At 47.3% G+C, this 140,326-nt stretch overlaps 7 protein-coding genes and 1 long non-coding RNA gene across 18 annotated transcripts; 3 read left to right on the top strand and 5 right to left on the bottom strand.

The window, feature by feature from the left end:
- Positions 1–25,210: 25,210 nt before the first annotated feature.
- ppp4r3a (protein phosphatase 4 regulatory subunit 3A) lies at positions 25,211–36,238 on the bottom strand. 4 transcript variants are annotated; one of them, XR_014758472.1, is made up of 16 exons: positions 35,217–36,238; positions 34,779–34,834; positions 34,569–34,667; positions 33,591–34,208; positions 31,760–31,837; positions 31,493–31,609; positions 31,268–31,384; positions 31,035–31,166; positions 30,791–30,893; positions 30,415–30,597; positions 29,941–30,110; positions 29,529–29,671; positions 29,117–29,307; positions 28,468–28,679; positions 27,795–28,282; positions 25,211–25,747 (listed from the first exon to the last, which is right to left on the bottom strand). XR_014758472.1 is itself a non-coding variant. In XM_084700087.1 (15 exons), exons 1-15 carry the CDS (start codon positions 35,356–35,358, stop codon positions 28,178–28,180), a joined length of 2,442 nt encoding a protein of 813 aa, XP_084556213.1. In that variant the 5' UTR covers positions 35,359–36,238; the 3' UTR covers positions 26,844–28,177. The 4 variants fall into 4 exon arrangements, 3 of the variants coding, with proteins under 3 accessions (XP_084556213.1, XP_084556212.1, XP_084556211.1); XM_084700087.1 differs by lacking the exon at positions 25,211–25,747 and having other exon boundaries at positions 26,844–28,282; positions 30,415–30,573; XM_084700086.1 differs by lacking the exon at positions 25,211–25,747 and having other exon boundaries at positions 26,844–28,282; positions 29,529–29,668.
- Positions 36,239–36,528: 290 nt separating this feature from the next.
- Positions 36,529–38,610, bottom strand: erh (ERH mRNA splicing and mitosis factor). The gene is made up of 4 exons (XM_084700114.1): positions 38,454–38,610; positions 38,057–38,144; positions 37,545–37,665; positions 36,529–37,270 (listed from the first exon to the last, which is right to left on the bottom strand). The coding sequence occupies exons 1-4, from the start codon at positions 38,454–38,456 to the stop codon at positions 37,168–37,170; spliced, it is 315 nt and encodes a 104-aa protein (XP_084556240.1). The 5' UTR covers positions 38,457–38,610; the 3' UTR covers positions 36,529–37,167.
- A 138-nt stretch (positions 38,611–38,748) lies between these two features.
- On the bottom strand, positions 38,749–44,399 carry paplnb (papilin b, proteoglycan-like sulfated glycoprotein). 3 transcript variants are annotated; one of them, XM_084700217.1, is made up of 14 exons: positions 44,320–44,399; positions 43,921–43,956; positions 43,651–43,726; positions 43,069–43,178; positions 42,688–42,748; positions 42,499–42,601; positions 42,099–42,229; positions 41,513–41,818; positions 41,133–41,309; positions 40,821–40,971; positions 40,434–40,514; positions 39,727–39,886; positions 39,451–39,529; positions 38,749–39,265 (listed from the first exon to the last, which is right to left on the bottom strand). In XM_084700217.1, the coding sequence occupies exons 3-14, from the start codon at positions 43,705–43,707 to the stop codon at positions 38,987–38,989; spliced, it is 1,695 nt and encodes a 564-aa protein (XP_084556343.1). In that variant the 5' UTR covers positions 43,708–43,726; positions 43,921–43,956; positions 44,320–44,399; the 3' UTR covers positions 38,749–38,986. The 3 variants fall into 3 exon arrangements, with proteins under 3 accessions (XP_084556343.1, XP_084556344.1, XP_084556342.1); XM_084700218.1 differs by lacking the exon at positions 43,921–43,956 and having other exon boundaries at positions 43,651–43,723; positions 44,320–44,397; XM_084700216.1 differs by lacking the exon at positions 43,921–43,956 and having other exon boundaries at positions 44,320–44,385.
- A 258-nt stretch (positions 44,400–44,657) lies between these two features.
- Positions 44,658–47,061, bottom strand: LOC146287121 (uncharacterized). Of its 2 annotated transcripts, none has more exons than XR_014758488.1 (2): positions 46,923–47,061; positions 44,658–46,470 (listed from the first exon to the last, which is right to left on the bottom strand). It is a non-coding gene; the product is annotated as an uncharacterized LOC146287121 (long non-coding RNA). The 2 variants fall into 2 exon arrangements; XR_014758489.1 differs by having other exon boundaries at positions 44,658–46,318; positions 46,923–47,059.
- On the top strand, positions 47,060–52,148 carry drc1 (dynein regulatory complex subunit 1 homolog (Chlamydomonas)). The gene is made up of 16 exons (XM_084700355.1): positions 47,060–47,332; positions 47,448–47,535; positions 47,644–47,756; positions 47,993–48,176; positions 48,288–48,425; positions 48,536–48,622; positions 48,823–48,945; positions 49,105–49,244; positions 49,412–49,546; positions 49,727–50,363; positions 50,709–50,798; positions 50,914–51,000; positions 51,183–51,310; positions 51,427–51,576; positions 51,717–51,819; positions 51,953–52,148. Exons 1-16 carry the CDS (start codon positions 47,205–47,207, stop codon positions 52,007–52,009), a joined length of 2,388 nt encoding a protein of 795 aa, XP_084556481.1. The 5' UTR covers positions 47,060–47,204; the 3' UTR covers positions 52,010–52,148.
- On the bottom strand, positions 52,083–103,480 carry otofa (otoferlin a). 4 transcript variants are annotated; one of them, XM_084700351.1, is made up of 47 exons: positions 103,402–103,480; positions 100,148–100,206; positions 90,579–90,667; positions 86,487–86,586; positions 84,587–84,783; positions 75,420–75,493; positions 75,088–75,214; positions 74,940–74,994; positions 73,835–73,966; positions 73,634–73,696; positions 73,455–73,539; positions 73,132–73,291; positions 72,755–72,941; positions 72,289–72,475; positions 71,658–71,881; positions 70,698–70,806; positions 70,388–70,580; positions 70,079–70,199; positions 69,802–69,902; positions 69,347–69,437; positions 69,073–69,189; positions 68,672–68,824; positions 68,243–68,435; positions 67,179–67,303; positions 66,837–66,971; positions 66,040–66,201; positions 65,401–65,472; positions 64,960–65,079; positions 64,632–64,793; positions 64,084–64,246; positions 63,112–63,281; positions 62,955–62,984; positions 62,708–62,845; positions 62,452–62,527; positions 61,560–61,702; positions 61,165–61,299; positions 60,816–60,953; positions 60,607–60,734; positions 60,143–60,313; positions 59,861–60,021; positions 59,199–59,341; positions 58,976–59,064; positions 58,585–58,683; positions 56,403–56,644; positions 56,076–56,254; positions 55,808–55,908; positions 52,083–52,440 (listed from the first exon to the last, which is right to left on the bottom strand). In XM_084700351.1, the coding sequence occupies exons 1-47, from the start codon at positions 103,478–103,480 to the stop codon at positions 52,254–52,256; spliced, it is 6,165 nt and encodes a 2,054-aa protein (XP_084556477.1). In that variant the 3' UTR covers positions 52,083–52,253. The 4 variants fall into 4 exon arrangements, with proteins under 4 accessions (XP_084556477.1, XP_084556478.1, XP_084556480.1 ...); XM_084700352.1 differs by lacking the exon at positions 52,083–52,440 and adding an exon at positions 54,088–54,268; XM_084700353.1 differs by lacking the exon at positions 52,083–52,440 and adding an exon at positions 55,016–55,196.
- Positions 103,481–104,929: 1,449 nt separating this feature from the next.
- On the top strand, positions 104,930–107,454 carry cimip2c (ciliary microtubule inner protein 2C). Its single transcript, XM_084700522.1, has 4 exons — positions 104,930–105,087; positions 105,220–105,493; positions 105,593–105,702; positions 107,153–107,454. Exons 1-4 carry the CDS (start codon positions 104,969–104,971, stop codon positions 107,268–107,270), a joined length of 621 nt encoding a protein of 206 aa, XP_084556648.1. The 5' UTR covers positions 104,930–104,968; the 3' UTR covers positions 107,271–107,454.
- Positions 107,455–108,567: 1,113 nt separating this feature from the next.
- On the top strand, positions 108,568–134,340 carry fndc1 (fibronectin type III domain containing 1). Of its 2 annotated transcripts, XM_084700463.1 has the most exons (23): positions 108,568–108,667; positions 112,877–113,068; positions 113,452–113,538; positions 114,706–114,774; positions 116,281–116,520; positions 116,615–116,713; positions 116,825–116,942; positions 117,224–117,411; positions 117,953–118,060; positions 118,295–118,483; positions 118,668–121,016; positions 121,428–121,543; positions 121,760–121,871; positions 121,978–122,304; positions 123,226–123,300; positions 124,273–124,404; positions 127,898–128,134; positions 129,166–129,274; positions 132,032–132,111; positions 132,348–132,377; positions 132,945–133,106; positions 133,253–133,375; positions 133,582–134,340. In XM_084700463.1, exons 1-23 carry the CDS (start codon positions 108,595–108,597, stop codon positions 133,695–133,697), a joined length of 5,331 nt encoding a protein of 1,776 aa, XP_084556589.1. In that variant the 5' UTR covers positions 108,568–108,594; the 3' UTR covers positions 133,698–134,340. The 2 variants fall into 2 exon arrangements, with proteins under 2 accessions (XP_084556589.1, XP_084556590.1); XM_084700464.1 differs by lacking the exon at positions 123,226–123,300.
- The last annotated feature ends 5,986 nt before the right edge of the window (positions 134,341–140,326 follow it).

Raw genomic sequence — 140,326 nt, forward strand, 5'->3', positions numbered from 1 at the left:
GATGCAGGGAGAGTCACCAGAGCAGAGCTGCTGAGAGGAGGAAATTGGGAGGACAGAAGGAAGGAGGGAAGGAGAAAGGAAAGAAAAAGGGAGAAGAGAAGCAGCATGAGGTGGAGAAAGAGGTTGTGTGTGTGTTTGTGGGGGGGGGGGGGTGGGTGGTAATTTTGAGGGTGACCTGGTTTTATTGGGTCAACTCTAATGAGGCAGCATCGAGTGACAGCCTCAACGCCCCCCCACCCCAACACGCACACACAGACACACACACACAGACACACACACAGACAGACATCTTGCCACCCACCCTAAACCACCTTAACTGCGCCCCCAGTACTAACACACATACACACATAGATACTAATAATGAGCTGATTAACACAGCCAGATATCTACTACACTGCCCAACCAGCTGACAGAAGACCCGCCTCCCTCACACACACACATACACCCTAACCAGATTCGCTTTTTGCCAATGTCACTTGGACTGGCAACGACAATGACATCAAGGTTGGCACTGACAACTACTGTAATTCATTTTTGCATTGAGACGTTTCACCCAGGAAGTTTTCCCATGACAACAGGGTCACCAACGGGAACCTTGCGAGGTTGTTTACTATTGACGATCACCAGAGACAAGAGATGACAGGAGAGGTGCTACAACACCATCTCAACCATCCCGTCACCCCTTCTCTATAGACACCATCCAGAGTGTCACATATCCCATAAGAAACACTCCAAACCAGTGTGTCTCTGTGTTAGCCCAGCTCGGCATGGCTCTGTGGCTCAGCTCCGATGGTCTTTTTGTGTCCAGCGCTGGTGGTCAGGGGGGCCGTTTGGTCATCCAGCCAGGATTAGTGAGGAGGATCTGGGGTAAAGGATCCAGACAGGCCCCATCTGCTGTTTTGGATGGCTCTACACCACAAACAACACAACACACACAAGTGCTTGAACAAACACGCTAGCTCACACACACGCTAGCTGACACACGCTAGCATGGACTAAGCCAGACGCGCGCACACACAAACATGCACACATACACAACTGGTGATGGTCTAGACAGTAAGCAGGAGAGAGAGAGAGAGAGAGAGAGAGAGAGAGAGAGAGAGAGAGAGAGAGAGAGAGAGAGAGAGAGAGAGAGAGAGGGATAAAGAGAGAGAGGTGTCGACACTGATTTAGTTGACCGTAGGTAATTGTAAAGGTTGGATCTCATACAACAAATCATCTTGCTGTGAGTAAAGCCTGTAAGTGCTGTGTCTGTCTCTCTCTCTAGCTCTCCCTGTTTCTCTGCCCCTCAATTTTCTCAGGTTTTTCTCGCCCTTTCTCCCTTCCACTCTCTACACCTCTTTCTCTACCTGACTCTCTCTCTCACTCTCTGTACCCCTCTCTCGTTCTCTACTTGACACCCTCCCCTTCTCTGTCTTTCTCTGTAACCATCTCTCTCTCTCTCTCTCTCTCTCTCTCTCTCTCTCTCTCTCTCTCTCTCTCTCTCTCTCTCTCTCTCTCTCTCTCTCTCTCTCTCTCTCTCTCTCTCTCTCTCTCTCTCTCTCTCTCTCTCTCTCTCTCTCTCTCTCTCTCTCTCTCTCTCTCTCTCTCTCTCTCTCTCTCTCTCTCTCTCTCTCTCTCTCTCTCTCTCTCTCTCTCTCTCTCTCTCTCTCTCTCTCTCTCTCTCTCTCTCTGTCTCTCTCTCTCTCTCTCTCTTTATCTCCCCTGCTTCTAATCTCTGCCTGTTCCAGTTTCCCAGGCTCCTAAACCTGATAACCCAGCTTAGGGATTCACACACACACACACACCCAGACACACATGCACACACACATGAACAATGTGCGTAACCATGTCTCTCTCTCTCTTTTTCTCTTTCTCTCTTTTTCCTTGTCATACACTGACCCACTGACTAACCAGAGACACCTCCATATCTGTGGGTATGCAGTCACCATGGGGCCTGTGTGTGTGTGTGTATGTGTGTGTGTGTGTGTAGGTGTGTGTGTGTGTTTGTGTGTGTGTGTGCAAGCAATGCTGTTGCAACACTGTGTCCTCAGTCAGGATGAAGTTGCTTATGGCAACATTTAAAGGGTAAAGGTTTTACTGTAATATAGCTGTTGCATTGTGGGTAATAGGTTAGAAACACCCATTTCCTAAAATCTGATCAACATTTCTCAATGCAGCAGATATGTAAACCAATTTTGCATTTCCAAGTATGCCAACATTCCAGAATTGAAAACATATGGCTTGTTTGTATCTCCCTGTATGTGTGTAGGTGTTTTTGTATGTGTATATGTTTGAAGTGTGTGTGATTGTTGGTGTAAGTGTGTATGTGTTTGTATGTGTATGTCTTTGAAGTGGGTGTGTGTGTTTGTGGTTCTACATGTGTGTGTGGTCTTATACAGCAGTGCCATGTGGACCCTCCAGAAACATGGCTCCCTGTGTGTGTGTGTGTGTGTGTGTAGAGCCCCAACCCACAGGCAATCTAACACCCCAGAGAAACCAGGGAAGAGAGAGAGACGAAAAGAGAGAGAGAGAATGATAGGATAAATCAGGCCTGAAGAAAGACAAAGGCAACTGGCCAAGGGGCCCTGAGTGTCATCTTGCCTCCAGTCGGGGAAAGAAGAAGGGAAGCAAAAGAAGAAGAAGAAGAAAAAAAAGGAAGTCTGGAATTTACCAGAGGAAAGTTCTCTTTCTTTTTCTGGACAGCTGAGTGTCTTATTATGGGATTAGATTTAACCAGTGCCCCCCCCCCCCCCCCCCAGGAATGTGGAAGAGAAGACTGGTGGTGAAGAAATAGGGGGGCAAAGGATTGGAGGGGGGGCGGAAGGGGGGGGGGCTGGGGCCATGGGATGTGGGGAGCATGGTGTCAGATGGGGGGTCTGGGTGGTAGAGAGGAGGGTGGTGGGTTTAGGACAGGGTTGGGTGGGGGGACTTTGGCTGCCTGCGGGTTTGGCGCTGTGCCCGGGGGGGGAAGGCCAGGGAGCGGAGTAGAGGCAGAAGCTCTGTCTCACAGCCTGGACCCATGCCAGCTCCACATCACTCCTCATCCTCAACAGCTGGCAGATAATAAGCATTCAGTGGCTTACAGTCACTCTTCCACAACCTGGCAACTGCAGGGACATCCCTCCGTGGGTGTCGTTGCACCAACCTGGCAACCTGAAGATATCCCCCTGGAGGGTGCTCTGGAAGATGTTCGGCCACTCTTTTCAAAACATGTTGCTAATTGATCAAGCCAGGTGAAAATGCTTGAACTGTTTCACACACACAACACACAATACACAACACACAATACACGATACACAACACACACACATAGAAAAATTATTTATCTCTATTCACACCCCCACTCAGTCACACATACACACATTTGTTTGACCTGCATTTGATCCACCATGCTAACATTTGACTAAACTAGCAGACTGTGACCTGTGAGAGTTTGTGTGTGTGTGTGTGTCTGTGCATGTGTGTGTGCGTGTGTGTGTGAATGTGTGTGTGGGTGTGTGTGTGTGGTGGGTGGGTGCTTATGTTTATATGAAGTCTGTTTGAAACTCAGTCCATGTTTATAATCCTCCCACTGAGCTTTCCCCCAGACAGCTCACTCATTGTAAACATCACATTTAAAGGGAGTTTTTCTTTCAAGCTCTCTTTAAAACAAAAGAAGAGCAGAAAATAGACTCTCCCCTTTAAAGACACACAAACAGACCACCTGTCAGTCAAACTCAGATGGTTCTGTGATGTCAGAGAGACAGAGGACAGGATGCACTCTGTTTAATCTCCCAGTGTGTGACAGCTCCACACACAAACATCTGTATGTGGCTGTGTGGCATCTGTGAGTGGCATCCGTTAGTGATCAGTCTAATTTCCTTTGGACGGATTCCCGTGTGTGGCAGGTGATAATGAAGATTAATACCAGTCTGCTGAGATGGAGCCTGGGTCTGGGCCTGGGTCTGGGCCTGGGTCTGAGCCTGGGTCTGGGTCTGGGCCTGGGCCTGGGCCTGGGCCTGGGCCTGGGCCTGGGCCTGGGCCTGGGCCTGGGCCTGGGCCTGGGCCTGGGCCTGGGCCTGGGTTGGGTTGAGTCGGGCTGGGCTGGGCTGGGACTGGGACTGGGACTGGGATTAGGACTGGGACTGGGACTGGGACTGGGACTGGGACTGGGACTGGGACTGGGACTGGGACTGGGACTGGGACTGGGACTGGGACTAGGGCTAGAACTGACTGAGACTGGGTTGGGCTGGGCTGGGACTGGATGTGGAGCTGGCGTTACACAATCAAGGAACACGTTTCCTGACTAAGGAACACATACAGGAAGTAAGTATAGTGTTGCATGCTATCAAAGGGCTGTATGTAGAAGAAGGTGATTTTGAACCATAATGACGTGTGTGTTTGTGCATCCTTGCAAGCGAATGGGTGTGAGTGTGTGTCAGTGTTGCCGAGTTGTGTGTGTGTGTGTGGGTTTGTGTGTGTGTTACCAGAGCAGATGAGCACCGTATGCAGCCCATTAGAAAAACACTTAGACCATCTGATAGTTTGGCTGCTGTGTTCATCATCACAGAGGAAATCTCCTACAATGAGAGTTCACTGTGTTGTGTTAAGTCAACACAGGCCCTTTCGTAAACTGTGAATAAAGATGAGTTCATTAGTAAAAGAAGGGGCTTTAAATGAAAGATGTCCTTGTTAATGTGAGCGATTCATCTTGTGGTATAACAGCACTCCGCTACCTGAAATTCCTTGTCCATCAGGTAGTTATTCTAACCAGTCAGAATCTATGAAAGAGTGACCAAGGAGGAAGATGATGGTGATGAGTCCCAGTTGTAAGGGAAATACCAGAGGAGCGGAGCTGTGCGCCCTTCCAGGGATACCCTGAGGCCAGAGACACAACGAGATCAGCTGACAGCTCTCCCAAGGATTAAGAACCTCCCCTCTAAGAAACAACTTGAAAACACTGCTCATTGTCCAAAGTCACGAAAACTATCACCTGAATTTAGCCGGGCTGTTAATAGAACATATGCATTTGTGTTTGTTTATGTGTTTGATGCAGTGTGTGTGTCTGATACCGTGAGTGTGTGTGTGTTGTCTAAGGGGTGGTCTAATAAAGCAGTGGGAGAAAGATAGAAGACGTGCTGTCTGGGCTGGAGAGAGACCAGGTTCAGAGACAGCAGCTGGCACAGACCAACACGCCGTGATGTCATCACCCCCACTCCACTTGAGGACAGCCTCAGCACCTTTAAGGTCACTGGGACCCGGAGGTAGAGGTCAATACTGTGACCTCCACACAAACACACACACACACAAACTACAAAAACTATCCCCACCTCCCCCCCCATCCCTCTGACAGCTGTCCCAGTTCACACTGCCCTTCCCTGGCTTCGGTGTCACCACTCAGCCCCTTAAAACAAAAGGCCTGGTGCTCTTTAACTACCCAGTGGGAAACAAACAAAGACTTAACCAGGGAAATGAATAACTAATCACCCAGCTCCAGAGCGGCCCAGGGGTCACACAGGGCAAGCCCAGGCCCGGCCTTCTCTGTCTGGGGAGGTTTATTACGTCTGGTGCCTCGACTGGAGCAGGGGCAAAGGTAGGGGCTGAGGCTGAGGCTGAGGTTGAGATCTACAGAGCAACTTCAGTCTTCAGTGTTTCTGTTTGTAGACAGATGATTCACCTTTGGTAAACTCTCACACAAGCTCACACACACACAGCCCTACTCAAGTTTGCAAAGACACATTTTCTCACACACTCAGACACACATCTAAGCTGTTCAGAGTCGGCACACTGGGAGAGTACATGTCACCTTGTCAATGTGCCCCCATGTGACATGTCAACACTGCCACATCCTGTCACCACTACCAAGTGATGCTGGTTATTCCTCAAACACATGCCTGCCTGTCTGCCTGTCTGCCCGTCGGTCTGTCTGCTTGCCTTTGTGGCTGTGAGATTGTGTCTGTCTGTCTCTGCATGCGTGTCTGTGGTTGGCTAACTGTCAATCTTCATCCCGTGTCTTTATTTCTCTCTACCTCTTCATGTCTCATTCTCTCTTTCTCTCTCTCTCTCTCTCTCTCTCTCTCTCTCTCTCTCTCTCTCTCTCTCTCTCTCTCTCTCTCTCTCTCTCTCTCTCTCTCTCTCTCTCTCTCTCTTCCTGTTTCTGGTGACACAGAAACATAAGTACTCATTTATATACTGCCCCTCATGGGACATGAATTAAATGTCATAATGACTTTAGGGATCTCATGCTGACACTTTGGTCTAAACATTAGAAATCTAGGCTATGATGTCTCTGGCCCTCTCTTCTGTTCTCCTCTCGTGTTCTTACCTTTCTCCTCCTCTTTCCTTTCCATACCTTGACAGCTGATAGAACAGCCCCCCAACAAACAAAACTGAAATCTGAAATAATGTATTCAATTTTTAGAAAGACACAGAGACAAAAAATATGTATTTAGTTTTTAGAATGACATAAATCCAGACACACAATGCAGGGATGTGCAGGTGACTGTAGTTGGGGAAGGATGTGTTGTGATGGAAGGTTCCAGAGAGTAAGACTACAGCTGGAGGGTGTTGGGCAGGAAGAGCTGAGTTTCTCCAGCAGTGTGTGTGTGTAGGGGGGGGGGGGGGGGGTCCTACTGGCTTCCCTGTATTAAAGAGGAGCAGCAACAAGGAAGTGACTTCATCCTGTACTGGCCAGCAGCCATGTGAGACATGCTGAGAAGCTCACATCTCACTGACACGCACACACCTCACTGACACACACACCTCACTGACACACACACACACACCTCACTGACACACACCTCACTGACACACACACACACCTCACTGACACACACACACACCTCACTGACACACACACCTCACTGACACACACATTTTTTATTACATTATTTGTGCGTGATTTCAGAGAAACATGTCAAGAGGCATTGAGCCTTAGTGTAATGTGTGTGTGTGTATGTGTGAGAGAGAGAGTCTGTTTATCTTTTAGCCTGTCTGTCTGTCTGTCTACCTGTCTGTCTGTGTCTCTCTCTGTCTGTGTGTGTGTGCTTTTCATGTGTGTCTGTTCATGTCTGCGTGTGCATGTGTGTGTTTGTCAGGTGTTGTGTGTATGTGCAGTTGTTTGAGTGTCTGTGTGTCTGTGTCTCTCCTCTCCATGTCTGTGTTTTTTCAGTGTGTCTCATGGTCATAAAGTAACAGAAGCGAGCCAGGTCTTTGCGGGGGCGGAGGAGTGTGTGGGGCGGCTGGAGGTGGGGTGTGCAGTGGAGGACCCCAGGGGCTTTGGCTGCATTCCACTGACCCCCCCACCCCCGGGGTCAGCACGCGACAGGTGCTGACTTATGAGCCCCTCTATACACCACCTCTACCCCAACACACACTTCCACTTGTGCCCCTTAACTGCCATCATTCTACCCTGGCTTGATCCATGGGTGTGTCTCTGAACTCCCCTGCCCACACATACACACACACACATGATAAAACACACACAGACATACAGTACAAAAACATGCATAGACACACTAATAGACACATATACAACACTTTCTCACATCCAGACACCAGCACACACCCATACACACAGTCCCGTTATGGTTGGGCAACTGTTGTCAGCCCAGGTAGATTGATGGAATCTGCATTGCAGATGAATCTCTCAGACTATCAACTGATCCTTGTATCTCCACACACCTTCTCAATAAATGACTGCTCTCTCTCTATCTCTCTCTCTCTGCCTGTCTGTGTCTGTCTGTATGTCTCTCTCTCTCTGTCTCACTGTTCGTCACCATCTGTCTCTCTTTCTTTTTCTCTGTTTTTCTCTATCTGTCTTTATCTGTCTCTTAGTTTGTCACCATCTGTCTCTGTCTTTTTCTGTCAGTCCCCAACTCTGCCTCTTTCTCTCTTCTTTCTTTCTCTTTCTCTGCGCACTGTGTCTCTTCCTCTCTCTCCCCCTCTCTTTGTCTCTCTCTCTGTCTCTCTCTCTCTGTCTCTCTCTCTCTCTCTTCTCTCTCTGTCTCTCTGTTCCCATCTCCCTCCCTCCATCCCTCCCTCACTCTCTGTCTCTCTCTCCATTGTGTCTGTCTTTCTCTTTCCACTCAGCTTTACCATTCTTTACATCTCCTCACCTCCTCCCTTCTCTGCATTACTCTCTCCCTCCCTCTCTTTTTCTTTGTCCCCTTTTTCCGCAGTCTCTTTCTCCTTCCTCTCCCTCCCTCCCTCCTTCCTCTCCCTTGTTCCCTCCCTCCCTCTTGGTCTCTCTGTCTGATGGTGTTAGCCGGTGCCAGCCCGTTGTGGCGGGAAAGAGCGTTGTTGGCGGCTCGCGTTCCTACCAGCCGTTAGACACACACATACACACACATACACGGTGTCAACGAGGACAATGTGTCTGGCTGAGAAAACGCAGGTCTGCATCGCCTCCTGCAGACGGCTGGGGGAACTGCACCAACCGGAGTCAACAAACAGAGTGAGAGAGAGAGGGGGGGGGGGGAGGAGGATGATGAAATCCTGGCAGCTTTTCAGCAACGGCACAACTGAACCTCGAGCAGGGCGGAGCTTAGAGTCGTGACATCATCACTGCTATAGGATTGCTCGCAGCCGCACAGGCTATTATGCAAGAGATGAGGGAGGGAGGGAGGGAGGGAGGGAGGGAGGGAGGGAGGGAGGGAGGGAGGGAGGGAGGGAGGGAGGGAGGGAGGGAGGGAGGGAGGGAGGAGGGAAGGGAGGGAGGGAGGGAGGGAGGGAGGGAGGGAGGGAGGGAGGGAGGGAGGGAGGGAGGGAGGGAGGGAGGGAGGGAGGGAGGGAGGGAGGGAGGGAGGGAGGGAGGGAGGGAGGGAGGGAGGGAGGGGCAATGCGGACAAGCGGGGGTTTTATGAGGACAGACGAGGTTAGTCTGTGATGTGATGCAGACGACAGTGTGTCCTCAGTGTTTTCTACCCACTCAGACACACACATCCCTCTCTCACATCTCACATACACATCCCTCTCTCACATCTCACACACACATCCCTCTCTCACATCTCACACACACATCCCTCTCTCACATCTCACACACACATCCCTCTCTCACATCTCACACACACATCCCTCTCTCACATCTCACACACACATCCCTCTCTCACATCTCACACACACATCCCTCTCTCACATCTCACACACACATCCCTCTCTCACATCTCACACACACATCCCTCTCTCACATCTCACACACACATCCCTCTCTCACATCTCACACACACATCCCTCTCTTGCCTTCCCCTTTGTCTGCCGTCCAGGACAGGCTTGCTGGGCAGTGTGACAGGGTGCGTTTGGTCTGTGTTTAGGAGAGGCCTCCAGACCCCTCTGTCTGCTGTGGTCCTCCACGCCAGGGGAGAACTCACACTTCAGGAGGTTCAAGGACGAATTTGAAACAAGCTTCGAAACAACCTGTTAAAGATGGTCATCTTTGAAAAAGGATGAGAACATTGTAAAAATGCAAATAGTAAACAACGAGGTAAATCAATTCAAATGTGTGTCGTTACATTGCTGGATGCTTTGAAAGGGAGGTGATCGCGGTGAGTACACACCCACACAGACACACACACAGACACAGACACACAGACACACACACAGACACACACACACAGACACACACACAGACACACACAATCAAGACTTAACAGAGTCCTGTTAGAAACAGATAATAAGGGCTTCGGCATCAGAGATTTTCCTAATAGGTTTGTTTTCTGTCCACTGTCACGGTCTGCAAGGGGATGGAGGGCTGCTGAGGAGAATGAGGTCTGCATGAGGTGAAGGAGAGGTGGAGTGGAGTGAGATGTGGATGAGGTGAAGGAGAGGTGGAGAGGAGTGTGGCTCGTGGATCTCTATTTCGCTTTCCCCTTTTTCCCATTCCCTCTCTTCACCTCCCCTTTCCATTTCTCTCAGACTGTGTCACATAAAACATGGTTATCTCGACGATTCAACACACACATCTGCAGAGGTGACCTTCACCAGGACAGTCACGGCCACACACACAGGCACACAGTAGTGGGCATGGTGCCTAAAAGGTTAGACTAAGGCTAGAGGCATATCCCTTTCTTTGAAACAAATCATCAATTAATAATTAATGTAACTTGTGATGTATGTTAACCCGTACTGTAAATCGAATACACCGTAGGGTTCCAGATTCCCACCCACTCCTCCAGAGCCCAGATGATCTAGATGCTGGGTGGATCACAGGTGGTCCTATAGTGGGTGTCATGTCAAGCCCCTCGTTGTGTAGCTTCACCACAGGTGTCCCTGAAGCCTGGGAACGTTCTAGAACCCTCGCTGCCCAATCAGAGGGCAGCCCATCAGCCGTCTGGGAAAGGGGCAGGAGTAGGAGGAGAGGAGGAGGGCGAGGACAAGGAGAACAGGCCATCATCAATTAGGAGACAATGTATTTAGTGGAACGAAGAGAAGTATGAAAAATGTAATTGTTTCCATAGAGGTCCAGCCTTTGAAGGCTGACACTGCTGGGATGTGTCCAGGCTGCGGGGATTGAGGACGACAGCCTCCTCAGAGCCCAGTGGGATACTTATAATTTGCTAGGGGAAGGGGGAGTTAATAGAACAATGCCATTGTGCCTGCTGGAGTTAGTGTAGGAGGGGGGGGGGGAGGGCATTTAGAGGAGAGGGGATCAGCGGAGGGGGGTGGAGGGGCTTAATACCTCTGTATGGTCACATGCCCATACCAGCTGCCAATCAAAACCCAATCTCTGAGGGTTGCGTAACATTGCCCACGTTGACACGGCGACCACCCAGCGCCTCCCCTGCTCTGATGCCAAGTAGGTCATCGTCAACAGTGATGCCCGTGCACACACCAAGCACACACACATACACACATCACCAACACACACACACTCCACACACACACATCACCCACACACACACACCCCACACACATCACCCACACACACACACCCCACACACACACATCACACACACAAATACCTCACCCTCACGTCGCACACACCAAATGCTCAAACACACCACCCACGCACACATCACTCACGTACACACACTGGTACACACACTGCACATGTTCAACGGACAGACAGTGTCTAACGTCCAGACAGCATAAAGGTTTGGCCCAGATATTGATTACCAATAACATGATCAATAGGTCTGTGTTGGATGACATCGCTAGCTAATGCTCACCCGACGCCTAACTTAGAAGCCGTTCCTACAGTTACACGCCGCAGGATTATAAGTTCCTGATCAATACCAGACAAACTGTAGTCACAGTTGGTAGGCTACTGCATGGAATATAAATGTTAAGCAAGCATTCAATGAGTTGGCAGTGAGCACGGCAGATCAATACTCAGTTCAAGTCAGTTTGATCTGTGGCAGAGACGCGTCTGTTTAATCTGATCTGGTCTCTTCCAGCGTCATCATAGCTGACATGACTAATGACTGCGGAGAGGATGTAGGGGTGGGGGGGGGGGCGGTGAGTGGTGGGGTAAAGAGAGAGAGGAAAGAGGATGATGAAGAGGAAACAAGGAGAGGTAGAAAGAGGGCTGGAATAGAGAAGGTGAGAGAGAAGAGGAGGAGGGACACAGGACAAGGTGGAAGGAGACAGTTGAGAGAGGGGGGGGGGCAGTGTGAGAGAGAGAGAACAAAAGAAAAAGGAGAGAGAGAGAAACAATGTACAGAGAACAATATAGGGAGAGTTTCCCCCAAAAAAAGAAAGTAAAAGAGAGTGAGAGATAAAAAGAGATAGAGAAAGAGAGGCAGCGAGAGGGAGAGGGAGGGAGAGGGAGAGAGACGCTGCTAGCTAATGCAGTCAGACAGAGCAATGTGTATGCCTCTTTGTCTGCTGGTCAGTTAGATAGCCTTGCTCCGCTCGCCCTGGCCTCCCTACTAGGTGGTCATTAGATGGTGTCACATCGGGTTCCTATCAAGACTGTTCTACACACCACAGAATGAATGGAGCCTCCACGGGCTGGCTGTGGCCCCCGGTCAGAGGGGCCAGCTGCGGGCTGAGGCTACCCAGGGTGACAGCTCTCTGTTTGGGGTAGAGAGGGGAACTTGAGGGGGGGGCGGTGTCCAGGAGCTTCCAGAGGTTCCCAGGCTCAGACCCTGGGGATGGGGCAGCTGTGAGGGGCTGAGGGGGGTTTTTGGCGGTGAGGTGAAGGAACATTTTTGAAGGGGGGCGGGTGGTGGGGGCAGAGGGGGGCTGTCACCACCCATCATGTCTCATGGCAGAGCTGAAGGCCTGGGCTTCTGTTAAGTGCTTCTCAGAAACTTGTCTTCTCCTTTATTTATGTTTGTTCACTTTCAACTCCACCTCCTCCTGCTCTTCCATCCTCCACCTCCTCCACCTCCTCCTGCTCTTCCATCCTCCTCCTCCTCCACCTCCTCCTGCTCTTCCATCCTCCACCTCCTCCTGCTCTTCCATCCTCCTCCTCCTCCACCTCCCCCTGCTCCTCTTTCTCCCACTCTTCACGTAGTCATCCTCCTCCTACCACTCCAATCCTTACATTAAATCCTCCTTCACTTCCTCTTCCTCCTTTCCTTCTGCAAAATCACCTGATCTGTGAGACCGTCGGTTCCTCTCCTGAATGTTTAATCATGGTGGTCCAAATGCTCATTCTTTCCACACCTCAATGACCCAGTCCATTCACACCTGCCGTTCTTACAACCAACTCTGTCAGACCCATGTGTGAGACCACAGAGACAGAGAGAGACATTGACAGGTCAGAGAGACAGAGAGAGAGAGACTGGAAATAAACATCTTAAGTAAAGACTTCCCCCTCCTTCCTCTCTCATCCTTTAATCTACTGTAACTTCAGACTGGAGGTATGAGAGACCATTAATACCCAAACATAGTGTAAACACAAAGATTAGACAGGCCAGAGTGGTTTATATACACAACACTGCAGACAGACAGGTCAGAGTAGTGTGTATACATTATCTTGCAAACAGACAGGTCAGCGAGGTGTACATTAACACCACAGGTCATGCATTAGTCAGGATCCACTATGTCACTCCACAGTCTTAGTGATAGCTTTGATCTTATACATAACCTCTTTACCGACAGATTTCACACACACACACACACACACACACAGTTACACACATAGTCAATCAAACACACACATTTAATCACGCACAAGTTTAATAAAACACACACACACACATCATCTCTGAGTGGTACTAGAAATATCACTCACTGCAGACAGTGGGGTCCCCCAGGAATCCATCCACACCATCTATCAGGACCCCATGCAGTACAGTGGGGACAACCCCCATAGAGCAGAGAGGTGGATATTGGAAAAAGAGAGCTGGTTAGAGAGACAAACAGAGAAAGACATTGACAGTGAGAGAACAAGAGAGAGAGAGAGAGAGAGAGAGAGAGAGAGAGAGAGAGAGAGAGAGAGAGAGAGAGAGTGAGAGAGAGAGAGTAAGCAAGAGCGAGAGAGAGAGTAAGCAAGAGCGAGAGCGAGAGAGAGACAGAGACAGAGAGAGAGAGAGAGAGAGAGAGAGAGAGAGAGAGAGAGAGAGAGAGAGAGAGAGAGAGAGAGAGAGAGAGAGAGAGAGAATGAGAGAGAGTGAGAGAGAGATGATTACAGAGACAAAGAGAGAGAGGAGGCAAGAAGCAAAAACACACAAAGAAACAAAGATAGTGTCGAGGTAGATTCAGACAAAGACACAAAGGCAGTGCGTGAGTGTGGAGACAAAGGAGAGAGTGTACAGGAGCCTGCAGTCTCCTCGGGTACCTATGGATTCCAGAGGAGGGGGAAGTCTGCTGGACCACCCCCCACACCCCCCCCCCCCCCCAACCAACACACACACAGGCAAGACCTGCAAAGCAATTGCTGCAGAGAGTGCAAAATTCCCAATGACATCATCCATATCATTACAACATGCATCCTATATTGATTGCACTGTACCAAGGACAAAGAGAGAGGAGAGAGGGAGAGGGAAAGAGGAAAGAGAGTGGGAAAGGGAGGGAGGGAGGGAGGGAGGGAGGGAGGGAGGGAGGGAGGGAGGGAGGGAGGGAGGGAGGGAGGGAGGGAGGGAGGGAGGGAGGGAGGGAGGGAGGGAGGGAGGGAGGGAGGGAGGGAGGGAGGGAGGGAGGGAGGGAGGGAGGGAGGGAGGGAGGGAGGGAGGGAGGGAAGGAGGGAGGGAGGGAGGGTTGAGAGGGGTGAGAGAGAGTACAAAGACAAAGAGAGGAAAAGACACATATCAGAAATTAATTATCAAGTGCCCCTCCCCCATTTGATATGATTGTCTATGTGTGCTCTGTGGGCATAGGAATGATGTGCACCTCAACAGCAGAAACACATATTAGATAACACTCCCACCCCCTCCCTCCACACCGCTCGCTCTCCCTTCCTCCACCCTGCACCCTACATCCCCCTCTCCTAGCACCATCCAGCAGACACAATAGAAACACACACTTCTACAGTAGATGTCATCCCCCACCCCATTTTGGTTGTAATTAGCATAACAGCACACTGGTGGCAAAGGGGCCGTGACTATTAACATATCCCCCCCCCACCTAATTGGCCAGTTTCAACATGTGACCGTTCCGTGGCGAATTAAATTTAGAGCAGGTGAATCTTATTGAAAGCTGGATTATAGGAATGTATGGAAATGATTTCTACTCCCCTCAGCCCAAAGGAATTGATGTGAGACAGTTTTGACACATGTCCTTGATATTTGAGCTCCTGCTCTTAACTGAACACCAGGACAGAGAGGCTTTTCATTTCAGACAGGCAGAGTCAGGGGCATCCCTGGAGCTGTGAGAGGGGCCCTCTTGACAGCGACCACCCCAATGAATACACACGGCTCCCTCCGAAAGCATGGAACTGCAGGAATTTACCATGACAACAGAAATAACCTCCCTCAGGTGGGCCCTGATGAAGACAGAGAGACACACACACACACACACACACTCAGGACCTTAGCAGTGAACCCCTTTGACATTAACCTTCCAGTAACCTATGTAATGGTTCAAGGAAAACGTGCGTTCTACTTGGGGCGCCCTATCTTCAACCTCCTAAAGTTTCCAACCGTTCCCCTGATCCTAACCCCAACCCCGGGACGACTCCACGGTTTGAGTCCAAGCCCCACCAGAGCGGTCCTTCAGGACTTGTGCCAGTGCATTGCTTTTACCTCTTAATGTAAAGCCTTTTGCTTGATAACTTAACCCCAGCTCCAACCCACCCCAACCTCAACCAGTCTCGTACAGTGAGGCCTGTCCCCAGTCTTTCACACCAGCCCCTTCCCTCCAGAACAAGCTTTTAGACCAAGTGTCAAAACTGGGGTTTGTTATCCTACCATCCTGGACAACACGTGTGGAGCTGAGTTGTATGTTTATGTATGAGTGACTCCTTTAGGTTCCTAGAACCCTTGTTTCCCAGGGGCATCATTAGGGGGCGATCCACTTCCTGTTGCATGAACAAGTGGTCCCTGAAGCAAAGCTACATGGGGGCCTCTTCCAGGGCTGTTTACACCACGGGAAATATCTTTGTTGTCCGTCCAAGCGCTCCGTCACAATGCTGCTGCTGTAAACACATCAGAGGATCAGAGAAGCTGAGCGCCGTGCCAGACCCAACGCCAGCACAGGTCTGTGCCTCATCACAGGATACAGTCAGTGAGCGCTTAGCTAGCAACCTGGAGCTACGCCAGAGACAGTGGTAGAGAACGGCTTTTACCGTGTGTGTGTGTGTTCCCTATATATAAATAGATGTGTGAGTGCTTCTGTGATCGTGTGTTTGCGTGTGCTTGTATGTGTATGCCTATGTGTGAGGGTATGTGAGGGTGTCATTTTTCAACCTGTGGAAACGTCTGTTTACTTGTGTATGCTTGTATATCTCTAGATTCCATCCCTGTGTTACTGTTGGGGCAGGAGATCTGGGGGAGCACATTCCTTTGGTGGGATCCAGATCAAAGACGGAGGCATGTTTGTGAACTCACACAACCCCCACCGGCAGGTAAAAAACATGCATTCTGGGTAGGCCGTCAGGTATTTCCGGAGCTCTGCCGGTAACTCACCTTGGGCCTATTTACAGTGAACCCACAGATCAGCTTTCAGTGAAAACTGTGTGTGTGTGTGTGTACTATACCATATGTATGTACATGTGTGTCGAGCCAACATGTGTTTCTGATGAGTCAATATAGATCTGCATTTCAAATATAACTAATGGGAAGCAGAGAGCAAGGGATGAAAAGAAAGAAAGAAACGAAAGAAACGAAAGAAAGAAAGAAAGAAAGAAACGAAAGAAAGAAAGAAAGAAAGAAAGAAAGAGGAGAGAAATGAGAAAAGTGGGAGGTGGGGAGGAGAGGAAGGAGGGGTACACATTCCTGAGGCCTGATGTGAAATTAAAAATATCCCAGACTGATGGAAGGGGTCCAGGTTGCAACCACACACACACAGACACACACACACCAACCGGGGGGTCTCTGACGTCCCGCCAACCATTCACTCACAGCCAATTACTGCTCCTGTGATGTGTTCCCCACCACACCGCACCCCACCACCCCTGCCTCACCCTGCCGCACCCATCCTCACCGCCGCCCCTCCTCTCCTCCTGCCTGCCTCCCGTTTGCTGTGGAGCTGTCAGAGCGCAGAGATCAAACCCCAATCAAACACACCCCGTCACAGTGACCAGGTGATGATTAATGGCCCATGTTCTCTTCATCCAGAGAAGAAAGGAGCAGGACAGGGGGATGGACAGATGGAAGACATCAGCTGCCTCAGAGTACAGTAGCAAGTAGGATCATTCCCTCTCCTCCTCTCCTCCTCCCCTCCCCTCTCCTATTCTCAACCCTCCTCCCTTTTCCCTACCTCTCATCTCCTGTCATATCTTTTCCTTTCCCCTCCCATCCTCTCCTCTTCCCTGCCCTCCTCTCCTCACCTCCCCTCTCCTCTGCAGTAGTCCTGTGTATCTGGGGTGTTGACCTTGATCTGGGACACAGGATTTGTTTAGCTCTGCTTCGTTTAGAGTAGAGGGATGTCTGTCTATTTTCTTAGGCTCTGCGAAAATTAACAGTGGATACAAGGGTTGTTATTCATGTGTGGCCCTCACACGCTCAAGCGCGCGCACACATACACACACAGACACGTATAACACACTCTCTGTACTCTCAAGCACTAATGGGGAAAGACACAGAAACACACACAAAACGTGTTCTCTCAGACGCACACACACAGAGACGCTCACCAGTGCCAGTGGCGTCCAACAGAGTTCTGCGGTGGAAACCAAACACAGGAGTGTTTTGACTGCATTTGATCCATGGATCCGGGTGGCGAGTTGCCAGGTTGGGATTGATGACTTTCACCCACAGGAGAGCATTTACTGGAAAAACATCCTCACAGGAATTCTAACATTTTTATATTGGACCTGGACATAAGGTCACAGTCATGGCTGCACTGGGTCCAAGTGGTCCCTTAGTGATGATGAAGAGAATACATGTTTATACCTCTCTCTCTCTCTCACACACACACACACACACACACACACACATGCACAGATCAAAAGCAAGCACTCCTGTCACATATGTTTGGTAGCACAAGAAGAAGGCTCAAACTATACACACATAACACATATACACACACATCTAAATGAGCAGGAGTGCAGGCTGTATTGGGTTTCCCCTGTGTGTCTGAGGTTGCTGTCATCCTGTGGTCCTCTTGTTGAGGTTATCCTAATAAACAGGAAGACAGACACACTTCCTGGCTGGATCAATACTGAGGAGAGAGACAGGGAGGGAGGGAGGGAGGGAGGGAGGGAGGGAGGGAGGGAGGGAGGGAGGGAGGGAGGGAGGGAGGGAGGGAGGGAGGGAGGGAGGGAGGGAGGGAGGGAGGGAGGGAGGGAGGGAGGGAGGGAGGGAGGGAGGGAGGGAGGGAGGGAGGGAGGGAGGGAGGGAGGGAGGGAGGGAGGGAGGGAGGGAGGGAGGGAGGGAATTTAAACCTAAGGGACAGAGATCAGAGAGAGAAAGGGTAGAGAGACATATTAAGGTTGAAAATACAAGGCGGAAGACAAACAGACAAAGAGAGGAAGAGAGAGAGAGAGAGAGAGGGTAGTGGAGGAGAGGGAGGAGTAAAGTAGGGACTCTCGGGATGGTAACTAAGGCGAGACGATCGATCTGGGACGTAGAGAGAGCTCACATTTCAGCTCCTCAGCAGAAGAGCAGTGAACAGTCTGGACAGGGTCACCTCCACCGTGTGTGTGTGTGTGTGTGTGTGTGTGTGTGTGTGTGTGTGTGTGTGTGTGTGTGTGTGTGTGTGTGTGGGTGGGTGGGTGGGTGTGGGTGTGTGTGTGTGTGTGTGTAAATGTGTGTGTGTGTGTGCACGTGTGTGTGTGGGGGGGAGAGAAAGAAAGAGAGAGATTATGAACAACTGCACATATTCTCCCTTCATCCATCCATCCACTCCAATGAAGACAACTGATCTCCAACCACACACAGATAAACACACACACACACATAAACACACACACAACGGCTCAGTGACAGACGACCGAGCATGTGGCATCTGTGGGGCCTTTGACCTGGAAGCCTCTCCCCTCTCTGACCCAGTGGAGGCTGACGGATGGTTCTGGGACACCAATGCCTCCAGCCTCTGGGTCGTCTTTGTGTGACCGGCCAATCAGATGGGAATAGGTCATACGAGGGTCAGATAAGGGACAGATGAACTCTGACCCCCAGCGTGAGGGTGAAGGAGCTGTGGTATGTTGGGGATCTGGGGGGTGAAGAGTAATGCAGAATGGTGCAGAATGGAGACAATAGTGATAAACATAAAAAAAATCGAAGGACCGAACCCAGGTTATAACTCCAGGAATTAGACCAAGCCCTTCTGCATGGAGTCTAAGAGATTATGGACACTATTCAATTATTTTCTGTGCCAAGCCTCAAAAGATAGGAAATGTAAATGGCCATCACAACCCGAACTCTACCGACGCATGAACAAGGTTTATTTCAGTACCCGTTATATCTGCTACAGCACTGTAGGTCTTTTGTACATGCATCACATGTCATAGGTCAGACATCACAACACCCCTTGTTTTTCGGTAGAGTCAGGGTTTATTTGACTTCCTCACACACACACACACACACAAACACACGAGCAAAGATACACACACAAACACATGAACATGCACAGAAACATTCACACACAACCACATACTAACCACCCCATGGGCCAGAAACACTGCCTTTCACACATAAACAGTTAGGGGGTTTTCAGACTATTATTGGATGGCATCAGATACAAGTGCCGGGGGACCTCGTGAGCACCACGGAAACTGACAGCACGTGGTGTCAAGGCTCTGTCCCCACGTGCTTCTAGAACAGACGGTGTCATGCCTCAGTCATCCGGATACCATGAGTCAAGGCCTGTCAATGACGAACGGACACAAGCTCACAGCTCTCATCCTCCCGCCTTCCGTGTCCCTCTCTTTTCTGTCTCCCTCGCCCCCTCCCTGGCTCTCATTCATTCACTCCCTCCCTCGCTCCACTAAATTGAGTCTCCTTCTCTCTCTCTCTGTCTCTTTCACATACTCTAAGTGTCTGATAATGACTGGCTCATTGTCATTTTAAAAAGGCTGAAATAAGTGAGGGTATATTTAGAAAGAAGTATTTAAAGGAGAATGGGGGACAAACAATAAGTCTAAAATAAGCTCAGACAGACTATTGAAGGGGGTTATTCTTTGTTACAGTTCAATTTGGTACTTCCCAAGATCCAGTCAAATCTCGAAACCACTGAGGTCAGGCTCAGTGGTTTGAGGTCAGACGTTACACTCTAGGGACAGACCTAGAGCAGTCCTCCACACAGAACACTGGTCTGAGGTCAGATGTTAGACTCTAGGGACAGACCTAGAGAAGTCCTCCACACAGAACACTGGTCTGAAGTCAGACGTTAGACTTTAGGGACATTTAAATGTATTCATTTAGCAGACGCTTTTATCCAAAGCGACTTCCAAGAGAGACCTTTACAAAAGTGCATCGGTCACTGATCATAACAACGAGATCCTAAAGACACATTGCAGGTAGCCAAAACATGAAGCATACATTGTGAATAAAACAGATAAGTGCCAAAGGGAAGAACCATAAGAGCATGAAGCAGGGACAGACTTGGACACTCCATACCAAGACTGGTATCAAGTGAGCGCACATTCACACACAAACCAATCCCACTGTCAGATTCAAATTGAGTGTCTAATTTGCATGACATTATTTCATCTCGCTCTGACACACCCACACACTGACACAAACATGCATACACACTCACTCGCACACACATGCACACACAAGCAATCCCCTGGTTCCAGTCTGATGCCAGACTGACAAGGTAAACTAATCAGTATTCTTTGTCCATAGACCTGGATGTCCCCCGTAATACTGGTTCCACATCATCACATCATTACCCTTTACATTATCTTGTTACACAAAGATCGGCTTTGTAGCGTTTCTGTCCTGTCCCTGGTCCATGCTCTTCTTCTGTCTCCTCTTTCTGTCTTGATCTCATGTTTTCTCTCCTTCTCAGACTCCCCCACCCACACACGCATCTCTCTTTCTTTCCCTCTACTTGTTTCTGCCTCAATCTATCTCTCTCCCTCCCTTCCTCCCTCTGACCATCTGGATGGACAAATGGACTGAGGTCTCTAAGGTTCTAGCAGAGCTGGCCTCTAGTAACCCTGTCCATATCTGAAGCTTTTAGCTGAAACCAGAGACACTCTGGATGGGAAACAGTTTGTTGGGGGGTCGTGGTATGGAAGGTGTGTGTGTGCTTGCTTGAACACAATGCGTTCACAGAGAAAGGAGCACAAACAGGCTGACATCCAGGCCTCTGGTCCATGTAGCTATGATTGGTCAGCCCTCCTGTGCTAGGCTAACCATCCTGTGCTAGGCTAACCATCCTGTGGTAAACTAACCATTCTGTTCTAGGCTAACCATCCTGTGCTAAACTAGCCCTACTGTGCTAGGCTAACCATCCTGTTCTAGGCTAAGCGTCCTGTGCTAAACTAGCCCTCATGTGCTTTGCTAACCATTCTGTTTTAGGCTAACCATCCTGTGCTAAACTAGCCCTCCTGTGCTAGGCTAATCATTCTGTTTCAGGCTAACCATCCGGTGCTAAACTAGCCCCCCTGTGCTCAACTAACCCTACTGTTCTAGGCTAAAAACACCATGTTTCTAGACTAACCATCCTGTGCTCGGCTAGCTCCCCTGTGATAGGCTAACCACCCTGTTCTAGGTCAGCCCTCCTGTCATAGGCTAGGACGGACAGGAGCTGGTTTCTGGTATGTAGAGCTAAGAATACGCTTACTGTACTATTCCCACCACTGCAACACTTGCTGGCTTGGCACTCGCACATACACACACAGCCCCATACCCTCTGACATGCACATACACACTCTTTTTGGCACTGTATGTACAGTAACCTGAGACAGCCACCACAGAAACCAAAGCAATCAAGAATCAAAGCAACTTCTGTGTGTGTACAGTATACGTATATATATGTGTGTGTGTGTGTGTGTGTGTGAGTGTGTATGGAGCACAGTAAATGTGTCTGTGTGTGTTGGGTGGGCAGATTAAGTGAGCTGAAGATAAATGAAAGCAGAAGAGGTGGTGGAAACCACTTTTCCTCAAATTGAGGAGCGTGTCCCTGATGCTGCCTGATCCACAAAGGAGGGAGGACTTCTCTTTCAGGAGAAGGACATCAGTCTCCTTCTCTCATCCCTTCGTTTCTCTCACCCCCTTGTTTCCCGCCTTCTTGCCCCACTTGAGTACATTCTCTACCCCTGCTCCTCTCCTCCTCCTCCCCCCCTCCACTCTCTTTTCTTCCCTTCTCCTCCTCGCCCCGGCAAAGTCAAATATAACAACGTACTCTCTAACACGATAAAAAACGAGCTTTGTCCTCTCACAATTGTGCACAGATGCCGTTTAAGAGGAGGGGACAGGAGAGGAGACAACAACAAGGATAGAGGAGAAGAGGAGACTGTGTAAAGGAAAACAGTGGAGACGAGAGAGGAGGATGAGAGAAGGAGAGATGAAAGATGTGTTTGTTTAATACCACAGCCTGACACGCTCCTCTTATCTCCTGCCCAGCCAAACCACATGCCCCCAGGACAAGTAGACGCTGTGTGTGTGGGGTTGTGCGTGCATGTGTGCGGCTGTGTGTGTGTGTGTGTGTGTGTAAGGAGAATCAGAGGACATGCACCAGATCAGCTAAGATGAAAGACATCCAAAGCAAAGTCAGAAACGAGGGATGAAGAACAAAAAAAAAAAAAAAAAAAAAAAAAAGGAGCAAAAGATTGTGAAGGAGGGATGGAGAGGGAGAGCAGATAGACAGATGGGGAGGATCACTGGACCAGACGGGGGTTCGGCTTTGACCCGGTTCCTCCCCGTCCCCCGCGGCCCACCAGTCTCCCTCTGACCACACACACCGTCGGAGCGCCACAGAGAAGCTGGCACGCCACAGACGCCATCGCCACACGACACACCGCCACCGTCCACACTGCTCAGACACGCCAGCGGGCGTCAGCGCGGGTCAGCGAGTCTCTGGACGGACAGGAGGAGAGAGAGAAAAGAAAAGTGACCACATTTCTCTTGGAAAACTGGAGGGAAAACTAAAGTATCCAACATGACTGGTGCCACACATTACACAGCAGGGGATACAGCGTTTTGTTAGCTTTGGTTACTTTAGTGTTGTGGTTATGTTCCTAATTTTTGTTTAGAGTTTCCTTGATTTTGTGTTTGTGTTGCCTTTATGTTGCGTGTTTCTCTGTTTGTGTGTGTGTTTTTCAGCTGATTGTATGTTACGTGTGTGTGAATGTCATGTATTTGTATGTTACATGTGAGTGAGTGCGTGTCCGTGTGGTGAGTGTGTGTGTGGTGTGTGTGTGAGTGTGTGTGTGTGTATCTCCACATGCTCACCTCAGGCTGAACCTCATGTCTGACCCCAGTGTTTATTGACTGGAAGCTGATATCTTTAAAGCTCCATTCATGCCGTATTACATGAGGAAAATCCAACAGCCTCGCATCACCTTCACCTCAACCTCTCCACCCGTCGCTCCAGGCCCTTGGGGATTGGACATGTCGGAAGCCTGTCTCTCACTGGAGCCCCGTTCACAGGCATCATTGTGTTCTAGAAGGTTCCCTAGCCCAGTGTGGTCTCCCAGGCCTCCCTACCAGTCAGCTCTAGAGACCTGGAGGCCAGCTGACCCTTCTGGTCCACCCAGTGAGAGCTTTATTTATACGCTCCTTAACGGGGGAAGGAACTCACACTGGTGGAGACTCTATCTGATCTATGCGTGACTTTACATAGTAGCCTTGGTATTAAACTTAATCCCTGGAAACTAAACTGTTACTACCAGCAAAACCAACATATTGAGAAAGGGGGGAGGGAGGACTTAGAGATGGAGGTAGACTAAGAAAGTGTATACATGTACGTGTGTGCGAAGCCTTCAACAGAGCTTTATATCTGACCAGCCGTCAGCAGCTTATGATGAGCAACAGGATTTACAGTATGCCCCTGAAGTACATTTCCTCCATACTCACACACACACACACTCACACACACACACACACACACACACACACACACACACTCCTTCTGCGGAGGTGCACTCTTTATCACTGTGACATTTCCATTTAACATGCAGCCCAAACGCACTTAGCCACACATCCCTGCTTCCTGTGCCCCATAGTGAGCCATAATACCCCCACTTAACATTCAGGAGAGGGGGAGGGGGCGGAAATCATCCTCCCACCCTCCCCCCCACACATGCACACCACACACCCCATGCCCATCACATTGCTCCCATCAGAATTGACAACATGGAGGAATAAGAAGTTGGAGGAATGGTTGATGTCAGGAAACATCTCTGTGCTCTTGAGTCTTAGAGATGGACGGATAGAGATAGCTAGAGTTAGACAAAGAGAGTGAAGTCCATGTCTATAGTAAACTATACCAGAAATATAGAAAGCAATGCCGATGTTATCAAAATAGTGAATGATACCAAGCTTCTGATTGGCCAACAGCAGGAAGGACACATCCACTTGCCATGAATCACAAGTGTAGAAAACAGGATATTTAACCTTTTAATCCTATAGTATTTCACATTCTCAAATATATCCTCAATATATATCTCTCTGTCTGTCTCTCTCTCTGTGTGTCTCTCTCACACCCACACACACACACACACACACACACACACACACACACATTGGCAGGCAATAATAATAATAAAGTTGTAATACAGCGGCCTATAGTTCTGAGTGGGTCTCGTTGGCCTAGTGTCTGTGTATGCAAGTTGTCAGTTCATGGTGTCTGATGTCTCTCACCCACTCCTCATCTGACAACTAAAAATAAAACCAGAGAAGCCCAGCAGTAGTGGTTGCGGGAGCTTTTTGCTGCGGTAATCTGAAACACATGTCAAACGGATGACTTTTCCCCGGTCTTTCATTAGCTACCGGCGGATTCTGACCTCGGGCAAGGGGGCTACCAGCATCTCAGTGTCGGGCCCTGTGTCGGGCCTCCCGCCGCTGTCTTCACCGTAGGACACACGGCCCCCGAGTTTTACACGGTGATTAATCACACACCAGCGGACATGCTGTGCCGAACACGGCCAATCAGTTTACCTCTAATAGAGCAGGGAGCCGCCACCGAGCCGGTTGACACAGAGGAGACTTTGTGCGGGGAAACACAGGTTATTGTCCGCCGTGACGCCTGCAAAGGGTTGCAGACATGAAAGTGGACATTGTGCTCTTGTTTTGATAACCCCGTCATGCAAAGCTATGAATTTCCTCTACAGGAGAAAAGTTCCCCCGTTTCTTTTTTCGTACCGCTGGGCCTTGCCTAGGATATATGTCTCTGGGAAACAGCTGGACGCAACGTTACAGTTCAGGCCGACTCACTCAATGGTCTTCCATCGCCCCCTACAGATCTATATGTGCCGAGGCTATATGGTCTACATTAGTAACTATTAGGCTTTTAATTAGCCCAGGCTGATTTTGAGAATTCGTGTAGGCCAAACCTACAATTCTATTTCTTACCATGTCGGTCGCCAGTGGAAAATGCCAAGGTACTTTCTCTGTTGAACTAACATCTGAATGATGACAGTGCGAGCTAACTCCTGAGCATATTTTGAGCTTTATAGGTTTGACGGAATGTCTGTCTGCAGCAGCGATACCCTACCTGGCCAACAGCTGGCGACGACGAGCAACGACAGAGATTAGGCTACCCGCCCCCACAACACACCTGCTCGTGATGCAGGATCACATAGGGCCACTTCTCCCATGACAGGTTTATTATTAAGATAACATTTCACCAACAACTGAAGAAGCCATCTGAGCTTTCCTACCCTGCACTTAATTCATGAAAAACCTATACATGAATGTTTTGTGGACCGACCGACCAACATAACAGAGCGAGTTATAGAGTTGCTGATCGCTGCTTAAAAAAAAAAAAGTAGGGCTATAATCCATAGCCTCGAGTACACTAATGTCACTCAGTGTAGCTATCAAGGCCAGTCCTGGGGAGAGACCCTAGCCCATCAACAGAGCTGTCAAACAGCTTATAGACCAGCGCAACGGGTTGCCAAGGCGACAGAGCCACTGGTGGGGATTCCCTCGAGGCTGGCAGACAGACAGGCGGGCATCGCCGGGGCAGCCAGTGTCTTGGCGAGCCGCCTCGCTGGCAGGCTCGTGGAAAAGGCGGTTGGCATCTGAACCAGTCTGCTTCTTTTTCTGGATGATTTGGCGAGAGAGAAGGAGGATCACACACGCTGACGCCCCCTCCTCACCCCCACTGTGGAACGAACGAAGTGCTGGGGAGAGAAGAGGGCGTTGGGGATGATTGTGAATGTGCAGTTGTCTGCAGATGCTTTTATGTGAATACAGGGGTGGGGGGTTAATAAGCGTAATGTGACAGTGCTGGCGGCGTGCTGGGGTATGGAGCTGTTGTTGGTTTTAATTAATAACAGACGTTTGATGCCCACGTCGCTGTTGAGGGGGACTGGCCCAAATGACCCTTGATGGGCGCGCTGATGATTTCGAACTTTGAGCTTCATTCCAGAACCCACTGAGACCGCGGGGAGATGCTCAGATTACTCCCGACATCTTTTGACAGTTCCCGAGTCCTCATAAAATAAACCAGGTCATGAGGTTCAACCCTGGTAGTCCAATCATGTAACATATCATTAGGCTATTACTCAAATCCCACTGTATTCTGGTTTTGCATTCCAATAAGGGTGTAAACGACTGGTAAGAGTATTAAACGAAAGAGAAGGTGCAATCACCGTGGTACCCACCCCCAAAAAAACGTTCACCTTTCTGAAATGTGTGTTGTGGGCCTACACAATTAGTCTAGACGTGACAGATCAATATTGCTCTGATTTAAGCAAGAACTAGGCTACTGAACACAATGGCCATTCTTTAAGTATCTTAACCACACATCGACCAAAATAGAACATATTATATAACAGTGCCATAAAAGGTAGGTAGGCTATTAAAGCTGTGTGCTGGAAAAACTTTGAGAATCAATAGTTGGGGTAGCGGTGTCTGAGTTTTGATTGCCTTTACTGTACCTCAAATATCAAACCTTTGTTTTTAATAGGCCTATACACTCTTTTTGGTGATTATTTGGGTAGTGTGACACATTGGTCTAACTGTGAAATACATGGCAGACCTGTGGGGCACAAGCAACGAGGAAGCACAGGAGTATTCAGACAAAATATTAAGCTATTTAAAAAATAAGTTAAATATCCTGCTTTTTATTGGATTGGATTATTAGTTCCGTAGAAAGCATACTCCTCACTTGTGATAGGAGTGTGCCACCTGGTGGACACACTGGTGACCTGCAGCCTCAATGGACACATCCCCCTCGCACTGCAACTTGCTTATTTCATCCATTCAAAACACAACTTGTAGAGAAATTGGTTTATGAAGTATAAACGTTCCCATTCACAAACAGAATTCCACAGGGTGTTCGAATGACCCTAAAACCATGAAACTGTGGTGTTGACATCACCATGAAAACAAGAGGAACACAACGTAGCACACCAACAGCACACTGCAGATAACCAGCACACAGTTGTCGGACATCTTACAGCAAATATCATTTTAATGGTCCCAGGTATTCTGAACAACTACGTGTACACTCATGTAAAAGAAAAAATAAGATATGACAAAATCGATCACATCTAGAATTCCACTCAATCTTTAATCAAGACGGGATAACAAATTCTTTTCCAAAAAATCTGCAGTTTCAAAGGGCAAAAAGGGGTGAAACTAGGTCAGCTACTGAGGTCTTTAAAAACCTGTTCAAGTGCGACTGAAAACGTCCTGAACATTTAAAGGCAGGTCTCTTTTGTTGTCGTTTACAAAAACAGAGTGTGAGTGAGTGAGTGAGAAAAAAAGAGAATCAAAAAGAGAAAGAAAAATAACTGCTGGCTTTTTTTTTAATCTTTCGAGAGGAAGAAAGTCCGCTGAGCGACAACAACAACACCGATGACATCATCAAACGACACCGACGGCAGGTCCGCAATGCGCTGTCTTCTGCCTGGTCCTAGAAACTAACGTTAAAAAACAACATAAAAACAACTGAAAGAAGAGAGAGGGGGAGAGAGCGAGAAGAATCTAGCAGAGGGAGAGAACAAAACAGGACAGGACTGCTGGGGGTGGTGGGGGGGGTCAGTAAAGAGGGCGGGGGTGTGAGTGGTGGTTCTGGGTCTGGATTGGCCGGCCCCGTTTGGGGTCGCTGCAATGACCTTCCCTGAGTAGGGGGCGGGGCAGTGGGTCATGGTACGAGCACGCAAGCTCTTTGGGGTTTCAGTCTCTGTGTGTGTGTGTTTGTGTGTGTGCGTGGTCTTTTACCCAGTTCTTAGCTTTGTTGAATTATAAGTCTCCAAATCAAGTCTTGTTATAGTCTGACGGTGACACTCATCTTCTCCTCTCCTTCCTGTCTCTCTCTTCCCTTCATTCATTGGGTGGTTCCCGCTCCGCCTCCCGATTGGCACTTGCATTATGGGATAGTCCAAGGAGGCTTGTTTCTAAACAACAGTCTGCTCCTCATTGCATCCTTGCGCCCCCTCCCTAAACCCAGAGGGAGGGGTGGTGGAAATCATTCATTAGTTTACAAGTTAGTTCATTCCTGTGTTGAGTCTGTGGGCGGGTGAACGAGTCTGGCGATCAAGGAGCCCCAGAGAGACAGAGAGAGAGGGGGAGGGGGGAGGGAGGGAGGAACACTAATGTTCTCTCTAAGAGCTCAGCCTAGACTTCTTGGAGAGGGGTGGAGTCTCTCCTTTACTGTCCGCGTCCTCTTCCTCCTCCTCGTCATCGTCAGGGTAGTCCACCAACCCCACCTGACAGGAAACAGAGACAGGAGAGAAGAATCAATACTTGTTTATTTTAGACACAGACACTTCTAACTTGTTTCCTTACCTCCTCTTCTCAAGGATGCTAGTCTGTTACTAGTCAAACACAACAGTGTTCATAATGCATCCCCCCCAGACGTACAATAATATGGCATTGCCCTAGTAACACCCACCTTCATGGTGACGGGCGGGCTGGGCGGGGAGTTCCTGGCTCCGGAGCCGGGTGACCCTGGTGACCCCGGCGAGCCAGGATGCAGTGCAGCAGAGGAGGGTGGGCTGGACAGGCTGGTCTTGGTGGATCCAGAGAAGGAAAGCTTTAAGCTAGGGCTCTGACGACCCGACAAACTGGACTTCCCCAGGACCTCCTTGTCATCAGATTCCTTCACTGAGAGAGAGAAGAGGAGGCGGGGGTTGTTACAACACAGTCACACTGCTCAGACCAGACTGAAACTGGACACTAATACAATGTTCAATATTCTTTTGGTTCTGTGATAATTAGGTTTAAAACCTAAACATGGGGGCAACTAAAAGCTCTGTTCAGATTAAATATTTCCAACTATCACACCAGTCTCCTATCAGTCTCTTCTGCACCATCCCTTACTCCACTGCCAGATCCAGTACATTTACATTTAGTCATTTAGCAGACGCTCTTATCCAGAGCGACTTACAGTAAGTACAGGGACATTCTCCCCGAGGCAAGTCGGGTGAAGTGCCTTGCCCAAGGACACAACATCATTAAGCACGGCCAGGAATCGAACCAACAACCTTCTGATTAATAGCCCGACTCCCTAACCGCTCAGCCATCTGACCCCCAGTACATACGTTTCTTTCTCTCCATGAACTTGCTGATGGGGTCCATGAGGTCTTCCTCGCTCTTCATCTTGTCCGAGGGCGGCACCACGGCCTCGCCATCCTCCAGGTCCTCCTCGTCAGTGTTGAACCACATCTCCTCCTCGTCCTCCAGTGTCCGCGCGTCACGCCGGAACCGGTGGTTCCTCAGGATGGAACGCATGCTGGGGGGAGGAGCCATGGGGAAACACTGGGTACTTTAGCCAACGGGACTCATAGAAGACTACTAAGCAGGGAATGTTAGCCAATGCTGGTCTTTCCTCTCCCTCTTTCCCACCCTCCTCCTTCCGTCCAGTTTGGGTTGTCCTGTCTCTCCTTCCCTCTCTCTCTCTCTCTCTCTCTCTCCCTCCCGGTCTCCCACCCTACACCCTCCTCCCTGTCTCACCTGTCCAGTTTGGGGTTGTCCTGCCTCTCTCTCTGCTGCTCGTAGCGCAGCTTGAGCCCCTTGAAGGTCTGGACGTAGTTCACATCCTCCAGGAGCTTCCAGTAGTTCTCTACTATGTGAGCTGTTAAGGACTTCACATCCTCCTGGGAGAAACGGGAGACAGAGAGGGATGGAGGAAAGGAGAGGGAGAGGATGCAGGAGAGGGGGAGGGAGAGAGAGAAAGGATGGGGAGGGAGGCAACAGTACCAGTCTTGTTTAGTACAAAGCACTTACATAATAGGTATAGAACTCCTGTCTGTACCATGTGGTTGTTTACTACAGAGACACACCAATACACGAAGGTGGACATCATATTGAGCTAAAGAAGAGGTTCCACAGACCCCACGAGGCTGTCGGGGAGGGCGGTACTCACCACACGGACATACTCAAACATCTCAATGATGGCGGAGTTCATGAGGTTGTAGCGAGAGCCGTTGTTGAGGAAGGCCTTGACCACGGGCTCAAACAGGAAGTTCCTCATGATGTAGCGGTTGTAGAACTCATCCTTCAGACCGATGATCCTCCGCATGAACCGCAGAGCGCCTGGGAGGGATGGAGGAGCGAGCGAGCGAGCGAGCGAGCGAGCGAGCGAGGGAGGGAGGGAGGGAGGGAGGGAGGGAGGGAGGGAGGGAGGGAGGGAGGGAGGGAGGGAGGGAGGGAGGGAGGGAGGGAGGGAGGGAGGGAGGGAGGGAGGGAGGGAGGGAGAAGAATGGAGAGATGGTGAAAGAGAGAGGGAGATGGAAGGATGAGGGAAGGGAGAACATACACTGTCGCCTATGGAAAAAGAGATGCCTGCATGTGTGTCTATGTATATGGATGTGTGTGTGTGTGTGTGAGCAGGACTCACAGAGAGCCAGGAAGGCATGCTGGGAGGCGGTGAGAACCAGGACCCTCCTGAGGATGTCCTTGTTGATGATGTAGTTCTTGATGTGGTACGTGTGGTGCTCCACGCAGAAGGTCAGCAGCTCCAGGATCAGGGCCAGCAGCTGGGAGGTCTGGAAATCATCTGGGGGGAGAGGGGGGGCCATCACTGTGTGTGGAGACACAAGGCACACACTCACCTCATCTTGTTTGCGCTGTGTGACAGGGAAAATCTCTCTCTCCCCCTCTCCCTCTCCCTCTCTCTCCCCCCCTACCTCTCCCTCTCTCTCTCTCTCTCTCTCTCCCCCCTACCTCTCTCTCTCCCTCTCTCTCCCCCCCCTCCATCTCCCTCTCCCTCTCACCTTTGCTGGGCTTCTCCTCCGTGGTGTTGGCCAGCAGGGGAGCAGAGAGGACGTGCATGCAGTGCTTGTAGAAGAAGCTGAGGAACTCTGTCTTCTCTGTTTTCTGCAGAGGGAGTCAGGCCACAAGTCAAGATTAGGCTTCCCGTCCAATAGGAACAGGCTCTCAGCAACATGTGACCAGCACAGAAAGGGAATACAGAAGAAGGCGTGAGAGGGTAGAGAGGTGCGAGGTCAAGGCACTGACGTTGGCGGTGGCCAGCATGTTCTCAGGGTCCACCAGGGTCCTCAGCAGCCCCATGAGCTGCACGGCTCCTCCCAGCTCGGGGTCTGTGTCACAGATCATGTGCTCGATGATCAGGTTGATGAGCAGGATGTCCTGGAGGAGAGAGGAAGCAGACAGGGTGGATGAGACGGGCATGAGGCCAGCCGCTCCAGGGACACCACCGCCCATCAACAGCAACTCAGGCTGGAACTCACGTCGTCGTTCTGCTGGGACTCCTGCATGACAAACTCGCGTACCATTGCTGGATTATACTCCACCAGATAGGAAAAGATGTCAGTGGCTGCCCCGCGCACCTGCACGTCATCCATCCCCTGACACACACACATAAACAAACTGTTAAGATAGATCAAAACCAAGCACTTCCCTAAATCACATTGATAACTTCCTGAAATGTGTTTGTACTCTCCTCAGCCACTCACCAGTATGACTTCCAGAGCCGGGAGAATGCCCATGTTTGACAACGTCTTGAAGAAGGCGTCTCTGTTTTGAGGTTGTAACGTTTGGGAGAATGCGCAGAATTCCTTTAGAAAGTTTACCTTTGTGATAGAGGAAAAAGAGGTCTGATTAAGCAATGAGTTATTGCATTTCAGGTTGAAAGTCTGTCCCTGCAGAAAATAAAGTTCTAAAATCATGGTTGAAGTGAATGTATTTCAAAACAAAGGTCACTACTGAGTTGTGGGGCGTACCAGTTCGTGTCTTTTGTCGTCGTCTGTGGCCTCGTCTGTGAGCTGTGCAAAGAGGTCTGTCAAGAACTTCTCATCGTCCTGAGGCAGCCACGGGGAGGAGAGAGGCAGCCATGGGGATGAGAGGCAGCCACGGGGAGGCAGGGAGGGAGGCAGCCAAGGGGGGGAGAGGCAACCACGGGGGGGAGAGGCAGCCACGGGGAGGAGAGGCAGCCACGGGGAGGAGAGGCAGCCACGGGGATGAGAGGCAGCCACGGGGGGGAGAGGCAGCCACGGGGTTGAGAGGCAGCCACGGGGAGGAGAGGCAGCCACGGGGAGGAGAGGCAGCCACGGGGATGAGAGGCAGCCACGGGGAGGAGAGGCAGCCACGGGGAGGAGAGGCAGCCACGGGGAGGAGAGGCAGCCACGGGGATGAGAGGCAGCCACGGGGAGGAGAGGCAGCCACGGGGAGGAGAAGAGCAGAAGATGAGAGGAGAGAAGGGCCACTTCAAAGATGAAGCAGATCCCCCCCCTAAGATACAAAAGGATGAGGTCGACCTCTAACCTCCTGACCCTCTGACCTTCCCAGTCAGCTGATGGGAGAGCGGTTTACCGGAGAACACACCCCGCTAGTCAGCTGAGTGGAGACGTGGTTCTCTGTCACGGTGGCATTTTACAATTTAGTCATTTTTCTCCAAAAAGCCTTGCAGCTTATAACTACATTTAGCTGCAGTAAGTGAACCGACTGCCTGCCAGCTATCGTCAGCACAGCCTTCTATACTAGCCTGCATCCCCACCAAGCCTTGTAGTCTTCTATACTAGCCTGCATCCCCACCAAGCCTTGTAGTCTTCTATACTAGCCTGCATCCCCACCAAGCCTTGTAGTCTTCTATACTAGCCTGCATCCCCACCAAGCCTTGTAGTCTTCTATACTAGCCTGCATCCCCACCAAGCCTTGTAGTCTTCTACACTAGCCTGCATCCCCACCAAGCCTTGTAGTCTTCTACACTAGCCTGCATCCCCACCAAGCCTTGTAGTCTTCTATACTAGCCTGCAACCCCACCATGCCTTGTAGTCCTCTATACTCTGTACTAGCCTGCTACACCACCATGCCTTGTAGTCCTCTATACTCTGTACTAGCCTGCAACCCCACCATGCCTTGTAGTCCTCTATACTCTGTACTAGCCTGCAACCCCACCATGCCTTGTAGTCCTCTATACTCTGTACTAGCCTGCAACCCCACCATGCCTTGTAGTCCTCTATACTCTGTACTAGCCTGCTACCCCACCATGCCTTGTAGTCCTCTATACTCTGTACTAGCCTGCTACACCACCATGCCTTGTAGTCCTCTATACTCTGTACTAGCCTGCATCCCCACCAAGCCTTGTAGTCCTCTATACTCTGTACTAGCCTGCTACCCCACCATGCCTTTTTGTTTTCTATACTCTGTACTACCCACTGTGCCTTGTGTTGATTGATTTCCATGTAAATATCAGTGGGACAACATATTTCAAAAAGCACTTCTGTACCCCCCACCACACACACACACACAACTAATTTACACAGCGCTACTCCGTGGTTTCCACGGAGACTGGGTACACAAACACTGCCTAGTTGACACAGTGCAAAAACAAAAGGTCACATGATCATAAAACCAGCCAATCATTCACCACGAGCAGGACTTACCGGCACAACTAGTCAGAACACAGAGTGCCTGATTCACAGACAACAAAAATAAACTTAGGGGGTGTAACCACACACACATCCACAGTGCATGCACATACTAACGTACACACATATACACAAGCATGACCACTTATTTGGAGGGAATAATGTGACAATCTGTTGGTCTCACCTGCAGCATGCTGACGATCTCCACCTTGTTGAAGAAGATGAAGGAGTGGAGAGTGGAGAGCATGTTCTCCTCAAACACAGAGGGCGTGGGAAGAACCATGTCCTGGATGTACTGGACCCGGTATGTCTGGTGGATCTTCTGCCTCAGCTCCGGGTCAGAGATGGGGATCACCTCCTTGAAACGGGCCGTCTTGGTGAGGAACTCACGGTGGCGCCTGGGCTGCGGCAGTGCCGGGTCGAACTCCAGGCAGCCAATGACGTCCATGATGCACTCCTCCGAGAACATGACCTCAAAGAGCGCAGTGCGGTTGAGGAGGAAAATGCCCTTGATGATCTCGTACAGGTGGTGGAGGCCCTCGCGGTTCTCCAGGTCCTCGCACACGTGGAACAGCTCCAGCAGCTTGCGGATGTAGCCCTCGTTCTCCACGGCCAGTGCCAGCTTCTCGCGGCGCAGCGGCGAGGGCAGCGAGGACGCCACCATCTCCGCCAGATCCTCCAGGCGGCTCAGCTCGCAGGGAGGGAGCTCCAGGCCCGGGGACGACATGTCATCAAAACGCTCCTCCTCGGACTCATCCACCAGCTCCTGGGTGATGTCCACCGACGGGTCCTTGCCTTGGACCTGGGGGAGGGGGGAAGGGATGAAAGAGTGGGTGGTGGGGGAGGGAGGGAGAGAGGGAGGGAGGCATGGAGAGGAGAGAGATGGGGAAGAGGGGGGTGGGGGAGGGGTGAGATGGATGAGGGGGTGCGACAGAAGGGAAAGTAAGATGTGGGGGAAGGGGTAGAGATGGGGGAGGGGGGTGGTAATAACAGGAATAGAGAAGAGACACACAAGACATGTTATAATAGGTTCATTTGACGTAAGAGAAAGGGAGGGCACCAGAAAAGGAGAGATTAGAAGAATTACAAATTTAAGATATGAGTGACAAACAAACTGACAGAGAGGGTGACACAAAGCAGCAGGTTGCAGTTAGCTACCAACCTGGCATATCTTCTCCCAGATCTCATCACACCCAGCTTTCTCCTGGAAACTGAGTGCAAGGTCATAGTTCTCAGCCTCCGACCACACTATCAACGTGTCCTGGGGTCACAAGAACACACAGGAATTTTAATCATAAAAAAATAAAATAAAAAATTATGTTGACGCGATAAAAGACACAGTGTGTACATCAATCTATGAAGCTACACCAACCTGCTGTTTCTGGTAGGCTGTGTTTGGGTTGATTTTAGACTCCAGCAGAAGGGAACCTGAAATACAACAATGACACAACACTGAGTTGGGGGTGCAGCTGCATCCTAGCATACAAGGGTTCAAAGCAAAAAGCCACGTAAAAGCACCCAAGATTAGGTTTGTATGCCTTGTTTGCAAGCAACACTTCTCAATTGTCCTTAGAAGGGAATAAAGGTGATTATGCATCGTCAAGGTGTTATTCCAGTAGGGAGAAGATATGCATGTCTTCATTGTCGTGTAACAGTTTCAAGGTCGGTGCAAAGGTGTGTAACTAGCCATTTATGAGCTTTCTTTTCAGACTGATGCACGATGTGGCTGATTGTTGTGGTGTCGTTTCGGTGTGAACAAAGGAGTGACATGCAAAGGCTCTAGACTACATTTGTTCGGGTATAGACTTACCATCACTCTCAGCTCGAACAAGCAGAGACATTCCTTTCAACCTCTCTACATAGCCCGACGAGACGTGTCCGGTGCCACGGTCGTCCCATTGTCTGTCCTCGTTGAGGGTATAAACTTTGACTCGGCGACGGGTGTCCGTCATCCTGGCAGGTGGCCGTTGCCGCTTTCTCAAAACTTTTGTTTACCCCAAGTGGTAACGCGCCAAGTCTTGTTTACTTGTTCTACCAATCGATAGTGGTTCTATTGGGTCGGGGTCAACGAGACCCTCGTTGTCAGTCAATAATCAACTTCTCTATCTTATGGTCAACTATATGATGATCCCCGCAAGCTTCGTAAAAACCTCGTCTCGCGCAGACCCAAGGCAACGCGCCAGATGGCTGTTACACAATTCTATGTCAGTTTGGTTTCTAACTAATAGCTACACATTCTCCTTCAACACAACACAATCATGAAAAGGGTGTTGTTTCCTACAAACTTGGAATGGGAAACATTCAGGGGAAGATAACCTGGTTAGGATCACTGGTTTTGCCAGCTATATCGTACTCTTTCAGCACAGTACAGACAGTACGCTAGCCCTAGCCACCTAGCAAGATAGCTAGCTAGTCCGCTAACTGCCTACGTTTAACATTTTTTTGATAATCGGCAACAAAATCACAAACCATATACAACGACACCATCATTTGTCATTTCCGAAATGCATTCAGTGTCACTAAACATTGCTCCCGATGTTGGTAATTATGTGCATCAATAATACCCCAGCCAGCTATCGTTAGCTGCTATTTCTTGTCCAAGTATTCCGCCATGTTCTGGCTCGGGGCCGTGGAGAGACGAGTCTCTCTATTTACTGGTATCCGTGTATTCCAAAATTAAGCCGATGATTACGCAATACTTGTATAAATTCCGCAATGTTGTGTTTCACATTCTAACACTATTTACCATTCATTTCCTGCGTTGTACTTGGATAATTGCTAACTACCCCCCCTCTGAGTATTCAGCCATCTTGGGTCCCTTCAGAAAGTCTGTACGGGGTTTCCAGCACAGCAACAACAGGGCAACCAGCCACACTTAAAGCGACAGTACGCTGTACAAACCGAAAGTCTACGACAAATACTCGTCAGTTCCAAGTGCCGTTAGAAAACTGTGTGCTACACAAGTCATCAGACACAAATACTTATAATACTGTACCAACAAGGCTTCCTTTATATTTTTATGTAATTTGTAATTTTACTGCAATAGTTGGCAAAATCGTCAATTTTAATCTGTTTCCACAAATTAGGCTTGTTTGAGAATGAAAAGTCAAAGACAATCAGCGAACAATCGTTTTCATTTTATTCAAATCAGATAAAATACAGATGGATCAAGGGGAACATGGACAACAGACATTGAAATAAAACCATATAAAGTTTACAAAACAAGCATTTCAAAGCCCCTCAACTAAAGAGTGTTTACAGTGGTGGAAAAATTGAAAATAAAACTACTGACATTACTTAATTCAAACCGTATAAATAATCAGGAATTTCAGTCAAAGGACATTTGTCATGTTTCAAAATAAGCAAATACATTTTGTATCTATGTTTAAACCCAACAAGTATAAAAAACATACCCACAACCCTCCCTTTCTATCAAAAAACTAAACAAAATGAAAAAAGGGCTCTGACAAAATGCTTGCTTCATTTTGGCTTCTTTATCCCTCTTCAAATCTTCACCAATAAATAAGTCCTTCAATCACCATCAAGCGTCCCCCACAAGGAATAAAATCACAGGTGTGTCTGCCCCAGATGCCTGCAACCTCCCTTTCAATAGTCCCTGCCCTTCCCTCCCCCCCAGGTTCCAGACTCAAGTCACCTCTATGCACAGGTCTCAGATCAGGTGGGTCTTCTACCTCTGAGCAGTTACAGTCAGAATGTGGACAGGGGTGACTGATCCTGGATCTGTGAAGAGTGAGCAGCATTTACTTCCCAGCCTGCTGGGCCTGCCTGCGCAGCAGCACATAGATCTTCTCCTTGATCCAGTCCTTGTTGTACGGTTGGTACGTCTGAGTGTCTCCACGGTAACTGGGTGGTTAGCAGGGCAAACAATCACATATCGTTGTTATTTTCAAATTATTGTAATGTTAATATGTTGTTACTATAATATAAATACTTATTCCCAACATTTAGAGCTCATAGGTTTTGCCCTATGCTTTGAACTGATTAGCATGTGATAGGAAAAAAAAACATTACTTTTGCAATATGTAACTATCAATCCATTGTTAGTAACCTCAATCGAAAGGGGCTCCTCTGACTGAACCCAACCAAGCATGGCCTTGGTCACAGGTCTAGTACTTACACTAGACAACTCAGGTCTGCCAAGTCATCGATGAAGTCAAACAGCTGGCTGATGTCATAGGTGATGGAGGGGCTGTTTGGGTTCATTCTCTTCAGGTGCTCCTCGTACATCTTACACACTCCTACAGGAAGCAAGGGAGACACAAAGGCAGTGGTTAGTTGTGTGATGTTATAACATTAAAGGTACAGGAAATCCCATGTTGCAGAAAAGAGGAATAGGGTATTATTGGAGACAATGTATAGTCCGGATGGTCAAGTGTAACATGATTATTTGTCTTGAAGGGTTGGTGACACAAAAGTGAATCTGGCCGCTTTATTAAGGGCTTACTCAGTTTTATCAAGGGCTTTCTTCCAGCGGGGCACTCAGGTGCAACCTTGCTTGAAACTGTCCCATCCTCTACCTAAACTTTGTGAAGCTTTATCTAGGCCAAGAAAAGAAAATAGCGCACAATTCATGGTGGTTTGAACATGCCCCGGTTCACAAACCGTCCTTATGCCGTGTTGTCTACCCACCCTCCATGCACTCGTTCACGGACTCATAGTCAGCGTATGTGCGACCCTCTGGCCTCTTCGTGGGCTGGACGAGCAGGATTGTGTGTGACTGAAAAACATGAAATACAAGAGTCGTTAGTAAAAGTTGACCAAAATGTAAAGTTAAATCAGGGATAAAATATTAAACTATCTATCAAGTTGTTTAGTTCATTGTTTGAGGATCAACTACCGTGCGGTTAGACGATAACATTTTAGTATGGAGACAATTCGTCTTGCCAGTTAGCTAGCTACTAATGCTAGTACTACCTAGCTAAGTAGATTCATAATAAATGTCTGACTAGCAACGTTAGCTTCTAGCTTTTCAGTCGGAGACCTAAGCAAGTTTGTCTATAAGACGCATTAAAGAGCTCGCCCTTACCATTTTCTCGGGTGTCCAATTACGTTTATTTCTTTGATGAAGATACGCAAATTCCGCGTTTAAATATTTAATAGTAAATATTGCCCTCCTAGCTCAATTGCAGTGCAGCTGTTTTGCAGGAATTTGCGAGAAGGAGCAGATTGTTTTTCCGGTGGCAAAGGTGAACATACACTTCATATTAAAAGTATGAGCATGCGGTCCAAAATAAAGGTCCCCTTTAAACATTTAGTTTACCGGTCTCAAACAAGTTGTCAGTCTAAAACAAAGCACACAAATAACGAGATAAAACATAACATTAAGTTACTGACTTTGGTTTATTTATATTAACAATTAAAGAAGGCACATACACATGTTACAGCATTTGTTTATATGGGGAGAAATGTAGAGACATTATCAAAATCTTCTGTGTTGTGAATATATCTGGTTTTAAGTTTTATTTCTGCCAGTCTTTTAATTTGCCTGGCAGGCACTGAAACTGAAATTTACATTGTAGTCAGGATCTGCATCTGGTTCATCCTGTGTTCTCTACAACATCAGCGACGGGCCTGGTTGGCCCTCACCCTCCGGCCCCTCCTGGTGGTCGGTGCTCTCCCAGAAGGTGAGGGACTAGCAGGGGCTCTAGACTCACACCTTCTCTGACACTCTGCCATGGAGGCAAAGTTGTTGTGGTTTCCCTGGCAACCCCCATACCAGAATTGGGTGCATTTGCGGGTTCCAGAGTGGTAGTAGAATCGGGACTTCCAGGTGTCACAGGGGCCTTCATCACGTGGCATGGAACACACATCCCCAGACTGGACAGGAGGGGAGGGGTCCTGCAGGGAGAGAGAGAGAAAGACACACACACATAGATACACATAGGCAGAGGGAATCAGTACTTTCATTTTGTTATTTAAAAAAGCCTATTTTGTGAAACAAGACTACACCAACAGGCCCAGACACAGCAGTGACTTATCTATAACCAGGTGTGACGTGTAATGAGGGGGTGGGCTGCTCTCACAGAAGAAGTGTGGTAATCCGGACACCCTGCCCTTCCAAAACCCTGAGCTGGAGTCACCCCATCCAGACAGCAGCCAAACCTGGGAACCAGAGGACCAGAGTAACACGGAGGTCAAACTAACACTAGCACATGACCTGAATGTAAAAGCTGAATAGCAACAATAGACATTCCAAGGCTCTTAAGACTGCCTGGTAAACAGGCTGGAAAGCATTGACAAAAAATCAAAGTGGTAGGTATCCAGGAAGTGTAAGTGGTGAAGTGAGGATGTGGTCATGCCTGGACTGGAGACAGTTATCCAGGTGACAGCCCTCCCCTCTTGTCCCGGTGGCGGAGGTGTGGCCGTCGGGGCAGCAGCCGTAATATGATTGGTAGCAGTGAGGACCAACCACAGAGGTGGTGTAAGGGTCGTAGACTGTGTTGTCGTGTGGCCTGTGGACTACAGAGAGCAAACACAGACATCAGTTCAAACAACACTTTCACCCATCCAGAAATAGAAATCATATGGTTCTGTGAGTGTTTTTTGTTGTTGTTGTTTTTTTTGTAACGTGTACAGACTAAATGGTGCATTTATTTTTATCAGAACTGTGTTTTAGGAATAAGACATGTCAGCTGTGGTCAGACATGTTTGGCTCGCCTATGGGCTGCTTGTCTATTCATAGTGGATGGTCGAGCATTTACGTAAAGTACGATGTTCTATACAGAGTTAAGTGAGATATAAAGAAAGGTGCTGTTTCTGTCTGAGGACAGACACATACAGTAATACACTTTGATACACTTAGGGAATGGCTGGTGTGTAAAATAACATGCTCATGTTTTACATTCTTGCCATCTTGTTTTCTAAGGTATTCATATCTCTACCTGTACCCTACTCTTAAAGAATATCCTGGTATATATAATTAAATATACATACAAATCTACATGTTCCTACCTGCAGAGAGAGAAACATCTTGCAGACACACACACACATCCACAGACGTACATACCGGATGACTCCCCAGGGACGTAAGGCATAAATCCTCTCATGGTGGTCTGTTGTCCTCTTGGGTCCTGCACACTGGGTATCACTGTAGACAGGAACAAGAACACATTCAATGACACACAAAAACAGACATGCTCACATTCACACATTCTCACACACAATCACAGGAACACTGTTTCACACATACATACTCCCATTCACAGTCACAGACACACATATTTACATTTCCAATTTGACATTATTTTTATGTCACAGATCTCTCTTTGTCCTTCACAAACACACACACGCACACACACACACACACACACACACACACACACACACACACACACACACACACACACACACACACACACACACACACACACAGTCTGGTTGTCTGTGGACCCACCCTGAGCTCCGGGGCAGGCCTGTGTGTTACAGGTGTCCACACTGGGGGGTCTGGCTTGGGGCCCACACTTCTCATCTCCATAGGGGTTCAGGTCTGTGTCCATACAGGCCACCCTCCTCTCCCTCGCCCCTCCACCACAGCTCCTAGAGCACTGTAGACAGGACAGGGAAAAGATTCATTGAAATGGAAGAAGTAGGAAAAGACAGTGTAAACGTATTTTGCTGTCTCCCATCGCCCTCTCACTCTCATTCTCTTTTTCTAGTTCACTCTCTCCTTTTACACCTCAGTTCATCCCTTTATCCAGCCCCTCACCAGTCCAAATTCTGTGACGTGCCAGCGGATGTGTGTCTGACAAGCCGGCTTGCGACACGCCTGGACGGCTGGTGGGCGTGTCAGGCCCTGGCAGGCATGATCCCCGATGCGCTCTCCTGCTGGGCCGACACAGAACACCTCCCTGGTCTGCTGCCCATCCCCACACGTCACCGAGCACTGACAAAAGGAAACAGAAAGTCAGACATGTTGTGTGGAACAGGAAAACCATCTGACAGTAACCGGATGTGATATCATAATGGCTACCACCTTTGAAGTATGTAATATGCAGACATACAGCATGACCACATTATGGTTGTAACACATTTGTAAAGCTGTTTCCTTCATGTAACTACTGTGCTGTCTGGACTCCTAGCACCCACCACACTGAAGCTGGAGACTGTGTACTCTGCACAGGGGTGCATGTTGCAGGCCTGCTGGCTGGCTGGCCTCTGCAGACCTTGGTTGATGCAGTAAGAGTTGTCCACCACATGGGGCGCTGTGGAGCCCTGGACCACACACTGCACGCTGCGCATCTGCATACCTCCATTGCAGGGGGCGGAGCACTCGGAGTACACGCCATAGGTGTAGGCGTAGGTGAGACTCTCCCTGAGGTGGGGGGCGGGGGCCAGTACTTGGGGAGAGGACGTGTCCTGGTCCATCCCCAGAATTTCCCCATGGCTCACCGCCTGGGGGGGAGGGGGTTTTGGCACAAGAAAGAAGGTAAAGATGAATAACAATCAGACAGATTACACTGTAAATCACACACTCCTGTCAAAAGCACAATTCAGATGAATTACGTCATTCGATGATTTGACAAATTTACTCCATGTCGACAGATTGAAATCCTTCCAACTTGAACCTTGAAGACTCCAAATGTTAAGTACAATGCACAGCTAGAACCATCTGGTTGTCAGTGTAACTGGCTTGGACAGACAGAGCAGTTTCCAGAGAGGTGTTATGTCTTACCCTGCAAACCCCCTCTATACAGATGTCCCTGCGGCCCACGTAGCAAGGGGTCCCGTCCACCACGGTGGGCCGGTGTCTGTAGAAAAAGTTATGTCCTCGTGGGACGCAGTTCAGCTCACATGGGTTGGAAGCTAAGCAGAACAATCACATCAGGAAGTGCGGCTGTGCAAGGGACTGACCAGATGCGTGTGTGTGTGCTTGTGTGCATGTGCTTGTCCATGTGCTTGTCCATGTGCGGCGATGTGCACCATCACCTGGTGGTAATTGCTTTGTGTGCGCTTGTGAGTGTGTGTATGTGCATGGGGGAGTTGTTAATGTTTGTGTTGATGTGCATGCAGATATTGAAGTTGCAAGTCTGTGTGTTGTGATTTTGAGTGTTAACAGTTAACAGTGGTTGAACCTCCATAGTAGGGCAGCCAGTTGTAGCTTTTGCTCTGGAAGTTGGTCCTGTCAAACTGGGAGCACTGCTCCTCACGGAAGTCTTTGGATCCCGCAGGACACTCCTGCAGGGAGGAAGACGGCAGTGCAACTCCACAACACATCCATCACGGTGACAAGTTATAGTTAGAGGACGGCTGTGATTGTATACCTGCAGATTACAGGTGCGGTAGGACTTGGAAGACCCCACGCAGTTGTGTCCTCCGTCTGTCCTGAAGGCATAATGGAGGAGGCTCAGAGACAGACTGACTGACAGAAAGAAGCACCCAACACTTTCTTTTTACCCACATTTTTCTTTCTCTCTCTCTCATTTGTCCGAAACTGATCCTCTCACTCCTTTCCCCCTCTCACTCCCCCCCCCCCCCTCTCTCTCTCTCTCTCTCTCTCTCTCTCTCTCTCTCTCTCTCTCTCTCTCTCTCTCTCTCTCTCTCTCTCTCACTCCCCCCCCCCTCTCTCTCTCTCTCTCTCTCTCTCTCTCTCTCTCTCTCTCTCTCTCTCTCTCTCTCTCTCTCTGCCTCTCTCTCACTCCTACCTTGCTGTGGTGCATGTTCTAGTCCTCACAGCCACTCCAGTGCCACAGGTGCGACTGCAGGTTCCATACGGGCCATAATCTCCCCAGTAGTCCTGACTGGGCGCTGTCAGCTGGAACATAGCATATTATTTTCACCTTGACATGTTTGGGATTTAGCCACTGAAATGGATGGTTAAAGTCTTTCTCTAGAGTAAGTTAACCAACAATACATCTCTAGTCATCATCAGTAGAACCCTCCATGAAAAAGGACATATATATATATATATATATATATTTACATATATGTAAATATATGTATTTTTTCTAGAAATACACAGAGCTGCACCACAGCTACCACTAACCTATGGTACTCTACGCCACTCACACAATTTTACAGAATAGCACTGGAACACAATACCACTAACCCGCACACATCATTATGCAAGCCTTACACACAGCGCAACCACCAGGAATCCACTCTGTTCCCGCATCAGTAAACAAAATGAGAACATTTTGTTTCTCCCCTAAAATAAGTTGGCTAAGGGTTTTTCCCATGCTCTATGTGTGTTGGAGTGTATGTGGTGGTGTTTGGGTGGGACTCACAGAGAAGGCAGGACCAGAGAGGAGCTGCAGGAGGACCAGGACCAGGAGGGTGGCCATGTTCACACCAGGGGCACTGCTGCAGAATTGGGGAGAGTTCACTGTTAAGAACAATACTCACTGTTAAGAACAATACTCACTGTTAGGAATAATACTCACTGTTAGGAACAATACTCACTGTTAGGAACAATACTCACTGTTAGGAATAATACTCACTGTTAGGAACAATACTCACTGTTAGGAACTATACTCAATCTTAGGAACTATACTCACTGTTAGGAGCACCACTGATCTTGTCCACCGAAAAATCTGTTATGAATCATTTCTTATTTTATTGTTTGTTTTTCCAACAAATGACTATGGATGTGTACTGCAGATTTACAGTATAAATATATTTCTAAGAAAGGAAGTTAATAACAAATGAAAAATAATAAATACATGAATGAATCAATTAATTAATGAGATGTGTATGCCTGTTCTGACTATCATTATTGTTGACTTATGAACATATATCTGCACAGAATTTCATGCCAATTTCTTGAAATCTGTACTAAGAGAACAGTACAGTAACAACTCTTTATCTTAAACCTGGATGGAACAGGTGCTGGGCAGATAGGGTCAGAATATAAGACAGAACATTTAAGTATAATAAAATAAACCATGCACTCCCACCTTATGGAGTCAAATCCTCTGTAGCTGAAGCTTGGTAACTTGAGAGATGTGCTGTCGTCCTGGAGATATGATAGATACTGACGCCCAGTCGTAGATGTATCTCCTTGGCATCCCAGCCTTCTTAGACCACTGCTACAGGTGTCACATTACCAGTAACCCTTTCAATACAAGATGCTTATATATAATACACAAGTATCTTCATTTTAACAATTTTTTGACATTCCTCACTGTCTTATCACAAAATGTCACACTGTTTATAAATGTTGTTGCAGAATAATATCATCATGCACATCTGTTTCAGTCATTGACACAGTCCAATCAGACAATTGATATTGTATTTATTATTTTTGCTACACAAACTAAAAATAAATGGGCATCATTTATTTATTTAAAAAGTGGACACATCCAAGAAACAAGTGTGGGGAGAAAGTAGTTGCAAAATATGTAAAGAAAACATCTCAGTGTCTCTTAAAGGTTTCTCTGTAGCTTGATGTTCAACACCCAGACCACTGAAGGTCCCTTTCTGACATCCCACAACCGCTAAACACACCCAGATAAATCATGGAGGAGCAGCATGGAAGAGGCGTATCAGCCTATGGGGATATTTAGGGTTTATTTTAGTGTGAAACCACAGAAGAAGAAGCAGTGCCAAGGATGGGAGGAGGAAGGAGGTAAGTACCCAGGTCTCTGTGTGTATTTGTGTCTGTACTGTATCTATTTGTGACTTTGTGTGAATGTTTGTGTTAAATGTGTTCTTGTTTGTGATTGTGTATGCAAGGGACGGACCATGCCAGGTCTTCACCATACTGAAGGACAAAGGAGACATCTTGACTAGCCTGCTGAAGGTCAAAGAGCAGGAAAACAGGCTATACTTTAATCTAATCAGCATTCTCAGGGATCTGGGTAAGAGTGAGAGAGAGTCAGAGAGAGAGAAAGAAAGAAAATAATAAAACAAAGACATATAACAACAAGGAATATGAGAAAGGATGATTGAAGCAGAGGACAAGTAGTGTAGAGATGAATTTGCGTACAGCCTATGCAAAGGTGGGCTGTGACACGTATACATGACAGTCTTTCAACCTATTAAACTAAAAAATAGACAGTGACACGCACAGAGGCCATCAGCCTGTCAAATGACAAGATGGATGGTGACACGTGCACAGTCTCTTTGTTTCCAGAAGTAGCCTGGTGACTCAGCGACTGTGTGGTCCTACCTGGCTGTGTGCCTGGCCAGGGTATGAATGAGGACAATCCACGTTCCATTACTACACACCTCTACTCCTCTCCTTACAACAGTTTAAATCTTCTCTACTCGGATTACATAGAAAAAGTGTCCCCTCATGACCTCATAAGGAGACTCAAACGCTCTCTCTCTCTCTCTCTCTCTCTCTCTCTCTCTCTCTCTCTCTCTCCCTCTCTCTCTCTCTCACACACACACAAACACACACATTCACATACACAAACACAGCAGATGCTGTGAAATGATTTCATATAACATCATATATGTTTATGAGTGATCATATGAGTTTATGTCCTCTCGCTTTCTCTCGAGTGTAAAACAGTCTCTGACTTCCTTGAAGAAGTGCAGATGTAAAAATCCAACAGGTACCCCCTCTCCGTCATCGTCCCTCACAGTTGCCTGTTCAGCTTCTGTGCCTGCCTCTCCTTGGAATCAAAGGCAAACTTGGTGTCGGTCAGCTCCTCCACCACCTCCAGGGTCTCCTGCAGCTCCTGGGCCATGTCATCGTAGCGCTGGGTCAGCTGCTGTTGCTCCTGCCTCAGCTCCAGCACCAGCTGCATCAGCTCCGTGAGGTGGTGGCCACAGTGGCCCTTCAGCTGCTCCACCGCCGACAGCAGCACCTCCATGCTCTTCATCAGCTGCTCTAGGCACTCCACAGACACCTCCCCCATCCTGGGTGTCTGATTCCTGGGTTGATCCAAGTGGCCACCTGGGTCCTTTGGAGTTTGCTTCTAGCGTCTGCTTGGATCAACTTGTTTCCTGAGAGAGGAGGCTGACTTAGGAGTCTTAGTTCAACGGAGATTTGAAATATGGTTCAGTGGAGATAGGAAACTGTAGATGGAGAGTGAAGAGATGAAGAGAAAGACGAGTTTCTTGCTTTGCGTTTCTCTCCACCTGTAGAATTTAAGCCCCTGGCAGGGATTGGTAGAGTGAGAAAGACGCAAAGACACACACACAGCTTGCGTCTAGCGTTCTATGACGTCAGCTTCTAACTAATCCTATTAGCGTGTCTATACAGAGCACCATGGTACACTTTTAGGATGCCTAGATTGGTTAGGCTGAAGTATACCAGAGACTAGGAGTAGCCTATTAAGTCGACATATTCCTTCTCCTCAACTTCACCCCCACCTCTCCTCTCATCCCCTCTTTTCTCTCCTGTCCTCTGCTCCTATTCTACTCTTCCCCTGTCCCATTTTCCCTATCCTTGTGTGTTGTGTCCCTGTTTTCCTCTTTCCTTATCTCTTCATATTCCCCTCTACCTTCCCCTCTCTCTCCCCTCGACCCTCCCGTTCTCCTCTCCTTCCCAATCCTGGATCCTTTGTCTGAGTCTGAGGACCAGATTAAAACTTGCTGCTGTCCTCACCTTCCGACAGCTCCTTCACTTTCCAATCTCAAGTGTGTGTATTCTGTTGTCTGTGCTGGACATTAGTCGTAGATTTGTTGATGTACGTTGTTGATGCTTCGTAAAACCACATGATGGCAGTAAAGTCTGAAAATGAATACAGTCCCCGTATCCATAACAACCACTTCATAAACAATGATGCTGCGACACTTCCTCAGCTGTTATGTTAGCTAGCTACTGGTTAGCTAGGCTGGCTTAGCTATAATAAAGTTTTAAAGCTAGTACAATTTCACAAGTCTAAACATGAGTCAATCCGGGACACTTCATGAGGATCCTGGTGAAGCTGGACCATCATTGGAATCCGAGAATCCGGAGGAGAGGATTGCTGCCAGACGGCTTCGCATAGCCGCACGAAAAGAAGCCAGGAGAAGGTAGTCTATTCTACCTTTTACAGTTCTAGCATCCTAGATTCAGTAAATCGTTTACAATCCAGCCTACACATTGTGCTTGACCATTATCATGTTTTGATAACGGCATTGGACTTAGACAAGAACTCGGGGATGACTCCAACGAGAAGAAGGAAATCGAAGAGGAGACAAGAAAGAGCCAGATCCAAGTGGATCAGAGTGAAAAAGTAAACTTAATCCGTGGATAAGAGCACACCAATCGTATGTATTCTACTCCAATACAAGAAGAATCTGTTTTTATTTAATTAATTTCTGTGTCCGTCTCTTGGCCTCAGCGGATGTTAAATTTGCTGAGCGATGGGACAGAGCTCGTCACCAACGTCATGGTAGCGGCAGACGCTAGAGAGTCGCAGTGCAGAGCAAAGATAGAAGAAGCACGCAAACTCAGGTGAATACATGGACTGTAAAGAGTAGTGTGAGACGTTGCAAGTGCACCCTCTACCGGCGATGAATGATGCAGTCAAAATGAAACCAGAATGAATATCTGAATGGAATTTGACCATTGCAATTTACTTACTGTTCGTAATACACTATATTATCATGGTGTGTCTTCCTCATCTTCTTTTCAATTTTTCCATATCCCTCCCTCCCTCATTTTATCACCCCTCCACCCCTGCCCTACAGGGTGGAAAAGCTGGAGAACGAGGCCAAGGTTAGCTTAGAGAAGTTTGAGGAGATCAACAAGAAGTGGATAGTGGCTAAAATGAAGGATATCCCTCAGGACCTGAGAGATAGTCTGATCAGCCAACAGCAGCTCTGCGGCCTGCTTGTCCAAGACAAAAACAATCTGATCACTGAACTGCAGCAGGTACAGAGAAGGAGGGAGGGAGGGGCAGTGATGAGGACAGAGGGTCACACAACATGTGTATCTGTGAGTTTATGTCTGTGTAAATACCTGCATGTGTATGTGTGGGGGTAGGAGCTGAAGCAAGCGGACGACTGCTACGTCAAAGACCTGAAGAGACAGGCTGAGGACGTGGACTTGATGATTGAGAGGATGGAGGACCAGGTCAAGATCCTGAATAAGTCATACAGGGTGGAGCTGGATCAGATAGAGGTACGCCTTTGGCCACCCCCGAACCAAATATGAATACTTTTGTACTTACATGGTTCCACCTTTTCATTGGCTCTCCCTCACGGCAGTGTTTGTGGTCTGTGGTTGTGTAGAGCGCGTACGAGAGCGAGCGCAAGGTGCTTCTGACTGGAGACAGGGAGAAGTGGGAGCAACACATGAAGGAACGCAGTGACAAAGAGGTATGCATGTCTTTCCCTTCATCCCTTTTCTACCCTTCTCTCTCTTGACACACTTTCTCTTTCACCCCCCCTCTCTTTCTCTCTCTCTCTGGTCTCTTCAGCCCCCCCCCCTGTCTCTCAGAGACTCAGACTCTTTCTCTGGCCTCCTTTATGTCTCTCTCTGACCCCTCTCTCTTTGTCACCCTACCGCCCTCCCCCAGTTGGAGAACCTGATGCAGAGGATGAGGAGGGTGGAGGAGTATGAGGTCCTGCTGGACCAAGTGAGGGTGGAGGATGCCGAGGAGTACAACATGATCAAGATCAAGCTGGACACTGACGTACAGGTCAGGCTGTCTCCTGAGAAGGAAGGTGTCACCATGACCCACACACCTGCTGTTTCACTGTGACGCAATACATGTGTGTGTGTGTATGTATGTCTGCGTGCATGTGTGTGTTGTGTGTGCACCTGTGCATGTTTGTGGTGTGTGTGTGTGTGTGTGTAGATCTTGGAGCAGCAGCTGCAGCAGATGAAGGCTACCTACCAGCTGAACCAGGAGAAGCTGGAGTATAACTTCCAGGTGCTGAAGAAGAGAGACGAGGAGAACGCCATCACCAAGTCCCAGCAGAAGAGGAAGATCACCAGGTGGGATGTACACACACACACACACACGAACGTGCATAAATACGCAATCTCCTGATCACAGGATTTGCGTATAGCTGCCCGCTAGCAAGGCAAGCCAGTTTGAGTGAGGTGTGTGTCTGTGTGTGTCTGTGTGTGTCTGTGTGTCTGTATTCGTCTGTGTGTTCTAGGCAGCAGGACGTGCTGAACAACCTGAAGGTGAAATGTTCCAACCAGGAGAAGCAGTCCAAGGAAGAGAACCAGAGTCTGACAGAGGACTACCAGCGCATCATGCAGCAGTACAAACATATGCAGAAGAAGATGAGGTTCCATATAACACACGCACACACACACGGACAAATACACCTACACAAATGCACACAGCACACATACTTCTGTGACCCATGTTAAGATGCAAAGTGCGCCACACGCTCAAATCTTTCAAAAGTAAATGTTGGCTCCTTGTCCCCCTGGCCCCTCCCCAACACACACACACTCACATCCAGGCACTTCGCTGCCATTGACTCCAAGAGGTTTGAGGACATGTGGCTGATGAACGAGGCTGAGGTGAAGGAGCTGGTGGAGAAGGCCCTGGACATCGACTGCATCATCTACCAGCAGCAGCTGGGCCTGGCCTGGGAGCGTCCCTCGCTGCCCTTCATGGAGCGCTGTGGTCCCATCCGCCCCCAGAAGCAAGCCCAGAAGACCGCTCGGCAGACTGCCTCAGAGCTGCTGCATTCTGGGAAGACCAGCCGCTCAAGCCTGGGGACCCGGGAGGCCTTGGTGGGGCCTGGAGCTATGGTGGAGGCCTCAGTGGGGCCTGGAGCTATGGTGGAGGCCTCAGTGGGGCCTGGAGCTATGGTGGAGGCCTCAGTGGGGCCTGGAGCTATGGTGGAGGCCTCAGTGGGGCCTGGAGCTATGGTGGAGGCCTCAGTGGGGCCTGGAGCTATGGTGGAGGCCTCAGTGGGGCCTGGAGCTATGGTGGAGGCTGGGGCTGGGCCGGGGGCCAGGAGTTCTGGGTTGGCTGTGGAAAGAGAGAGGGAGGACAGTAAGGGGGAGGTGGAAAAGAGGGAGAGTGAGGTGCAGGGAGAGGTGTCAGTGTTGACGGTGAAGAGGCTTCTGGAGCTGCTGTGTGACGAGACGGTAAGGACGTGGATGTTTGTGATTTGTGCTATGTGTTTTCAGTTGCAATCTAAAAGACCACAAACCACAGATGACATTTAGTAAAGGGTCAGAGATCACAGGAAATGAGCCTGTATGTTGTTTCACAAAGACAAGCACAAACAGAATTGTTGCACACAGCTGGATGTTTATATTCGTCAAAATAATTCACAGTTTGCTTCTTTTTTTTTCCAGTTTATAACGGTATTATCATTCTCATGACCATAAGAAGTTGACTGTTTTTCCAATTTGGATGACCTCTCCTCTGTCTCTCTTTACCTCCATCCGTCCCTCCCTCTTCCTCCCTCCTCCCCTCCGTCTCCCCAGGGCTTCCTGATAGAGAGTAAGCTCCTGAAGCTGCTGTCTCCTCTGGACAGGGATGAGCAGTCCCTCATGAAGCTGGATGCCATCTTCACTGTGAGTCAACACACTCTCACGCACGCACACACACACACATACACTCACACACCCAGGGACTGGTGGTTGGAGGAGCATGATTGACTCTTCTCTGTGTTTGGGTTTTGTTGCTCAGGCCATGGGCATTGAGAGTGAGGAGGATGTCAACAAGATGGCCGACTTCTTCATCAAGTACCCACAGCAACAGGAAGAACGTGCGTTGGTAAGGAGGGATGAAGGAGGAGTATACAAGTGATGGACAAAAGCAGGGACCACCTAACTAGCTTGTCAATGGAACTTTGTTTTCCCACTTGCTGGTGACCCAGCAGCCCACTTTAGACAATCTTTGGCATACTCTTCATCCTCCACTTCCTCTGATGTCATATGCTCTGATATCATATCCAGGAAGTGTCTGCGGATGATAACGAGGGCAGAGGGCGGAGCTGTCCCAGCACCCCAACCTCTAATCTCATCCACCCCAATGACGTCTTGAAGGCCCTCAGGGCCTTCACAGCCCAGCACCACCCTAAAAGGTCACCCACACACCCGCGACCACGAGTGTGCATGTTTTTGACTGTCTGTGTGCTGATTGTCATGTAACTGATGGCTGCTGCTGTGTGTGTGTGTGTGTGTGTGTGTGTGTATCCAGGGGGGGCGTGGGGCACCAGCAGCTCAGGGTGGGTCTGGGCCAGAGGGACGACTCCGAGGATGCTGCCTACTGGGACTCCATGGCCAACGTCATCCCAGAGAACAAGCTCAGGATCTGGGCAGAGCTGGAGACCTCGATGGAGAAGTACCAGTGAGGAACTCATACACACACACACACACACACACACACAGAGAAGCCTCATCAGGTACATTACAGTCAGCACACAGACTGGCAGAAACATTCATACACACACACACACACAAATGAACTGAGCTGTTTGTTTTCCGCAGCACTGTTCTGACAGAGAGGTCAAAGCTCATTACGGAGACACAGAGTCTGAAACAGCAGAACACTGAGCTACGCATGCTGCTTCACCAGTATGTCACCTCCAAGGTACGTGTGTGTGTGCTGTATTGTGTGAGTATTTGTTCAGTGTGTGGTGTGTGTGTTCGGTGTATACTTTGTTCTGTTTTCTTCAGTGTGTGTAAGCGTGTGTGTTTCTCATCATGACCCCTCTCTCTGATAGGTCAACACTGAGCTTGAGATCCCGCCCACTCAGGCGATGCAGCTGGTGCCAGAGTGACCCTCTCCAGAGATCCCCCGTACTGTATACACTCCCTGCTGGGAAAACTAGTCATGAAACAAACCCTGCTGGAAGAACTCTTTAATAATATTTGAGACAAAACTGTGAGAACAAATAAAGCTTTTATCCCTTTACAGAAGTGGTGCTGCTGTTTGAACAGTGTCAGGGGAGAACTAGGACACGTCTTATGTCTGGCGTGTGCGTGTGCGTGTGTGTGTTTCTAAGCTGACTGTGTGTGTGGCGTTCAGCCAACGCTGTTGAAAATCTTGCTGTTTATGGCAGAGGGCATGGAGAAGAAGAGCAGGATGAGGAACAGCGCCCCCAGCAGGCTGGCCAGCAGCAGCACACACTGCAGCCTGTAGCTCCTCCAGGACAGAAGACACAGCACGTGCAGAGGGCTCAGCATCCACGACATGCTGGTGTTGGGACGGCTGCAGGAGAGGGAGGGCATGGGAGAGAGAAGGGAGGGAGGGATGGAGGGAAACAGAAAGGTGGGGAGAGGGAGGGAGGGAATGAGAGAGGAAGAAGGTAATACACAGACATGATGATAATAGGATAGTGATATTTGTAAATATATACATGTACACAGACTCGTTTTCACAAGCATTCTGACTAAAAGTCACATAAACTCTGCCAAGCATACACACACACACACTAACTGACCTCTGACTGACTCAAAGACTCAGCAGGTTCTTACCTCAAGTCATTCTGTTTATTTCAAATCATTTTTAAAACAGACGTAAAATAAATATTGGAACACTTTTCAGCAAAGAGATATAAATACACTCTAAATCGTACAAACAGGCGAGAGTTCAGTGCAAACATGAACTATTTTATCGTACTTTGTGAACACAGAATCACTAAAAGGACTGCAACACAAGTCATGATGTCAGAATTACAGCTGCAAGCAAGGGATCAAACGGAAGAGCACTGCACACTGCAAACCAAGCCTTCTGATAGGGCGGCAGGGTCAAGGGTCAACCAAGCCTTCTGATAGGACGGCAGGGTCAGGAGTCAACCAAGCCTTCTGATAGGGTCAAGGGTCAACCAAGCCTTCTGATAGGACGGCAGGGTCAGGAGTCAACCAAGCCTTCTGATAGGGCGGCAGGGTCAGGGGTCAACCCCACCCCCCTATTTTGATACTTCAGGTTCTCATAAACAGCAGCTTAAACTCCAGCATTCTAGACAGAAGGAGTTGTGAGCTATGGGGAAGCTAGAATAAGAGTCATGCTTTGTCACGTGACCTGCTCTCGAACATCAGGTCACAGACGCATGCCTCCTCGATGCTATGCTCTACCGAGGGTAAACTATGGTAACAGTCAGAGTGCATTCTTTTTTTTTGAGGGGTGAAACAGAACAAGCACTGCCCCTTTAAACACTGAGTGGACAACACAAGTGAAGCTAAACCTTAGGAAGGCAACCTCTAAAGAAGTGTTCATGGAAATGAAATGCATTTAGTGAATTCTAGCAAAATAGTTATCTGTATTCAATTTCTTCATCATTTCTGTGCAAATAGTGCAACAAGTTGCCCTAGGAATTGTCCTTCATTTGATATTGTCAACAATTCCCAACAGTCATCCAACAGTTTCTGTTCTAAATAACTAAAATCAACACCAAATAAATAAATAAACAAACATTCCTAGAACAGGGTGAGCTCTTCAGCCAAACAGCTGACAGATCAGATACGGGACAAACATTCCATTTGGTTAGTTGGTCAGTTCAGGGATGGTAGTGACTGATTGGTTAGGGTCCAGCTTGGAAGCATTGGACTGGTTAGGCCAGGTGTATTGCTGTAGCGTGATTGGGAGATGATGCAGTGGGCCAGTAGCAGAGCTTGTATTAGTCCAGGGGAAAGTCTCATTGTTCAGGGAGAATCTTCACTGGCCAGGTTTGGTGACAAAGGGTGAGAGTGAATGAAGATACACAGCTGTAGGTGAGGACAGAGGGACAACCTTGCAGCACATAACATCTAGTAACCTCTCCTCATCCAGTCCTGTCCTCTCCCCCTTTCCTCTCCTTTTATTCCCTTCTCTCCTCCACTCCCACCCCCTCCTCCTGTCCTCTCCTCTGCTCCCGCCTCAGGCCCCAAGCATCTTCTTGACCAGGTAGCCAGGCATGCTGTAGAGGAAGACGCACAGCATGGCCAGCAGCAGCAGGGCCACCACTATCTTGATGATCAGCCACTTGTAGCGGTTACAGATGAGGTAGCGCACGGCCTTCAGCGGGCTGAGGAACCACAGGAAGGTTGTGTCTGGACGGCTGGGGGGAGGAGAGGAGAGGAGGAAGAGAGAGGAGAGGAGAGGAGGGGGGAGAGAGAAGAGGAGGGGAGAGGGGGGGGGGAGAAGAAAGAAGGAGAGGAGGGGAGAAGAAAAGAGAGAAGAGGAGAGGAAAGAAGGGGTGGAGGAAGATTGATGGGGAGGGAAGATGGTTAGAGAGAAACATTGCAAAGCAGGCATTAGTTGTTAGTTACTATTCATGCAGTAGCCTTACTGGAGTCAATCCAATATCCACAGGAACAGAGCATCACTCCACAGTGACTGAAGCACAGACACACTCTCCGGATGGTGAGCACATGGATGTCAGGCGGAATGACAAGTGCCACGGTAACAACATGTTCACCACACCACAGCTGTTAAGAGGCCTGGGATGGTGTTTATTATGGGATGGCACAGACACTGGCACAGAGAACACAGGAGGGCAGAGACAGGGAAGTAACCAGGGTATGTACCATAGGGTCTGCTCTCGTAGAGGAATGGGGTGTAGCGAGGGAGAAAGAGAGGAGGAGAGACTTGGGCAGAGAGAGAGACACAGGAATAAATGAACTGAACAGAAACGGAACAAGAATAAAGTACATAGAGATAAAGAGAGAGGAGAAGATGAGAGATGAGAAGGGAGAGAGAGAGAGAGAGAGAGAGAGAGAGAGAGAGAGAGAGAGAGAGAGAGAGAGAGAGAGAGAGAGAGAGAGAGAGAGAAAGAGGGGAGGTAGGAGGGGCTACCACCAGCGTCTCAGGCCCCCAGCAGCTTCTTGACCAGGTACCCAGGGATGGAGTAGAGGAACAGGCCTAGCAGCAGCAGCAGCAGCAGAGCACCCAGCACCTTCAGGACCAGCCAGCGGTAGTTGTGCCAAATGAAGTATCGGAGGGACTTCAGAGGACTCAGGAACCACATGAGACTGGTGTCTGGACGACTTCCGAGGCAAGGAGGGAGGGAGAGGGAGAGGGAGAGGGGGAGGACAAAGGGACGGGAGGAGGAAGGAATGGAGGGATGGAGATGGAGGGACAGATCATGTTCGAAGGGAGGGGGGCAATGCACAGAGGAAGGATGGGTGGAAGGAAACAAAGGGAGACAGGTAAAGAGATGGAGGATAAACGAGTGAGAGTGGAAGTGTGAGGGTGGAGGGAGGAGACCGGGCTGAAGGGGGCTGCATCTCCCCCAGATCTGACAGGACAGCCATGACATTCTGATACTGGCCCCCCCGGGCCGGCGCCCCAAACGCTACACGGAGGTATGCCGTGGCGCGGTTGGCGCCCTCTGCTAGTTGTGCGGGAGGGTTAATTTATGGATGCACTTGGGAAAATGCCGCCCCCCTCTTCATGCCGCCCTAGGCGGATGCCTGTCGCCTGTAGGAAGGACCAGCCCTGCTTGGCTGTGAAAACCAACCCAGTCATTTTCGTGCCACTGGTTTCTATTTTCATGTGGGTTTGTCTGTGTGTGTGTGTGACTGTGTGTGAAAGAACGTGCCAGTGTGTGTTTAAGTTTGTGTGTGCTAGTCTGTGTACTGTGTGTGTGTATTCTTACTTTGGTTTCTCCAGAGGGTCAGGCTCATTGCGTCCCAGACCTACTGGACACTTCTCAGCCTCCTCCGCTGTCATGAGGTGAAGCTCCGCCTCCACTTTACCCTGTGACATCACAGAAGCCAAATACTGTTCATTAACACAAATGGAAACCGTGTGTGTGGTGTGTCTACGTACATGTCTATGACTGTCTGTGTGCATGTGTTTGTGCCTGTGTGTGTCCATGTGTGTGTCCATATGTGTCCGTGTGTGTGTGTGTGTGTGCAGGGTACCGTGAGCTCCATGTCGTCGTTCTCGTCGCGGGCCACAAAGGGCCACCAGCCCTTGACCCTCCTCTGCTTGAAGATGGAGATGGTGGGAAGGTCGTGCTCGTTCTGGATCATGTTGATGGAACACTGCTTGGAAGTCTTCGCCCCGCGAGGGAACCGGTTCAAGTCCAGCTCTATCGCTCCTGGGAAGAAGACAACAACAGCAGTCACCATATGTTTATATGTAACTCTAGTGTTCATATTTATCATTTGGTTTATACCGTACATATGTAATTTGAAGAAGAAATCATTTTTCATATTTGAAGGTGACACTGAGGTGAAAGGTCGTACCCAGGAAGTCATCTGCGGAGAAGTGGTCTGCGTCCCACACCTGCATGGTGAGGCGGGCTGGGATCTTGTACTCGGTCTCGTCCCAGGAGAACATGGACTCCTTCTTGGAGATGACGATCTTCTCCTCGGCCATCAGATAGTCGAAGGGGAATACAAAGCGCCAGTTGAAGTTGCCCTCTCCTGTCAGGGAGTGGTAGTGCACGTCTGTGTCCTGCTTGTCCTCCTGCTGCCCTTTCAGCCAGCTGGGAGAGAGATCAGAGGTTACACAGAAAGGTCAAGGGTCAGAGTGGTCAGAGATGCTTTGACCTACTTGGTCAAAGTACAGAGGAGATGAGATTGAGGACTGTGTTACTGAAGGTAGATGACATGCAATCTATAGTCTGTAGAAATTAATCGTTGAATTCAATGTAAGGATTGCAGAGGCTGGTTATTGATTAGAGATTATTGGTTAAAATGTGATCATGCGATCACTAGTTTGTAGTATGTGTGAAGTAAAAGGTAAGTCTATAACATGTCATAACAACACATGATATAATCCTCCAATAACTAATCAGTCAATCCAAATCAAATAGATTCCCATTAACAATTTAAAGACGGCATCAAAGGACTAACAGCAACAGGCACCAGACTGTAATTATCCAGTAATAAAACTGGTTTGTTGTTGGAGGGTCACACGTTTAAAACAGGCCATGCACACACAAAGCTTGCGTTTTACAAAATGAGAATCAGTCAAATCAGAGAATCAAGTGAGGTCCTTTACAGGGTTCCTCATAGTCCTGTTCTCCTATGAGTACTGTCTGTCCCAGGCCTACAGGATACTGGGAGGGGAGGAGGAAGGGGTTACACCAGCCAAGATTAGTTAGGGTAAACTATGTCTAGCTAGGGTAAATAAGGGGTAGGATTATTTATGGTTGTTTATCCTAAATCAGGGATTGACAGAGTTAGTTTGGGCTGGTTGGCGATTGTCTGGTCAGGCCAGTTTGCATGGTGGTTCCATAGAAGACCTAATGGAGAGGAGACCATCTTGTCAGACCATGTGACCTGCAGTGGTGTAGGAGGAGGAACAGATGTTGTTGAGGTTCAGACTGACGGGGCTGACAGAAACAGGATAGAAACCCAACCAGAGAATATCTTTAAATTAGTTTGCTCGTCAGTGTATCAGTGGCAACATTTTGTTTATATTGCATTAAGGCTTCTTTAGAACCAACATGTGGAATCTCTTGGCTTATGCTTTCATGCAAGAGATCAAACATCTTCTTCTGAGTCATCTGAACCCCTGCCCTAGGGACAGTTGCTATGGAAAGACAGGACCATACCTTCCATTGCATATATATAAAAAATGCTTTCACCTACTATTACTAAAAGCTAGTCCCTGATCAAACTCCCCACCAACTACTCCTATATTAATACCTCCCTGGGTCAATTCAATGATCAGCCATAGAAAACCATTTTTTTCCCTGTAAGCAACCTATATTTGATAAGCCAATGAGCCTGTATGAATGTAAAATAGATATGGTTCTGATTGGTCCCTTCTCTGTAAGTGGGTGTTAAAGCCATTGTTTGCTGTGTGCTGATAAGAGGGGTGGGGGGGACTGGGTGGGGGGAGGGGGTGGGGGTGGGTCGGGTCTTCAGCTAGGGATCTGCGTGCTGGTTGGATTGCTGAAATTAGGGACAAGTTAGGAGGGCAGAAAAAAGGAGAATTTATGAGGGTAGGAGGGGAAGGAATAGGAGAAGGAGAGGTAAGGATGAGTGGAGAGGGAGAAGGGATGACATCAGAAGAAGGGAGAAAGAGAGGAAAGGAGGAGGAGAAGAGGGAGTAGGGGATGAGGACGGGGAGGTTGGTACGAGCCATGCAATGGGGTCGTTTGTGGAGTTGTTTGTTTACCCCCTGACATAGATGTCAGACATCTTCTCTCCTGTCATGAAAGCATCGTCCTCTAGAATGACGTCATCTGTGTTCCAAATAATAACACGGAGCTCAAAGCTAGGCAACAGCAGAGCGTTGACGAGAGGAGAGAGAGAGGGGACCACAGGAGAAACACCACAAACACAGAAACACACAACAAACACACACAGAGAGGGAAAAATGGGAACACAAGAAAACAAGAGTGATTAACGCCAAGCACACACGCGTCACATCCACACGGGCGGGGCTGAGCGCCGCTCGTCCCTCCGTACCTACCCCCGGACAAATATGTCACTGGACTTTTCCCCAGTAAAGTAATCATCATCCTCCAGAATCACTTCATCTGTGTTCCATATAACCACCCTGAGCTCATATCTGGGACAGGAAGCATGAAGGAACACACACACACACACAGTTGGTCTTGGTGGTGTCTGCTCTTCCACAGTATGATCTGACTCTAAGGAGATCAACTTACCACAGGAACCTGTGGACAAAACTACAAGTTCAGCTGATTTAAAATATACTGTAGATTTAAATTATTTTGATGAAACATTCAAAGTAAACTGTTTGTATCATTTAGAAACCGTAGCTTATCTGATCTATCTCTTGCTACTCCGGAGGAGACATTCCATCATTTAATTTTTCGTTGTTATGGTCAGGGACCTACCTCTTTGGTTTCCGTGGGGATATGTCAATGGCAGGTCCGGGGGCTGGCATGTCCATAGGGAACATGTCCACCCACATCTCCAGCCGCCCCTGTGGAGATAACACACACTTCTCCACTACAAATCTACCGGTGTGGGAGTGTAAGAGTGTGTGTGAGTGCTTTCAGTGGACTGTATTTAGTATGTGTATGTGTGTGACTGTATCTGGGAGAGCGTGTGACACACCTGTTCTATGCCAGGCTTGTCTGGGTTCTGCAGGGGTCTGGTCTCCACGTGTTCAGGGATGAGTTTACAGCCCACTCTGGGGATCTCCTCCCAGTGCCTCAACACAGTCAGAGCCAGGTGCTCCTCAGTCTGCTTCCTTAGACCTGGGGGGGGGGGGGGAGAGGAGATATGAGAAGAAGAGAGGAGAGGATTGAGTTGTATTGTTCAGTGGATGTCCCAACAAACAACCTCCAAACAGCAATACGGGTACATCCATGTTACAGGACAGTAGGAGAGGAGGAAGTCTAACAGCACTACTGGTACATCATGTTACAGGACAGTAGGAGAGTAGGAAGTCTAACAGCACTACTGGTACATCATGTTACAGGACAGTAGGAGAGGAGGAAGTCTAACAGCACTACTGGTACATCATGTTACAGGACAGTAGGAGAGGAGGAAGTCTAACAGCACTACTGGTACATCAATGTTACAGGACAGTAGGAGAGGAGGAAGTCTAACAGCACTACTGGTACATCAATGTTACAGGACAGTAGGAGAGGAGGAAGTCTAACAGCACTACTGGTACATCAATGTTACAGGACAGTAGGAGAGGAGGAAGTCTAACAGCACTACTGGTACATCAATGTTACAGGACAGTAGGAGAGGAGGAAGTCTAGAAGCACCATTCTCATCCTCTATGTCGGTGGGCCCCAGGAAGATGCGGCCGGCCACCTTGACCCGGCCCCCAGGCCCGTAGTGGGGCCCGTCCAGCTTGCCCTCCTTGCACAGCTTGGCAAGGACCTGGCTGGGCTTCAAGGGATCCCGCCACTGGTTGTAACCGTGCCTGACAGCAACAGGAGACATGGCAGGGTTAGTGAGCGTTTATGAGGGTGCGTCATTTATTAATGCTGAGAGACAAACAGACAGATACCAACACACACACACACACACACACAGGTAATCACATGGAGTAGTTGCTGCTGATGCCACAGGTGGCCCTGTGCTTGCTGTAGAAGCGGTTCTCCAGGTCAATCTTGGTCTCTCCTATCAGGTCGTCAGTTCCCACCAGGTCCCAGTCATACACAGACACTGTCAGCATGGACTCCATAGGGAAGGTGGCCTCGATGTCAAACGACCTGGGAGAGGAAATACAGTATGGTGGAGTGAGAGATGGAAAGAACAAAAGAATGGAGAATGAAGGTAGGAAGTAAGAGAGGAAGGGAGAGCAGGTGAGCAGGAAAGAGGAATGAACAGATGGAGGTAGAGGAGAAGGGAGGCAGAGTGAAGGTAGGGAGGGAGGGAGGGAGGGAAGGATGGAGAGCGAAGGAGGAGAGATAGAAACGAGTTTGCAGTGTTTAGAGGATTCAGTTAATTTACTTCGTAAGCCTTTTTGGGACTACAGGAAGTAATTGTCACTCCATACACTCACTTGCCAAAGACAGGGTTTAGCTGCTTGGAAATGTAGTTCTCTTTGTCCTTCAGCTCAGACTTGCCCAGTTTGATGACGATGTAGGGGTCTGCTTTTCCATTGATGTCAGCAGGGTGCAGATCAGTGGCCTGGATGACAACATACACTCATCATCTGTGGTACACACAAGGGTCAGAGGTCAAGGGTTCAAAGGTTGAGAGGCCACTCACCCTGACCACATACACTCGGACGAGCACGTTGATCGGGTCGTTATGTGGGATGCTCTGGAACATGCCCATATTAGGGTCAAAGCCCGCCTCCCTGGTGATGTCATTGGAGAGTGGAAGCTTGTACATGCACATGGAACCCTGGGTCAAAGCACAGGAGCAAGTGATTAGGAACCAACAACTGTGTCACAATCAGCAGGAAACAACTATTCAACAACACTGATTTAATCAATTCCAATTGATTCCGATACCAAAATACCATTGAAAGTTCAAGTTGGAAAAGATTTAAAGAGTTGTGTGTAAATCCACATTGTGTGTGATGAGAGTGTGGAGAACGTGTCCTCTGGAGCACCTTGAACCTGCCCACAATCCTGTCGTCGTCCAGGGCATGCTCGTCATCATCCCCAGCCTTCCCTCTGTACAGGTTGAAGGTGTGGAGCCAGTCTTCAAAGTTGTCAAACTCACTTTCCAGCTCCTTGTGGTACACCTGGACAAACACACACATTCACACGCACACACACAAACATGCATGCACACATTCACACAAACACACCATTTTCAGAGAAAGAGCAGCTAAACATTTATGAACATTGTAGCGTCCATGTGTGTGGATGTGTGTCTGTCCTCTATGTGCGTGTGTTACTGTGTCTATGTGCGTGTGTTACTGTGTCTATGTGCGTGTGTTACGGTTTTCCACCCTACTGTGAGGAGTATGTTTCCATGGTGACGAGAGGAAGCCACACCCACCAGCAGCTCATCCACTCTGGGCTTGGGGGGGCGTTTCTCTAGCCCCTCCCCCGCGTGAGCCTTCTTCTTCTCCCTGGAGCTCTTCTTCTCCTTCTTCTCCTTCCCCCTGGGGCCTTTACCAGACAGGTCATCAGCTCTGATCTCTGGGTGAGCGAGGGAGGAGCGGAGGAGTGGAGGAAGGGAGGAGCGGAGTGAAGGGGTGGAGGAGCAGAGGGGTGGAGGTGACGCCAGGTGAGGAGGAGTGATAGAGGAGCAGGAGTGAAGGAGGACGGACACAGCACTTTGTCAATCGACATGAAAGCTGACAGAGTTGCTACTTCCTGGGCAACAATAACCATGGTGATTCATCGCTAATGAGGCACTTGCCTGGTGACATCGCCCGTATTAATGTCTCAAGTTCAGAATTGACTCTTATTCCAACATTGCCGATGGATATTACAACTCTTAAATGACTGTTCTCTCAGATACTACATGATGATAAAAGGTTCCTGATTTTAATCACTTTTTGTGGAATCAGTTGGAGTTAAAGAATGAGGGTACCTATTTATTTCAAGTGATAAGGGTTAGATTCATCAGTCAACTTTCATGGCAGTGCAGGGTGGGTGGGTCAGGCTGTGTAGACAGAAGCGGGGGGGTGGTCTTGAGGACAGCGTCACTGCCCTTAGATAGTTGCATTGCAGGAGAATGAATCAGGTGGATGGGAGGGAGGGGGGCGAGGGAGGGGGGCGAAGGAGGGGGGGGAGGGAGGGGGGCGAGGGAGGGCACATGCTTTTGTCCTGCCAGACAAACAGACTTCAGCATGATTGTTATGTTCCTTTAGTGGGTCGTGCTGTGGTCGTGCTGTGTTTGTGTTGTGGTCGTGTTGTGGTCGTGCTGTGGTGTTGTTATCTACCTCCTCCCTCAGCTGCTATCTCCTGCTCCTCTCTCTCCTCTGCCTCTGCCTGTGCTGCCTCCTGGGCCTTCAGGATCTGAGGAATCAGACCAACAACCTTCACATCACAGGCACACAACCATGACAGGACCAGGCCAGAATATATGTATATTATAGTATATGAAATCTAACATTTTGATCATTTAATTGATCAGAATAGAACATATTGTAATAGAGTACAATAGAACACAATGTATATGAATAGAATAGGCCACACCTCCATCAGGGTTTCTATGGAAGCAAAGTATTTGGACCACCAGTCCAGCATGCTCTCATCCAGCTCCTCCTCCTCCACCTCTCCCCCCTTCTTCTTCTTTTTCTTCTTCTTCTTCTCCTTCTCTTTCTCCTCATCATTCTGCAGGAAGGAAGGAGAGACTGAGCCAGGGTGCTGACGAGGTAGGGGTTGTCCCCACAGGTCGACACCACTGGTTTACTGGGTGCTGGTCACAGACAGGAGTACTCACCATGTCTACTTTAACTACAGCATCAGACGTCTCCAGGAGGGGCCACACAAAACAACACCAGTTACACTCTGCATGAATGAAATACACAACACACTAATCTACTCATACACCCTCACATGCACAGACACGCGCACACACACACACACACACATCTTACAGCGTCTAATTTGACCACTGTGTCCATCTTCCTGTAGGACTCGGTATCCATGTTGACGATGACATCACCTAGGGGGCGAGAGAGGGTGCGGGTAGGGGTGTGGGTGTAAAGGGAGGGGTTAGGGCGGAACCCCCCGTTGGTGAGGACCATGTAGCCATTCATAAGTTTAGCTGCGAGGGGGGTCAGGGGTCGAGCAGTAAGTGAGACCACCACGGAGGGATGGGACCAGAGAGGGATGAGAAGAGAGAGGGGAGACCGGGGAACACAAGTCAGAGAAAGAGAGAGGGGAGACCGAGGAACACAAGACAGAGAAAGAGAGAGGGGAGACCGGGGAACACAAGACAGAGAAAGAGAGAGGGGAGACCGGGGAATACAAGACAGACAAAGAGAGAGGGGAGACCGGGGAACACAAGACAGACAAAGAGAGAGGGGAGACCGGGGAACACAAGACAGAGAAAGAGAGAGGGGAGACCGGGGAACACAAGACAGAGAAAGAGAGAGGGGAGACCGGGGAATACAAGACAGAGAAAGAGAGAGGGGAGACCGGGGAACACAAGACAGAGAAAGAGAGAGAAAAAGAGAAAAACCACAAGACATACAGAAACACGGGGCGGAGGTGAATGATAGGAGGAAGAGCATGAAGGGGCAGAAGCAAGCAGAGAGAGAGTGTCAGAGTGAGTCAGTGAGAAACAGACTCTCATCTACAGTACAGTGTAGCACAGTACAAAGGGTTATACTGCAGTATACAACACACAGGAATCATTCGAGAGGAAGCACAATCTGCTGAGAAACTGAATGAATGATACATTATGTTGACTGACTACAGCATTTAGACTTGAACTTGAGAGTTCAAAAACATTGAGGGATCACAGTATGCATGTAAAAAACAGCAGATGAATACTGTTCCAGTGTACCAGTGTACCAGTGTGTGTGTGTGTGTGTGTGTGTGTGTGTGTGTGTGTGTGTGTCTACCTGCGCTGGACCAGTTGTTGGAGCTCTTGTCTGGAGGGCTGTAGATGAAGTGTCTCAGGCTGGTGACAGCGTGGGAGCCCACCAGGGTGTAGCGGCCAAACGCACGACAGTCCACCACTCGGATGTTGAGAGGCGGGTGGAGCAGCTCGTTCTCAGGCAGGTCCTGGGGTTGGGGGTCAGGGGTGAAGGGTCACCAAGAAATAGAAGGGTCAGGTAGATGTTGTGGAAGATGTTTAAGGACCGAGCGGAGAAAGCTAGTTTAAGCTCACAATTTCACAATGTATGCTTCATGTTTTGGCTACCCGCAATATTTTGGGGGTATCGCGTTGTTGCTCAGTGACCTATGCACTTTTGTAAAGCTGTCTCTAGGAAGTCGCTTTGGATAAAAGCTAAATGAATAAATGTAAATGTTAGCTTTAGCTCAATGAGTTAGCCAGGGATTAATGGATAGAAAAACCAAATCATAGACATAAACAATGTAATTGAGACCTCTGAGGTCTTCCAGAGTTTGAGAAGATATCTAGCTTGGTCCTGAGACTTCCACTCACCACCTCAAACCACTTGACCAGGGTGCTGAAGTTGGGGTTCTTCTTGTAGTTCTGGATGAGGGCAGACTGGACCCCTTTCCCTGCACACTCGATGTCCACTCTGGGCCGGTCCACCTTGGCCAGGTTTACCCTCTTTAGGTCCCGCAGACCCCAGAACAGCACCTTCCCCCCAAAGAACCAGTCACAACCCATCAGAACCGATCTGAAGCAGTCACAACCCTAACACAGGATGTAGGCCATAGTACATACTGTACTATTTAGTATACAGTATATTGTTTATATAGTTGCCACTGCTCCTCTTCCTACTTCTACAACAGTGACCTCTGACCTCTATGCGGTAGCGACTGAGGATTGGTCGGATGCCCAAGGGAACAGGGATGATTGGTCCACGGTCTGACTCCGTCGGTCCCTCGACAGGAGGAAGCCCTGCCCTCCCTGCTGGACCAATCTGATTGGACAAGGCAAGGTAAAAAAAAATAATGTGAATGTAAAACACAGGACATGAGGAATTGAAGGAACTGAAGGAAAATGTAATTTTACAAATTCCCTTCTGTAAAGTACACTGTAGTATCAGTCTACCGGCATAGGGAGCGTGAGTGGTTTTGACTGCTAGTAAGACAGAGATGAAGAGTTTTGAGAACGTAGTTATAGAGACACAGAGGGAACAGAGTCACATAACTGGAACACAGAGAGTGACTGCAGACCAACCGGAAACTGACCCAGAGAGAAGCGAGGGATGGGTGGAAGAGAGAAAAGATAGAAAGAGCACCTTAATCTGAGGAACAGCAAAGTCATGGACAGCGATAAGAGCCCTCCTGATCTCCTCATCATCATAGGGAATCTGCAGAGTCAGGGGAGGAATGGAGGGAGGAGGCAAGAAGGAGGGAAGGAGCGTGGAGGGAAAGGGAAGGAAGGAAGGAGATTGGAGGTGGGAGGGGGCCATGGGGGATCGGGAGTGTGAGGATAAGGGAGGAGTGGCCAAAGCAGGAAGTGTTTTGAAATGTTGCAGGAAACGGATGCAGTTTCAAAGGTTGTTGCAGGAAGTGGCGTGGTGATGGGAGGGTGACAGGGGATCATGAAGCAGGTGACACACAGCGAAGGAAGGACACAGAGAAAGACAACGAGAGAGAGAGATCCCTCCTTTTCTCATTTCTGATAGTGTATGGTGCATCGTTTATTCAACAGAAGCGTTGTCCATGCATTGGGTACGTGGGCTTGATAGGTGGGCTTGATTTACAGGGGATTTGTATAAAGATAAGCTCCTCTTTCAGTGTATTTACAAGGCGTTGCCACTGCTGTATACATGGTTGTGTATGTGTGTGCAGCCTTGCGTATGTGTATCAGCGTGGGTGTGTGTATTGGTGTGTTTCTTTGTGTTTGTGCAGCCGTGTGTGTGTGAGTGTGTCACCTGCAGCAGCTCGAAGGCGGCCAACAGGTCACCTGCGGTGGAGTTCCCCCGGTAGATCTGGTAGTATTCCAGCTGGGGGGGGAACCGTGGGGGCCCATAGTGTTCGTCACACATCTTAGTGATGGGCTTGGCAAACGCACGACCTATGAACTCCGCCTTGCCCTGGACGCCATGGCAACCAAAACAGACAACAAGAGATTAGGAGAAACAAAAGATTGGAAAGTTAGAAGCTGGAAGAGAAGGACGTTGCCCCCCACTAGGGGGCAGTGTTACAGTACAAACTGCTTCTGTCAAACACGCTGGGTCTGCTCTACAGCTACTAACAGCAAACTACAGTGCTACTATGTAACACGTAGAGGGTCATGCAGAGGTGTGACAGACGGGCTGTGCTCGACCATCTCAGACAGAGATGAGGAGTGATTGATAGAGTTGAAAAAAGGTTGAAAATAGATTTTTGTGTTGAACTGAAAAACATGCCAGGTGGTCCAACATACTCTACTTCTAAGTGGCACACTCTACTTAGCCACAACAGCAGGGTCACCCGGGGGAGCAGAGAGAATTCAGACAGACAGACAGAGGATAAGGACACAGACACATACAGTCAGTTGGTATGAATGCAAACACACATATTGGCAAAAATTCCATCGTGGTTGGATCTCTGATAGATCGTTGTTGGATGCATACATACAGACTCTCTCTCTCTCTCTCTCTCTCTCTCTCTCTCTCTCTCTCTCTCTCTCTCTCTCTCTCTCTCTCTCTCTCTCTCTCTCTCTCCTGTCACGTCATGTCTCTCTCACCACAGTATCCTGATCATAGATCTCCACCACGATGATTGGCGGGTCGTCTCGTAGCTCGCTGGCCTCACCAAACAGCTCCACATCGTCAAACACCAGCAGTTGGTCCCATGTAGGACACAGGGTCTCACTCAGCACCTAACACACACAAGCAGACACACACATGAAACACAGTTCAAATAGGATAGTCACCTCCTCCTCTCACCACCACCAGGATCAATCAAATTACTCAGAAAACACAAACAAAAGGAGAGAGAGAGAGGGTGAGAAGTGAAAGATAAAGAAAAAAGTCAGAGAAAACGAGAGAGTGGGTGAGAGAGCTAAAGAGAGAGAGTCTTACAGTACCTCTGTGACCTGGCTGTGTGTGGAGAAGAAGACTCTGGCGAAGGGGTCTGACAGCCCACTGCTGTCAGCAGCAAACAGGCTCCTGGCCTGGTACATGTGAGCCCTCAACTGGAACACCTGCTTCACTGTAGAGGAGCAGAGAGGAGAGGAGCAGAGAGGAGAGGAGCAAAGAGGAGAGGAGAGGAGCAGAGAGGAGAGGAGCAGAGAGGAGAGGAGCAGAGAGGAGAGGAGCAGAGAGGAGAGGAGCAGAGAGGAGAGGAGAGGAGCAGAGAGGAGCAGAGAGGAGAGGAGAGGAGCAGAGAGGAGAGGAGCAGAGAGGAGAGGAGCAGAGAGGAGAGGAGCAGAGAGGAGAGGAGCAGAGAGGAGAGGAGCAGAGAGGAGAGGAGCAGAGAGGAGAAGAGCAGAGAGGAGAGGAGCACAGAGGAGAGGAGCAGAGAGGAGAGGAGCAGAGAGGAGAGGAGCAGAGAGGAGAGGAGCGGAGAGGAGAGGAGCACAGAGGAGAGGAGCAGAGAGGAGAGGAGCAGAGAGGAGAGGAGCAGAGAGGAGAGGAGTGGAGAGGAGCACAGAGGAGAGGAGCAGAGAGGAGAGGAGCAGAGAGGAGAGGAGCAGAGAGGAGAGGAGCGGAGAGGAGAGGAGTGGAGAGGAGCAGAGAGGAGAGGAGCAGAGAGGAGAGGAGCAGAGAGGAGAAGAGCAGAGAGGAGCGGAGCAGAGAGGAGAGGAGCGGAGAGGGTTACACAGAGAGAGTGAGACGAGAGGGTTCCTCAAAAATAATTCTGCAGCCCACATACAAACACAGTGACTATGATCCACTAACCAAACAAACCAAGCCGGGAGCACGCTTCATTTAACAGGACCAGAGGTGTAGGCACATGGTCGAGAGTGTGCTTAGTGAATTCGATGGAGGGATGAGTATGGGTCATCTACAGAAGTATAACGCAGGGGGCTGCTGAGGTGCACACAGTGTAGTGTACTACACAGACATGTGCCACATTGGGATGCAGAAGGATGCATTCCATATATTCACAATAAGTACACCCTCCTTTCTGTAGAGGCCTCTTACTTACTGTTGTACACTAGACTGATAGGGGGAACAGACTGGAGGCCGGGTCCGCTCCTGGCTGCCTTGTTCTCCTCAAAGCCATTGGGCAGGCCACTCAGGAAGTCCTTCCTCTGCTTGTTGAGTCCCAGCCACAGGTACATCTCCATCTTAGCCTGCACTGTCCACCCTGCCGGGCCGAAGCCCTTCTTACCAGGCAGCTGGAGGGAGCAAGTGGGCAAGAATGTCAGAACAAGAGCTCAACAAGATATGTAAGAACAGCTTTCGAATGAGTTATATAGGAGGGACAAAGCAGAGGGGTTGAGGAAGAGAAGGTTAAGGGTAGAGGCAGAGGAAGGAGGGTATTTAGAAGGGTAGAGGCAGAAGGTAGAGCTAGAGAAGAGTAAAGGCAGAGGAGGGCAGGGATAGAGGAGGGTAGAAGTGGACATGCTCGTACCCTGAGGAAGACAGCTTTGACCTTGCTGCAGTCCTTGCCGCTCTCCTCGTCCACGATGGAGTAGAGGATGTCTTTGGAGGGGATTCGGGCGTAGGCAATACGCTTATTATTACTCATCATCCACACAAAGATGTCTGGGATACTGTGCTGGGGCTGAAAATCACACAGGTGTACACTTTCATATACTCAATCTGTACCAGGGCGAGAGTTCTGTTTAACTCTGGCTAGCGACCAATATTATGGAAAAGGTAACAACAGAATGAATAACAAATACCAAATACAAGTTGATATCCAGTTGAAGATGTCTTGTTCCTGCATGCTGGGTGTTAATGTAACTTATATGGTCTGTCTGTCGGTGGTCGGCAGGTTATAAATAAAGCTGTGATCAACTAAATTGGTACCTCGTCGGCAAGGAAACGAAGCCGCAGCAGGAAGTTGTGCACAAGCTTGAATTTGTCTTTCACCGTGTTTCTCTTCACTTGGCAGCGGATCATCTTCGCCTGCTGGCCCATGGCCTCCTGGAGGGAGAGAGCTGTGTGAGATTACACACACACGCACACACACACACACACACACCTGCACAGACTCACCACATACTGACACACTCACGCAGGCACACACATACACCACGGACACAAACACACACATCTCCCTCCTGACTGTGAGGTACTGTACCATTTCTCTCATGCAGGACTTGAGTCTTTCCCGGTCCAGTTTGGTTCTGCCTGCCTGATTCTGGTCCTTGTTGGCCAGAGTGACAAAACGGCTGAAACACAGAGAGATGAACCAGTGGATGGCTCAGCGGTCCATGTTTACAGTATCATTCACGCTCACACTCCTTCACACTGTTTACACCCTCATGTGTGAAAAGGATCAATCTGAATGAACAATGTAATAACAGTCAGCAGGTAATGTGCATCCATATTAATTAATGTTTTAATTTACGTGATAGCTGTATTATTATTGCAGTATCACCTGCAGCCAGTATGAAGGTAGAGGATAATTCATAAATGAATTTAAAATGGTGTGTGTTTGTATGGATTATTGTGATAATGGAATGATTACTGCTGTGTGATAATGTGTGTTTGTGTGATTATGAATGTGTGTGTGCGTGTGTGTGTGTGTGTTACCTGCAGCCAGTGCCAAGTTCCTCCAAGACTCCTCTTAGTCTGCGCTCCGGGTAGGCTTTCTCTGTCTTAATGATCTCCTGCACATCATTCAGACCCTCCTCCTGAAGGACACACACACACACACATAAACAGACATACACACAGACGTTAGAAAAAACAGACATGCATATACAATCTAAAGATATTCATTTCATCTTTACATTCACCAGAACTCTAAACACACACATACATACATACATACATACATACATACTAACAAACACCAACAAGGACAAACCAGTTTGTCTGCAATCTTGTCCATGATGTTAGAGTTGTACAGCCTGCGTCTCTGGTCGTGCCACCAGCTCTTGATGTAGATACAGGGCTTCTTCTCAAAGTAGGGCAGGTGGAAGTAGTTCCTGAGGGGGACACAGAGGAGGGTGACACTGGTTCATAAAGAACACACTGACATGATATCCAGGACAGTGACAGTGGGCATAATATTTTAGTTGTTCCCTGTGGGAATCATTGACCAAACTACCTCTTTTAATTACAGTGTGTGTGTGTGCAGTTTATGAGGTTGACCGGGTGACCTTTGAACTCTGACCTGTCTGTGATGACGGGCTTCATGGGAGGGGTGGAGGAGACAGAGACCAGGTCTCCCTCTTCATCACCCTCATCTTCCTCACTGGAGTTCTGGATCAGCTCAGACTCCTCCTCGTCGTTCTCCCCTCCTCCATCCCTTTTCTTCTTCTTCAACGAGGGCTTGCTCACCCCATCTATCTGGTTACCATAGTTACCTAGGTAAATGGTGGGAAGAGGATGAGTTGGGGTGTGTTGTGTCATGGTTTGAGTGACTCCCCAAAACAAATGTGTATTTTTTTTCAAATGTCATGGCTGTCTATCTTTCTACTCACCTATAGTAACCTCAAAGCTGATTGGTTTGTCGCCGATCTTCCTGTCGATCATGGTGGCCTCCAGAAATGCACCAAAGAGGAAGAATTCTTCAATTTTCCCCGTGGCACTCTGAAAAGAGGAAATAATGAAAGCAAACGTCTTTGTTTTTTTTTTTCACAACCGATTATCTCATCAGCACTGACATCTCCACAATGAATATTAATATGAAGTATAAACGGTTTCCTCTGGAATGTAACAAACTCAAATGCATTTTCTCTCGTTAATATGAATTATGATCTTCTATCTGACATTAATGATTATGGTTGGATGCAGTCAATCTATCCTCCTAACTATAAACTGTTATTCCTTTATTTCTTCCTCACACTTTTTCCCCCTTGCTCCTGACAGGGAAGATTGGTGACATAGGCAGCCGTTTGGGAGAGATAGGTTTAATAAACTGCTAGCAGCCAGCCTGCTTACATTGCTAATCCTACAGCTTGACACACAGCTGGTGGCTAGCCTGCTAATATTGCTAATCCTATAACATATTAACACTGCTTATCCTATAGATAAGATTAACTGGATATCCCTAGTGGCCAGATAGTTACAGTAAATCAATGTCAGTGTAACACCAGAATGGAAATATTTGACATGTTTATGGTGGGGTCAGGTGTGTTTGTGTGTTTTACTATTATCTCATTTCATCTTCCTATTCACTAAAAGTCAAACATCTGAAAGAACAAATGAGAAAGTCTCCTGTTGGAAATATTAAAGTTCTGTGAGAAAACTCCAGGGAGACAGGTAACATGCGCCATATCTCTGGTTTGTAGATTTGCACTCATCCTAAATCAGCCAGCCATTGATGCTCTGTAACTGAGCTAGTTGTACATTGGCTTCTCTCCCTTTACCAGCCAATTGGGGAAAACTCTCCCCAACCAATGACCACTAATCTCTGATCCAGCCATCCAATGACATCCCACCTCTGAGATGTTGGATACTGGTTCCACCTGCACGTCTGTAGAACTCATGATCTCAGTGGAGGTGGTGTCAAGGATCTCCACGGCGACAGAGATGAGGAGGCGTGCCCTGAAAGACACGCCCTCTCCCAACCCCTCGTTCAGGTCCTGGTGCTCATCCATGAGGGTGTACTGGCGAGTGGAGCCGTACATGTTGACCCAGGAAGGACCCATTGTGGGCAGGAAGCCTGAGGGGGGAGGAGACAGGAAGTATACAAGTAAGAGAGCATGGGGGATGAAGAAGTAGAGGAGGGAAGGGGTGGAAGAGGTGGAAGGGGGTTGAGGAGGAGAAAAAATAATGGGGGAGAGAAGCAAAAAAGTAATTAAGAGGGATGGGGGAGGTCAAGAAGGGAAGGGAGAAAGGATGAGAGAAAGGAAAGGAGAGAGTCTCATTGTGAGGTTCTGGATTAATGAGTCTGGTTATGAGCATGTTATTATCATTATCCAAGATGAGTTGCGATACAAGATAAGAGGTCAGAGCTACTGTACGTAAAGACCTGAGGTGAAAGCATAGATTCAGATCCTTCAGTAGAACCAGATAAACTGGTGTGCTATTTATTCAGTCACAAACTTGCAGATCCAATATTCTGACTACCTTTATCGCCGTCGTTGGAGATCTTGCGCAGGTCTAGGAAATGCGTTCCTATAGCAACGTCATTGACTTTGTCGGAGTCTCGTATCTGGACCTTCAAGCGTTTGCAGAGCGGGGGGAACATCTCTGTGAATATGACCTGCTCGTTCCAGACGGGCTCGTAGCTGCTTTTCTGGACAGACGTCTTACCCTGCGCAGAAACAACATGACACAAACATAAATACTAAACATGGTGCCAAATCCCTGGGGGCACTACCCCAAAAAACTGTTGAGGAACAAGATCATCAGTACTTCATTCTTTAACTCTGGTTAATTGCTTGTGCAATTTTTCCTGGAGGAGAAATAAAAGTGACTCTATTCAACTCTTATCTACTCTTTGCTTATGTGATTGTATAATAGTTACAATTCACCTCAACGTAGCGTAAAAAGCACCTTCCTCCCTCTTCTTGGCGATGCTGTGAAGAGTTACCTTCTGTCCAGCAAAGAGCACCTGGACGTAGGGGTCCACCAGGTCTCGGTTCTCTCCTATGAAGGCCTTCTTCACATTGGCCATGATGCTGGTGTTCATCTTGGGCAGGCCCTCGGCTCGGTATATCTTCACGTAGAACCGTGCCCACTGCCTCTCTGAAGGAACGCCCTCGGGCAGCAGGAGATTACTGGGGAAATAATCACGACACAGGGAATATAACATGATGTTCGGAGACCTTTCTATGACAGAAATGAACTGCACTTTGCCCTGTCAAACAATTAGTTCTCCAACGGTTTTAGTCGATCCCTCTTTGAAAAACGAGCATTCCAATGCCTTACATAACATAATCAGACTGCAGAATCTAAGAACCTTCTCACCCTTCTATGTCATCCTCGTCCGTCTCATTGGCCTTATGTGGGGTCTTGATGTTGTCTCCCTTCCCGACGACGGCAATGTCACACTTGATATAACCTTTGCACCCCGCCGTGATGTCATCAGGGTCAGACAGCATGGCCCATTTGTGGTAAAACTGGTGCTCTGAAATAGGTGTCAACCAACCATCAGACAGTCTATGAACTAATGAACCATGTATTCAATCAATAATCAAAATCAATAAAATAATTGGAAAGCCAGCGAAACCAACCAAATCCTAATGACCTAAGAAATGTTCAGCCTGACCATCCATCCATCCTAAACTCACCAGGCTGTGAATAGACAGTGCCAACATCCATTTTGAACGTTCCAACCAAGGTGCCACTCCGCAGTAGGTTCTTAGAGTGAATCACCTGGACAGAGAGAAACCACACCAAAGTGTTTGTGAGTAGGTGAGTATGTGTATGTGTAAACACACATGTACACCATGCAATGTGCTCTACTTACTGACAGCTTCAGAATCTTGTCAAACATGACGTCTGGTGGCACGTGGAAGTCAAAGACAAAATACTGTAGGGAGGAGAAGCAGAGGGAGGCTGGTGGTATGAAACAGAGCAAGGCCTTTCTGCTGCTTCTGTTCATGACTGATGCTCTGCCCATTTTGGAGAGGAGAGAGAGTGAGAAAGAAAGAAAGAAAGCAGGACTCACATCGTTGTAGTAGGGACAGTTAGTGGACTCCTTCATGGAGGTGTACTTCTTGTCATCCCCGATCTCCACACACACCACAGGGTCCATGTTCAGTCCCACCAGCTGCCTGGCTTCAATCACGGTGATGCTAATCTAAAAGGAGGTGTTAGCATGATGACCACCATTAGTGACCATGAAAAGAATGCTCAAAACATGCTAAGCTTAGCTAAGGCAAATATATATATATATATATATATATATATATATATATATATATATATATATATATATATATATATATATATATATATATATATATATATATATATATATATATATATATGACAATGCTGATCACTGATATTATCTTAAAGAATATCCCTTGAAAAAGCTAAAGATACTCTAAAGATAGTTTTACTTTTCACCCTGAACGAATGAAAAACTTTGCAGAACAACAGTTACTTCTCCACTATCCAAAACTTAAAACAAATGTCTGCTGAAGCATAACCGATGAGCCAGGCAACACAAACTGGAGGAAATGAAGGAGAAAGATTCGGAGAGCCAAGCTGTGTCCCAATAGGTTAATTATATATCTACTAAAGTGGGATGAAGAGGAGAGAGTTGGGGAGAGTAAAGGGAAAAAAGAGAGTCAATAAGCGCAAACAAGAGACAGCTCCATAGAGAAAGAGAAGGCAACAAAGAGATAGACAGAGAGAGGGTAAAAGAGAGAATTAAATGGAAGAAACCGCAAAAGAGTAAGAGCGATTCAGAGAGGGTGATGTGACTGAACAGTATTTCCCATGTACATCTGTATAGTCTGGTGGAAGACAGCACTATTAATACAGAATGTAGGCCAGGATGGTAGTGGGAGGGGGGGGGGTCTAACCACAGGCCTGAGTCTGCCCTCACTAATGAGCTGTTTTTTCTGCCATTCTACCACCCTGCCTTCATCCCTTAATCCCTACTGGAAAAGTATCATCCCTCCCTCTCTCCTCTCCTCCTCCACCAGCTCTCACCAGTCTAGCCTTCCAGGCTTAGCGATGATGAAACAGTGGTTGAGGAAGAGGAAAGGCTTCTCCCAGGAACAAGCACACAGTAAGTGAACACAAACACACACTTCTCTCACCTGGTAATCCACTGGTCTCCCAGACCCGGGCTCCATCTTGATATCAGGCTTTGACCTGATTTAAACCAGGGCAGAGAGTCACACACCTGGATGTATGTGTGTATGTGTGTGTGCATGTGTGTGTGTGTGTGTCTGTGTGTGTACCTACCTCTTATTGGAGACATTAGTGGTGACAGCGGTAACAGAGGCCAGAGAGATGGTATCAGGGTCCAGAGCCCCGCCCATACGCATAGCCTTCCTGTCCAGATCCTCCATGTCCAGGACAGCTGGCTCATCTGGGGAAGGGGAGAGGAGGAGGGGGGGGGTGACGTTGAGGAGGAATCCAATGGCAAGAATGAAACTTGTTTTGTGTTCCGTCTCAGTCATCAATTCATCTTTTGTTGTCTCTTGCCTGAATGAGCTCTGACCTAGGGACCTCAGGGTCGAACATGACCCTCACCTTGCTCCCTTGACCAATCAGAGTGCTGAACTTGTGTTTACCTCCTCTCTTGTGGTCATCTTTGAAGTTTCTCATCTTGCCGAGCTTCATGGCTGAGAACACGCCCTTACCGGCTCTGATTGGACAAAAAGAGAAAAGGGGAAGGTATAGGGTGAATGAAACGACAAACTACAAAAACCCACAGAGAACCCAACATATCTACAACAGAACCATCATGGAAACATTTCTACAGATAAACATCACCAATAGGGTCTAGACAGTCCCCTCACCCTCCGACCTCCAATCACAATAGGCCTAGTGGGTGTCCAATGACCAGGTAGATATTAAAAAGGATCGCATATCACCACAACAACAAAGGGCTGTGATGTCACCACCGTGCCTGACAAATGAGCTGCCTTAATAATTAAAAACACAAAGCGTGGCCGTCCAGTGGGCTGTGAACATGAATACATGTCTATCACGCGATGAAAAGGACAGTTCTTCTGTTGAGCTCCATGGGGAACAATCTTACCAGAGCAGAAATTCTGCTTTCATCTTCCCTTCCTTGTCACACTGGTACTGTATCTATCAAGCCTTTAATAAAAGCAGAGAATCCAATAAAGGAGAAGACCTGCTCGAAAATCAAATGAAAGATAAAAGAAATGCTTTCAGACAGTCAGCACATTTAACATGACAGAGTTTCCCTGTAGACTGGAGCTTCAAGTGAAACACCAGTGAGGCTTTTCAAGTTGGCAAAGTTAAGATTCCTTCCATGTGCATTGCTGTTCAGAAAGTCATCGTTTATCAAGTTCAGTGTGGTCAGACGGCCCCTTCAAATCTGATCAGGTCTGAAACACCATCAAGGCAAAATAATATCAAAGTCTCAAAATTCAGATGGATGACATGGATAGACATGGATAGTCTGAACAGATCTGTAGATATATTTGAATGTAATGCATAGACTCAGCTTACTCATATTAACATTACACTGCCATTTGTACTATAGTATGCTTGGATGAATCATGAAACCTTATGGGGAGAAAGCCCCTTTAGTACATGTCCAAAGGTCCAATCAAAATAAGCTTAACTATCAATGCACACAACTATCAAAAAGCGTAGCACAAAAGGGAAGCATCCTGACAGCTGGCAAACAAGCATCACACTGATCTCGAGAGATCTGACTATCCTGCAGCTATCCCCCTCCAACACCAGTCCTGCATGTGTACCTACCATGAAAGAGACACAGAGGGGTCCCAAACCCAGCTCTCCAGGGGGTCAACAAGCTTCACCTGGCCTTCAAACTGTTTATTTTCCCATATGTGTTGCATGGGCAAGTGTGATGCTCAGGTAGTCCAGACCACACAAGTAAAGAGGTGAACAGGTATGGAGGAATGGAGGGAGGGAGAGAGAGAGGGAGAAAGGGAGGGAGAGGCAGTTGATGGACTACAGTTGAGGACAGAGTAGAACATAGAGGGGGGCGGAGGGAGGGAAGAGATGAGGGAGGGAGACAGAACTATCAGGGAATCTAAGAAAGTAGCCAAGCATGGACAGCGATCCACTGGACCATGCTTTCACTGGAACATGTACACACACACACACACACACACACACACACACGCACACACACAGACACATTGAGATAAAGGCAGTATTTTTCCACACAGGGCCCAGTCAGAAGGTTGAGCCTGAAAAGAACTCGGAGGACACAGAGGAGGTTGTCAGTCTGTCAGAGTAGAAGGATTATAGACAATAGAAGAAGAAGAAACACACACTTAGGATCAGACACCACTGAGACTAAATGAACCTCTGCCATCAGACATGAAAATATGTCTGTTCCTGTCTCTCCACATCAGTGTTTCAGACAGAGACAGAGAGCTGCCGGTTCTGGAGAAGGGAAATAACCAAGCTGAGTGACAGAGCTGACATCATAGCACCTACTTGTCCTTCCATGGTTTCCCGCTCTTTTCCTTCCCCCTTAAGAGCAACGAATGGGGCGCAGCTCAGGACAAACACAGCAGAGCAAACACAATCACATTCTGAGAGAGATCAGTTCAGAGCTCCGACTAGTGCAGATTGGGTTTTCTGTTACATTTGAATACAATCAAAATCAGAAATGTTCATGAATTCTGTCTGATTGTCAATCATCTCTAATATACCTGTGTTTCTTTTCCTTCTTGTCCTTTGGTCTAAAATGGAGGGAAAATGTATGATGTTATCAGAAAAACAGCTGTCAACCAACCACAACAAACCACTGCAAATCAACCAATCAACACCACACCAAATCAAAAACGCTTGAATAAGATTGGCTATTCATTCAAACTATCTAAACCTATATGCTTGAATCAGAAATACTCTTTCGAGGTGGTTTGACAACAGCAGCACTGCAGTAAGAGCAGGATAGCATCTCAGAGAGCAGGGTGATTCGGACAATCACTGCAGAATCCAAACCAGACATATGACTAGAGAACCACAGCAGAACCAGAGCCCAGCAGGACCAGACCACACACAACCAGAACGGATCATGTGACTACAGGAGCTTTGAGTTAGCTGGCAAGAAATGCAAGAAAGTGGTTTGAATACATATAACTCAACAATATTGATCAAGAGGAATGTACAACTACTAATTTAATGAATAATCCTCCTGATCATGTTGGTTAAATGAGATACATGTTAACAGAATGCACGTCATGAGTCGTCTCTACAGGAAAAGTAGGCTTTGATTGTATCTGCTTTCTGATCGATATAACATGATCTGTATGTTGTAGTAGTACTACCTGACTGTAGTGTTGTGGAGTTCGACAACAGGCGCCAGTTGGACAGTGAGAGCGAGAGAACGAAAATGAGAGACAGAGAGAAACTGAGAAAGGGAGAAACAGAGAGAAACTGAGAAAGAGAAACGGAGAGATTGCGACAGAAATCTCTGCTGTTCTCCTGAGTTGTGACATGGTTCCAGCAGTGCGTGGATCTGTCTGAGAACTCCTACAGCGGTGCCTAGCCTCGCTGCTCAGTATCACAGAGAAACAAACAGAAAGCCGAACATGGGTGAATGGATGAAGCTGGGGGAAATGAATCAAGCCGCATATGATTAATGATTTATAGACTCAAAGTTCTGTTCTGCACCAGAAGCCCTGCTGAATGGATCTGAATGGAGGTGAATGGGACTCTCTCTCTTGCACAGACACACACACATGCACACGCATTCATGCACACACACAGACACAATGATCTCTATTGGCGAGACAGGGGTGGGGGGTAGGAAAGATTCAAGGCCAAGGTCATTGTTCCTCAGTGTTCCAGAGTGTTCTGTTCCATTCCAGAAAGATTGTCTAGCCTTTTCTACATTCAGTCAGGACAATTGATTATTTTTATAATAACCGATGCTCAATTTCACATTTTATTTTGTCTAACACATGGACAACTATGTATTTTGCTCAACTGGTAGCTGTTGTTCTGGCTGAAGCTGAATTCAAGTTGTTATGAAAACACTACCAATCATGACTGTAGGGTTAATGACTCAGGACATCTAACTGTTCCTGCTTTCTCTTTGATCCTCTTAATATGTGTAACATGTGTCTATTTCTGGCTGCTGTGTGTTTGTTCATTAGTGTCACCCATTGATAGGGTTATGAATATTTAGCTTTCTCACTGAACAATCCTCTGAGTATCAGTGGCCTACATACACCAGGACAACATGAGAGGAAAACCTGGCCTCGCTCTAGTGGGTCTGTGCACACTGCATCTGGGAGCGCATTTGTCTTTGTTTTGGAAGATGCGGAGCAGAGAGACAGACAGAGAAACAGAGAGAAGGTGAGAGAAAGAGAAAAAACACAGAGGAGTGACACAGAAAGGGACGCACGCAACGTCCTTCTCTCTTCATCCCTCTCTCTCCATCCCTCTCTCTCCATCCCTCTCTCTCCATCCCTCTCTCTTCACCCCTCTCTCTCCATCCCTCTCTCTCCATCCCTCTCTCTCCATCCTCTCTCTTCATCCCTCTCTCTTCACCCCTCTCTCTTCATCCCTCTCTCTCCATCCCTCTCTCTCCATCCCTCTCTCTCCATCCCTCTCTCTCCATCCCTCTCTCTTCATCCCTCTCTCTTCACCCCTCTCTCTCCATCCCTCTCTCTTCATCCTCTCTCTTCATCCCTCTCTCTTCACCCCTCTCTCTTCATCCTCTCTCTCCATCCCTCTCTCTTCATCCCTCTCTCTTCATCCTCTCTCTTCATCCCTCTCTCTTCACCCCTCTCTCTTCATCCCTCTCTCTTCATCCCTCTCTCTTCACCCCTCTCTCTCCATCCCTCTCTCTCCATCCCTCTCTCTCCATCCTCTCTCTTCATCCCTCTCTCTTCACCCCTCTCTCTTCATCCCTCTCTCTCCATCCCTCTCTCTCCATCCCTCTCTCTCCATCCTCTCTCTTCATCCCTCTCTCTTCACCCCTCTCTCTTCATCCCTCTCTCTTCATCCCTCTCTCTTCACCCTCTCTCTCCATCCCTCTCTCTCCATCCCTCTCTCTTCATCCTCTCTCTTCATCCCTCTCTCTTCACCCCTCTCTCTTCATCCTCTCTCTCCATCCCTCTCTCTTCATCCTCTCGCTCCATCCCTCTCTCTTCATCCCTCTCTCTTCATCCTCTCTCTCCATCCCTCTCTCTTCATCCTCTCTCTTCATCCTCTCTCTCCATCCCTCTCTCTCCATCCCTCTCTCTTCATCCTCTCTCTCCATCCCTCTCTTTTCATCCTCTCTCTTCATCCCTCTCTCTTCACCCCTCTCTCTTCATCCTCTCTCTCCATCCCTCTCTCTTCATCCTCTCGCTCCATCCCTCTCTCTTCATCCCTCTCTCTTCATCCTCTCTCTCCATCCCTCTCTCTTCATCCTCTCTCTTCATCCTCTCTCTCCATCCCTCTCTCTCCATCCCTCTCTCTTCATCCTCTCTCTCCATCCTCTCTCTTCATCCTCTCTCTCCATCCCTCTCTCTCCATCCCTCTCTCTTCACACCTAGAGTTGTTTCTTTCTTACATACTGTACATTCCACTGTTGCATCAGACTGCATCAGTTATCAGGCTGCAGTCTGCGGACTGAAACACAGCTCCACCCAGCCATCCAGCTCAACAGGACCCTAACCTAAACCCTAAACTAACAGTCTGCTGTTGACATCCTCTATGAACATCATGTTATTGTTGACATCATATATGTCTGCCTAATTTCCTCTCCGAATCTGGTTATTCAAAGGATTTCAAGCTGTTTATGAGAACGTATGATGTGACAAACATGCAGCTCTTGGAGGGAGTACTGTAGGATGGGGGACATATTTGAACGCGAACATTCAGGTGCAGCAGGAAGAGGATTTACCCCAGGAGGCTGGTCTCCATGTCATCAGCATAGTCTCCTCCTTCCTGGCTATGAACAGGAAGTTAGAGGGGGACAATGACAAACATCGTCTGAATGAGAGGAACACAAACAAAGTGACAAGCCATACCCTTCACACAAACACAATCACCCCCCCCCCCACACACACACACACACACAAATACACACACACACACATACACCTCAAGGGACATAAAGCAACTTGAAAGGAAACATTACAAGAACTGGTTTGAGGTTTGAGCTATCTTACAAGAAACATACACGATTCCAGGTTGAGTCTACTATGGTCTCAGAAAGTACAAAGAATCCAATTACTTGATTATACTCTCTCCACCATGTGTTCTCTCTTGGTTCTGTTCAAAGACAGTGTTCAGTAGGCAGAACTTCCACCTGAGGGTTACAGCTGCTGGTGCACAGAAGAATAAAGACTTCACCAGGCTGCTAGCCAGTTGGTGCTAGTTGGTGTGACCACAGGGTTTTAAACTCATTAACATATTCCTCTCTGCCTCCTTCTCTCTCCCTCACATCAGCAGTGTGCTATAAACAGTGTAGTCACCCAACCACCTCCCTTACACCAGGCTGAGGAGCAAGTACCCCTTACACCAGCACACTGTTTGAGGCTCTGCCAGCCCATTGCATTGTGGGTAGGATCAAAGACAGCTTTTCGTCTGTTTAAAAAATCGGCTTTGAACAAGGTCTCATTCATCACAACATCAAATCAACAAATAATATTTTTTTACAAACCCTGGTCAGATCCCCCTCAGTGTGAATGCTTTATTTATCCTTTTTTTATCTGTGTGAATAGGAGAATGTCCTGAATTCACTTATGCTAATGGGAACCCTGCATATTTGAATAGTTTAAACAAGCACTACTTATTTGAATAAATATGTGTCTGCAGGATCTGGTTAATGAATTCAGAACTTGTCACCGTGGTGACAGAGGTCGTCTCACACAACTGTAAACCCAGGTGTTGAAGACTTCCTGATCATCTGGATGAAAACCATTGCATTATTAATGGTATAAGTCATGCTTCTAGTAATGTAAGTTTATGATCACGGTCCTCTTAAATAAGCTTACAATTAGAAACTGGTGTGATTTATTAGTCAACAATACCAAGATGCCCAATTGAATGCATTCTGTGTGCTTATGTTTGTATTTTAGATTATCCTAAACAACAGAGGGCTTTAGTCAAATGACAGAACAATAACTCTTAGTCATAATGGTAGATGGCCACTCAATATTTTAGAGGCTATGCTTCTAAAGTGTAAAAGTTTGAAACCTAGAAGGCTGTGCTTTATCTGAATAAATGTGAGCTCATACCCAACCTAGCTGTGCTGCAGATAATGTAAAACACAGTCAGGGACCCACAATAAATCACTGCACACTGCTGTGGACAGAGCTGGGGGAGGGGCGGCCAAGTAAAGAGATGAGGGTGGGAGGACAGGGAGAGAGGCTGCAGGGAGGGAGGAGGGGGGATGGAGGGGGAGGGGGGATTCAAGCATCAAAGGAATGAAGAGCAATTACAAGCTGAGATAAACCATTTTCTCTTCTTTCTCTCTATCACTGCTGCTTAACCCTCACTCTTTCTCGCTATCTCTCTCTCTCTTTCTCACTTTTTCTCTTTATCTCTCACACATCCGCGCGCACACACACGCACACACAATGAGACACACAAAAATGGCAGGTCTATGAGCAAGCTTACTCCCCAGAACCACCCAATATCTTCTATGATCCTCTAAACACACACACATACTTCACCATATTAGAACATGAAACCCAACCTTATTAGAACATTAAAGCTTACAATATTAGAACATTAAACCCAACATTACTAGAACATTAAACCTCACAATATTAGAACATGAAACCCAACATTACTAGAACATTAAACCTCACAATATCAGAACATTAAATCCAACATTATTAGAACATTAAACCTCACAATATTAGAACATTATACTCAACCTTATTATGATATCAAAATAACCCTTCAGGGTGAATCAAAACCCTTCCGCTTTGCATCAGGGTGCTGTTCAACCTGTCGGGGCTTATTTTCCTGATAATGTCCGGTGTCCTATACATTATCCCTTACTTAAACCCAAACTTATTAGAAGATTAAACCTCCCAATATTAGAATATTAAGCCTCAACATCTTAAAACATCAAAGCCCACCATTTTAGAACATATTTAAACCAGCCATGACTGGACCATTATAAGTAAATCATATTATCTGCAAATGTTATGAGGCTTAGGCTGTCTTTTTAATTTCCTTTTTCTATTTCTGTCTTTCTGTCTGTGTCTCTGTTTCCATCTCTCTCTCCCACTCTCTCCTGTCTAGTGCACACCTGATATTTACACCTCAACAATGTCAACATAAACTTTCAAACTGAGCTACGTTGGAGCGAATGAAGACAAACTATCTTTTATGCAATGTATCACACCTCTATCCTGTGAATGCTGTCATGCACACTGTCAGACAGAGATGGAAGGTGTTTAGGATGGTAATGAGGACTGATATTGTCTTCTGATTGAGCTGCAGTCTGCCAGAGGACTGTTTACTGCAGGATAAACGACTGGAGCATGTCGCAAAGACAGGAGGAGTTGTGTAAATCACTGTGAACAGTCTCACTCTACCCTCGTCCTTCTTCTAAAGCACACACACAACACACACACAGGCACACATATTCACAAATACACAGGCACATACAAACACCCACCCACCAACAAGATATATCACTGCATATGCCAATCTGGTCCGACTTTCCCCCCCAAAGCACACACAAACACACACACAGAGATCACTGCAATGTGAATGTGTGTGTACCTGCAACCCACACTGTGACAGTTCTCCTCCTCTTCCACCACCCTGAAAGGATGACCGCCAGCTATGTTATCAACAAGGCATCATTTACACACACACACAAACACAGACACACATACAAACCGTCACACACAGGCACACACACACACATAAGATTGTGTTGACAGAGTGACTGAGTGTTTGGACCTTGACATCATAAAAAGGCTTCCATGAGGTCATCATTCTTTGACCACCAGTGTGCTAGAGAATGGACGTATCTATTGAATGTTTATTTTCCATGGGTAGTCTCTCTCTCTTTCTCTCTCTCCCTCTTATTTTCTTTGTCTTCCTCCCATTCTGTATCCTCTCTCTGTATCCTATTTAGCACCCCTCTGCGCTTAGGCTGACACGTCTTTCTCTCCACAGGAACAGTAGCTGGCCTCTCCTGGCCCCACAGACTGGTTTCCGGACTGTGTGTCTATGAGTATGTGTGTGTGTCATAAATCCTACATGTGAGCACATGCAGAATGTGTTAAGGAGAAAGCACAGCATGACTCTTCCCTTCTTCTTCTCTCTCTTGCCCTGTCCTCTCTCCTTTTTCTATTTCTGTCTGTTGTTTTGTGTTCCCACTGGGGTATCCCTGGTGTATGGGCCTCTCATGTGCTTATTGTATGTAGTATGTAGTAACTATTGATCTATATTAAGATCAGTTACCCCAGCACACACACACACACTCACACACACAAACACGAAAACATGCTTTGGGATGATGGATGAAGGGTCTGTCTTGGGATACAACCTCAATGGAAATCAATTCTGCCCACACATTATTATCTCACACAGGATTCACCAAAAACCACTAACACACACACACACACACACACACACACAGAAGAAAGTATCGTGTTGGGACTGTCTTCAAACATATTTATTGAACCTAACTACCATGAACCGCTGTAGACCACCTGGTTATTATGAAAGCAGTATTGGCAGTAGAAATGCTATCATATCATGCAGCATGATGGTGCGCTATGTTCCAGTGTCAGAGTAAGACTGTGCAACGTACTTCCTGAAGGTGGGGATCCCATACGGAGAGCGTCCACCCGTGACCCCTGACCCTTGGCTGTGCCCAGAGAGGAGGCTGTCCGTCTCAAACTGGAACGTCCCCTCGTGGTCGTCGGGGACCTCCAGGAACTCCATGTCGTTCCACACCCCGACCGTACCGTCCAGGGTCTGGTAACGGATCTCAATGCTCACGCTCGTCTGGAACGGAAAAATGAACCAATCAAAATCAGGTGGGTTTCTCAGCCAAATGGCATCGTAAATCTGCGTCACAAAAAAAATCCCAGATCACTAATGATGTTATCATATCTGGGATAATGTATGAAGACTGTTGAGAATCGCCCCTACATTTGCACATTGGCTGTGCTGAGGAGGGTTTTGGTTGTGCTGTCCAGCTTCAGTACTGTTTAAGTAAAGCATGTATCACCCGGGTGGACTGGGCCATGCTAACAGCCTTTTGTTTTGTTTGGAGAGAGAGTGCCAAGCACAATGTGATGACCTTTAGAAGACGGTTGGTGAACTTTAGGATGCTAGTTGTCCTCTACAGAATGTGTAAGGGTCAGTGAAACTCTGTGGAACTCAGGTGAGAGATGACTACAGACAGTCGCCCTTCTCTTTTTAACCCATACAATGAAAACATGATGTCCATGGTGTGTTTTGTGAAAACTGTAACCATTTTGTTCCAAAGGATTTACTTTACGAGCTTGTGCCTGTTATACAGCAGACCACTGTGAAAAGCAGAAGCCTGCAGATACATTGTGTCTGACAGTAACTGCTAGGTTTAATCTGGGCAGGAAGTACACTCGATGGACCGGTTTGTCTTTCCTGTCATGGGGACCATAGGGGACTAATGAACCCCCCGCTACACACACACCTCCCCCATCAGGGAGCCAGCTCTCGTTGCACCAAGCCCCAATTTTTTCAGTTGACAGAGACAGACGAGGAGAGAATAAAAGACTAAAAGAAATGATACATGCCCCTCTCTCTCTCTCCCCCTCCCCCCCCTCTCTCTCTCTCTCTCTCTCTCTCTCTCTCTCTCCCCCTCCCCCCCCTCTCTCTCTCTCTCTCTCTCTCTCTCCCCCTCTCTTCCCCCCCTCTCTCTCTCTCTCTCCCCTCTCTATCTACCTTTCTTTCTATGTTCCTCACCCCTCTCTCCTCCCACTCTCCTCTTCTCTGTCTATCTCCCTTTGCCCTTCTCTCTTTCTGCTCCGCCCTCTTCTCTCCCTCCTTCTCTTGCTCTCTCTCTCTCTCTCTCTTTCTCTCTCTCTCTCTCTCTGTCTCTCTCTCTCTCTCTCTCTCTCTCTCTCTCTCTCTCTCTCTCTCTCACTCTCCCTCTCCAAACATCTGCCCAATAAAGCCCTGGGACGTATGCTGCGGAACCTGTGGAGATGCATCACTATAGCAACACAACATGTTGGGAGGCTGATATATAAATGTGCTGCTATATCTTTATCAATCTCTCCATCATTCTCTCTATCTCTCTCAAAAACGTATTGTCCCCCTTCCCTCTCTTTCTCTCCTTCTCTCCTCCCCTCTCCTCTCCTTCCCTCTCTTTCTCTCCTCCTCTCCACACACTTGTTCTCTCTTTCCTCCACTAAACAGCTTTCACACTCTCCCTCTCCTTCCCTGTTCTACCTTTCTTCTCCTTCTCTCCCTCGCCCTTCCCTTCCGCTCTCCCCCTCTCCTCTCTTCTCACTGTTGTTTCCTCTCCTCCTCCCCTCCTCACCTGTCCTGTTCCTCTCCTCCTCTTCTTTGCTCTAATTTTCTCCCTCTCCACCTCCCTCTTTGTTTAGCACGTGGGTATAATTATCCATGTTTAGAACTTAGGTAGACACCCCTTATAAACTATGAATCTTGACTGAAGCTAGACATTAAGGCCTGATCTGGGACCAGTTCGAGCTCACCTTGATGGAGGTGTTGTTGTCATCGATGAGCGTGTCGGTGACTTCCAGCTGGCCCTCCTCTGCCACCTTCTGCAGCACCATCTGAAAGCTGCCGACAGGCCTGGAGAGACAGAGACACAGCAGGAAAGTCGTTAAGAAAAGCTTACCTCGAGGTACTCACTGCGGGTCTCTGTGTGAGTCAATGGGCTGGATCAGTGTCGGTGCCATCGTTCTCTTATTTTCTCCCTCTTGCTCTCTTTCTCCCTCTTGTTTCTGAACATTTCTTTCTTCATTTGTGTATGTGTGTATGTGTGTTTTGTGTGTGTCTTTAAGCACATGTGTGTACTGTGTGTGCACATTTGTGTGTGTGTGTGTGTGACTGATGGGCAGAGAGATAGAGATAGCTTGTGACAGGCTGAGAGAGTGGGAAAGTGTCAGCATCTAGACTGAGTAATTCTCCTTTAGGAGAGATATAGACACACACACACCCACACATACACGCACACACACACACACAGGGAGACCGCATCCTCTGCATACCACCCTTCTGCCAAAGAGTGTCTGTAGACTTGCCTCCAACCCTCCTTACAACTATCCATCCACCGTTTCCATCCCATCTTCCATCTCTCCTTCCCTTTACATGCCTTCACCAGCCCTTTCATCCCTCTCTCCACCCCTTGCCCTCCCTCCATTCCTCCATTTCAGATAGTGTTCCTTCTACTTTCTCGTTAGCTGTTATCACTAGCCTGGAGGTAAAACAGCTTCAGCTAAGCGGCTGTCAGCAGAAGCTTGTTCTGTTCATTCAGCACGACTAATTACAGTTTCTCTTTCACTTCCTGTCTTTAAGTAAGCCTGCATGTGATGTACTGCTGGCTAGAGATACATACTTCATTTGTTTTCTTTGAGATAGAAAACAAACCAAAAACAAACCTAACAGCTTCCTTTCAGCTAACTGAAGTAGAGTGGCCAGCACTCTGGACTGTGTGGACTGTGCTGTGAAGGATGTGGACCGAACAGCAACAATGAGAATGGCAGAACTTTCCCTTCAATGAAATCTGAAGTGTAGCTTTCACTTTAGGAATCAACATCATTCTCTGTATAACAGTGTATCAAAATGATTGACGTGGTTGGTAATGTGCCTAACTAAATCTTTAATGTCAAAGAAACGATCCATAATAGGAGTATTTGGTGATAGACTGACGTCCCACCACAGAACAGACCAGGAGTGATAACACAGCACACTGCTCTTTTACAAAGCCAATTAGACCGGGTAAATAATTAAAGAGTTTTCCCCAAAACAATTTATCACACGATCACACACACACACAGACACACACACACGCAGAAATAGACACACACACACAGCAGTCACTTTCTTATTAGAACAAACACAGACACACCTACACACACATGGACACACACACAAACAGACACACACATACAAACACATGCACTGTCCCAGGGAAGGACAGTCAAAAAGTATTCTTTGATCAGGACTAATAGAAGACTCTGGGTCCAATTAGCAGTTTACCTCTGCTGAGTCTATGGAGAGATGACACTGTGGTGAAAGTTTCAGTGGAAACCTTTCCTGAACCTTTTTTTGAGTATATAAAAAAAAGACCCTGTAGAGATACTTATTTTCTATCAGTTCTTACCCCTGGTCACCCCCCCCCCCCCTCCCCCCTCCTCCAAACGCTTTCCTTTTGTATGAGGCAGGGGTGAGGATCGATATGTCTCAGACTCCTCAAAAACACATAGCTTTGTTGCTTTCTTTCAGCCATTGTTGGTACAAGGCCTGAATAATTTAACAAAACACACTATCATGTTCTGGCTCACTCTTTAGATCCTCAAAAGATGCCATTCATTATTGATTCCAGCCTGCCAAACAATTTACTTTCATCTCCTTCATAATTCAGGGAACAGCTCCTTCCCAGTTTCAAATAATTTATCTAGGTCAGCCTTGAGTTAGTGGTGGGAATCGATGGTTGGACAGTTTGGTTGTCTGTAAAAATTACAGTAATGAAGTACTTACATTTACATGCATTCATTTAGCAGACGCTTTTATCCAAAGCGACTTCCAAGAGAGAGCTTTACAAAGTGCATAGGTCACTGATAATAACAGCAAGATAGCCCCAAAGCATTGGACAAGCAGCTGGGTGGAGTGCTCAGACAGGTATCTCCTGATCTTCCGGATGTTGTAGAGGGTGAATCTACATGACTGGGAGACCGCAGACACGTGGGCCGTGAGGGAGAGCTCATCATCCATGGTAACCCTAAGGTTCCTGGCAGAGGATGAAGGGGTCACCATCGCAGATCCCAGGGTGATTGAGAGGTCATGGGAGATGGAGGGTTTGGCCGGGATGATGAGAAGTTCTGTTTTGGCGAGGTTCAGCTGGAGGTGGTGCTCAGTCATCCAGTACTTGACATGCAAATGAATAGTTTCACGCGTGAGATCAACAGCATCATCACAGAGTTGTCTAATAGAGCTGGGACATCACATAAAGGAGTGTGGTGATTATTCTGGGAGATTTGAGTTTGTATGGAGCAGGAGACGAGCGAGGGAAGAAGAGGGAGTGAGAAAGGTACAGAGGGAGCAAGGGAGTGAAAAGGAAGTCAGAGTAGAGAACAAGCTGTTTGGGAGGAGAGGATCCACATGAATTATACACAAACTTCTCTCACTTTCGAGTCTGGCTGTGCTTCCACAGTCACGCTCAAGCCTATCATTACCCATAAAACTGCAAAAGCGCTTCAGGAGCCAGTTCACATTGAAGAAGTGAACAATCTCCTGACTGCAGCCGAACAGAAGACTTCCAAATCAAATGTGCATGATGCTGGATGAAACTCATATATCACCGTCAAAGCAAACAGAGGTACCAGGCACCACTGTGTTTATTGGTAATTGGAGATTCCTCGTCCCTCTCTCTTTCTCTGCCTCTGTCTATCCTCTCCCTCGCTCATCTCCACCTTCTCTCTATTCCTCTCCATTACCTCTCTCCCTCCTCTATTCTCTCTTTTTCTGCCTCTTTAATCTCTCTCTCTCTCTCTCTCTCTCTCTCTCTCTCTCTCTCTCTCTCTCTCTCTCTCTCTCTCTCTCTCTCTCTCTCTCTCTCTCTCTCTCTCTCTCTCTCTCTCTCTCTCTCTCTCTCTCTCTCTCTCTCTCTCTCTCTCTCTCTCTCTCTCTGACTTCACCCCGCATCAATGTCAGTCAGAACAATGTACTGTAGGTAACTCCTCATAGCCTAACATGATGAAGTATATGTTACCGTGGTAATGAATCATCCTATGTACATATGAAACAGGTGTGAGATGAGCAACACATGTTGGGGCAGGGCTCCCCTTCAATTATTCACTAACACAGCTCTGTTTGTGTGTGTGTGTGTGTGTGTGCATGCAAGTGGTGTGTGCATGCATGTGGTGTGGGAACATCCTTTAAACATGAGAAGGAGTGTGTTTGAAGCTGTTCTCTTCCGGCAGTACCAGCAGCTCCAGGGTGAGAGGGTTCCAGCTCAGCATGACCCTGCCCAGACACAGTCCCCCCTGTGGGGCAGCTGCACAGCTGGCATCCCCCTGATCTCACTCACATGCCAATGGGCCTAACAACAGGAAGGCTGTAGCAGGCTGCCAGGGTTGTCTATGTGTTGTGCTTGGGGTCTAGAGTAGAACAGGACGACAGGTAGGAGTGGCTCTGCACCTGGAACACAGTTTCGCCTCTGACTCATCTCTTTAGGGCCCCGAAACACAATGTCACAAACATGCACAAGCACACACGCCAAAATACGTTGCATAAACATGTCAGAAAGGATGCCCATCAATAGAGTATACAGTCACGTCCTCACAAAACGCCCACACAATAACCCCTCCACTCACACACCACCACATGAACACACACACACAGTAGGTGGTGTCACTTGGGACTGAGTGGGTAGAGCACAGTGTATGTGTCAGAAGACAGGACAAGGCAGTCACTCTACTCTCTGATTAGATCTCACATCTCGTCACAGACATGCTGGAGACTGCTGACGACTGTCCACTTACAGGAAGCGTGTGTGTCTGCATGTTCGGTGTGTGTGTGTGTGTGTGTGTGGTGGGAGTGAGAGTGTGTGTGTGTTTTACCTGTTAGCGAAGACCTTGCTGTAGTTTAACACTAGTATCTCCAACATCTCGTTCCCGTCCAGTTTGCTGGCGATGGGCCATCGAAACGTCTGGATGGAGAGATAAGAAAAAAGGTGAGAGGGGAAGAAAAAAGCAGACTTGAGGAATCTCTGCTGAAGACTGCTAGGTATTTAAAACACTCTTCCTGTCAATACAGAAACGCTGGAACAACATGAAGAAAAGCGTAAATGACGGGTCACTCTCTGGGTTGCATTTAAGATGCTTCGTTAATGAGTAGAGCCCAGAGAAACAGAATGGAAACTGCAGCAGCAGGAAAAGAATGGGAAATGCAGCAACATGTTAATTGGACGTTGTTGAGATAAACTGAAGCTGTTGCTGTGCAGTTTCCACTGAAAGGACAGAAAATACAGAAGGAGCTTCATTATGTTGTATCTACTTTAATTAGGTACGGAATGGGCTCGTTTGTAAGGCAGCAAATCAAACTGAAGAGGCCCAGTACTGCTTAACACAAACAGCACAGCCAGGGTTTCACTGCATGGTTTCAAACATTGTCGCTTTCAGTTATCTCATTTCTAATTGGCTGTCTGTGATTTATTAGCCAATCAGCAGAGCAATGTGGGTTTAGGCCCTTATTCCATCCGTACCATGTGCGATCTTTAAAAGCTCCTCGCTAGGACATAAGAAATTGCTAGCATTAGCATAGCTGCAATGAGAGTAATCCTAACTTGGTTGGTAGTTATTTAGTCGGAGCTCAATTCTAACTTGCTCGCTACAGCAGTAGAGCGGTGACGAGTGCATGACTGCAGAATACTGCAGCGAGCCAAGTGTGTCTCTGCCACGTGTCGGTCCCGTCTAAGCTTTTCTGTTTGGTGGATATGATGACTGAGGAGAAGTCTGACTTCAGAGAGGGAGTCGGTGTGATAGGTAACACTCTGCTTACAGTGTGTTGTCAGCAGAGCAGACCCTGAGGTTCCCTGAGCTGGGCTCTGTTGGGGAAGATCCATCAGACTCTGTCCCATTACTGCTCTCTGGGTCCCCACCTGCCACTGTCATCCCTACACCCGGGACACAGCCCTCGGAGCAGGAGAGGTTGTGTGTGTGTGTAGGTGTGTTATTAAGCCACCATACCTGCCTGTCTGTCAAGAGATGGAGCTGGAGAGATGAGTCTGTCTCACTAACAGACAGAGCTGCCAAGCCATGACCCTTAGGGCAGTGTATGTGTGTGTGTGGTGGTGATGTGTTGCAGGCATGTGTGTTTGTGTGTGTGTGTGTGTGTGACTGCTGTCCATATCTCACCTCTGCGTCTCAGTGCACACATGCTCACTCACTCCATGTGGAGTTATCTCATCAACAGTGAATCTCTTTCCATGGTGTCTGACTAGCCTGGAGCATGGAGCCACAGTGTGCTGTGGATACGGATGATGACACACACAATCTGAGCAGTAATGGGGCTGCTTACTGTAGGAGCTGTACACATACACAGACTTACACACAAACACACACACACCAGGGTACACTGAAGAGCACAGAAATTATGGAAAGGAGTTGTGGAAAATGTATAATGTTTTGGAAAGGGTACATTCGATGTATTTCACACACTGAGTATAGAGTGTATAAGCATACACATATGAAGACACACACCTCCAGTCAAATCATTCCTCTGCTCCTCACTGCCCCCACCCTGGACCCTATGCAGTTTGCATACCGGTCCAACAGGTCTACAGACAATGCCATCGCTCTGACTATGCACACCGCTCTCTCCCACCTGGACCAGGTTTTATGTGCATTTAGGGTTAGTATAGCGTATTATTTATTGTTATCTGTATATTTAGGGAGTTTTAGTATTAGGGTTAGTATAGTCGATTATTTATTGCGATCTGTATATTTAGGAAGTTTCACTTATTTAAGCTCAGCATAGATGTAAATGATGTTTTGTGTACTTATATGTTATGCCAGGTGCTTGCGTTGTCTTGTCTTAAGAATTTCAGTGCCCAGTCTGACCTTGTGTTGTTCCGTGTACCTGACAAATAAAAGACTTGAACACCAGGACACACACACACACAGACCGAGCTGAACAGCTTCATTGCGGTGCAACAATAAACACATCAGGATGTGTGTGTGTGTGTGTGTGTGTGTGTGTGTATGTACGTGTGGCTGAACTGGATCATGGGTAATCTGGTCCTGTACTGGCGTAGTGTCAAAATAGCTTTGGGGGCACACACACGAATGAGAGAACAGACACACACCACCAGGACATGAATACAAACCGGCAAGACACACACAGCTTGGAGAGAACACCACCAGAACACAAACACACACGCACCAGCAGAACACAATAACAGTGTTTCTGCTGCCTGGTTTGCAATCAGTCTCTCGGTCCATGAAAGGCTTCTAACATCCCATGATTTTGCAACAGAGGAATATGTCCCATTTAACTGGCTGTCATCTCTAAAGCTTTCCCACAGCTGTCATTTGGTGTTCCTGATTCTACAGAACAGGAACACCACGCTGGGGACCAAAACAAAGAGTAGAGGCAGAACCAAACATCTAACATCTACTTCTATTGACACTAATACTTTATCCACACATATACAGTATACAGTACAATTATATATATACAAATAACACATTTACTATTCATGCTTGACACTAATCACACAACGGGTTTTGTTTATGCCCCTCCAGCCCATCGTGTGTCATTCAATGTTGCCATGGTGACCGCCATCGCCACCTACCACCTGTGAACTTTGTGTCCATTTTGTCGATCACATGGTCCCAATATCAACAACGTCTTCTTAAAGAGACACAAAGGGCAGCTTGGTTATGAAACTACCCATAGAGGGCATGTCTGTCTTATGGAGACTAAGGAGGGATATCATGAGTTGTCCCATACCTGAAACACCTGGGTGAGTCACAGTGTGAGGCAGTGAGTCATGATGTGAGGCAGTGAGTCACGGTGTGAGTTGGCACCTCAGGAGAACTGTGACTCACCCTCAGGTCGTCACTTTGAGGAGCACAAGGCTAAGTGAGCGTACAGTAGTGCACTACTTGGTGATGTCAGTCAAGTTCAACTCCAAACAAATCCGTCATAGTTTGATTCCATGTTACATTTCCACCTAACTGACCTTCTGGAAGTAATGTCTCCAATTGATTTGACTGATCCTACTTTATTTGATTTCAGGGGTTGAAATGGTTCTCACTCTCTTTCTCTCCCTTTGGCTCTCACTCTATCTCTCTCTATCTTTCTCTCTCCTTGCTCTGGCACTGCTTTCTTTGCTTCTGTTCTCTCTCCCTCCCCCCTCTCTCCCTCCCCCCATCTCTCTGCCCCCTCTCTCTCTCCCCCCCCCTCTCTCTCCCTCTCCCTCTCTCTCTCTCTCTCTCTCTCTGCCCCCTCTCTCTCTCTCTCTCTCCCCCTCTCTCTCCCTCTCCCTCTCTCTCCCCCCTCTCTCTCTCCCTTCCCCTCCCCCCTCTCCCCCCTCTCTCTCTCCCCCACTCTCTCTCCCTCCCCCCTCTCCCCCTCTCCCCCCCCCTCTTTCCTTCTCTAATGAGAGCATTAAGTCTCTTCTAATGGCAGGTGCTCTTCTCGGCCCAGAATCCTCTGGTGCACATCTGCACATTTGAAAGGCTAAGTACTCAATTAAACAGGAGATATGACTCCCATGATGCACGAGTGTTGGTCAGGGGGGGCGTGGGGGTCCGAGTGGGGCCAACCACGGCTCTTCCGGGTGACATCCCATAACTTTCCTTTTTACTGTTGCCATGGATACAGTGGATGAGCAGCTTTGGAATAAATGATGTACAGTAGGGATGCTCATAACTATATCTCTTTCTCGTTTCTCCCTGTTCCCATCTCTCTCTGTCCCTCTCTCTCTGTCCCTCTCTCTCTCTGTCCCTCTCTCTCTCTTTGTCCCTCTCTCTATGTCCCTCTCTCTCTGTCCCTCTCTCTCTCTTTGTCCCTCTATCTCTGTCCCTCTCTCTCTCTCTGTCCCTCTCTCTCTCTCTCTGTCCCCTCTCTTTCTGTCCCTCTCTCTGTCCCTCGCTCTCTCTGACAGTGGAGTGTTGCTTCAATGCAAGAGGTATCCATAATGAAGAGCCTCATCACCACAGTCTCTGCGTGCAGGTGCTGACGAAGGGCTCCTATCTACTACATCTGCTGTAAGCCAGTTCTTCCACCACACCTCCCTTAATGCTTGGTACACTTCTCAAACATCAACGTCGAGTAGGAAAATATGTGAAAGACGTACAAAAAGATATGTTTCTGCCTCTCATCACTTTGATAACTCCTCACTTGGAGAAAGAGATTTCAGAATTTTTTTGAGGAAGTGATGTAATATTTAGCGTATTCTGGGTTAGTATCCCTCACATCCTCACAGGAACTGAAAGTGCTGCAATGTGGAGCTCAACTCTGGACCTAAATAATTTAATAAAGGGACTCGAATGAATTGGGGTTTAAGTGCATGCGTGTGTGTATGTGAATTTCACAGATTAAATGGTATCTCTGATAAACTTGAGTCTGCTGAAGAACTCCAATCTGGTCAATATCCAAACCTATCTCACTCCTTCCTCCTTTTCCTCCACCTCCCACTCTTCAACCACCTCTCACTCCCACCCTCTCCCGTTCTTATCTCCTCCCCCCTCTCCCTCTGTCTAAACCAATTGTTCAGTTCTAGTTCATCAACTGGCCTGTCCATCCGTGTCTTGTCCAGTGCATCCCTGTCTTTCTCTCCTTCTACAGAACTTGCTGTTACCTCCCTCCCTACACTTTCCATACTGGAAACAAACTTAAAAAAAATATGTTAATGCAGTACTAGTCATAGAAAATGGATGTAAAATGTCATTCCAATCTCATCATAATTCATCGTGCTCAAAATCCTACTTGCAATCTGTCAGACAGAATAATGTGGCATAATAAGCACTGAGTGGAATAAACCATGTTTTCCATTAGCGTATGCTCCGTGATAATCACAGCCATCGTTAAGGAAAATGTGTTACTAATTAATGACTCTCAACATAGGTTCTGATTGACGATGCACATAATTAAACTGATCCTCCTCCTTTAAACACATCCACCGATGCACCTAAATTAATTAACCTTTAAGCTCAACAAGGATTGAGAGCCCCGGAAAATTGCTGCTGTTTGGAGGACGAACTTCATTGAAGTAATTTAACTGTGACTTTCATTGTCACTTAGTTTTCAGGACTGCAGTACCAATTAAAGCATCGTTATCTCACCCACACCTGCCGCAACACACAAGACTAAACACCCCAGACTGTATGTCTGGCACTTCTGCTGGTTAAATGTCTTCTCCAGTCTTGTGTTTGTTGTTGTGGTGTGAATGGGGTGTGCTCCTGTGTGCTGCAGCAGTCAGTTGAGTGGTGCTTGTCTCTCCTGTGTGCTGCAGCAGTCAGGTGAGTGGTGCTTGTCTCTCCTGTGTGCTGCAGCAGTCAGGTGAGTGGTGCCTGTCTCTCCTGTGTACTGCAGCAGTCAGGTGAGTGGTGCTTGTCTCTCCTGTGTGGTGCAGCAGTCAGGTGAGTGGTGCTTGTCTCTCCTGTGTGGTGCAGCAGTCAGGTGAGTGGTGCTTGTCTCTCCTGTGTGGTGCAGCAGTCAGGTGAGTGGTGCTTGTCTCTCCTGTGTGGTGCAGCAGTCAGGTGAGTGGTGCTTGTCTCTCCTGTGTGGTGCAGCAGTCAGGTGAGTGGTGCTTGTCTCTCCTGTGTGGTGCAGCAGTCAGGTGAGTGGTGCTTGTCTCTCCTGTGTGGTGCAGCAGTCAGGTGAGTGGTGCTTGTCTCTCCTGTGTGGTGCAGCAGTCAGGTGAGTGGTGCTTGTCTCTCCTGTGTGGTGCAGCAGTCAGGTGAGTGGTGCTTGTCTCTCCTGTGTGGTGCAGCAGTCAGGTGAGTGGTGCTTGTCTCTCCTGTGTGCTGCAGCAGTCAGGTGAGTGGTGCTTGTCTCTCCTGTGTGGTGCAGCAGTCAGGTGAGTGGTGCTTGTCTCTCCTGTGTGGTGCAGCAGTCAGGTGAGTGGTGCTTGTCTCTCCTGTGTGCTGCAGCAGTCAGGTGAGTGGTGCTTGTCTCTCCTGTGTGGTGCAGCAGTCAGGTGAGTGGTGCTTGTCTCTCCTGTGTGCTGCAGCAGTCAGGTGAGTGGTGCTTGTCTCTCCTGTGTGGTGCAGCAGTCAGGTGAGTGGTGCTTGTCTCTCCTGTGTGGTGCAGCAGTCAGGTGAGTGGTGCTTGTCTCTCCTGTGTGGTGCTGGGGGACAAATGAGCCGACTCGTATGCAGATGCCCTAACACATGAGAATGCAATCTTCTACTTAGAAACTAAGTGTGTGTGTGTGTGTGTGTGTGTGTGTGTTCACTCTCATGAAACTTTGTGAACAAAAAGTAACGAATAAAGCTGAGCAGTGAGTGGTGCAGATGTTGTGCCCATGAACAGCCATGAAATCAGCCTCCAGACAGAAACCCCCTCGACGTGGAAGAGAATCTTCAATGAGGACATTTCATTCAGACTTCCCTCCGGCTCCATCTGGGTTTTTTTGCATTCATCCCCAATATTCAGTGAGCACAGCAGGAGTTTGAAGACAAAATATGCAAAAAATATATTTTTGGCTCTTAAGCTCTCTTTTTGGCTCTCTTTAGCTCTAAAGACATCCCAACTCTGTTTCTTGTCTTCAGACGACATCCACCACTCTTTCTGTCAGACAAGAAGATTTCCTGGAGCAACACTATTCCAGTGACCTGGTTAGTGTGACAGCGATCTGTCCTTATCTTTAACAGGGCAGTGGGTTAAAAGGGGCACTTGGTAAATTGAACCGCTTCACCAAGTGGGCAATGATTCCCTTCACTGCCATCACATTGTGTTGCTCAATCAGGGAAGTGATGCAAACACATCTGAGAAGTGACTTCACTGTGTTCTTTTGCACACCAACCAAACAAGGAACATAGACGCTTTTAATTTAGCTTTTTCAGCAGTGAGCAAGAACCAGTGGTGTAGTCTACATGACGGATGCCTTACAGCCTGTGAGTATTTCCTGCTTTCTCATTGTGAAATGAGCAGTGATAAGTGAGTGGAGGACAGCATAGAGCCAAACTGACCAAACTGACACTGTGCCCACTACTTCTAACTTCATACTAGACTACACCTCTGACTAAAATAGGTTTGTACACTGACTGCAGAGGGCAGCCAGTTCTGGAAAAAACATCCCATAATAGTCTCTTGGATACTGAATTGCTAACTCATGACCACAAAGTTATGGCTGCAGTTATTTCACATGACATAACGGTAAGTGTCTCTCACTAAAGAAGCAGGCTGGTGCTACAGTACATGTATTTAGTGTTGCATGAAGCCTGGGGCACACAAAATGCAATGAGGAAAATCCTTTGGTTAAACACAAAATATCGAAACCCCCCTCCTAGTAAAGCAACTTATCTGCATCATAGTCAAAACACAGGCTAGTCTCCAGTCTGTAGGGGAGGGTCTCAGCCCCAGTCCACTACAGACAGGCAGTCCCTCAGGAGAGGGAGTGTGCTGGATAATCTCCACTCATCTAAGCGATGAGTATGTGGTGGACAGTGTTTTGAGGTGAGGGGGAGGTGGCTCTGTGTCTGTGCTGTGGCTGCTCATAGCAAAGCTCTACACAAGGCCACATGAATCATGAATGCAGATCAGCCACCATTGCTCTGACACTAACTCTAGATACACTATGCTACTGGAGACCCATCAGATGATGATATGGATGATTACGATGATTACAATGACAATGCTGAAGATACGATTATGGTGATGGTCATGATGGTGATGAGAATGATGATAAAGGTGATAGGATAGTGCTGTTGCTGCTGTTGTTGCTGCTGCTGCTGATAATGATGATGAAGATAATAATTATAGTGATGGAAATGATGTTGATGGTCCTCATACATTCAAACCGAAACACACACACAATGCTTGAGAGGAAGTGAAGGGCTGGCCAGCCCTGGGGGTCAGACTGGATGTGTCTTTGATGTTGAGTGGTGCTAATGACAGAGTAGCAGGGGGAAGTACTGGGTGAGACTCTGTCCTACATTATCATCTCACTTCAGTCCCATGGACCCTTTAAAGAGTACCACTCTAATGCTGAGTCAACAGCCTACAAGTGGAACTGAGACATTCGACTTGTGCACATTAGCCTCTCCCTGTCCATTCGTCTTTCTGTCTGTCTTTCCCTGTGTCTAATTTTCTGTGATAGAAAACATTTCTATAATATTCTTTGGCCTAGAACAATTATTGCTGAAGTTTTAACTTCTGTAAAGCTAGCATAACCTTTTGGCCTAAGACAGTATTGCTTAAGTTTCCGTTTTCTGACAAACGTCTAACACATTTGACTGTTTAACCCTGGTTGTTTTGACCATCCTCCAGGGATTTATGCTGACCAAGTTCTTCTTTCTTGTCTCAAGCTATGTTTTTAATATTGAGCATCTGTATTAAGTTCTGCAACCTATTTCCTTTTTTACTTTCCTGTTTATTGAAGAGTTCCTCTTTTGATGGACATGAACTATTGAACTAATGATGTAACTGTCTGGAATTACTGTATAAAAGAGTGCTCAGATCATGACACCTTAAGAGAGCCCTTACACTCCAGACATCATTTATGGTACTGTTTTAGAACTGCTCCTCCTTGATTTCAAGAATAAACAGATAAAGACAAATTCTTCTGACCTCAGACATTTAATTATAGGGGAGAAATGTGGTGGAATTTCTGTCTCTCCCCCTTCTCTTTTTATTGGCCTTTGGATTCCTCTTGTTTTTCTGTACTTTCAGTGTGTCTGATGTTAGAGCGCATATGTATGCAAGCAGTTTAGCCCTGCTCCCTGATAAAACTCAGAACAATAGAGCTTGTTATCAGCAGAGGAAGCAGGCTCAGGGCTCCATCAAGGGAGCGTGTTCTTCTTTTCAACAACAATTTGAACCTCTCAACGAGACCAAACCCCCTGGCAGCTCCCTGTGAGACTGGATCTGTTTTCTGTGGGCTCCCTCTCTCCCTGTCTATTGCACTCAATGAATCCCTCTCTCATTCCCTCATTCTCATGTCAATCGATCCCCCGGTTTTCCATTCATCCCCTCTCTGTCTCTCTCCTTTACCTCCTCCTCACTCCCCACACTTGGGTTTAGATTTTCTCCCTCCCTCTCCTATTTCTCCCCCCTCCCTCCCTCTCCCCCCTCCCAGGGGGTGTCCTTGTATCTAACAGCCTTACTGAGCTGATTACCAAACCTGACAGGAGCCTACAGGAAAGCCTAGGGGAACACTGCAACCAACAATCCCACAGTAAAGAGGAGCGCACACACTCATGCACAGACGCACACACTCACATTCAGTCCCTCTGGTTGGGTTATCTATTGTACACAACCCCTCACTTTTTGGTCTTGGCCATTTGTTTGTCTCGTCTTGCTTCATCACCTGTCATCTTAAATGTAGAAAAGCATGTAAAATGATATCTGGATAGCTGATTGGATGCTCGATAGCTGATTGGATGCTCAAAGTAGGAAGTGATAGCTGATTGGATGGTGAAAGGAGGTAGTGGAGTGAGTCGAGAAAATGACTGACCTCCTCAAATCTGGCCTCCTCTCCCACGTTCTCCAGCACACGGGTGTAGAAGGACAGACCTGCAGGGGTGACAGGGGACACAGTCAGAGGTTACAGTCAGCGTCAACAGACAACTTAGTCGAACACATGAAGGTTAGGTGTTGATTGAAGGTCAAAGTAACGAAGGCGACCCAGCTCACTGAGCAGACAGGACAACAATAGATCTTAGAATAATCTTCCACCGTTAGCTACATAAGTGCACTGGGGGAAAACTAAAATCGAAACAGAAGAGAGAAGAAGGGAGAGAAAGAAAGAGAGAGAGAGGGAGAGAGAGAGAACAAACGAAAGAACAAAAGAAAAAGAGAGATCCAAATGATTAATATTACACAGAATGTACTATGTATATACATACATTGTACAATCAATACTTTCTCTGTCTGTTGCATTGAAAAACGAAACCATATGGCTTACTTAAAGTTATTCACTGAACGTTTGTTCTGTATGAATTTATAGTTTGAGTAGAAGTTCATAAATATGTGAGCTGTTTTGGGCCTATGCTTGTTTGTGTGTGTCTGTGTATACTTTACATTGCATGTCTAAAGCTTTTTGCATTCAGTCCTGTCTGCTTAGTCTGAACAGCTGATGTTTACTGACAAACACACACACACAGGCACACACAGGCACAGGCATACACACACACACACACACACAACAGACGTATAATTACAGTCCCTGAGGTAATTGATTTGTACAGGAAATGAATCGTTTTTGTGTTTGGCAGATTGGTGACACCATAACTAATCTCTCTGTGTTGAAAATACATAAACACATGAATCACAGGTTATAAGAACCAGGTGTCCTAATAAAAACATATACGTATATAATACCATGTGTTTGTTTTAAAGCTAGCTACTTGTGTGTGCAGGTGTGTGTGTGTGGGAGAGAAAGAGAGAGTGGGAGATAGAGGAGGGGAGAGCGAGAGAGACAGAGAGCAAGATAGAGACATATTGATGTGTAGAGACACATTCATCAGTGGCAGCACAGGTAGACTGTGTGGCTCTCCACAGTACAGGGAGCAGTGTCTAGAACTTGAAGCTGTTTAGTAAACAATTTATTCCACCTCCACAGCAGCAATGTCATGAAAATGTGTTCCTTCTAAGTGAGCCTCATTAGTTCCCGGGTTTGAATGGAGAGGGATGGAGATGAGAAAGAGAGAGACAAAGACACAGAGGAGTAAAGCGCACTGAATATTATGCAAGGTACACTTAACAAGACAACAACGTCAAGAGAGAGGAAGTGGGATGGATGCACAATCGAGTGGGTCTAAGATAGAAAGAGAGAAAGAAAAGGAGAGCAGAGGAGATCTGGGGTAGAGATTGGTGCATGACAGCACCTCTCTCTGAAAAAAGTGAGAAAAAAGTGAGAAAGAAAAATACTATTTTGGAGACATGAGAAGTATTGTATTGTATAATCAGTCAGAAAGACAGAAAGATGTAATCATATGCTTTTATTCAAAGTGGCATACAGTACAGAGGGGATATTTCAATTTGAGACCTCTTGATCTGCAGTCAAATAATCTACCACAGAGATTAACCAACACCCACATGATAAAACTTCATAGATATTCAGGCAATCAGTACTTTAAACTCAACTCAAGTGAACCTGACACAATTTCCTTGGGCGGAACAAATTGTTTAATTTCTCGTTTATTTTTCCACAGCGGAATGACTGCAGCAGCTAGCTTGAGGCTGTGGAATGGACATGTGAGGCAGCCTCTGTATAAAGACCTAGAGTTTGCTGAAGTATCTGCTCTTAAATGAGGGCAATCGTAGTTCAACAACGGGGTATCTTACACAATGTTCCCAAAAAGATAACGTCCCCAAAACTTTTACCAAATTGGATATTGCATATCATTTGGATATGCCTGAATGGGGATAGTTAATATGTGGGAGTGGCAGACAGGACTTCCTCTCCAGACAGGAAACTGAAACTACACAGGAAGACATGTTGACAAGCATGTACCAGAGACTAAGGGTGGAGTCACACCATCATCAGAGAGAGAGAGAGAGAGAGAGAGAGAGAGTGAGAGAGAGAGAGAGAGAGAGAGAGAGAGAGAGAGAGAGAGGGGGGGGGGGGGGCAATGGCAAATTCTCCCCCTTGGGCCTCTCAGAGTTGTCATTGTGGATGCAATACCCTCTCCGAGACCACTGCAGAAAATAGGTTGTTAAGCCAAGTGTTCCTCAACACTTTTAAGAGATCCAAAGTGGCATTGTATGGGACATTTGTTAGAAACCTGTGTGTGCTCTCCAAGGTGCTGAAAGGGTCACCTTCCCTCTCTGACTTTCCAACAAACACTTGCTCACTTACTCTCCTTATCGCTCTCTCACTCACACACACATAAATTATGATTAGTATGATCTTCTTAGATAATCAGACCCTTCATTTTTTTTGTGAGTTTTCTGATTTATTGAGAGTGACAGTTAGAGAGAGACGGAGTCGAACGCGGATCCCTGCGGAAGGACCTCAGCCATGTGAATTCATGTCCGGATAAAAACTATATTCTCCAGATTTGGTGGGGCACCACCGCGGGACATTCTCCTTAAGCTATAGTACAGGACTCTCTTTTTTTCAGAGGGAAAAAAAATCGATGCATTTTAATGGTGCACAGTGAGAACACGCTGTGTTAGGAGCGTATTTGGGAGGGTGACCCCGTTGGGACTGTAAAACGTGAAATTAAGTCGTGAAACGGGTGGACCGGTGAAGGCAATTGCCCTACTGATCTACAACAATGCAATAAACATTCTTGTAAGCTTGATCCATATAAAATGCTTTCCTGAGTGATAACGAATAAAATAAATGACCAAAAACACCATCTGCACACTCCTATTCGCAATTCTAACTGCTAACCGAGAAATAGTAGAAAAGGCAACATTTTCTTAATGCGGTCATGTATGGGAGATGAAGACATTAAATGTTTTTGACAAACTGCAATAGCGCTGCATAAAGAGTTCCTATCATCAGCTCACGAGACGCGTCTCAAACCAGGTCTCCCGGGTTTGCAGAGGAAGAGGGGGTTTTCCAACTTCTCAGCGCATCTCAGGCGCTAGCCTACCATCAAACATCCTTCTATATCTGGCTGGATAGCCTACATGGCTATTTCTGGGGCTGGTTTACCCACAAAGGTAAAGAGTTCGGTACGGATTGCAAACCGTAAGCAGAGTGAATCAAATAGGTTTTAACAATATGATATAAAAGCCACAAAGTCGTATTCATACCTCGGAATGTAACTTTGGCGATTCTGTCTCCCTTCCCGCGAAGGTTGGCTACCGTCTTCAGGTGAACTAAAAGAGCCATGTTATTTTTTCTCTTAAAAAAAAATCTTATTCCAGTCAATCCCAGTTAATTCCAATCAAACGAAATGCGTTACTGTGCTTAAAACAAAAATAATAAAACAAATTCAACTTAGTTGTGTGTATCACCAAAATTGGCAGTGATCTTTCAGAGCATTTCATCGCGTCTGTGAGAAGATCTTCATTCTGCAGAACGCATCTAGTTTTCCAGCTCTGATAGAAGGATAGGATGTGAATTATTCATGCGCTTTCGTTTTATCCCGCGCTACGCTCAGTGGCTGGATGTCTCGCTGCCCCAGACATGCTCGTGTAGAAGGTATAGGCTATAGCTGTAGCCAGAGCTTTCCCTCCCAAAGAAAAATCAAGGGAGGGAGGGCGTGGGGCACTGGTTCTACGGGAAGAGGAGTGAGTATCTTCTTGACTGAAAGGAAAGGCTGGCTTTCAATTAGTTAAGAATATGCATTGTTATGTGAGGAAAATAACGAGTCGGCCTAGTATTTTAAACTCAGTCAATATTTGAACATACACACCAGAGGTGTTGTTAGACATCAAACTCTGTTGGGGCACAGGCCCCTAATTTATTTCCCTTTTTTTCTTTCAAGCTTGCTGCGCACAATGCACTACTAGGTAGAAACTCCCCTTGCTTAACCAAATATACAACAGTTCAGCGACGCAAGATTGATATCAGCTTTAGCAGGAACATCAATGGCCTAGTTAATGCAAGCACACACATTTTTTTTGCATTCATTTGAGCGCAAATATTTTTTGAGCTTCATGTAATGTTGTTTTTATGTTTTATTCGAAATAAGATGATTCGGTAGGCCTATCCTCTAGAAACTATCTTTAGGTTTGTAATGTTTTCTTAGCCTTTGTCAATTCTGACTTGTGTGCCGAGTCCGACACCTTGGGGGTAGGCCTATCCCTATTCCGGAAAGCAGGTTATGCGACATACCCGGGTAAATTAACTTCCCAGTTGACACATTGCCAGGTTGCTGCAACATTGTGAATCAGCTGGTGGGTTAACTTTCCCGGTTATGTTGCATAACCTGCTTTCTGGAATACCCCCCTGGACTTCTGTGTCCGTGCTGCAGTGGCTATTTGGCAAGCTCAAAAGAGCGCACTGACATGGAATTTTGCATGCATGTAGGTTTATGTTTTTAGATTTATGTTTGCGTTGATTGGGATACTGCGTAGATTTTTTCCGGGATTATCAATCTAAATTAATGCACTGACTAATAAAGTAAATTATTAAAACTCAAACTTGATTTGACTGGGGAACAGCAGATTTCCGTGTTCGGTGTGCTAGTATTATATGAAATAGCTCAAGCCAATCGGGAAATGACTGATTCACCAATTTGGGCTCCCTAAAAAGGCACATTTTCGTCATTATGACCTCCGCTTCGTAAAGGGCTGTTGCCAGGCAACTCTTTGTTTCCTTGTTTTGCCTGAGAGCATGTAGAAGGACGAGGTCAGCGCGCGCTCTAGTAGTCCTATGGTGTTTGGGTCAGCTGCCGAGCCCTGGGTACCAAATAGCAACATGGCACATAGAGGAAACGGAACACTAATCACCCACAACAACGCGACCTATATTCCACCTTCCCTTATGCCAGGGTAAGCCAGATGTGAAAAAGTGTGTGGTGGGAATTTTAGGCTGTAGCCTAACGAAATTGCTTAATAGTTAAAACTGAACGTAAAATGTATTCATCATCATTATATATCTCTTTCTCCTTTTGGTTTTCCAAGCTATTGTGGCCATGTTCCAAACATCAAGAACCGATACGGCGACACCTTCGGGAATGCCACTATCAAATATTTCCAGGACTTTCGCAGTAGCACGATGTCCTCCAACAAGACCCCATACAACCGTGGCGGGATGTTCCCCTCCGTCTACTCCAACAACGGGCTCCTGGTTTCAGCTCACCGGGCCGAGAACCGGGAATCGGCTCTGAGCATGCCTTATTGGGCCCGGTATAATGTGGACTTGAATCGACATGAGACGATTAAGAACTTTGGCCAGGTGAGAGAAGACAGACCAGACCGATGTGTATACCTATGTCTAACTGAAGCCTACATTAAAAAATTGTTTTGTCTGGTGCTTTTTTTTCTCCCGATACAGCTCGCTCAGAAACACCGGGAGAATTACCGAGATAAGACAGGAACTCGACAAGGCGTCACTCACTTCGTTATTCCCGTGAAAGATGTTGAGAAATACCCGCGGGAGAATATGTAAGATCATAAGCACAGTAATCTTTACTGGGTGATAGTCCAGTAGGTCTATAACTAGATAGCCAGAAAGATACAACGATGTATGCTGTTGGGCCAAGCCATTGAACTGTATACGGTGAATATTATACAAACCCGGATATGGATATTTTGTAAACGTCTAAATAAAATAGAAACAGATGTGAACTCGCTACCACTGATATGTACATATCTTCTATGCTGCAAATTGCAATAATAGGTTTATATATTTTGATAACAACATAATGTGATCCCAGCTGATCCCAGGCAAATGCAGTCCTCTGAAGGTGGATCATTGAACTAGTCTTACTTTTCACACCCTGTTGAAAGCTTTCATTAAACATTTATTAGGGGGAACTAAAGCTGGCCCTGAGTAGCATAAAACCACACAGACAGACACACACACACAGCACTGAGTCTTCAGCTTTTAGTCAATCTGTTGTATGTTGCAACACCTGATGAAGTAACAGGAGAGTGGGGGGGTGAGGTGGGTGAAAGAGGGAAAACAGACTAGCTGCCAGGTGAATATACATCCCTAGAGAACCAGGCAGTAGAGGTGATCACTTGATTTGGTTGGGACTGTAAAAATGAATCTGTTTTTGAAACGATACAAATATTCAACTTGACTTAGGAAATAGTTTGGTAATCCTATTGATTTTGTGATGACAACAAAGCCATTAAGATCAGTTGATGTCCTCTTTTATTTTTGTTAGTGCTTTATTGATTTGGTATACTGTTTTAAAGCTGACTGTTCTACAAAACAGGGTTCAGAATTCTAAACCACTGAACGCTGAATGTGTGTTTATGTGTTAGATATGTAAAGGTTTATGTGTTAGTTAAATAAAGGTTTATGTGTTAGATATGTAAAGGTTTATGTGTTAGAGGCTTATGTGGTTACATTTACATTACATATTCATTCAGCAGACGCTTTTATCCAAATCGACTTCCAAGAGAGAACTTTACAAAGTGCATAGGTCACTGATAATAACAACAAGATAGCCCTAAAAACATTGCGGATAGCCAAGCACATATTGTGAACAACCAAAATAAGTGCCAAAGGGAAGAACCATAAGAGCATGTAGTTAAACAAGTTACAATTAAACAACATGAATCGCTATAAGTGTAAGTGTACCTGTAGAAAAGCAAGCAACGGTAAAAAAAATATATATATAGGCCTATATAAGTTAGATGGTTAGATATGTAAAGGTGTATGTGTTAGATATATAAAAGTGTATGTATTAGATATGTAAATGTTTATGTGTTAGATATGTAAAGGTTTAGATATGCAAAGGTATATGTGTTAGATATGCAAAGGTATATGTGTTAGATATGTAAAGGTTTATGTGTTAGATATGTCAAGGTTTATGTGTTAGATATGTTTTATGTGGTTACTGTAATCTCCCCCAACGCATCTCCCCATCCTAACCCCCCTCAGACTACTGCTCCCCACGGAGAAGACATCATCCACGCGTCGCTACCAGACCTTCCCTTCTGGGATCAGAACGTGTCTGGACGACCGCTGTATGAGGGACGTGTTCTACGAACGCAGATAAAGACAGCCCCGGACGGTGTTCCTTCAGCGCAAATACAGTCTACAACCACCAGGTGGCTCTGTTGACTTCGTTTTGTTCAAGGAGATAAAGATCAGGGAGAGAGTGGGCTTTGTGTCCGTGTCTGTATGGAATTACATTTATAGGACCGTGATTGAACCTGCTCGATCTAAATCTTCAAGTGGACTCCTAACCGAGTGTTGTGAGATCAGGAAAGAGTGTCTGTAATGGTGTTTAGACATGTAGGCATGCTCACAAAAGTCTAGTGTCCTATGGACAAACAAAGGTTTTTATAGAATATTTCTCTGTACTTGCTCATAAAAAACAATGCTAGCAAACCTAGCAAAACACTTTGCCATAAATGAACTGTTGAAGGTCTTGTGTGTACTGTAGCCTATTTGGACGTTACTTTACTGTTTAAATACTTGGCTGCAAATCTACCAACACCAGAAACGATTAATCCCTTGTGGGAATTAGGCCTACATGAGTAGGCTACAGTCCAAGCTGTCTCTCGCGCCAAGATTATATTGTGTTTGTGGATGCATAAATAGATTACAGAGTTTATGTCAACTCATATTGACATGAAGGTCTCTGCGTCAGTCTATAAAGTTTAATTGCAATACTGATAAATAAGGGTGACAGAAGTGTACAGTAGATCGACTGGTCCATGGCAGGAATTCAGTACCTCCGTTGTAAAGGGAACAATAAAACCGTTTAGGTTTCGAACGACCCCCTTCCCGGGAAAATCCGAGCATAAACAATGAACCCAAAAGTCAAACTGCAGATGTTGAGAGGACGCTCTGAACAGATTTATGACCTGTCAGTTGTTTCAGCGTCAAGCATCCTGCTCGCCTCCACGTGAGAACTAATTTAAACTATTTCGGCAGATAGTCAGTATATATAGACTAATTAGGCTAATTAGGTGTAGGCTGTGTCACCCAGCCCACGCAAATCTGTTTACAAATAAGACCAGAGTGAGTTAATGAAAGTTGTTCACAAAAAATATGTACGAGTATATGACCGAGTTTGCCCAAAGTGGGCACCAAACACTTAATTTAAGGCCTACATTTAGAAACAGTCTCCCAAAGAGTATCGGACTCATGTAGATTCATCTGGTCTCTTTTGTATCGACATGTGTCCCAGCTGTTAGTTAGGAATATCTCGACGATTCCACCGGCCAGTTCCGTTCCTCCCCGGAAGAGGGAGACACTCAAATGGTGAAGTGGGTGCCAGAAGTTTGTCCACATTGCACTCCCAGTGTCCCTGCCCTCTCCTTCCTCTAGCCCTCCGTTGCGCCGCACCGCCAAAACAGCGCACTATACTCACTATGGCACCCGCCGCAGCACGGACCCTCCTAGCGCTCATCCTCACCTTTAGTGCATCAAGTCCCGGATTGACAGGTAAGATCCCTCCGCATGTGACTGGAGGTCTTAACAGGTGTGTGAGCTGTTCTGATGGGTTATCCCTCACTGTTGTAATACGCGTATTGCTAACGATCAGTTTATTACAGACTCCTGCCCAGCTGCTTCATTGGAAAGCCTTCTGCAATAGGTTTTAATAAAATACTGTGTCATGCGTGGGTCACATAGGGTCTTCCTGTCGTTTCAGCAGGTTTGTGTGGATTTGGTAATGATCTGGATCTTTGTAATTCAGTCTGTGACATATTGTTATTGTTTATTGAAGTGCATATGTGTCTGTCTTTGTATGCCCTTTTTTCACGCATTACGCACGTAGTGTTGATAGGTATCATCTTGAGTAAAATAACTTTTCTGTGGGTGATGAGAAAAATAACGTTTTAAAGTAAAACTGTGGTTAACCGTTCACAGATGTAAATGAAAGAACATTATTTAACCTCAACACAAGTTCAAACAAGCAATAATAATGAATGTATTACCACGGGACCTTTCTTTCATCGTCCGCTGGAAAGGAAAATGTGATGTCGCCATGTGAACGCAGCAGTCATGGAATATGATCTTACCTCATAGGCGCGTGCTGAAGTAGCTTTGACAGTGAAATTAAAATGACAAATGTTCGATCATATGACATAGGATTACAATCAGCACCACCACTTGCAAAAAACAACTAAAACAGGGAAACTTTGCTTTGATTTGTAATGGATGTTGTGGCGCCAAAATAGTGACGTAATCTGGCCGCGGTAGCAGGTCCGTGATAATCCTACACCACGGGGGATCCAGACGGGACAGGAGGAGGGGAAGGGAAAAGTGGGACGCTTTCATCATGTTTCTGTCGATCATCCTCAGGATCCGTTGCGTGCACCCCAACCGTGCTGTTGCCTGTTATCAAGTCTCCTGTCTTGTCGAGCGCGCTGTGGTTCTTTGCTCCTGTGCGTAATTACGCACCCCCGGGGTTCCCGCTCTGCCGGGCTGGCCGCAGTTTGCACAGGTGGTTCATGGGAAGCGTCCCGACACAAAGCCTGGCTTATCCCGGGAGTTATAGTCGATAGAAGCATTGTAAGAAAGTGTCTACTGTTTATTTAATAAATAACTATGGATCTGCTCCTGTTGTTATGTACCACTCACCTAACAATGAAGATACAGTTAAGATTGGCCCTAAATATGAGGACCTTTTGGAGCAGAGCGGTGCATTTCTCATACTTAAGGGAAAACAGCCTAAACACTCCTTAATTTGGTTTAATTCCCCCCTCCCATCCATTCAGTAAGATATAAGGTCCGCCAGTGCCAAAAGGCCTTGTTGAGAAAAAAGTGGAGTTTTGGAGAGTAAAATGACTAATCCTAGTAGAGCTAACCAAGACGCCACGTTACAATGGTTGATTCTCTGAAGTCTTTCTCTCACTTCTTCTCTATCATTTTTTAATCTCTCTCTCTCTCTCTCTCTCTCTCTCTCTCTCTCTCTCTCTCTCTCTCTCTCTCTCTCTCTCTCTCTCTCTCTTTCTCTCTCGCTCTCTGCTCCCCCGTCTGGACATGCTCAGTGAGTGAGGTCATTTTATGCTTTCTGAGACTCTCAGCAGCTGCTTGTTGTGGTACTTTGTTGTTGTCTTCTCTCTCCTCCCTCTCTCTCTTTCTCTCTCACATATTTTCTCTCTACTTCTCGCTCTCTCTCCATCATACTGTCTCTCTTTTTCTCTCTTGTACTGTCATCTTCTCCTGTGGACTGTATAAAGAGATATTTATCAGCTACAGAAAAACGAATCTTTAGCGCCAGCTGGAGAGGGCTAGACTCTGCAACTCTGTGACCCTACAAGACCAGGACTATAGGAACTAGTCTTAGGGGTACACTTGTTGACTAAAGGAATTCTTGGCCTGCTCTCATGGACTTAAGAAGTCTTTGGCCTGGTCCTATTGACTAAGGGAGTTTCTGGTTTGCTCTCACTGGTTGAGCTGGAGTTTTCAACTCCCAATCATTGCTTAAGGGCAGCCAGGCCATGTTGATGCTGGACATTGTAACGAGAGAGAGACGGAGAGGGAGAGATATAGATGAAGAAGAGAGAGGACCATGTCCTTGCAAGCCACAGGAATGTCATTTTTCCATTCCGCTTCATGAAGAGGAATACTTGAGGTAGGTTTGACGGACATGACTCGATTGAGCATCAGGAATTCTAAAACTTGAACCACATGTTGAAAAATGAAATAGGAGAGAGAGAGGGAGGGAGAAAAGATATATAGAGGGAGAAGGTGTGAGAGGGATTTTTTGTTGTTTCATGTCACTAATATTTTCCATCGTGTCGGCAGGCTGGTTTGATCAGCTGACATGCGCTGGCCTGACCTCCTCACCTGCCACTCAGCTGTCTGTCAGTCCTCCTGCCGACACATCTCGTGTCATGATGTCATAACTAGGCGCCGTGCCCATTGGGTAAACAGGTAGCACCTGGCCCCTGAGCACACCACCTGACCCAGAGAGAAGGGAGTATGTGTGAGAGTGTGTGTGTGTGTGTGTGGGGGGGGGGGGCTGGGGAGAGAGAGAGAGAGAGAGAGAGAGAGAGAGACGAGTAGACATAGGTGGCGTAGTGCGCCCCATTGACTCACAGGGTGGAGCATGTACCACTTAGGCTAAGGCCTTACCGCAGGGGCCTGGGTTCTAACTGTCACTATCAAAATAAAAAATGCCAAAACATATCTTAAAAGAAAATAGGCATCGACCTCAGCGTGCTCATGTGTGCCTTATTGCTTGAAACACACTCACACACTAAAACACACACTTACCCTTTCCACTTATGTAATGACTGACATGGTGATCCTACATCCCTTAGGCTCTAGCCTCATTCCTCACATAACCTCACATAAAGTCTCCACACTCCAGCATGTTATCTCTTGGTCACACACACACACGCACACATGCATGCACGCACACTCACATTCCCACAACCTGAAGACTCAGGGAGAGTACTATACTTATACTAAACTTATACTATGTCACTCAGCGGAATCACCAACCAATTTTTCTTGGACTTTGATTTCATCCCGCCTTGTTAGATTTGAATACCCTTGGATCACACACAGATCAGATGGTAGTCTGAGCTCTGGATGCAGCAGAAATCTTCCTACATTTTTGTCTTTCTGTCTCTCTGTCTCTCTGTCTCTCTGTCTCTCTGTCTCTTTCTCTCTCTCTCTCTCTCTCTCTCTCTCTCTCTCTCTCTCTCTCTGTCTCTCTCTCTCTCTCTCTCTCTCTCTCTCTCTCTCTCTCTCTCTCTCTCTCTCTCTGTCTCTGTCTCTCTCTCTCTCTCTCTCTCTCTCTCTCTCTCTCTCTCTCTCTCTCTCTCTCTCTCTCTCTCTCTCTCTCTCTCTCTCTCTCTGCCAGACAGCAGACATGCCCTCATGTCATGCTGAGCATTATTGGAAACAGCGGCAGTGTGACTGATGGGTCTCTCTCTCTCTCCCTGTCATAGCACAGGAACACAGAGCCACCTCCTCCTGCTCTGTCCTAGTGACGCAAGCTGTAGCTGCAGTTTTCAGGACTGGTTCAGATTCACTGGCCAAAGCACAAATTGAGTTGGTCTATATGAGCTTTGTCACTGGAAGGTCTTCTGTGTCATAAGATGTTCCCATCAGCTATTCTTCTTCCCAGAAGGCCTTAGTGGAGAGCCATCACACGCCATCCAGACTGAACTCCATCTCTCCCTTCTCTCTTTATACACCACAGTATACACAGTTATCCCTCTCTCTCTCTCTCTCTCTCTCTCTCTCTCTCTCTCTCTCTCTCTCTCTCTCTCTCTCTCTCTCTCTCTCTCTCTCTCTCTCTCTCTCTGTCTCTCTCTCTCTCTCTCTCTCTCTCTCTCTCTCCCTCTCCCTCTCCCCACCCCTCTCTCTCACTCTTCCATTATTGTAGTCTTTGTTTTGTTTTTAACTTTGGGACGTCCTGTTTTGTTTTGAATCATTGCAAAGGTATTGGGAAACTGTAACATGACCAGGCTGTGTTTGGGTGTGTGTTGTTGTTGTTTTCTTCTTCCTACTTTACTCAACTATTTTCTCCTTGTATGCTGTCTCATGGATTCATTCTGTGTAATGTGTACGCTTTTGCTTGTACTCATTGTATGTGTACAATATGTGCATTTATTGTCTGTTCTGTGTGAGTGTACTTACCTGTGTGTGTGTATGTGGGTTTATGTGTGTGTTTATTTGTGTGTGGATCAGACAAGCCTCTGCAGCCCAGGAACGTGCGTCTGACGTCGGTGGGGCAGGGTCTGAAGGTCAGCTGGGAGCCTCCCAACCAGCTGGACGGACGGCCGGTGGAGAGGTACAACATCGGCTACGGCAAGTCCATGAGGTCACTTCGCTTCATCAAAGTGGACAAGGACCGACGCTCTGAGGTGCTGGAGGATGTAGGTAAGATATGGAGACCGGGAGGGGGGGGGGGGGCAGAGGGAGAGAGGGGAAGGAGGGGTGAGAGTGGGGGTAGATAGACAGAGGAAGACAGGTGGAGGAAAAGAGAAAAAGAGAAGTGTGAAGGGCTGCTACAGGTTGTAAAGACAGAATAAGAAGAATTGGAAGGATAGAGGGAAAGAAAGAAATACAGACATGAGTACCGAAAGACAGGTAATTGTTATTATCATTTGGTAACGAGAGAACAATTGAGGTGGTGTGATTTAGTGCTATTTAAAAGGATCAGGAGAATATCTAGACGCAAAAAGAGACAACGTCACATTAGACAGGGAGATGGAGGAGGAGATGAGGAAGAGAGGTTTGGGCTAAACTGCCGTATGTTTCAGAGCCTGGACTTCTGCACTTTCTCAAGATGAGTGCTGAGAACGAGGAGGGGACAAGCAAACCTGTGTACAGAGCAGAGACCCCTGGAGGTGAGGTGTGTGTGTAGACGTGTGTGTGTGTGTGTTAATGAATGTGTGTGTGTGTGTGAGTGAGTGTATTTTGAAATTATATTTTCCAAGAGCATAGCATAGAGTCAGGCCTACAGGCCCAAGACCAGCCAAGGATTGACAGTAGACATGGTTATTTTAGACTTTTACTGCAACATTATCTATAGAGCTTTACAGGCTCTCTGTTTGTTCTTAATATCACCTTATAAAACCCGAGTCAGGATGTTGTATACACACACACACACACAAACACACACACACACGCACACACACAGCCTGTGGTGAGGCTGCATTTGTCATTAGTCCATTTCAGTCTGAGCTTGGCATGGCTAGGCTGTTCCTCACCAGCAGGCTCAGTCTCCAGCCAACCCTTGTTCTCCTCTCCAACCAACCCCAACCCCCACCACCCCACTCCAATAACTCAGTCCTCAGTGTTGTGGTCACCGTGAAGTGCCGAGTGTGTTTTTTATAGGGAGGGGTGTGCCTTAAGTTGTGGTCACCCTCTGTGTTTGTGCGTGTGTGCATGTGTGTGCGTGTGTTCATGTGTGTCGATACACGTGTGTGTTATCGATGTGGCAATCCCTTATGTGTGTGTGTGTATACGTGTGTGATGGCCCAGTAGTTCTGTCCAACCCTCTGTCTCCACCCAGTGTCCACAGATTGGTGTGTTCCCAGCATGCATAGCAACACTAGTCATCGTAAATAACACCAGGCTGCTTCCTCCTGGATTATGTGTCTGGTAAGACACTGAGGATGACTTACTAGAGACAAAAGTGAGAGAGAGAGAGAGAGAGAGAGAGAGAGAGAGAGAGAGAGAGAGAGAGAGAGAGAGAGAGAGAGAGGGAGAGAAAGGGGGGCGAGAGGGAGAGTAGAGAGAATGAGAGGCAGAGTGCAAGGAAAAGAGAATGAGAGGGACAAGAAGGGAGAGAGAAACGAGTAAGGGAGAGAGGGAAAAAGAGGAAAAAGAGAAAGAAATAGGGGTGGTGGAGGGAGACAGATTACATCTCTTAAACTATTAGCTAATAGCTTCCATAACAGATGTTTTATACATCTTCATATTTACTTGGTGGATGAATCAATGTTTACCTAGTTGTATACCTTGTGGTTTGCCTCATTGCTTACTAGAATACGTTGCAACAATTTTTGTAGGTGGTGAATGGGTTAAACTGGACGGATTTGCGGTGTTGGGCGGGGCTCCTCTCAATGCATCATTGCAAGGTAAGTTTAGCCCATAACTCTGTTCATCCAATCAGCATGCAGCTTTGTAAGAGAGAGGAGTGTTTTAGTTTTCGTTCCTCCAGGTAATCCTGTCTGAATGACTCTATGAGAAAAGCCCATTTAAATGTCTGCTGTCATCGCTGACTTGAAAATGCTAATCTGATGATGATGAATACTTGTACCTTCAGGAGTCCAGAAAAGAAAGCCCAGTCTATCTCTCCATCTCTGCTACCTCTGCTCCAAGTTTATGGAGATGCACACACACACACGCACAAACAAACACACACACACATTGGTATGTTTGTCTGGCTGGCCTACCTTACTTCCCGGACAGACAGACAGATCTGGCATAGCGTAACTATTGGATGGACTCTCCAGGGTTTTGCAGCTCAGGCCAACTATCCACATGAACCACTATCATAGGAGAGAGGGGGAGGAAAACGACAGCTAATGGAGAGAGAAAAGGCAGGAGAGTGAAGGAAAGAGAGAAAGGTGGGAGAGAAAGAAAGAGAGGAGACAAAATGTGGAAGGAGAGAGGGGGGAAAGGAGCGAAAGAGAGAGTGAAACGTTGAGAGACAGAGCGTTTCAACTTTCACAACTCTGCCCTGACTGGAACTTTCCTGCAGTCCCTTTCCCCATCCTTTTCATCATTTTCCACTATTCATCATTCATTATTATTCATTTTCATTATTTCATTATTCATCTTTTGACACTCTCTCACTTCATCCATCCTCAACCACACTCTCTATTCCCATGCAGATTTAAAGTGTCTCTCCTTCATCCAACGTTCTTTCTTCTCTCTCTCTAGTCAGATCTTCTATTTTCCCATGATCTATCTGTTATACAAATCGACCAATGACAAAGTAGTCTCTCACTCAGTGTGTCAGCTGACCCTACGGCGTCTCTGCCTTACTCCCCACTTGATCCCCCTCCCTCCTGCATACAGTAAGCAGCCACAGATTTGCCCCTGTCATTGATTATCAGCAAGGGATCGGGATGAGAGAGAGTGAGGGAGGGAGGAGAAAAAAGGAGGGAGGGTAGGAGAGATGAAGGGAGGGAGGGACGGGGGGGGGAGGGAGGAACAGAAGAGTTTTGTGTTATGCTGTCAGAGCTGTCACTCTGCTCGCCAGTGAGAGAGTGAAGATAGATGAGGAAGTAGTCTGGTGGTCAGACCCTCTGTTGAAGATGGAGTCACACAAGAGGAGGCCAATAGGAAGCGAGTGGGAGCACATGGCACGGTGGTCCACATGTCTGCATGTCCTTCCTCTTCTACTCTCGACCATGTTTACAGTGTCTGTTTACCATGTGTCTGGGATAATAAACTGCATGAGCTGATGGAGTAATTGAATCCGAGGCCCGTCTGTCTGGAAACAAACTGGGACGACACTGAAAGTCAATGGAGAAAATATAACCTCTACAGGCTTGAGACCTGAAACACTCTCTCTTTCCCACCTCACTTCATTCTCCCTCCCTCCTACCCCCCTCCTCCCCCCTCTTACCCCCCAGGTTCACCCCGGTCTCCTGCCACCTCCAGGCCTGACCCCCCAGGACAGAGGGGAACTGGGGGAGCCTCTCAGGCACGTCCATCAGTCCTGGCCATGCCTAAGGTACAGCTGAGAGCTCCCCAGTCTTCCTCTGGCCCGCGGCAGCCAGAGAGGATGAGCGTGGGGTCGCCCCTGCTGGACAGGAGGAATATTCACACTCAGCCACAAGCTGACCAGAGGACCCAGCGCTCCCCGCAACTAGGTAAGACAGGGAGGCAAGGAACAAACGAAGGAAGGCATACGAGTGAAAACACAAGGGTAAACTTTCTGTGTGTGTGTTCCCCTCTCTGTTCCAGCATCTGAGTCCGTCTATGTGGTGTCACTGCAGTCCCAGAAGGCACAGGGCCGGAGTGCTCCTGTCAACAGGCCCGTCAACTCCAAAATAGAGACTCCAGGTAACACATGGCAACCACACCACAGCAACACACAGAAACACAAAGTTGAGAGATACAGTAGTCTGTATAATGTTGAGTGATTTTCCATTTGTGTGTGTGTGTGTGGTTTAGAGCCTGAGGAGTATGAGGCCAAGGACATCAGTGTGAGGGTTATGTCCCCCCAGTCAGTCCTCATCAGCTGGGTAGACCCTGCCGTCGAGATGGAGAAGGTCACCCTCGGAGGCTCCAGGTGTGTGTGTGAGAGAGACAGAGAGAGAGAGAGAGAGAGAGAGAGAGAGAGAGAGAGAGAGAGAGAGAGAGAGAGATAGACAGACAGACAGAGAGACAGACAGACAGAGAGACAGAGAAAGACAGACACAGAGAGAGAGAGAGAGAGAGAGAGAGAGAGAGAGAGAGAGAGAGAGAGAGAGAGTAAGAAAGAAAGAAATAGACAAAAAGGTACTGAGGAGAAGCATGTGTGACAGAAAGACAGAGTCAAGACAGACATTACTCCTCTCTTCTCTGTTTTAGACACTACACCATCAAGTACAGAGAGAAGGGAGAGTCAGCTCGGTGGGAGTTCAAAACAACCAATCAAAGGAGACTGCTGATCGACACCCTGTCAGCTGACGGCATGTATGAGTTCTCTGTCCGCATCTCCCAGGGAGACAACCACGGCAAGTGGAGCGTGTCTGTCTTCCAGAGGACCCCTGAATCAGGTAGGCCACCTTTCTGCCAGAAAAGAATAATAACAAAGTGGAAAAGCGTTTTCTGTCATCTCTATGAATAGGAACATAACTATAGTACATGTATTGGGTGACGATAGTGTTGGTAGTGAGGTGGCAATGACTGTAGTTTTGGGTGAGAGACAGACAGTGACTGTGGTGTTGGTAGCGAGGCATGCAGTGTCTGTAGGGTTTGGAGTGAGACAGGGGTGACTGCAGTATGGTCGTGTGCTGCGGCAGCTTGTGAAACATGGTTCAGTAGCGTGTCAGTGTTTATGGCCTGGCTCCCAGCTCCTTCTCAGGTCCCAGCTCCACAGAACTCGTCTCTCTCTAGGGCCTCCCTGGAAACAGAGGAGTTTCCCTCCACTCAGCCCCTGGCAGACACATGGCCTGGAGGCTTTACATGCCTAAACAGCATTTTCCTTATATCATTTAGGGTTATTTTGGTTCTTCATCCTTTGCTGCTTCTGTTTTCTGTCTTTCAAATTCCCTCCTCTTTTTCCATTCCTCGGATTTTCCTCCCTCGTTTCTCCAGCCCCCTCCGGTCCTCCGGAGAACTTCCTGGTGCGGCCACTAAGGGGGAAGGGGACCGCCGCCACGGCAACTTGGGACCAGCCCGAGGAGCCCAATGGAAGGATACGAGGTCAGACCATGTGACCTCATCTCTGATTAACCAATCATACCACATAAGAATACAAAATGTATTATATTTCCTGATGTAATTATGTCATTGTTTTATTAATATAATCAATAAACAAATCAATGAACAAACCAATAACTCAACAAACTGAACAACCAACCAGCCAACCAACAAATCAACAAACCAAACCAATGTGGATATCAGTGTGAATCTAATATGCGCCCTCCCCCTCCCCAGAGTACATAGTGTCCTACGCGCCGGCCATGAAGCCCTTCAGTATGAAGAGCATGACGTATCGTGGCAGCATCACATCTGCTGTCATAGAGGGCCTGCAGCCCGGAGAACGCTACATCTTCAAGATCAGAGCGACCAACCGCAAGGGCCAGGGGCCCCAGAGCAAGGCCTACAGCGTAGCCATGCCCGGAAGTAAGGAAGAGTGTGTGTGTGTGTGTGTGAACAGTTGTGTGTATTTGTTCACGTATCTGTGGGTATGTGCACTCAAGTATATGCATTCATGCATGCATGTGTGTGTGTGTGTGTGTGTGTGTGTGTGTGTGTGGGAGTGTATAAAGGGATGGTCCTCTAAACTAACTCTCCTCTCTGTTGCCAGGCAGCAGTGCTGCTTCGTCCGTGTCGCGGCACTCAACAAACCAAGACAGCAAGGGGACCGCCCTCAACCCCAGCCACACCTCCAAACAGGACAGTTACCACGACAACACTGACCATCAATCGGTAGAGGTGACTGAGGAGCCGACCACACCCACTGAAGCCACCCCGGCCCCGCCATCCCCCAGAAGGACACGCCCCCTTTCACAGACACGGTCCTATCACAGCATTTTTTCATCTGTGAGGGGCTCGAGTAGGAACGTAGCAACGAATCAGCGGTTACGGGGTGGGTCTTCCACAGCCAGAGACAGAGAGAGGATTACTGAAGACAGACAGGAAAATGACCAATCACCTTCTCCCAGTCCGGAAGATGAAGAGAAGCTGGCCAATGAGGCGGTGGATGAGAAAAAGCATTCTGAGACTCCGGGGAACGTTGTTCTGTCTAGAGAGGAAGAGGAGGGCCTAGGGAAAGACCCCTCTGAACCTGACAGCTTCGACACCAGTCTCAAAACTGAACTCAAAGAGGTTGACACCCCTTCCAAACCCTCCTCCTCCCTCCATCTCCGCAAGCCCCTCCCAGGAAGAAGAATATACCCCGCCCACATCCCCCGGACATCATCCAACCCCGAGATCAGTCGACCCAGACGACCCCTCTCCAGGACCTCAAGCTCTCTTTCCAGGACTCAGGAGGTGGATACTGGATCATTGTCATCTTCTTCATCCTCCTCATCCTCATCTTCCACCACCACCTCCTCCAGCCGCAGTCACAGCCAGGAGTCTGCAGCCATAAGAAAAGACCACACAGCCTCCACCTACCCTGAGAAGAAGCACTCTTACGACCAGCCAGGGGAGACTGACATCAAACCAGCCACCCCCGCCCCAACCCCAGACAACACCGCCTTGGAGCCCGAGAAGGAGACACCTTCCCTGGGTCGAGGTTCTGGCTCTGCAGGGCGTAGTTTTGGGACTGGGTTTGGGTATGGTAGGAGGAAGCCTGGAGTTGTGAGCAGGGGTAACCCCTCCAGGGTTCTGACTGGCCTACGGAAACCAGGATCAGCCACGTCCCAGTCCACTTTGTCCAACGGAGCCAAAACCCCAGAAACCTCACAAACGTCCAACACACATACTTCTAACCAACACTCTGCTGACTCACACACACACAATACACACTCTACCAACAGACACACTGAGAACACACACACTCCCTACAAACGGACTCACAGTTCAAATATTCCTAACCCACAGGAGACTGCTCGTGACAGAGAGGAGCACAACCACCACGACCACAAACACACACATACAGTGACCGCCAAAGATCCCACAGCCCGTCCTCGAACCACCACCACTACAATTTCCCCCAGCACTCCACCTCCAGAAGAGGAGGAGGACCAGGAGGAACAGGAGACGGGAGAAGAGGAGAGCAGCAACCTGACCCCTGCCCTCCCACCCTCCAGAGTCAACCCCCCCAAAAGACTCCCCCACCACCTGAGCCGCCACCAGTCCCGGCCAGGATTGGGGACGAGGGTCTCCGGGGCAACGGGCGTCTCGGGGGCGACAAGGGTCCCCTCCCCAAGAGCTGATGGGCGTGTCCCGTGGAGTAGGTCCGGGTCCTCATCTTCTGTGGGGGCGGGGCGTCATTACCTGAGGGAGATGCCCACCAGGACAAGGGTTGCCGGGGCAACGGGGGTGTCCGGGCCAACAAGGGTTTCTGCGGCGACGGGGGCAGCGGGGGTATCGGGAGTGCAGGAAACGAACGCAGACCTCAAGAACCCCTCCTCCCCCTCCCTCAACCCACTGAAGAATGACCTGGGGGCCGAGTCACCAAAACCTTCCTTGCCACATAGGAATACGGCACTGAGTAGCTCTAGGAACCCCATCACTTCCTCCTCTTCTTCATCTTCCTTATCTACCAACTCCAGTCCTTCCTCAGGTGGACACAGAGACTCCAGTGAGCCGGTCAGCAGAGGAAGCACCAGGGAGGAGGGACACACCCACAATGATCACCATGAGGATTATCTGGATGAGGGAAGTAAGGAGGTCTTTGAGAGAAACCAGAAAGTCCCAGATCCCACCCCCGCCCCCAAAACCACTACCTCATTGGCCAGCAGCCCTCTAAGGCCCGCCCAGGAGGAGGGCGTTGTGGAACGTGGCTCCTCCCCTAGAGGTAGGACTGGTTCGTTCTCCTTCATCCCCATCCCTGTTCCTCGACGACCAATCCCAGGGACCAATACGAGAGTCCGCTCCCCCCTGCTAGCTAATCGGCAGCCTGCTCTGACCGCGGAGGCAGGACAGGGGACAAGGACACGCTACCCCAGCAGACCCAATGGTGGAGTCAAGCCTGGCTACGGAAACGGTAATGCAGATGTGTCTATGTGTGTGTTTTTTGCGTGTGTTTTCGGGCAATATGTACACGTGTTGGTCCAGAAGCCATGTCGTCATGGCAATATGTACTTGTCTGGGTCCAGGCCATGACGTGTGATAATCCATCCTATCATGGTAGATTACACTCTAGACTACACCAACAGCAGGCAAACTTAAATCCTCAAGATGCAGCCAGTGAGTTGTGCCCTCTCTCTCTCTCTCTCTCTCTCTCTCTCTCTCTCTCTCTCTCTCTCTCTCTCTCTCTCTCTCTCTCTCTCTCTCTCTCTCTCTCTCTCTCTCTCTCTCTCTCTCTCTCTCTCTCTCTCTCTCTCTCTCTCTCTCTCTCTCTCTCTCTCTCTCTCTCTCTCTCTCTCTCTCTCTCTCTCTCCTCCCCACCCTCCAGGTAAGAATGGGCGGCCCAATCTGACAGCCACCAGGGACAAGGAGCCCAGCTCCACAGAGGACAAGAGCAAAGCTGACAGTCGCAGACACATCACTGGTCCGGATGGGACTAAATGGGTATGTGTGAGCAGCATGTCTATGGGCCAGTCTGCTCTACCATCACTCAGAGGGACTGACAGCAGACCTCTCATCACGCAATCTGTAGATTCTCATTTATCTTATTTGTTTAACCATATACTGTATTTCCTGTAATGTTTGGCATGTGTCTCTCTGTGTGTCTGTGTGTGTGTGTCTGTGTGTGTGTCTGTGTCTCCCTCTGGGTGTGTTCCCCAGGTGGTAGACCTGGACAAGGGGGTTCTGATGAATGAGGATGGGCGTGTCCTGCAGGACTCCCATGGCAGGCCCAGAAGAGTGGTCCTGGGGGAGGATGGACGCACCATATTTGGTAAGACTCCATCCTAGCAAACCCTTGTAAAACTGTCTCCATCTTCATTGAACACCTCTCCATCTCTAGCGTAGTGTATTTAGGACTTTGTCTCCTCCCCCTCCAGACCACCAGGGCAGTCCATTGGTCAACCAGGAAGGCCTGGCTCTGTTTGGTAACAGTCGAGACAGTCGACCGGTGGTCAACCCCAAAGATAAGTTCCTGACTGTGGGAGGGAAACCTGTTGTTGGGCTGAACCGCCATAAAGCCAGGACAACAACCACGACCGCCCCTCCTACCACCACTCCAGAGCCCACCACCCCAGAGTGGACCACGGAGGAGCCCACCACCCTGCCAGTGCTGCCTACCTGCCCGCCCGGAACATTCTCCCAGTTGGACTCCCAGGGGTTCCCCTTGTTGGACCAGGATGATGTTCTCAACTGTTACCCACATGGTAGGTCAAATTGATATGGTTTGATTCACTTTGATTTAGTTCAGCTGAATTTAGGCAAGTTCAATTCAGGTTAGCTCAATTCAATTTGTTTTTTGGACATGAAAAAGACATAACTTGGAATCAACCAAATGTCCTCAATGATGGATTCAGTTTTTCTCCCACAAGATCATCAATAATATCTCAGATCATTACTACATCCCACCACTGAAGGCTTGGTAAGCTGTTTGCTCAGACCAGAGTCTGGGATCAGTAAGTGGAGTGTGTGTCGTTTACCATGTCTCTCTATCCTCCACTGCTACTGTGGCCTGCATCCAAGCACACACTCCAGATCTGTGTCATCTGGGCAGTGGATGTCTGGAGAACATGTGTGTGTGTGTGTGTGTGTGTGTGTGTGTGTGTGTGTGTGTGTTTGTGTGTGTGTGTGTGTGGGTGCATGTGTGTATGTGACCACAGGAGCCACAAATAAATCTCCACATCTGTGTTTGGGCGGTGGTTGTGAACTGAAATGACGGTGTGTGTTACCGCCAAGCACACAGGACACTTCACACACTTGTGGCTTGGATGCATGCATGCATGCACACACAAACTCACACATAGGAAGGTAAGACGTTGAGCAGCTTCCTTCGGCACACTCACTTGAGTGTTATGAGGCTTGCGACATCAGACACACCCACACTTAGACAGTCAGCTGAGTACGATGTCTCTTAAATGGGAGGAAGACTGTCACTTTGAAAGGGGATAATTATATCAATGTGTGGCACATTCACGACCGTACATGTTTTTGACATCCATTTGATCAAAATGTGTTTAAAAATAAAAACGTCTGTGTGTGGGTGCGTGCGTGCGTGCGTGTGTGTGTTTGTGTGTGTACCTGAGTCTGTACTGGAGATTATGCTTCAGCTTGTCCTGCTTCTCCAACAGAGGAATCCTCAGGAATGGAAATGGACTCCTTGGTTACAGTCGCCATGGTGCTTGATGCTTTAGCTGTTGAGGAAGGTATTGGCTGAGCTCGTAGAACTGCCTGCTTGTTTGTTTATTTATTGTTTATCTCTTTCTTGTTGATCAGTTTCCATCCTCTCCTTGTTATGCACTGCCTGGGCTGTTAGCTTGGTTCCTGTGGTCCTCTGTGTTTGAAAACGTGTCTCTCAATGTGTTAGTTTGTTTGTGCTTTGGGACCCATTGCGGTTTTTTGGTGATGTTGTATCATCACCAAACTAAACCCAGCATGCCTGTGAACATCCTCATTAACACACACACACACACACACAGAATGACTCTGCATGGAGGCATGTACATGTATGTGTGTTTAGCTGTCCATTTTTGGTCATAATAAATGATCTACTTTATTGCACTTTATAATGCACATGTTGTTCTGTTATGAACACCATGTACATTCTGTTATGTCATCTCATGTAATGATATGTCACACAGTCCTCGATTGCATTTTTGTTCTTGGATGAACTTTTGCAATATGAGGTAGACATGTGGCTACAGTAGCTTGAGCGATACAACTGCCTGCAGCTGTCTGATAGTGGCCCTGAAGCTGTGCCCCAAGGCTGTGGTCAAACGAGAGCTCTGGCTCTGCACAACGTAAGGGAGTGGCCCTAACCAGTTGATTCCATCTGAGGTGATATAGTACACATTTCTCAAAGCTAAGATTTCTGTTTTTCAGAGAGAATGGGGCAAAACCCTTTCCCTTTCAAAGCTGCGTCCCTGAAAATGGAATGCTCTGGCAGCCCGAATGCCTTTAAGGCATCACGGACAGGGTTGTTTCCAGTGACATCACACAATTGCAATTACACGAGCGTTACCATTTGTTACACAGTGTTTACAGGGTTGCAACACAAGACTAGGGACGCAGAACAGGATGACTTGTTTCATAGTGAGATAGACACAGTGTGTGGTGCCCATGTATTAGCTCGGTAACTGTGTGTGCGTGCGTGTGTGTGTGTGCGTTCATTCTCTTAGATGAGTTATTGCTTTCGACCACCCTGCCCCCCCCCACCACCACGAGCCCCCCCACCCCAGTGCCAGACACCAGGCCATTCAACAACAGCCCTTCCTCAGAGTTCGACCTCACCGGAAAGAAACGCTTCACAGGTAATGTAGAGAAACCTTTATTATGAAACTGTTTGTTTGTTTGTGTGTGTGTTTAAGCAGATGTGTCCGTGCGTGTGTGAGTGTGGTTGTGACTTTGCTGCTTAATAATAATTCAACTCTGCCTGTGTCTCCTGTCTCTCATCCCGCTAACATGGGTTTAAGTCGTTCCCCCCCCCCCCCCGAAAGACACACACACGCTCACACACATATTTACACACACAATCATGCACACACACGGTCACACCCAAACGCCTCTGAAGTCTACCGCTTAACCTTGTCATCTCTATATCCTACTTAACATCCCATCCAACTTAACCTCCAGTACATATCTCAGCAACTTGAGTGATCACCCCAGTCTCTCAACCACTCTCTCTGTAGAAAGATCTGTTTTTGTGGGAGGCTTCTGAGACATCTGCTTAATGTCAGTGAGAGAGGGGGAGTAGAAGAGGGGAGTCATTCCTTTTCTTTTGGAATAACATAAATAACGATACAAGGCCTTTGGCCCAAGTTACAACGTGTATTTCTATGACAGAGCGTGTCTGCATTGTGTGTGTGTGCGTGTACTCGTGCCTGCATGCAAAGCTTGCACATGTGTCTGGCGTGTGTGGCTACCTGTCTCAACCCTATAAATAACAATAGTGGTTGTGTGTGTTCTGTTTTCCTTCATTGAGGAGAGGGGAGCTCTGGCTCCTGGTTCTGGCAGGGTTAGAACCACTCTAAATCTCAGAGTCTCACAGAGTCTCACAGAGACGGAGCCCCTCGTGTGTTAACATGGGTACTGTGGAGCACAGGGAGTTCTGGGGGCAGGGTGAGGACTGGAGGGCAGGATGAGGACTGGAGGGCAGGGTGGTGACTGGAGGGCAGGGTGAGGGCTGGAGGGCAGGGTGAGGGGTGGAAGGCAGGGTGAGGACTGGGTGGAAGGCAGGGTGAGGGCTGGAGGGCAGGGTGAGGGGTGGAGGGCAGGATGAGGACTGGAGGGCAGGGTGAGGGCTGGAGGGCAGGGTGAGGGCTGGAGGGCAGGGTGAGGGCTGGAGGGCAGGGTGAGGGCTGGAGGGCAGGATGAGGACTGGAGGGCAGGGTGGTGACTGGAGGGCAGGGTGAGGGCTGGAGGGCAGGGTGAGGGCTGGAGGGCAGGGTGAGGGGTGGAAGGCAGGGTGAGGGCTGGAGGGCAGGGTGAGGGGTGGAGGGCAGGATGAGGACTGGAGGGCAGGGTGAGGGCTGGAGGGCAGGGTGAGGGCTGGAGGGCAGGGTGAGGGCTGGAGGGCAGGGTGAGGGGTGGAGGGCAGGGTGAGGGCTGGAGGGCAGGGTGAGGGGTGGAGGGCAGGGTGAGGGCTGGAGGGCAGGGTGAGGGGTGGAGGGCAGGGTGAGGGCTGGAGGGCAGGGTGAGGACTGGAGGGCATGCGTGATTAATGTGTGTGTGCTTGTTTGGGTGTCCTACTCTCAAACACCTTGATACACAGATATGCAAGCCATGGCCAGCACTCTAAAGCCCCCTGCTGTCTCCTCTCTGCTTTAATGTGCTTGCTTTGGCCTCCCTCTTCACATGTGCCTATGTGGCTGGGAAAACAGACCCGAAACAACAGGACTAAAAACAACACTTCACACACACACATAAGAATGTACACACCACCGCATACACACCACTCAGACACGCTTACAACCGTACGCACACATGCACACGCTAACAGGCAAACATCAACACACACACACATCCTGCTGGTTATAAAGGAATCCCTGAGTGATACTTGGGTGCCTGTTGATGATGGATGTCGTGATGATGTCATCACGTCTCATCTCTCCTGAGACTGCCCTGCAGGCGTCAGCTTGGCAGGCTTACACCTCACATGGAGCCAGCGTTGGTTGGCAGGGATTGTCAGTAGAACCTCCGTTTACAACCTAGTGAGTGAGACTGACTCGATGGACTCCTAGGATAATTAGACCTTCTCCCAGGAAACCACCAGGAAATCAGTAAGGACCAGACAGTGTTTTATCAACAATCAGCATCCTTATCAGTTCTCACCATTATCACACCATCACACTATCATGTCTTGGGTGTGTTGACCCAGTACAGCACCAGTGGGACTAGAACATGTACCTTCTGCCATTACTGGTATCTGCTGCTACCCTGTAGCCCAGTCATACTGCAGTACAGGCACATCTGAACATCATTACAACTGTCATATAGAGACGGAAATAGAAAACTGAATCAAATAACAGAAGAAATGGCGTGCTGAAGTCAATTGTGTCAATGTCAGCTGAAAAGAGTAGAGGGGGAAGGGGGCGGGGGGGCGGGCGGGGTGTGAGAGGAGAAGGGAAGGAATGAAGAGGAAAGAAGAGAGGAGAAGAAGGAAGGATAGTCCTTTTGGCTGGAAAGCTGAGACATCCTCTTTGCTATTTATGAGTTTAATATTTCAAATCCAGCACCACTGCCAGGCCTCTGACACATTCTCAATTTGTCTATCTGGAAAGGTTTGTCTCTGTCTTTCCCTGTCTTTCGCTCTCTCTCTTTTTTTCTTTCTGTCTCTCTCTCTCTCTTGTTCTCTCTGTCTCTCTCCTTCTCCTCCATCTCCCTCTTTACCTTGTCAGTAGGAGAGATTTAACAGTATAAGCTCCCACAGATCGGGTCTATTCTTCAAAGCATAACCCCCTTTCCAGACGTCAGAAGCAGCATGTCAGTGTAATGCTGCAGTGAGGGATGTCCAGACCAGTAACAGGAACAGCTCCAGTCAGTCTCTGGGTCAGGCCTGTGCAGCATGCAGGTGACATTTCCAACCCCCCTTCAGGGTCCAGATAGAGCCGAGCTCCATTCTGCATGTCTAGCTGCACATCTGCATGCTGTCAGCACATTGACCTGGCCATAAATGAGCACACTTTATGGTCATACAGACATGTGGATTTGATGATGACAGACAGACATATATGCAGACAGTGCTGATACAATCCAGAACTGATTGTTTGGACAGACACACACACAGACACACACACACACACAGCATGTGTTAATGTGAGTACAGTGACACGTGTTTGCATGTTGGTGTGTGTGGAGGCAAGGGAGAGTCCAGCTGGGCCGTCCTCAGCCTCAGTCAGGCTGCTGCAAGGGATTCTGGGAAATCTGGAAGGGATCACAGGTGTGGGTCCAGCTGGCACTAACAAGGAGAGCTCAGAATGACAGGAAGAGGAGGATGGAGGACAGGGAAGGAAAGATTGGAGTGGATCTCACACAGACACACGCACACATATTATGCATGTGCACATGCAAAAGCAAACACACACAAATAAACACCCACATATACACACTCAGATGCACATACAAGTAAATAAACAATTATACGATTAGAAGATCATAAATTCCGCTATCGCAACAGTAGGATTGTCATATTAATTGTGTTCTCACTTTTTCTCCTCTTCCTTGTCCATCATCTAATTCTTTCTTCTTCTATTACCTCCCATTTTTTCTTCCTCCACCTGCGCCTCTCTCCCTCATCTTCACCAGCTCCCTATCTGACCTACATCCAGAAGGACCCAGGGTCTCCATGTTCTCTGACTGAGGCTCTGGAGTACTTGCAAGTGGATGTCCTTGAGAACCTTCTGGAGAAAGATAGCCTGACCACCAATCAGAAGCAGCCCCCCAGGAACAAACCCCATAATATCACGGTGGTTGCCATGGAGGGCTGTCACTCATTCGTCATCCTGGACTGGGCCCGACCCCTGAAGGATGACATGGTGTCAGGTGAGTGGACATTTTTGTTTTAAGTCTTACAGGAAGTGTTTTAAGTCTTAACTTAATGTTTTCCTTCCAATGAGTCATGAGAGAACTTTTGTTTCCAAAAATTTCACTTTTTTCGAGAGAAAGAGATAGAGATAGACAGAAAAAAAGAAATGCAAACATATTGTGCCAGAGAGACAAAGACACCCATTTGAACAGTCGACATGAAATGATGACTATGATGTGAAGTAACAGTGTCACTCAGTCAGCATGAAGTTGTGTGTGTGTGTGTATATGTGCTTGTGGGTGGGTGTGTGTGTGCCTGTGTGTGTGTTGTGCTGTGTTTGGCAGAGCAACAGAAGCTCCTGGTTCTCCAAGCCTCTCTGATCACTATAACAGATACAACATGTTTACCATCACACGCTGTCTCTCTCCCTTTATACATCTTCTCTCTCTCTCTCTTTCCATTTCTTTCACATTAACTTTCTTTTTTATTTCTTCATCTCCTCAGCTTTTTCTGCTGTTCAACCCATTTTCTATCATCTCTCTAGCAATCTCTTCATTCTACCCTTTTCATTCTTTTTCTCAACTCTGTTTTTCCAGATGATCTTTACCCATCCCCCCTCCTCCTCTCCAGAGAAAGAGAGAGGGTGAGTGAAAGAAACAGACAGACAGAAAGAAAAAAAGAAAGAAAGTAAAGATATATATAGAGAGATAGAGAGACAGATAGAGAGATGTGACTGTAGATGTTTTCTCTCAGCCATCAATAGGATACCAATGTGAGTCTGAGGTGTAGAGGAGCGTGTTTCTGAGGGAGTTTCCACTGAGTGGCAGCAGACGTTTCATGGACCAGCATGTGGGGTGTATTATGGATTACTGTGTGTGTGTGTGTGTGTGTGCGTGTACATTATGTGACTGTGTCAGTCTCGCCCATTCTCCTTCCCCTTATTGATGGCCTCCAACATTCACATGTCATAACCTTGCCATGGTATTCCTGCTGCCTAGGCTTCACTGACCTCTGACTGTTACCTCCTGACCCCTGTCTGACCTTGCAGGCTACATGGTCCACAGCGCGTCGTACGATGACGTTCTCAACAACAGGTGGTCCTCCAGCCAGTCCAGTGGAACACACCTGGCTGTAGAGAACCTCAAACCCAACTCCAGGTGTGTGTTTGTGTGTCTGGCTGTGTCTGTGTGTTTCTGCAGTAACAAAGGATTTGTTCAACATCTAATCTCTCCCACATGCTGTGTGTGTGTGTGTGTGTGTGTGTGCAGGTGCTTGGCTGCAGGGAAGTGGTTTGCTCTGTGTTTATTTGTTGTATTAGAACATGTGTTTATATGATCTGATCTCCTAAATCATTCTGATATTAGACACATGTATCATGTTTGTACCTGTGATCTGTGAGTGGAGAGTGTGTGTGTGTGTGCGTGCGTGCCTGTGTGTAGAAGTGTGTGTGTTCCAGGAGTGATATCAGACAGTGCAGGGATATTGTAATGCTTATATAAAAGACTAAGAGGTCCGCCGAGTGATTTAAATCACTGTTGGCTGAAGGCAGGTTCAAAAACAGGTCTAAATCATCCCAAAACATGACACACTGCAGAGCTTCTCCAACCAGACTGGAGAAATACACAAACGGAACACTAGGGAGATCCCTGTACACACAGGAACTCAATAACGTGATTGAGCACATTGCATACACGCATGCAGATACACACACTAATCTTTCTGAATTTGTTAAGAGAGGAAGGGGGAGGAGGGGAGATGGGAGGAGGTGAGGAAAGGAGGTGGGGAAGGGGGGATGAGGTGAGGGGGAGGAGGACAGGGGAAGAAGAGGAATGGAGCGGAGCTGTTATGACTAAGGATATTCAAACTCAAATGTAGCATTTACAGTGAATTACTGTAAATGGATACAAAACACGTTTTGAAAGCTGATGTGATTTGTTTGACTAGAGTTTGCTCATCATCCAAGACAGCAGTTTGACCTTGTAGAGACGTGGCTTTAGGGACCATTCAAACTCTTCCATTTTCCTTTCAGGCCTGGAGAAAACTAAAGTGTGAGGCTCCCACAGTACCTGAGCCTTTTAGGAAACCCAAAGATTAGACATTCTTAACAAACCATCATCCATTTAGTTTCTCATTTCTTTCGCTCCCCCCCCCCTCTCTCTCTCTCTCTCTCTCTCTCTCTCTCTCTCTCTCTCTCTCTCTCTCTCTCTCTCTCTCTCTCTTGTTGAAGTTTTCATCCTGTCCATCTGTCTGTGTCAGGGGCCAGTCATACATGACGTTCATTCACATGGAGGGTGAGAGAGGCAGAAAAAGAGAGAGAGAGAGAGGGAGAAAGAGAGAGAGAGAGAGAGAGAGAGAGAGAGAGAGAGAGAGAGAGAGAGAGAAAGCGAAAGCCAGTGTGAAGAAGAGAGACAGGGGGAGGAAAGCAGCAGGAGCCGTTAACATGGGCCAGGTGTGGATCCACCAGCCCGGTCTGCCGAGGCTACACACTGGAGCGGGCAGACACTTGGCTTCAGCTCGCCGTGTTATGATGTGTGTCTCATTTGTTAACGTGAGAATCAAACACAAATAGAGCAGGGGAGTAAAAACCTTTCCAAGGGGTGGAGGGTGTGTGTGTGTGTGTGTCGGAGATTTCCTTTCCCAATGCCAATATGGTGTCCAGGGTTACGGGTATCCACGGTTACGGTTGATGGTGAAGTAGTTTATGGGCTGTCCAGAAATTCCCTTTAGATCTTTCTGGCTGTCAGATCTGAGACCATCTGAGACCATCTGAGACATTCACACCCCACTGTTGTACACACACACCTACACATACACACATGCCCACACACACACACACACATACACATACAATATGCTAAATGTCAAATTCCGTCACACATCCCAGGGTCAAACATTCATACTGGTATATTTTTGGTGAAAAACAAACATTCACCACAAATACACTTACACATATACACACGTCCCTGCCTTTCACTGTGTCAAATCTAACCCTCAGAGACAGCTGTCTCTTTCTCTCCCCTCTCACTCTCTCTCCTGTCTATGTAGTGATATAGTGGTGTTCAGATTTTCCAGTGGCTCTAGTGATTGGTTCCAGACCTGCATTGGTGATGTTGTTAAAGAGACCGGGTTAGAAGCAATGGACCGTGCCCTTACTGCAGGGTACCCCTGCAGGAGAAGCAGAACACACCCACACAGCTTTCTTTCCCTCCCTCTCTCTCTCTATCTCTCTCTGTCTCTCCCTCTCTCCCTCCCTCTCTCTCTTTCTCTATCTCTCTCTTTGTCTCTCCCTCTCTATCTCTCTCTATCTCTCTCTATCTCTCTCTCACACACACACACCATGCAGCCCCCCTCCCACACACACAGAGTGAGCTCACTGCAGACACGCTCTGCTGTGCTGTCTGGGGAACTCTGGGTCATTTAGTAGAGCTAGCCGTGTAATTACTGCTGTATAGGGTTTTGTGAGTTCTACCCTGCATTTCTTTATCCCTCCATCTTACTACCATTATCTCTTTATCCCTCCATCTCACTATCCCTCCATCTCACTATTCCTCCATCTCACTATTCCTCCATCTCACTATCCCTCGATCTCACTATCCCTCCAGCTCACTATTCCTCCATCTCACTATCCCTCCATCTCACTATTCCTCCATCTCACTATTCCTCCATCTCACTATTCCTCCATCTCATTATTCCTCCATCTCACTATCCCTCCATCTCACTATCCCTCCATCTCACTATCCCTCCAGCTCTCATTATTTTAGCTTCTTCTTTTTTGAAACTCTGGAAACAACTCGCTCTCACCCACCAACGAATGTGTTGTTGTATGCGTGGACTGATTGAAAACAGTAGAGATATTGAATGAAGTTCCCTGTTGAATGTGTCTGTAAGCTCTGCTTGGTTCTGTTCTGGTTTAGGTACTACTTCAAGGTCCAAGCGAAGAATATATTTGGGCTGGGGCCAGTGAGTGAAACGCTGACTTATGTCACTGAATCAGGTAGGTGAGACTAAGCATCAGTTATTTGGAAATAGATTAATTAAGTAAAAAAATATAAATAGATTGAACTAATTATTACTTAAAGATCTATTGGCCTGATTTAGTTGGTTTGGGGAGTTTTGCATTCATGCTTTACTTGCTTAACATAAAGGTATTGGTTTAAACCAGGCTCAGCTCTATTGTCTTTGAAACGGAAAGTTGGCCTCTCATTTGACATCGTTTGGTATTTCTTCCAGACGATCCCCTGCTTATTGAGCGACCGCCTGGTAAGTACAACAGAAGATTCCCTCAGGGTTCTCAAGGGAAACCAAGCTATTTCTTACTGGTGTTTCTCTTGAATCAAGTCCTTCCCCCTCTTCAAGCCTGTACTGAGGTGAGGTGAGAAGCAGTCACATGCCATATGTACCAGGGTCTGACACTCAGCACTCAGCCTGGCACTATGCCACTGTGGAAACATTCCTTTCTTTCCAAACCCATGGCAAGGACTTCTGGATATTTATTGTTTTAATTAAAAGAGTCAGTCAGGTATGGAAAGAGGAGGGGAAAGGAGGGCAGGTGCTCCAATTCTTAACACTATCGTCACCACAATTGTCACCCCCCCCCCACCTCCTCCCTCTCATCCCCTATCCACACCATCTCCATGGTTACAGCGTCATGTTGGAAAAGTAAAAGACACATCCTGAAACACTAGACTACATTACATTTATGTGTGGACATTTTTATAGATTGTCATTAATTCATACATTTTCTATGTTTAAAATGTCAACTTAATTATTTTTCTCTACCCCACCTTATCCCCTTCTGTTCTGCTCTGTGACTCCTCCCCTCATTAGGTGGAGAGCCAATCTGGATTCCCTTCACCTTCAGATTTAACCCTGCTCACAGTGCCTGTAAAGGAAGTCAGTTTGTCAAGAGGACCTGGTACAGGAAGTTTGTAGGCGTGGTCTTGTGCAACTCATTGCGCTACAAGATCTTCATGGGAGATGGGCTTAAAGGTTGTCTTCCTTTATCTGCTATTTGTGTCTTTCTTGTCGCTATTTCTAACCAGGATTCAGGGTGTTACGTAAATGCATTGTTGATTGAGTACTTCCTCTTTTACTTCCCTCCCTCCCTCCCTCCCTTCATCCTCTCTCCTCCCCAGATACATTCTACAGTGTAGCAGATACCTATGGTCATGGAGAGGATCACTGTCAGTTTGTAGACTCCTACCTGGATGGAAGGACAGGCATGCCCAACCTCTCCAACCATCTGCCCACCGCACAAGGTAAGAAAACTCACAATCCCATCATGCATTGCACATCCTGTGGCATTCCCATTAAAGTTTAGGGATAAATAAGATGCATAAGAGTGTAGTTTCCGGGTAAATTAACCAACAAATAACCAGTAACCCTATTATAATGTATGCATTACAAATGTGTTATGAACATGCTGATGTCATGATCACGCTCTCCTCTTTGTTGTGTCTCCTAGGTTACTACCGTTCCCACCGGCAGGAACCAGTGACTTTTGGACCGATTGGCCGCCGCACACCCCACCCCTTTGTGGGCTGGTACGAATGTGGGGTGCCCATACCTGGGAAGTGGTAACACAGGGGTCACTGAGAGGTTGTTGCCGAGGGCGATCAGATTCTGTCCCCGGGCCTCCCACTCTCATTGACTCTGCCTGATAAGGACGTACTGTAGCTAACCATGGCAGAGGAAGCCTGTATAGAGCTCCAGAGAAAGAGAATATAATAGTTAAATCAACATCAATATGTCCCTGTATTTTACAATTGTGCACTTTTTATATAAAGAAGTCTGTATATGAGGGTTGGAGGGGAAGGGCTGCCTACTTTAACTCTTAACTCGTCTTCCGGATCGGAAAGTGTGTGTTTTTACCTAAATATTCCCAAGCCCCTGTCGATATTTATGTCATCCAAAGCAAAAAAGTATTTAATGATACAGGTGTATCATTAAATATTGTGTTGTTTTTGTCATCTATAAACCAAAGCACAATCTGAACTGTAATGGGCTCTTTTGGTTTGAAAAGTGTGTTCTCCTTGAAGAGATGTTTATTGTAACAGTGGCTTAAAAAATGGCTTCTGACAACTGCTTACTGTTTGTGTTCTTCAACTTGCTTTGTGTTTTTAGAATCTTTGGTGTTTTCAGAGATTCCATGACCAAGTTCTTGTGGAGATATTGTTTGTATACATACATTCATTGAATAAAAGTTTGAATATTTGCTCAGGAATGGTTGGACGTTGAATAAAAAGGTGCTATAGAAATCAAAGGATGAAAAAATATCTACATCTTTCTTTATGGGCACATTTGTTTCCATCAAACACAACAAACAGAACATCAAATATCTATGATAACTATATTTCTATGCTAGATTTCTTTATTTCACCAGAGAATACAGTTCAGGACATTTCCCTGAGTTATTTCTACTTGCAATTACAGCAGTTAAAATGAGCACCATTGCCAAGAATCCTATGATTCAGGAGGGTGGGGGGAAGTAAGAGAGAGTAATGTAGAGAATGTCAAGAGAGATCCAGAGAGGGGGGAAGGAGAGGGAAAGACAGGAGGGAGAAAGAGCTAGATGGAGAATAGGCAGAGAGAGATGGAAAGGAGGCACAAAGAGAGGCTCAGATGAGGAAAACTTTCATAATGAGAATGATATTTGGTGACAGCTGCTGTGCTTAGAAAGCTCAGTCCAGATTGATACACCTGGCTGGAGGAAAGGAGAGAAAGATTGATTGATAAGCGAGCACTGTCTATCCCAATGTGATTGAATATAATAGTCTTTATACTAAGTCTTAAGTCTTTGAATAACATACTTCCATTCCCATGGCTGTAAGTACATAAACAGTTTGTTACCAGAATCAACGTTTTCAAAACTGTTGAAAACAACTGTTAATCAAGACAAAGCCATTCTCTGGGAATGTTATGGACTTTGTCCACCTCCTCTGTAACCCACCAGCATGCTTTCACAGCATATTTCATTGATAGATGAGTGAATTAGTGTTGAGGGTACCCTTGCTTTCCTTGGCTAAAAAACATTTCACATAGTCTCACACCATTATCGGTTCATTCATCATTTCATTTCAAACCTTGGGGGAAAAATATATGTCCATGATTCACAATTATGGGAGGCATATTTTTCTGTCCTCAATGAAGCCAGTCTAGACTTTCTAACGGCTTATTTGAAAGCTTTTTTTTTCTCTCACTCCTGTATAATAGTTAGGGTTATGGAACACATTCTAAATGTATATAATAGATATAAAGTTATTATCACTCAAATCAACTGTCATGCTTCATTCAAACAAGGAATTGAAGGTGTCCCAGTGGCTGGCAGCACTAGGAGGTGTTCTCCTTCATAATACTCATCTAACATCAGTCTCCTCCCTCATTTTCTCCCTTTCAACCCTCACCCCTTCATCTCTCCTCTCTCACAATCTCTCCCCTCCCTTATCACTTTTGCTCTCTTCTTACATCTAAAGTATATTTATGCATTTAGCGGACACCTTTATCCAAAGCAACTTCCAAGAGAGAGCTTTACAAAAGTGCATAGGTCACTGATCATAACAACAAGATAGCCCCAAACATTGCGAGCAGCCAAAACATGAATCATAGATTGTGAAAACCAGCTTTTTCTCCATCTCATGTAGTCATCTACCTTCTCTGGCACGAGAGCCAGTCAGAACAGAACCACACCATTACACAACCAGCCAGACAGTCATCATCTCACACAACCAGAGAGACAGTCGTCGTCTCTAGTGTTGTGCTGATCATGTCCACTGAAGATAATGGTTGTTTTACTGGGATTAATAATGAAATGATTAGTCAGCTTTACTATATATCTCCCAACTGTGTCCGTAGCTGGTTTTGACTTACGTTTCCTTCGCTCTGGCTGATGACTTAGCACAGTCATCAGGTCACCAATACGGGGCCTTTTAGTTTTGTTTGAAGAACTGATGAGCTAACAAACAATAAATGTCAGTATCATTCTGTGTGAGTGTACGTTTGGGAGAAGAAGAGAAAGAAGGAAGGAAAAGAGGAGAAAGAAAGTGACAGCACGTGTGTGAGGACAAGCACATCTGCTGCAGATGTTAAAGAGCTGAGGGAAGGGATCAAATCTTCTGAGCTACATTTTTTTCATCCAGGACTCCTGGATGTGTGTGTGGGTGTGTGTGTGTGTGTGTGTTTGTGTGTGTGTGTGTGTGTGTGTGATGGAATGAAAGAAAAGTAAATTACAAATATATGTGTCTCTCACTACATTTTTCCTAAACACTCCTATACTGCAATTAAGTGCACTGAATTAGACTATAGGAGGTAAAACGTGTAGTGCAGAGCTTTGTACAGCCCTACTCTAAAGTCAACCAGTAATGATATGGAGACAGTATTGTACCATCCAAGCTCTTTACTGCTATGTAAACCACCTTCCTGCCATAAGACGATACAGATGTTTGCTGTGCACATGCTAGTCTATTATATTCCATTAAAGCCTTCAGCTCAATACTAATTTTCAGGCGTCTGAATGAGAGTCAAGGTCTGCATGCTGTGGAGGAACTGCATGATATTTTATAGAGCAGAGGTCCCAAAGGCCATGCTGTCTTGATTGAGTCCAGGCCTAGCTGACTTTCCACACGTGGACCTAAAGGCCGCAATCCACGGATAGATTTCAGAGGCAAAATTCTGTCAAAAGAGAGCGTTGAGCTGGTACCAGCACAGCGTTGCAGACCATGGAATCCACGTGCCGCACTGTGGCACATGTGAACGTCCAGTTACATTTAAAAAAACACAGCCACTTTGTAAACCAGCACATTAAACAATGCTATTTATTGAAATATATTTATCTAGGGCTGACCAAATATCCATATATTTGAATATGAGGAATGACAATGCTTAATTGTGAGGTTATTAGAACGTCAATTACATCAATTTGTGGTTGCAGTGAAAGGAGACAGGACCTCCAGCGTTTTTCCACATGTTGTTTTGGAGTGTCTTTTTGAAAGAAGTAGGTCATGTGCTGTTTGGGCTGGAAAAAGTTAGCCCTCATTCTGACGGGATTAAATCATCGGTATAAGAAGCAGGACAGGAGCGCATGTGTGTGTGCGTGTGTGAGCGTGAGTGCGTTTGTGTGAGTGAGAGAGATAAAGAGAGAGAGAGATAAAGACAGAGAATGAACAATTTGCAACCATCACTATAGAGTAATTTCCCATGACAACTGAACACCAAGCACCGTTTTGAGTACTAGAATACAACAGATCTTGTATCTTGCATCGCTGATTTCCACAAAGCTCTTTCATATGATAATAACTGATAATTACTTCATGGCATAAACAGAAATGAACTCAGTTTATGTTTACAGGCTAACTCACAGACAGGAGTACTATTTGACCTCATATATACGGTGATTGTCTCTGGTTATAAACTTTGAACATTTTATTTAAACACCACATTTTCTCGAAAACAAATCCATGTGTGTGTGACAGAAAAACGAAGGAAAGTTAAACAAGTAAATAAGACAAAGAAGGCAAGCTGAAAACTGTTTATTTTCTGGAAAATAAACTAAAGCTCTGTGGGAGTAGGGAATCCGAAACAGTTTGTTTTTATCACCAAATTATAGATGCTTCTCAAGTACATTTCTTATGAGCATTATGCAACTCGTGTGCAAATGTGTACAACATCCCTTGGTATCTAAAATGTGATATGACCTATGAGTCAGTATTACTACGTTAAGTGGTTCATGTTTTTCCTCTGACTGTGGGTGTTCATCTTCAGATGGGATGGGGTGTCTCAATATACCCAACAAAGTGACACAACATCGCCGTGTAGAGGGGAGTCCTGGGTCACCTGAACTGGTGAAAGAAAGAAAGAGAGAGAGGCGAGGATGGAGAGAGAGAGAAAAAGAGAACGTTTAAATGAGAAAAAGAGACTGAGCAACTACAACCAACTGAATTTTTTTTTATAAGCTCCTCATTGTAATGTAACAACAGTGATTTCTGGATTCTTCTGGAAGAGTTACCCTGGGGTGACTCTGAGGAAGGATGAACGCCGTATCCAGGGAAGTTTTGTATCCCTGGCAACTGCCCCAAGAAACAGAGGAAGCCAAATTCCCAAGCACACAGACCAGAGCCACAAGCAACAAGACGAAAAAAGAGACTTCCCTTTCACCAAAAATGCTTTTCCCCCCAAAAAATAAGTCAGATGGATACACAAGTTCAGGGATTTCTCGACGACCTAGAGACATAATATTTTCCTGACTGCAGTGACATAGCAGAGACAGTCAGACAGAACCAGTTGCTTTGCAAACCATATTTCTTTTATTATGGAAGCTTGGGACCGGGCCTCAGAACAATTCTTTCACTCAGCTGCTTTAGAACTGTGATCTGATCCCAGATCCCAGGTCAGGGTTAGTTCATCTCCTTGGCATAAGGCTATGTCACGAATGGACACACCATGCTAGCCAATTGGAAAAGTGTCTGGACACAGTCACTGGAAAGAGCTTCCATGGGGACTTCATGAACAGTAGTACAAAATTGTTCATTCAGTTGGGTTGAGGTGTATGTGTGTTAGTTAAACTACACGTAGAGAGGAGAATGGAAAAGAGAAGAGAAGAGAAGAGAAAAGAAGAGAGGACAGGAGAGGAAAGGATTGAGAGAAGCATTGGCTGGAGCCCCCCCAAAAGTTTCATTAGCCCCCCAAAAAATATTACTATAAGTAATATAATAATAATATAAATAATACTTATTTTATTTTTAGTTCATATTTTAAATCTAATTTCTCTTCCTAAAACCCACTAGAGGACACTATTTAAAAGGATATTTTCAAAAATGTATTCTGGAGGAACACGCCCCCAGACCCCCCTAGTTTTGCTGGGTCACAGGAAAAATAATAGGTTTTATCTAGGGGCTTAGCCCCCCCAAAAGTGGGAACCGAGATTCGCCCCTGGAGAGAGGAGAAAAATATTATTTAAAGCAGAGTATGGAATTCAAGAAAAAGGGTACACAAAAGTTAGGGAACATGAACAGTAGTGGAGGAATGGGGGAGAGAGGAGAGAAGAGAGTGACACAAGGTGGAGAGAAAAAAAGAGAAAAGCGGAGATGAAAAGGGGCAGTGGACTTAGAGAGGAAAATTGTTCTGCGTAAGTTAGTCTCTGCCAGTTCCATTCATGAGGAGAAGTATTATGAAGAGGTCTTCTTACTCGGCTCTGGTTGCTTTGGCAATGCTCTGCTGGTGCCTTCCATCTCCCCATTAGAACGTTCGCCTAAACCATACATGTTGGTAGGCTTCTCCTAATGAAGTTGGGAAGTGCACACACAAATACATAGACATGACTCTATGTGAACACACACGCACATACACACGTGCACAGACATGCATGCAAGCCTACAGAAAGGCTGCATAGTACCATCCGAAGGAAAAATATGAGAATATTTGTGGAAAGTGATTTCCAGGTATAATAGGTCATGGTGCAGATGTTTAGCCACATATCCCTATTCTGTCACCAATTACATTCCTCCAGGGATTCAAATGTCTTAGATTTCAGTCTGAGATGGAGAGAAAATATCTTGGATGAAGAGTAAAGACTTGCTGTTTTTAATCACATTTGGAGAGCAGAGGATTTCCTTTCTCAGTTACTTACTTATTCTGTGATTGAGTGTTAATGACTTTGCTCTGTGACTGGCTGTGAATTCTGAGGTGTGATCAACCTTAGACACACACACTCACAGACACACACACACGCCATCAACCACTGTGAATACATCATGATTAAATCACAACCATACTTCACATGTATTCTATAGCTATTGGTTCCAACCCTAACTAAACAAGAACCACCCAAGGGCTTCAGGGTACAGTACCTTCATAGATAAACCTTTCTTTGTTTATGAATACCATAGATAAAACTGGGGATTGTGGGTTTGCCATGGTTTCAAATGTATAAGAATATTTGTCACACTGTTTAGCAAAGATATTTACATTCATACAACATGCAGTTATCTTGACTGCAATGCAGTCTTTACTGCCAGATCAGGAATTAGCATGAATAATTTAAGAGTTTAGACAGCTGTGAAGTTAGTTTGCTTAAATGTGCCAAATGTACTTAAATTAAATGGAATGAGGGCAGTTTTCTTACAGTTGAGTCATTTAAAACGTTATGTTTCTATATTTGAGTTACTCACAGCTGCAGAAGGCTTTTTTTTCCATTTGTCTCCCTCGTCCCCACTTCC

This window comes from Hypomesus nipponensis, chromosome 6, assembly GCF_054491055.1.
Source record: "Hypomesus nipponensis isolate SF chromosome 6, ASM5449105v1, whole genome shotgun sequence".
In the NCBI taxonomy this organism is placed as follows: domain Eukaryota; kingdom Metazoa; phylum Chordata; class Actinopteri; order Osmeriformes; family Osmeridae; genus Hypomesus; species Hypomesus nipponensis.

What these genes read in the sequence shown, in the direction of transcription:
- cimip2c (XM_084700522.1), top strand. Translation starts at nt 104,969, where the DNA reads ATGGTGTTTGGGTCAGCTGCCGAGCCCTGGGTACCAAATAGCAACATG. An exon ending in CCACCTTCCCTTATGCCAGG is followed by an intron (nt 105,088 to 105,219) that starts GTAAGCCAGATG and finishes TGGTTTTCCAAG; the next exon opens with CTATTGTGGCCATGTTCCAA. An exon ending in CGATTAAGAACTTTGGCCAG is followed by an intron (nt 105,494 to 105,592) that starts GTGAGAGAAGAC and finishes CTCCCGATACAG; the next exon opens with CTCGCTCAGAAACACCGGGA.
- paplnb (XM_084700217.1), bottom strand. Translation starts at nt 43,707, where the DNA reads ATGGCCACCCTCCTGGTCCTGGTCCTCCTGCAGCTCCTCTCTGGTCCT. An exon ending in CTGGCTGCCCTACTATGGAG is followed by an intron (nt 42,230 to 42,498) that starts GTTCAACCACTG and finishes TGTTCTGCTTAG; the next exon opens with CTTCCAACCCATGTGAGCTG. An exon ending in CAGTCTCCAGCTTCAGTGTG is followed by an intron (nt 41,310 to 41,512) that starts GTGGGTGCTAGG and finishes TCCTTTTGTCAG; the next exon opens with TGCTCGGTGACGTGTGGGGA.
- fndc1 (XM_084700463.1), top strand. Translation starts at nt 108,595, where the DNA reads ATGGCACCCGCCGCAGCACGGACCCTCCTAGCGCTCATCCTCACCTTT. An exon ending in GTCACCCTCGGAGGCTCCAG is followed by an intron (nt 116,943 to 117,223) that starts GTGTGTGTGTGA and finishes TCTCTGTTTTAG; the next exon opens with ACACTACACCATCAAGTACA. An exon ending in GACTTATGTCACTGAATCAG is followed by an intron (nt 132,112 to 132,347) that starts GTAGGTGAGACT and finishes TATTTCTTCCAG; the next exon opens with ACGATCCCCTGCTTATTGAG.
- ppp4r3a (XM_084700085.1), bottom strand. Translation starts at nt 35,358, where the DNA reads ATGACGGACACCCGTCGCCGAGTCAAAGTTTATACCCTCAACGAGGAC. An exon ending in AGTCCCAGCAGAACGACGAC is followed by an intron (nt 31,167 to 31,267) that starts GTGAGTTCCAGC and finishes TCTCTCCTCCAG; the next exon opens with GACATCCTGCTCATCAACCT. An exon ending in GACAACCCCAAACTGGACAG is followed by an intron (nt 29,308 to 29,528) that starts GTGAGACAGGGA and finishes TCCTCCCCCCAG; the next exon opens with CATGCGTTCCATCCTGAGGA.
- otofa (XM_084700351.1), bottom strand. Translation starts at nt 103,480, where the DNA reads ATGGCTCTTTTAGTTCACCTGAAGACGGTAGCCAACCTTCGCGGGAAG. An exon ending in GATAGCAGCTGAGGGAGGAG is followed by an intron (nt 61,703 to 62,451) that starts GTAGATAACAAC and finishes TCGCTCACCCAG; the next exon opens with AGATCAGAGCTGATGACCTG. An exon ending in ACGACGACATGGAGCTCACG is followed by an intron (nt 55,909 to 56,075) that starts GTACCCTGCACA and finishes GTGATGTCACAG; the next exon opens with GGTAAAGTGGAGGCGGAGCT.
- drc1 (XM_084700355.1), top strand. Translation starts at nt 47,205, where the DNA reads ATGAGTCAATCCGGGACACTTCATGAGGATCCTGGTGAAGCTGGACCA. An exon ending in TGATCACTGAACTGCAGCAG is followed by an intron (nt 48,177 to 48,287) that starts GTACAGAGAAGG and finishes GTGTGGGGGTAG; the next exon opens with GAGCTGAAGCAAGCGGACGA. An exon ending in AACAGGAAGAACGTGCGTTG is followed by an intron (nt 51,001 to 51,182) that starts GTAAGGAGGGAT and finishes TATCATATCCAG; the next exon opens with GAAGTGTCTGCGGATGATAA.
- erh (XM_084700114.1), bottom strand. An exon ending in CGTGAACGAGTGCATGGAGG is followed by an intron (nt 37,666 to 38,056) that starts GTGGGTAGACAA and finishes TGCTTCCTGTAG; the next exon opens with GAGTGTGTAAGATGTACGAG. An exon ending in GCAGACCTGAGTTGTCTAGT is followed by an intron (nt 37,271 to 37,544) that starts GTAAGTACTAGA and finishes CTAACCACCCAG; the next exon opens with TTACCGTGGAGACACTCAGA.